At 43.3% G+C, this 140,428-nt stretch overlaps 8 protein-coding genes across 14 annotated transcripts; 5 read left to right on the top strand and 3 right to left on the bottom strand.

Moving 5' to 3' along the window:
- Window positions 1-6,538: 6,538 nt before the first annotated feature.
- FGF6 (fibroblast growth factor 6) lies at window positions 6,539-10,004 on the bottom strand. Its single transcript, XM_036405047.1, has 3 exons — window positions 9,665-10,004; window positions 8,651-8,754; window positions 6,539-6,715 (listed from the first exon to the last, which is right to left on the bottom strand). The coding sequence occupies exons 1-3, from the start codon at window positions 10,002-10,004 to the stop codon at window positions 6,539-6,541; spliced, it is 621 nt and encodes a 206-aa protein (XP_036260940.1).
- Window positions 10,005-24,700: 14,696 nt separating this feature from the next.
- C5H12orf4 (chromosome 5 C12orf4 homolog) lies at window positions 24,701-44,743 on the bottom strand. Of its 2 annotated transcripts, none has more exons than XM_036405016.2 (14): window positions 44,644-44,743; window positions 43,253-43,447; window positions 42,854-42,999; window positions 41,581-41,762; window positions 40,020-40,119; window positions 39,819-39,940; window positions 38,496-38,602; window positions 36,782-36,979; window positions 35,120-35,248; window positions 33,994-34,062; window positions 32,313-32,515; window positions 27,240-27,297; window positions 25,944-26,011; window positions 24,701-24,959 (listed from the first exon to the last, which is right to left on the bottom strand). In XM_036405016.2, the coding sequence occupies exons 2-14, from the start codon at window positions 43,428-43,430 to the stop codon at window positions 24,867-24,869; spliced, it is 1,653 nt and encodes a 550-aa protein (XP_036260909.1). In that variant the 5' UTR covers window positions 43,431-43,447; window positions 44,644-44,743; the 3' UTR covers window positions 24,701-24,866. The 2 variants fall into 2 exon arrangements, with proteins under 2 accessions (XP_036260909.1, XP_054370840.1); XM_054514865.1 differs by lacking the exon at window positions 44,644-44,743 and adding an exon at window positions 44,251-44,272.
- On the top strand, window positions 44,717-51,105 carry RAD51AP1 (RAD51 associated protein 1). 3 transcript variants are annotated; one of them, XR_004982282.2, is made up of 9 exons: window positions 44,748-44,823; window positions 46,758-46,807; window positions 47,059-47,185; window positions 47,859-47,968; window positions 48,295-48,369; window positions 48,800-48,949; window positions 49,589-49,735; window positions 50,258-50,419; window positions 50,583-50,689. XR_004982282.2 is itself a non-coding variant. In XM_036405017.2 (8 exons), the coding sequence occupies exons 1-8, from the start codon at window positions 44,804-44,806 to the stop codon at window positions 50,708-50,710; spliced, it is 807 nt and encodes a 268-aa protein (XP_036260910.1). In that variant the 5' UTR covers window positions 44,717-44,803; the 3' UTR covers window positions 50,711-51,105. The 3 variants fall into 3 exon arrangements, 2 of the variants coding, with proteins under 2 accessions (XP_036260910.1, XP_036260911.1); XM_036405017.2 differs by lacking the exon at window positions 50,258-50,419 and having other exon boundaries at window positions 44,717-44,823; window positions 50,583-51,105; XM_036405018.2 differs by having other exon boundaries at window positions 50,258-50,697.
- Window positions 51,106-63,959: 12,854 nt separating this feature from the next.
- DYRK4 (dual specificity tyrosine phosphorylation regulated kinase 4) lies at window positions 63,960-81,535 on the top strand. Its single transcript, XM_036405056.2, has 14 exons — window positions 63,960-64,234; window positions 67,923-68,006; window positions 69,358-69,507; window positions 70,584-70,719; window positions 71,882-72,045; window positions 72,407-72,543; window positions 73,377-73,517; window positions 75,138-75,276; window positions 77,454-77,535; window positions 78,270-78,442; window positions 79,038-79,098; window positions 79,625-79,754; window positions 80,473-80,618; window positions 81,061-81,535. Exons 1-14 carry the CDS (start codon window positions 64,211-64,213, stop codon window positions 81,285-81,287), a joined length of 1,794 nt encoding a protein of 597 aa, XP_036260949.1. The 5' UTR covers window positions 63,960-64,210; the 3' UTR covers window positions 81,288-81,535.
- A 107-nt stretch (window positions 81,536-81,642) lies between these two features.
- Window positions 81,643-100,082, top strand: LOC118700529 (C-type lectin domain family 5 member A-like). 4 transcript variants are annotated; one of them, XM_036405060.2, is made up of 9 exons: window positions 81,643-84,886; window positions 89,136-89,196; window positions 91,500-92,670; window positions 94,676-94,744; window positions 95,320-95,406; window positions 96,848-96,907; window positions 97,467-97,609; window positions 98,255-98,364; window positions 98,911-100,082. In XM_036405060.2, the coding sequence occupies exons 3-9, from the start codon at window positions 92,589-92,591 to the stop codon at window positions 99,059-99,061; spliced, it is 702 nt and encodes a 233-aa protein (XP_036260953.1). In that variant the 5' UTR covers window positions 81,643-84,886; window positions 89,136-89,196; window positions 91,500-92,588; the 3' UTR covers window positions 99,062-100,082. The 4 variants fall into 4 exon arrangements, with proteins under 4 accessions (XP_036260953.1, XP_036260956.1, XP_036260954.1 ...); XM_036405063.1 differs by lacking the exon at window positions 81,643-84,886 and having other exon boundaries at window positions 88,991-89,196; window positions 91,594-92,670; XM_036405061.1 differs by lacking the exon at window positions 81,643-84,886 and having other exon boundaries at window positions 88,991-89,196.
- A 1,363-nt stretch (window positions 100,083-101,445) lies between these two features.
- Window positions 101,446-114,729, top strand: LOC118700527 (uncharacterized). Its single transcript, XM_036405057.2, has 9 exons — window positions 101,446-101,541; window positions 102,956-103,057; window positions 105,166-105,285; window positions 106,773-106,862; window positions 109,001-109,093; window positions 110,566-110,625; window positions 111,194-111,336; window positions 111,982-112,091; window positions 112,637-114,729. The coding sequence occupies exons 1-9, from the start codon at window positions 101,460-101,462 to the stop codon at window positions 112,785-112,787; spliced, it is 951 nt and encodes a 316-aa protein (XP_036260950.1). The 5' UTR covers window positions 101,446-101,459; the 3' UTR covers window positions 112,788-114,729.
- Window positions 114,730-118,882: 4,153 nt separating this feature from the next.
- LOC118700530 (C-type lectin domain family 2 member L-like) lies at window positions 118,883-124,897 on the top strand. Its single transcript, XM_036405064.1, has 5 exons — window positions 118,883-119,172; window positions 119,866-119,949; window positions 120,749-120,933; window positions 121,643-121,743; window positions 123,342-124,897. Exons 1-5 carry the CDS (start codon window positions 119,124-119,126, stop codon window positions 123,457-123,459), a joined length of 537 nt encoding a protein of 178 aa, XP_036260957.1. The 5' UTR covers window positions 118,883-119,123; the 3' UTR covers window positions 123,460-124,897.
- A 1,411-nt stretch (window positions 124,898-126,308) lies between these two features.
- On the bottom strand, window positions 126,309-135,272 carry LOC118700528 (killer cell lectin-like receptor subfamily F member 1). Its single transcript, XM_036405059.1, is given in 8 exon segments — window positions 126,309-127,161; window positions 127,775-127,878; window positions 128,308-128,459; window positions 128,805-128,945; window positions 129,558-129,656; window positions 130,890-130,967; window positions 135,190-135,244; window positions 135,246-135,272. Coding segments are annotated over 8 exon segments (792 nt in total). The 3' UTR covers window positions 126,309-127,025.
- Window positions 135,273-140,428: the final 5,156 nt, after the last annotated feature.

Raw genomic sequence — 140,428 nt, 5'->3', positions numbered from 1 at the left:
ATCGTGGAGTGGTTTGGGTTGGAAGGGACCTCACAGCCCATCTCATTCCAATGGATATGGGCAGAGACACCTGCCACTGTCCCAGGTTGCTCAGAGCCCCACCCAACCTGGCCTTGGACACTGCCAGGGATCCAGGGGCAGCCACAGCTGCTCTGGGCAGCCTGTGCCAGGGCCTCACCACTCTTACAGTGAATAATTTCTTCCCAATATCCAGTCTATACCTACTCTCTGTGACTTTGAAGCCATTTCACCTGTGTTTTGACCCTGGTAAATGTAAACTGCTTTGTCCCTCACTGGATCACTGAGGTAGTTAAAGTTCTCCTGATCTCACTGAGTGACACCCATGCTGATTAGCATAGTTCCCTTCTTTGGGTTTTTGCATAATTTTGTTTTATTGCCTCTTCAATAGGCTAGAAGATTTATGTTGGACCAGTGAGTCCTGGGCTCAGGTCATAGGCAAAGTAACTCCAGGAAAAAAGCAAGGCTCCAGCCACCTGGAATGAGTCAGGATGGATCATTTTTCATTGAAAAAAAAAAGGAAAGGAAGCTCTTCTCCAGAGTGCCCTGAAACAAATATAATTATAAACTGTGTTGTTTTAGATATTATCCCTAATGATTCCTTGTTTGACGTAAGTTGGTGTCATTTCATTGTCCTTGGAGAAGCTATTCCAGAGATGTCAGCCATGGTTCATGAAAGCATACAATAAAATTGTGAGTTGTAAACAATTAATTGTGAGAGGAAAAAAATTAGTCCTAATCAAGGCATTTTGGTCCACACCCTGTGACAAAAAATAACCAACAATTATATGTGCTTATGAGATCCAGGATTGAATAATATGTTCAAATCTCATGATCCAAGGACACAGCTCGTTGAGCTCATCTGGACTTATTGGCCCCTTGGATTTTGGCCAAACACTTTTCAGCAGTGTAGGGTTCCAAAACAAACATGCTTTTGGACTGAGCAGGATGCAGAGCTTGGCTGGAGAGAAAAAAGAAATCTCTGCTTGTGGCTGCATACTTGGTTGTTTGTTTTTATAATTTTTTTTCTGCAATGACAGCGATTTCCTTAGCCAGGATTGCTCACTGCAGTTCATTGCAATTCCAGTTTGCATTACATGTATTAAACCTAGAGATTCACAGTGGTTTATCTTACCCTGAGTCTCCTCCTTAGCTGTCCAGCAGCTGGAAGAGATTCTTACTTCCTCTTTTAATCTTGGGTTCTGACAAGGAAACCAAATGTCCTCTTGGCTTCTCAAATCATTGTGATTCCTAACATGAAGCACAAGAGTTTGCAGTTGGACAATTTTTTGAAGGAACAAAGTCACGTGTAGTTAAATACCTGGGACCTAATTGTCTCCTCCACTGCTCAAATTGATGCAGAGCAGGGTGGCTTCAGCAAAAGCCAAAAGAAAAAACAAACAAAAAAAACCCACCCCAAAAGACCAATGCAAAAGAGATGTGGGGCTGTTTGTTTCCTTTTGAAAGCATGTCTTTAATTAGAATGCCAATACTTATCCCAGCTTGCTCAGAGCCCCATCCAACCTGATCTTGGGCACTTTCTGGGATCCAGGGGCAGCCACAGCTTCTCTGGACACCCTGTGCCAGGGCCTCAACCACCCTCACAGGGAACAATTTCTTCTCAATACCCAATCTAAATCTCCTCTCTGTCAGTGTGTAGCCATTGCCCCTTGTCCTGTCACTCCAGGCCCTTGTCAAGAGTCTCTCTCCATCTTTCCTGTGGGCTCCCTTCAGGCACTGCAAGGCCACTGCAAGGCCCCAAAGCCTTCTCTTCTCCAGGCTGAACAATCCCAATTCCCTCAGCCTTTCCTCCCAGCAGAGCTGCTCCATCCCTCTGATCCCCTTGGTGTCCCTGCTCTGGCCTGGCTCCAGCAGCTCCCTGTGCTTCCTGTGCTGGGCCAGGGCTGGATGCAGCCCTGCAGTGGGGGCTCAGCAGAGAGGGGCAGAGGGGCAGAATCCCCCCTGCCCTGCTGCCCACACTGGGGGCTCAGCCCAGCACAGGGTAGGGTTCTGGATCCCAGCACTGGCCCTGCTGCTGGCCCTTGCTCTGAATGTGGTCTCAGCTGAAGCCACACAGTTCATGGACCTGAGCTTTGTGTACCTGCAGCTGAGCTTATCCTGTACGTGTGAATTATCAGAAAGCATTCTTTTTTCCTTTTCTTCTCTTTCCCTTCATGGTACTGAGTCCTTCAGATGATTTCTGCAGCCATTTGTTGGTAAGAGTTAGCTCCAGCAGGAGGGACGCTTTCCGTCAATGCATAGGACTAATGTGTCTTGTGTCAAGACCCTAAAGATGATGCCAACCCTTCAGACTCTCAGCAAAGCATGGGCTGCTCTGGTGACCCTTTTGAGATATTTGTCTGTTTGATGCCCTTTGAGTTGCTAGCCAGAGTTTCAACCAGAGCTTAATGAATCATGAAGCTGTTGCAGGGGCTGTTGCAGGAGATGGGTAGATGGGATTCTTCCTGATACATCTTCCCCTAGCTTTGAAGTTGGTCCTGAACTCATCTAAGATGTTGGATTCAAGCCTTCCAACAGTCCTTTCCCTTCTAAATGTCTCCATAGAAACAGAGATATTACTAAGTTTCAAATTACCTGTGAGGAAGCAGAAAATGAGGTAGACTTAGCAAAATGTTTCCTATTCTTCATAGGGGTGTGAGGCTTATCCACCATCTCTTGTCCCCAAAATTCCTGGGAGATTTTTCATCCCCCAAACTGAGAGCACAGAGTGGGAAGGGAGCATAAGAAGTGCCCATGCCTCCCAGGACACCTGGGCACTTCCCAGGTAAGAAATCTGAATTACACAAAGTTCTACAAGAAATTTGAAGTGTAGCAATGCATACTCTGGTTCTAGAGGTGAATAAAAACTAGGTTTGGAGGAAGAGTTAACACAGCATTTCTGAATCAAGGAAAAAACCAAATGTTAAGAGGGATTTAGAGTCAAAACACTACCAAAAATGTATAAAATTTTATTTTATGAATACATTAAACTATTGTGCGCAGCACATACATATAAAAATAGAAGCAGTTTCACAAACAATTGATTGGACAGATTTATGTTTCTTGCAAATTTACAGTCTCAATTGTGAGTCCATATTGAGTCAGAACATGAGGTATATTTTAGTGAAAAAAGGTAATCTGAGAACTTTGGCACCATTTTACTGTGCAAAATAAAATCTTGGAATTGAGATAGTGAGGTATACAAATATTGCTCTGCTTTTCCACTGTGTGTGTGTCTGTGTCTCTGCATGTCTGGGAAAAATTTATTCAAGAACATGATTCAGTTCCAGCCAAATCTGCTTTCTAACAGGGTGAATTAAGTCTTAGAATGTTATGGGGTTTGCCTGAGGAAGGAGAAACTGTGAAAATAGGCATTAACTCCACAGGAGAATCTCATGTGCAAAATGTGGGCATGCCAGGCTGGTGTAGAGCATTCACAGCGATGCTTTCAAAGCTCAGCCCATGGCATGACCCCTGTTAATGCACATTTGAGATATGTTTTGAAGTTCCTAATTTGGCCCTGATTTGGGAAATTCCTTTAGTTTCATGAGTTTTCTTTATATAGTCACATACCCTTCTTTGATTTCAGCTGTGATTTCCATGTTGATCTGGCTGGCATTGCGGTGTAATGAGTAAAAAAAACAGTGATGTAAAGAGTAACTCAGCAGAGTAACTGATGGGGCCCTCCAAATGCCCACCAAAACTGCATCCAAAAGGGTCTGCAGTTCCTAAGAACAGTCTCAGGCTGTGAATAACAGATTTATAGATACACAGAATGACTGAGGTTGGAAAACACCTCCAAGATCATCAAGTCCAACCTTTGACAAATCCCTACCTTGTCAACCAGACCAGAGCCACATCCAGTCATTTCCTGAGCACTTCCAGGGATGGTGACTCTACTACCTCTCTGGGCAGCCTGTTTCAATGCCTGACCACCCCTTCAGTGAAGAAATTCTTCCTGATGTCCAGCCTGAACCTCCCCTGGCACAGCTTGAGGCCATTTCCCTCTGAGTTCTTGTGACCTGGTCTACAGGTTGTCCTCGCTTGACCAGTGTGTGCAAAATGGAGCCAGTGAGTCTGATTCCCACCTTTTGTGCCATCTGTCCCAATGCTTACCAGTCCTGGCAACAATCACTTTCTCTAGGCTGCCCTGGTTTAAGAGGGAACAGACTCAATCCTGTCATAAGGATGCTGGATTAAGCTGTGATCAGAAGCAAATTTATGTGCCAGCACTCTCTTTCCTTCTACATCCCTGGACTCTTCCATACTTCTTCAAACTTCATTTCAAAGACATTTAGGAATATAACCCCAGGATACAGGTTGCCAGCTAATGTATTTCAGCACAGCTCTCTGTACCTCTGGAGACTCTAGGCCAATGTACTGCCTGATACCCTCCAAACTTTTCTTTGACCCACTCTCTCCCCACTCAAAACATCCTGATTTTTCACTTCAAATGCACATTTTTCCAAAGCAAACTGCTGCACACGTTGTGGGTGAACAAAGTGTGTCATCTTGGCTTCTTTCTGAAATACTGCAAGACCAGAAAATGAAGAGCAATTCCTTTCAACTCCTTTCCTTCCAAAGCATCCTTCAAAGTATCCTATTCCTGTATTGTGAGCAGCATTCCACTCTTTTTTTTCTTCATTTACACTGTAATCATCACTTACATTTGAACCTGATAAATCCAAATATAAGTCACACTAGAGATGCTGGAAAACTGTATCTTGTTCACAAAACAATTGGCTTGACAGTTTCTTGGGAATGGTGGTGGGGGGTACATCCTTGTGGGTATGTCCATTGGGCCAAATCTTCTGCAGCTATAAACTGATAGTTTTCCAGTTTTCCTAGGCTGATTTACTCCAGCTGAGGATCTGGCCCTGACAGTGTCTCTCATGCATGTCAGAAGGCTCAAATTCATCACGAATAGACAGCCCCTGCAAATAGAATGGCATGTCAAGGCTGGACATAGCCCCCTTTTGGCTGGACGTGGGAGATAATCTTGCACTCAGATATTCACTTCTGCAGCAGCATGGTCCATCTATGCTGAAAATGCTCATGCTCTGACATTACATTGAATCTAGTTTCAAATTTAGGAGCACGCCACCAATGCAGGAATCCCAAGGCTTCTGGTAACTGACATTTATAGTGACCATTGACTTAGGGCCTCTTAAAATACTCTTTCAAAGGCACAGAGAATGCAGCTTCATTGGTGATCTGGGAAAGGGTTGTCAAAATAGCAAGGCAAGGTTATGTGTCATTTGTACAGCTTCTAGGAGAGCTTTGAAGAGTGTTTCATACAGCTTGCTGTGTTGTCTTTGAAACTGATGCTTTGCAAGTGACAGAAACTGGAATTATGGCATGAGTTCCTCTGTCCCAACATGGGAAGGTATGCTTGTGTAGCTTCCTTTCTCTGTCCTTCATACCTCAGGGAGGTATGATAGAGAAGAACAAATATACTTAAGACAGTGAAAATTCAACAGAGTTTTCTAAAATAACCCTTTGCTGGAAGCTTCCATGAATTTTTTATCTTTTATAAAATGCATCCCACACACCAGTTCTAGTTCTTAGAGATCAACAACATTCAGGCTAAATGAAATTCAGTGCCTTTAAATATTTCTTTTCTTTTATACAGAGGCTCATGGGCATCAGGAGACTGGCATGACTGATTCATTAAAAGTATGTAGTTACCTAGATGCACACTCATCCATCCCATGTCTATATATATACAAATATTAATATTAAAGATGTACACATCTATATTGGAGGTAAATCTAAACTAAGCTCACTAAATGCCATTCAGAATCCTCAGCTCCAAATCAGTTTTGCATTTGGGACCCATCTGTGATTTATCCTGTGGCCCTTCCCATGGGAAATTGATTGTAGGTCTTCATTTTGCCAACCAGTCCATGTGAGGAGACCCTGGACAATCCCTTCAGAGGCAGAGGGGCTCTGGGAACAGACAGTTTGCTTGTGCAGAAACACTTGTGGAATTGGCACCTTTGTGATCAAAACAGGTTGAGGACTTTACAGGACAGGACACAGTCTGTAGAGGGGGGTGCAGGCAGATATTCAGATGGAGTGAACTGCCTGAAGCTCTGGTGAAGCAAAATCATCTGGTGATTTGGCCCATGATATGTAAACAGTTCAGTACAAGAGGTTATTATCTGAGGTAATTAATATCTAGTAAATCACCTATGATTGATTAGATGGTTGCCCACAGCCATTCTGCATCTTCCAAAAACTTCCTTTGCACTCCAGCTTGCATTTTTCTCTGTACAGCACCAAAGGAGGCACACAGCCATGTAAAATTTGTACAGAGTAGGAGAGAAGCAGCATTGCATTACATATGCTATGTGATGAATCTAGTACAAATACTTTTATCCAAATATACACATACATATAGAGATTTCTTTTTTTTTGTTTTCCAATGGCCAGTATAAATACTTTACCTGGGAGGTTATTCCCCATGTGCAAAACGAAACTGTTTGTCCTGGGATTTAATCTTCTGTTTTGCTGGTGCTCATATTCTTGGTAAGAAGTGGGTCACTGTCATGGCAGGAGAAACCTTGTTCCCTCTCTTCACCCTGCCGTGTTTGCTCAGGGCTATGTAAGCGCCGCGGTGAACCTTGGATTCATATGCATTGTAGTTATTAGGCAGTAAGGTTTCCTTGAACTTGCACTCATCTTGGAAAACAGCCTAAGGAACAGCAAGGGGAGGGGGTAGGGATTCAAATCAGGTACAATCAATTTTCCACCAAGGCCCAGGTCATTTTTCTTCCTCGCGTTTTTACACCAGGGCTCGTTGCAGTGTGCGACAGGTGGTGCCGCGGCCACTGCGGCCAACAATAAATCTCCCTCCTCGGTGCTAATTTGGTGTCAGATGAACTCAGATGCCACCTGTCCAGATAATGGACTGTGTATTTCCTGTGGCAGATCAAGTTAATTCATTATAAATCATGGATTTCTTCATTTTATTTGCAAGTAATAATAATTGCACCCTCTTGCCCAAACAACAGCTTTATTTAAGACCTCCCCTCTGCCAGACGTTCCATCATTTATAAAAAAAAATTGATGCTGGCTGTTGAAACCTTCAGAGCTTTTCCAAACATCAGTGCCCAGGGACAACTGCTTGCTTTAATAAGAGATTTGATTAACAAGAAATAATTTCTTTATTAAACCATTAGTAATATTTAACTATGCAGCTGGTTCTAATCTGGGAAAACAGTTTTAATGTCCTCCATGTCAAAACATAAAAATCTAAGGAGGGGGAGTTATCTGGGAGAGGAGGTGCAAGGACAAGCAGGAGACAAATGCAGAAGAAATTAAAAGATAAAGCAGAATAATTCTCTGACTTCAAATGAGATGCCACCAATGCAGTTTTACTTGGGCATCTGTGTGATAACACCATGCAAAGCCTGTAAGAGTTTGACTTAAGGCATTGCGCTGTGCAGGGAAAATGCGCATCTCTTACAGTTTTTGAAAGTGTCTTTGAAAATAAACAAAACTGTATTGAAAGTGGGGGAAAAAAATCAAAGGGATTTCTGTACTTCTTTAGAAAGACCCAGCTAAGTAAAGCAGTTGGACTTGTGGCACTTTTTAGGTGCTTGTGATCACTTGTGATTGAAAGAATATTCCTGAAGTGCGATCTTAAAGTGTCCTACTGTCATTATGAGTGCGAGAAGGAATCAGGTTAGTAATGCCACAGGTCCCTCATAACATTTGGCATTATTTTAAACCACTGCAATGCTTTGTTGAAATTACAGCTCTTCTAAAGGAAAGGACTCTGCTGCTCCTTGACAAAAGAGATTGCTACAACCAGTGCCACTCATTACTTTAAGATGGGCTGATTTTGCCTATTGCCCAGACCCAGCCTCTTTCAAATGCACCTCCTAACAAGCACTTTTTCTGCTGGATATTGACGCTGGAGATGTGCTGCTCACAACTCTGAAGTTAAACTGCATTTAGAAAGCAAATCATCTAGATGAGGATGATGGTGTTTCAGTATGATTTGCATACCATTGTTAATAGTTATTATTATTTTCTCACCCTTTGCAACTGATCTCACAAAACTGATCATTAAAATAACCCCAGCCACACATGTTGACCTTGTAGGGTAGACTTCCTATTTATTCTTGATGGTGTGGCTGTTTTTGGTAGGAAGGAGCATGTGGTCATTACTTTACTAAGGGTAGCAGTTGGAAATAGCTATAATTGTGCCTCTCCTACACACAATGCGATGCAGGATGGAATCAATGGGGCTCAGCTTTGCTACAATGTGTTTGCAGCCCTGTGACCTTAGAAGAAGCCATCTAATTAATCTGTACTATTTGCAGAATATGTTCATTTTCCTAAGGTGTACAATCTTACAGGAAAGCTTTAAAATCCCAGCCCTGTAACAGCCATGCTGCTTGTTGCATTAAATAGCACTGATGAGAGCAGGCTGGGCAGGCTCCCTGTAACAGGAGGGCTATTTTCTCTGCTTGTAATCAGAGATTTCCATAAGGAAAAGATTGAAACAAACAAAACCAAAACAAACTGAACCCAAACAAACAATGCAAAACACTAAACCAAACCAAACCACTTCAAAACCTTTTTGTATAAACTGTGAAACACTACTTGCACTTGTACTTACCGTCCCATACAACCTGCCTTTGCTGTTCATTGCAATGAAGAGAGCACTTTTCACACCAAGCAGACTTACAACACCTCTTTCTACAGTGGATATTTCAAAGAGACCTGAAAAACATGAAGTTTAATAGAAGTGTTATCACAGAATCTAGAGCTAATGAAAGACAATTCAGATATCTTTTTTTTTTAACCCTAACAAACTTGTAATGTATTCTTTATAAGAATTAACTCCCTAATGCAGCAAAATAAATATACACAGAGAAGATCTTGGGTTTTTCTAAATGTCACAGGATTTGAAAATAATTATTCTAGAATTGTAGTCACATTCTGTATAAGCCTTTTGTTCTATCAAACTGTTTTGATCTGTCAAACTCTGGACCTTTTCAATAAGAAAATAATTTTTATGTAATATGCTATACTTACAGAAGTTTTTTTACTGAGCCTTAAAGAAGTGTGGCTTGCATTTTGAAGTCCCACATGACATTGATGCAAAAGATTTTAGCAACTGCCCTCTACAGGAAATTCAAATCCACATGACTAATGCTTTCCTTAATTCTTAGGGTAACAGAACAGCACCCACAAGAATGAATGAACCAGGACCAGCAAACCCCTTCCATGGGACACACTGAGTATCCCAAAAATACTGGTCAGCTGGGATTCAAGAATCATGCTTTGGCACTCAGGACTCAGCAAAAACCTCCCAGATTCAAAAGGGAAATGAGAAGGTGAGGAGCAAGAAAATGCAGCAGAGAGTCAGTTTTCGACCTGCTTTGTCTTTTCTCATCTGTGCAGCAAAGCAGGTAAAAATAAATTCTATCTAAATTTGTCTAAGCATTTTGTGCCACGTTTCAGCCCGAAGGGTTCTCATATTTATTGATCCCAGGGACTTTAAAAGGCAACAGATGTAGCACAGGTTAATAATATCAAGTCACAACATTTGCACTCTGTGAAGGGTAATTACTAGAGTTCACAGCAATTAAGTGACATCTATTCTATTTCATTTCTGGATGCAACTCACTGTATTGGTTTTCATTGTGAACTCCGCTTATCCTTCCGTCTGGGAGGATTTGAAGGTGAAACCCGATGCCCACGTTGCAGTAAAGCCTCCGCTGCCTCTTGATTCCTAGCAAATAGTCACTCTCCCAGTTCACATCTGCCTTCTCCCCTGACATCCCAGCCATGGACCTGGACAGCAGAGATTGCCATCCTCTCTCCAGCAATGTGCCATTAGTTCTGCTTACAGCTGGGTGTGTGGCAGCAATCCCGGCTAGCAGACCCAGGAGAAGGAAGGCAGGAAGCGTCCGGTGAGCGCCGGCGTCGCAGGACATAGTGATGAGAAGTCTTTGTGCCGTGGCCATCCCGTTCACCTCTTGGGCACGTGGTCAGAATTAATGGCCCTAAAAATACCGCCCTTCTTGTTTTTCTCCCTTCAGCATGGTGGCAGAGGCTTATTTTTGGAAAGCAAATAGAGCTTGCTGACCTGAAACTAAAGCCCAATAGCAGTTGGGTTGGGAGCAGAGACAGGCCAGCAGGACTGCAACTGGTGGGGACCATGGTTTGTAGATCCTGCTTCCCGCTGGGCAGCCTCCGTTATATTTGATTGAGCCATCTTTATAGTGCAGGGGCTGTCCCTGCCCACATCATCACTCTGACATCAACAGCCTGCCCAAGGTGAGGCTGCCAGGCTGTAACACAAACCTGCGTCCTCCCTGCCTGCTGAGGTTGGAGTGCTGTCAGCCAAGACTGGAGGCAGGAGTGGGATTTCATTGGCTGTGGGAAGCAAAGGAGTCAAATTGGTCAGGAATCAGAGGCCTCACAGGCAGCTTCCTTATTTAGAGAAGAAGGTGTAAAAACAGTTCTGGACCTCATCAGTGAGCAATGAGAGGTTTGCAGCCACTTCCTTGGTGGCACGATCGGCGGGTGCTTGTCGGGGCACCTCGATACTCGGGGACAATCGGCTTGAGGTGGCCACAGCTCTTTTTGTGCACACCCTGCAAAGCCAAGGCACCTCTTACTGAGCGACCCACGTGCTAACCTCTGTCTGTACCTCTGCAAGGAGTGCTCCTGGCTGGCTAAAGGAGAGGTAAGCCATGCAGCAGGGACAGAAGCCCCAGCTCCTGCAGGTTTTATCCCAGTGGGAATTCTGCTAAGCAGGGCACACAGGCTGGAGCATTGATCTTGCAGTGACACATAGATGGGAACATTAGGTCTTCCTGTTGTTCACTGAGGTGACTTCCAGATGATCACATTTACTTCCAGGTGCTCACATTTACCTGGGGAAGGTGTGTTCCTCCTGCAGGGGGGCAGTAGTATTTGTAGGAGCAAGAAAAGGACTTAGGTGATGTGTAAAAGCTGAGGAAAAAGTGAGATGGCCACAGTTTCCCAGTGTTTCACTGTCTCCTTTCCTCAAGCCCAAATACTCACTATTTTTAAAACTTATTACCATCTTAATTTGCCTCCCCTTCCATTTGCTCAGACTGTCTTAATTATTTCCCCTCATTTTCCACTGAAGCTGTTTCAGCTCCTTTGGAGTTAGATAGATTAGACTTTTATCTTAATTAGTTTCACAGAACTTATCAAGACATAAGACAGAGGAAAACAGCTGAAATTTATACAAATACTTTTGTCAATATGTCTGTCAGCTTCTCATAGCATAGGCCTTGCATCTTCTGTGTCATTTGAGAAGCCTGCTAATGAGGGGAGTACCTGGAAGCATAATTAAACTGAGCACACCAGTAGAGGTGCAATACGAGGCCTGGGACACTGCAGACTCCCCAACAGGAGCCCCATGAGGTGAAGGGGAGCCCCTGGCAGCCTTGAGCAGGAGATCAGTCATTGTCAGTGGTGTATGTGAATACTGATTGCTCTCAGGAGACAGGCTCAGCTATGGAATAACTGGGAACCACAGGGCTCGGCCCTGGCTTGTGCCAGGTGACATTTCAAGGTCTCTGTGCCTTTGCTGAAGCTGAACTTGACTATCACAGAATCACAGAATAACCTGAGCTAGAATGGACCCACTAGGATCATGCAAGTCCAACGCCTGGCTCTGCACAGGACACCCCAGCAATCCCATCCTGTACCTGAGAGCCTTGTTCAAAAACTCCCTGATCTCTGGCAGGCTTGGGGTGGTGGCCAAAGGAAGGATATCTTTTGCTGACAAAGAATATCTTCAGATCCTTTTCTCTCCTACTTTCTACTTTATCTGATGATTTTTTCATCTATATAAAGTACATATATCATTTTTAGGAAGGAATAATACTAGTATTTTGCACCCTCTTATCATAGCCGCAGTCTACATGAGAGGCCATCATCACTGGGAAACAAAGCCCAGGGTCCCTGTTACAAGCATGGAGCACTGATTTTCCAGTTTTTCCTGTGCTGCAGTTTGAAACCTGCCCATTCCCAATGCATGTGACTCCTGGCAACACTGCCTGGTCTCAGAGCCATCACTGTCTGTAAAAACATGCATTGTAATATTTTCTTTCCTGTTTATTTTTCCCCCTAGAGAACTTTTCTAGTGTAATGGGTACAGAGCTGTATTTCCATCCTCAGCTTTAATCACCTTCGCATCTTTATGTCTCATTCATCAGAGCAAAGACAAACCATGGGCTAATTGAGCTCCTCTAACTTTTGCTAGCACATCTGCCACTGTGGATTCCCATAAGGTGTCCTGATGGCCCAAGTTAAAGGAACGCTTTGTAGGATGAACCATGTCTCATCCCAGTACCCTTGACCCCGGAATTAAAACCAAATGGTCAGACACAAAACAAACAAAGACAATTTCTGACACGTCTATGGGATGCATTGGTTTGTATTTTAGTCAGTCCAGTTGGAAAGTGGCTGCTGAGGGCTGTGGTGACCCAGGAGACAGCCTTGCTCCAGCAGTGTCCTGCTGAGCAAGTCCATCTGACAGCATTCTGTATGGAAAGGGTGCACAGACTACTTGCTTGCAAAAAATCAGGACTTTTCTTGCCTGATCTGTAAACCAACCAAATAGCTAAAATTTGTGATTTCACTGCGACACCTGGTCCTCTTAAGACCAGGAGTCCTGGTGTCTGGCCCCAGACCAAGTGTGTGCAGCTGGGAGATGAAGTGCACTCTACAGTCTTGTACTGCTCAGCAATTCTGCATCAGAGCTGAAATGAGTCTTGAACCATTCTCCAGCTGGATCTGTGGCCAGCAGGTTGCTGAGTTTCTGTATTAGCATTTGAACTGCCATGTAAATTCTTGAGCTTCTGATTCAATTAGGCAAGCCTTGTTTGCTCTAAAAGATGTCTCATTCTACTCAAACTTGTCCTCTTGGCCCATGAAGTGACTGTTTCCAGAAAACACACTGTAACCTTCTGATTACAGGTAGCATGTTGTTCTGGCTTCATGTGCCCAGTGAAATTTGGAAGGGAGACACCAATATCATTTGCAGTAAAATAAACCCTGTGAACTCCAAAATAGTAAAAATTTACTTCAGCAATCAAACTCTGCTTACTTGAACTCTTAAGACCCAGGGTGACAGTGCTCACTGCCTAACTAAAGCAACAAGTTTTCATTGTCAGTATTTCAGCACAACATTAAAATAACCCCTCTTTGGAGCACAGCAGTTCAGATCCACTTTCAGATAGTCTAAGAAAAGTCCTGCAGCTGAGCAGTAACATGATATGGATGCAGAGCACGTCTTTCAAAAAATGTGTGATGACTTAGGGTCCTAAGTTCCATTTTCAAATCTGTTAAAGTTCTCTCCCTATTTTAAGGCCTGGAAAGAGCAATCCCTCATTCAAGCACAGAAGGATGGACTAAAATTGTTCACCTTGCCTGCGAAGACCCAAGCTGACGGTGGACAGTGGAGAAGGGAGATTTCCAGGTGATAAATCGCCTGTTGTGGCAGAGCAGGTGTTGCAGACTCTGGACAAGTTGCATAAAAATCTGTAAGCCCAAGTATGACATGGAGCCCCATCTGATCATCTTCAGGTTAATGGGGTTTGCTGACCAGCGTGGACAGATTTGTAACACACATACCAGGACTGTTACAAATTAAATATTAATCACAATCTGAAAGCAGCATAAAAAAATAAGAGAGCAAGGATTGCAGAGCTGTATTGACACCCAAGGACTCCACCAAACTGTAAAACTGGTAACACTGAAAAGGGTGTTGTTCCCTTGATGCCAACAACATCAGGAAACACTGAAATAGATGATTAATCAGCAGAAGAGCTGAGCTCTCGTAGCAGGAGCATGACAGAAAGGGTTGTAGCACACTGTGTTGTTATTTCTCTTCCCACTACCCAACAGAGAGGCAGATTTGTTGTCACACTGATCCCCAAAGTGAATAAAGCAGGACAACAGACAGCAACCTTGCCTAAGAGCCTTGGCAGCTGATGAGCTCTTGGAGGCTGAAGCGAGCAAACTTCTGACCCAAACCTATCCCCTCATTGCAGCTGCTGACTCCTAAAGCATGTACAAGACCTTCTCAAATATGATTTGTCATCACCAGTCATGAGGAAGCCAAGATATTAACAAGAAACCTCCACTTTGTCACACACACAGAGGTCCTGGTGAGGACACTCAGACACACCTGGGCAGGAAAGTGTGTAAATTTAACAACTTTGAGTCATCTCAAATAATTATCTTCCCTTTTCTCTACAGGGAAATCTCTCACTGAAATTTCACATGCCAATTTCTTACAGGCAAACCTAAATCACAAACCAGCTTCCTGCTGTTTTCTTTTTGGAGGGAAATGGGAAAAATTATCTACTCTCACAAAAAACTCTGGAGGATTTAGGACTAGGTGGATGCTAGCTTGCTTGGAAAAGGATCTTGGTTTATTCATGCTGAATTCATTCTCTGCAGAGGGTATGTCAAGCACAGAGACAGTCAAATCTGCTCATCTTTGTTCTCCTGAGCTGGCCAGGTGTCCCTCTCCATGTCCCACAGAAATGGGAACGACTGTGAGAAAAGAGAGCAGTGACTCTACAGTGGACCTGTGTCTTCCCACCTGGTGCTGTGCCCACCAGCCCACACTGCTTCTCTCATCACCTCTCAGCTGTTCCCACTCCACAAGGACAGGCAGTCCAAGGGTAAAAGGCCGAGCTGAAGAAAACAGAAGTGACAGCCACCACCCCCACAGGGATCAGCCTGGAGTTATTTATTAGAAGAGGTGAATGACAAGGGACATGTTTAATTTGGTTTGTTTGTTTCGTGCACAGTTTGCTCATTACAGCAGGAACAGGGACGCTGCAGGAACAGGGATGCTAAGTGCCACATTTAAGTAACATTTTGAGTAGGAAAGCAAAAACCCCCATGGTTTTTATTGTTGTTGGTGATGAGATTCTGTCTAGTGGCCCAGATAACCTCTGTGTGATTCCTGACCATAGAACTATTCAGATTAAATTATGTAATGATCATAGAAGGTTAAAGGCAATTTCTGTCATTTGCCAGGTTATTGTGTCTTCCTTGTGTTGTGCACCATTAGCTCAGTTGAGGACTTTCTCTTGCATGCCTGTTCTTCATCCATTGGTCTGGATCCTCTCTAATATTTCAAAGGAAAATTCCAAAACCTTTTGTGTAGTCATCTGAACTTTTTCCTGGGGTTTTCAAGTGTTTGGGTTGGTTTTTTTTTCCCTGCATGAGCAGCAACACCTGAAGGTCTAAACCTTGTAATGCATCATTCAAGCAGTTGTGATTCATTGTTTTATTTCCACAGAAAGGATCCTGGTTTTGACATCTCCTCCTATCCTCTTCTGCCACCCTGTTCCCATTCCCACTGCACTCTGCTCATTCCACCTGCACAGTTCCTGCAAAGAGCTGTTAGGGTTGCACCCTGTTGGTATCTTCTGTGCTTGAAGAAGGGATGCATTTATGGCACAATGTTCTGAATTCTCTGCAGAAGGATGACAGAATTACATCCCTGATGATAGCCAGAACCTTATTCATAAGGCATCTTTCCAAGGCAAACAAAAGCTTTTTTCCCTTTGGTCAAAAATGCTCCAAACAGTTTAGCAGTCTCTTGATCCCTCAGAAGCTGCTGAGAACACCTTCAGCCTCTCCTTTGAACACCTTCAACACACTCCCTGTGCATCCCTGGGGCTGTCTACTGGACTTCCTCCAATCTGTTGACTTCGCTCCTGTGTTAGGATGCCCTAAACTCTGACCATAGCACACCAGATGTGCCAGGGATGGGAAATAATCCCTTCCCTCACCCCTTGAACTCCTGGCCACCTTTGGGCTAATACAGCCCAGTCTGTGGCTGTCCTGCCTCACCACAACTATGAATTTGGGTTCAGCTCTCTGCACCAGGATCCCCAGCCTCTTCTCAAAGCAAAGCTGCTCCCCAGTCAATCAGTGCCCAGCCTGGGCTATTGCCAGGAAGAATGTATTCCCAGGGTCAAGGCTCTGCATTTCTTAATGCCAGGCTGCACAAGAATCCTGTCAATCCATTGTTCCAGCTTTTCAGGGGCCAGCTGGATGCCAGCCCTACCCTCATTATATATTCTTTTCCTACAATTTATTGTTGCCAACTGCAGACTTGCAGGTTAGGGAAATAAACTAATCTGGGAGTAGTGATGGATTCTTCCTCAAATGCCTGCCACATTTGTGCAGGATGTTTTTTCCACTCTCCAAATTATTGTTCATTGTGATTTGGTTCTATGTGGTCATCACACATAGTAAAATACAATAGTAAAATACAATATTAAAAAAATTAATTTGGTTTCTGCCAGCAAAGACCTCATTCTTTAGCTTCATTTTTTTACATTCGTGTTTTTCTGTGTGTGATTTTAGATGTTCTCCTCATAATCCATGACTATACAATACACTTAAATGGACTTGAATCCCCAAGGCACAGCCTAAAGACAATGTGAGATGAGTAAATGCAGTTCTAATCTGGTTGATTACAGTGGTCATTCAATATTATTTTTAAAGACTGCAAGTCCTGTTTTCAGAAGGGAGCCTGTCTCTCTGTGTCAAAATATGCTCTGCTTTCAGTGCATCAAGGAGACCTCAATATTAGTGCCATATTTCCCACTGGAGTCTAGGATCTGTTGAAGAGCTGGCTGTGAGTAACCAGGACATCACTACCCTCTCTACAAAAATCATGCAGGTTTGTGAGTTCATCTGGCTCAAGGCTGTCTTCTTCTTTGCTTTGAAATGATAATTTCCAGTAGTCACTCTAAACAGTAGCAAATGTGAGTCCAAAGAAAACTTTTATGTTTAAGGCTGCAGCCACCTTGTCATTTCTTCATCAGGAACCACAGTGTAAGGTATTTGTTGTGATGGTTTTTAACATATGGAAGATCAAGATCAGATTCCTAAAATATTCTGAAAACCAGTTATAGCTTTAACAGTGACCATGGTTAAATATAAAGCCTAAGTAATTTGTTCTATTAAAAAGCCCTAGTCTTATTTTTATCAAGTGATGTTATGAGGGCATGTTCTAAATCAGCCAAAAGCTCTTGTAGTTACAAGAGCTTCACTTCTGCAATTTTTAACAGCCCAGTTAAGTTGGTGCAGCTCATTGTGCATGTTGTTAGTACAGAATTCCTCCTCTGACACTGACCAGATCAGGCAGACTCCAGAAGATGAAATATTTGAAGAAGATAGGCAAAGAAAATGCAAGAGCTGAATGACAATGTTGAGTTTATTTTTCCCCTGCAAACATGAGTCTCATTTGGACAGGGTCAGGTTGCGATGGGTGCACAGAACTAGGAAATAAACCCATACATTTCATGCATTCATGTAACTCTTCTCCTGACATCCCTCTCCAGGCTATTCTGTGCACAGGCCCAGTTTAGGATGATGATGCTGCTGCTGCTGCTGCTGTGCAGCAATTCCAAGCATCCTTCCAGCAGAATGTGTATTCCATGCAGGATTAGAGAATGGTTTGTCTGATGCCCACTGGACAGGCGGTGTGGAGCAGGGTCAAGGCAAGCATGCAGCAGAGCTCTGAAATTTCCTTTTTGATCAAGCAAGGAGTGAGCATATGTTGGCAGATGGAATGTGTGCTCAGCTTACTTTAGTGGAGTTTCAGCACTGACCTTTTGCTGCATTCCTCCAGCAGCAGTAAAATGGTTCTGCTTAAGTAAACTGACATGGACCACGTGCAAACCCAGCTGTCTTCTCCAGCCCACCATTTCTCCTACTGTTACAAGAAGCATGGATGCATGGGAATGTTGTAATTTAATGTGTAATAACCTCTCATAATAATAATGTTGTGAAAATTAATGGTGCTCGTGACACAATAATCTCCACCTTGAGGAGCCAGTTTAAGGACCAGCCACAGAAGTGCACATTAATAGTTCCTGGGTTGCTGTACTTTATATTAAAGTCTTCCTGACACAAACAGGAAGTTAAAGGCTCTTACACCACTCCAGCTTGGCTCATCCTTACTTCTCTTTGACTGCTTTATGTTTTCCATCCTTTGTTTCTCTAAGTGTCTGGGCAGGTCTGGCTCTGTATGACTCCACAATAAAAATGAAGATGGATTAGGCAGAAGTAGGTGATCCAGCAGGCCAGTTATTAGTGGGCACAATGTTTCTCTAAAGAGCTACTCATGACAGCATCATGAGTAAAAAGAAAATACAAAAAATACATGGCTGCACCATGTATTGTACAGAGACTGCCCTTCCAAATATTTGATGCCTTTTTCATGGAATCATAAAATCATTTGGGCTAGAAGTGACCTTTAAAGGCCACATAGCCCAACCCCCCTGCAATGAGCAGGGAGAGCTTCAACAGATCAGGTTGCTCAGAGCCCTGTTCAGCCTGACCTTGACTGTCTCCAGAGATGGGGCATCCTCCACCTCTCTGGGCAACCTGTGCCTCTCTGGGCAACCTCTGATCACCTTGGTGTCCCTCCTCTGCACTGCCTCCAGCAGCTCCATGTCCTTCCTGTGCTGGGCCCCAGAGCTGGGCCACTACTCAAGCTTGTCCAGGTCCCTCTGGATGGCACCCTGTCCTTCAGATGTGTCACTGCACCCTCAGCTTGGTGCCCTCTGCAAACTTGCTGAGTGTGCAATCAATCCCAATGTCCATGTCATAAATGAAGACATCAAAAATGACTTGATCCCATTACCGGCCCCTGGGGGACACCACTTCTGAGCCATCAGGAGGGGCTGACTCACCTGCTGGGTCTCACACCTAGGCAAAGGGGCTGACTGTCCTCATCCATAAATACCTACATGCTGTAAAATAATCATCAGAGAAGAAAAACTAGAAAATGCTGTTGTCCTCTTGCAGCAAAAGATTTGCCATTGCAAGCAAAAGTAACATATAAATGTGGTGTGTGCCATTTTGCATGTAGCAACATCAGTTGGCATGACTTGCTCAAAATTGACGAACTGCTTGAAAGGAAGAACCACTTCCAATGGGCAGGGAGAAGTGCCCAAAATGGCTAAAAACACATCCAAGATAACAACTGGTGGTCAGGCAGTGGTTTCCAAACAACTACTCGACAGAAGCACTCACATCCTCTTGTGTAGCTGGTCAAGCTTGGGGCCAAGCTCCTGCCAATGCCCTGCTGCAATTTCCATCTTTGTTTGGTGAGCAGGGAGAGAGATTCATTTCTCAGAAAGGGAGGCTTGGCTGGCCTGTGCTGGTGGGATTTCCGCTGTGGGAATAGGCACGGAGCACGCTGATAACTTGGGTGCTGCACACACCAGGAGGGGCGGAAGGAAGCAGCCCCTGTTTGTGGGGTCAAGCTATTTCTGCTGGGATATAAAACTGCTCTTTGGAACAGAGTTGAAACAGTCACTATAAATGACTTGCATGAAAGAGTACAGAGCATTTTGGAGGATTATAATTTATTCCAGGCAGAAGCTGTTATGGTTCAGTTTAAGGAGCTTAAAATAAGACTTTTGGGAGACAACCAAACCAGCTTCAACTCTGGTAACTCCTCAGTTCAAGATACTCCTAAATTGATATGTACAGGGTCTGTTCCTGCCTGGGGGTTCAAGAGCCTTGAACTGTTGTTGAAACCACTGAATCTCAAAGATGCTCTGATGATATTTGGCACTGATAAGAGTGAGCCAATGCCCACTAGGAAAGAGCTGATAGTGCCTTGGAGCATACGATTCTCTTTACCCTTCATCTAAACCTGAATTAATTTAACTTAAGGATTTCTCCCCCCAGGGCTTTGTCTTTCATGGAAGGTACCTCTTGTAGGAATGTAGAGTTTTTCTCCATGGGATTCTCCTTTCTGCAGATTTAAAATCAATCACCTTATTAAGCCAGCTGGAGATGAAGCACATCTGTTTGGACCCCAATCCCATGTGCTTCCTAAAGATGGAACAGAGGGAGGGAGAAATCAATCCATTTCTGCTGAACAAACAGAAAGACAGACATGCAGTCCTGTCTTGCCATCTCCCAGGCAACTTAAGAGCACTTTATACCACAAAGGTACAGCTGTATCCTCCTGTTTTCTTGGAAATGACACAGTGGCTATGATTCCACTCTAAGAGAAATATGTGTACAGTATGACATTGATTTCTAAGTTTCCAGATATATTGCTTCTCTAAAACTTTCCTATTTTCCTTTATTAGTTTTATCACAGTTAGTTAAGTTGAAACTCTTACTGGAACATGCAGTCCAAACCCGCCTCCTCTTTAGTCTTTGCATCCTTTAAATATTTACAGATGGTTTTCATATTCCCCTTCAGTTGCTATTTAGCCAGTGTTGCTCTGTGTGTATCTCTTCAAACTTAGCACCCTGGGAAGGGCACACAAGGCCAAATTCTGCTCCCAGTTACATCTCTGTAATTTTGGAGTAACTCAGCAAACTTGATAGACATTGAATTGACACAAGCAACACACAGAGCAGAAGGCGAATGCCAAAAGATAAAACAGGATGTCAATCAAAACTAACATCACATCCTGTGGGCCACAGACTGCACAAGGTTGGTGCTTTTTCTATCATGGTATTTTTTGCTGCATTCTCAGTGACTAGAAAGATTTAGAAGAAGTTGTGAACTGCAACAGCCATCAGGAAGATGCCAGTACCTATCATGGCTCCTCTGAGAAGTGAGACACAGCACATCATTGTGTGCTGGTCCATGCAGAGTGCTTGAGTGATTTAACACTGATTTTATAAGAGGTTTTCTATGTTACATAGAATATTTGATACTAGATACTTCATATTTCTGCGTGTGTTACAAACATGACACAATAGCCTTGTTTTGTTCAGTGACCTTTTTTTTCCTATGGGTATTGATAATTACTCCAGCAGAGAACATTTCTCCAGCTTTTCTCAGCCCTTCATAGGGCTGGTTGAAAATACTGCTCTATGTCTGTTCTGAAAGCAGAGAAACTGGCCAATGAGACCAGAACTGAGCATCACAAACTGAAGTCCACAGTCCATTTCCCAATTAAAAAAATATGTCATATGGAAAGTGCTTGCCCAGAGGAAGTGCTTGCTTAAGATGTCTCATCTTCTCCAAGCTGTACTTGGCAGAGCTTGCAACACTGACTTCACATCCTAAGTTGACTCATTTCCATGGCTTTTCTCTTTCGAAGCCTTTATTATAAAGGGCAAATGTTGTTTTTCTCCCTTTGCAGGTTGTTCTGACAGAAGTGGGAAAGGAAATAGAGAACTATGAAACACCATTCCTTACCCAGAATCTGGCCTAACCTCCAAGGAATAATCTTCAAAAGAACTTGCTTCTAAATGTTGGGGTAAGATTACACCTTAGTGTTTAAATGCTATTATATCATAAAATCAAGCTCTTCAACTTATGCAACCTGAAATAAAACTGTTTGTCCTTATACATAATAATAACAACATATTCTTCTAATTCTGTGGTCCCATAGGACAACAGTCCTGTGGTTGCTACTGACTTCTATCACATCCAGTATATAGCATGAAGTAATAAATTTATTTTTATGCAGCACTGATGGTGTGTCCTGAGAGCTCCATGAGGCAAAGATACAAGAAGAGGACAGGCATCTCTTTACTCAGCTGACCTGGTGTGAATACCAGGGGATAGCTCTGTATTTTTGGGTAGAGCACTGGCAAAAAAAAAAAACAGTAAATGAGGCATGAAAGACTAATGCTCAAAATACTACACAAGTATAAATTAAACTTTCCTCTAATGAGGGGGAAATGAGGTACAGATACAATAAACCAATCAACTTTTAAGCTCACAGAAATAACCAGAACGGGGTTAGAATGCGCAATCTCAGTCCTCTCAGATGGAACTGGTTGTTCTTTAAAGCCACTTTCAGCCCAAACCATTCCATGATAATTTCCTCCCTTACATTATATCCCCTCTGCATAATCCCCTTCTGTGGCTTCATTCACCTCTCATACAACAGGAAAAGTTATAAAATAACTCTTTCATCATTAAGATTTCACTGTCCAGAATGAATTATTGCAGAAGAAAAGACCTCTGGTACGACTCCCACCTGTCTGGGCAGTGCCAGCTTCTAACAGGGACACTTCTGGCATTGCAGCAGAGGAGAAGCACCTGGCCAGGGCAAGGTCTGTGCATGTGTTTGATTGCCTGCATTCTTCTCCTCCTGTTTGTCACCAGCTCCCACAGAAGCAAACAGACGCGGGTCGCAGAGCTGGTGACAAGAGGTGAAGGGCACTAAGTGATATCCTTGACAATTCCAGACTCTTGGCATTTTTTCCCTTGCAATAACCTCAGTTCAGACTCTGTAAAGGGCACCTGCAGTTTACAGCGGTCACCATGAGCAAGTTAAAGAAGCTAAACAATGGCATTTGCTCCTCACCTCTCCCCACAGCAAGAATAATTTATTCAATTCAAGCCACGCGTATAATTTTACACAACATTTTCAAGGCATTAAATATTGTCACCCTTCCAAGGAATCTGCACTGCATATACAAATAGAAAACCTCATGCCCATTAAGTCATTTTCCTCTTAATCTTGAATAGCTTTTCATGACTGAAACAGAATTTCTAAGGTGGCTTTACACCATAAACTGCAGCCTGTATTCTACAGCTGTCAGGCACAGACCAAAGAGAAGATACAGCTTAGGTCAGCCCATCTCTATATTCTGCTTTTCTCCAAAGACAGCTAAAATTCTGCTGTTAGCACCACTTCTTTGAGAACAGGTATGAAAAATGGGAATATTAAATGCTCTGTCACAGATCCTCCAGACAAAGATTGTCTTTGGCAGGCTTATTCAGCATTTACAAGGCTCACACTTCAGGAAGCAGAATTAATAGTTTTCCCATACCATTCCTTCCGTTTTGGCTTTCCAAAATCTCATCACTAGAGCTTGTTGGTTCATTTCAGTATCAAAGACCAACTGGTTCTTCTGATGACAAGTTTAGATGCAATCCACTGAAAACAAATATTTCAAAAATAAAAGGCAAAAAGCTGAGTTATTTTCCTAGAAATTAGTGGCAGTTTCACCCAAGTGCTACTAAATTAAATGGAGTCTTCATGCTTTGGCAAAAATACAAGGCATAATTTTTATCATCAAAAAGTCTCAAAGTATATGCAAGATGCTTGCTTAAGAACTGTTGGTGCTCCTTGGTGGTAGATTTACTGACTGAAGGAAAATATAAAATTAGTATAGGTAGGTAACACAGATTTTTTCACACACAGATAAGCATTACAACTTCTAAAAAGGAATAGCTCTGCCACCACACCTTTCCCAGATAGAATAGTGTTAGAGCACTTGCTTTTCTGGGACCAGAGTTTGATTTCAGTTTAAGGCCAGCAATGTAAAATGAGCTGTAACAGGATTAATCCAGCTCCTTCTGGAGGAATTTACATCCTTCTTTTCTAGAACACCAAATTAGGTCACGTTACTTGCATGACTCTTCTTTAGAAGCTGCTGGCAGATGAAAAGAAAGTATTTGACAGTTCAGCAAGAGATGTTTGCTGGGTCACTTACATGGCTTCCTGCAGCATGCAAGACTTGATAAAAATACTAAGCTGAGTCTGTTAATTACACAGTGACTTTACAATCATCATGAAATGGTGAATATTCCTTTGGTACTCTGTGAGAATTCTAAATTATGCAGCTTCCCCAGATCAGAGCTTTTCAATCTTTCCCTTTATTAAGCTAAATAACATTTTAAAAAATTACTGTGAAGACAGAAAATAATTTGAGTTTTAATTGGCTTCCAGGTTCTCTAGTTTCCAGGGCAGAATTTCAGCAGTACATAGGAAGAAGTTTCTGATTCAAAGCCAGGTCTGCCAGGATCCCCATGATTCCCACAGAGCAGGACTGTGGAGTTGGAAATCCCACTGCCTGGAACCTTCACCCCCACAGCTGCTTTGCTGTGAGCCCAGCGCTTCCAGCAATCCCAAGAATCCCAGTTCCTGACAGGACTTTCCCTGTGTCCATGGAAAAGCTGCTTCCAGCTCCTGAGTCCACAGCTGAGTTCCAAGATTGTCCGTGATAGGCGAAAAGCAGTTCCCAGGGTCCCCCTTATCCCCCATCACTGGGATGCAGGGGTTGTTCAGTTCGGGTTTTTTGAGTGGATTTAAATTTGTCCCAAGAAATTTCATAGCTGCATCTTGAGCTGTCTCCCTGGAATTTTTGATTAGTCATAAAATGTTAATAAGCAGCAAATTTTATCTGTATAGCAGTGTCCAGAAGACTTCAGTGTTTATTCTATAAAGTTGTTCATATGATAAACTTCTCAATGTGAAGACTGAAAATAAAGCCAAAAGTATTAAAAAAAAGGAAGGTCTATACTTCAAAATTCCTAATTATTGTCACAAGTATATATTAATTTTTTTAAGCACCTCCACAATCTACAAAATGCAACAGGATAAATGTTTGATTCAAGTCTTTCATTTTGCAGCAGTAAAATGAGGCAGTAATTTTATTCCATGGTCACTATGACAAATTCCATGGGTTATTCTGATGTGCTCCATATTCTTCTAAGTCACTAAGACAATTCAGCAAATGTTTGTAGAAGGCAGAGGACCCCATTCCTAGCATATGCTCTTATTGCTACTACCTGTGTATGAGAATCAGCTATATATTTCTGTAGATTTCTTACAAGTTATAATGAATGTTTTTCAGGTAAAGGTGAGGTATTCATCGTCAATCCTGTGCTGAAACAAAACAAGAGGCCAAAATCAGCTGCTACCAGCCAAGAACAGACAACATTTATCTTTTATTACAACACAATTCTTGAAATTGCAACAAATGTCACTTTGGAGTCATGAGTCCACAGGAAAGAGACATCCTAGTCCCGAATCTCCTAAATCTCATCCTCTGCCAATAGGATACAGGTTAGTGCCCCACAGAAATCAGTGCTTGGAGGTCAGAGTCAGTGTGGAGGACACTCTGAAGATCTGTGGCAGCATGTTACTCAGCTGGTAGAACATTTCCTCTGAAATTGTCTGGGGAAAAAAAAAACCAACACACAGGTAAGCTTTGTCTTTTTGTAGTTAGGAAGGATTAAGTCTCTCTCAACTTTGTTTCTTGGTATTTAAGAGAATTGCTGCTGTTCAGAAGCCAACAAAAATAATTTTCAAACTGTGTTATAATCTGACTGAATTCAATTAAAAGACTGACCTAAAAATATTTGCTGTATATTTATGTGACATGCCCACATAACCATTTCCAGCAGATTTCTTGTTCCAGGGATTGATTACTTCTGCCAAGCAGAAGCAGGACAGTGCTGCTTGTTATCTACAGGACTCCTGCTCTCTGCATTTCAAGACTAGCTTCAAATTTGGAATTTATTTGTGGCTTCCTCTTTGCTCAGCAGCTTTTAATTTGTCAAGAAATACATGTTACTCCTTTCCTAACATTAACTCTATTTTCACTGCTTTTTAGAACAAACTTCATGCTGGCTATCTTTGGATATCTTCCTGTTTCTGAAGATCAGCTAGAACTCCAAATTAAATAATTTCAGAATCTAAATAAGAACTAACTTCAAATACCTGGAGTAATTTTTTTTTTTTGTGAAAGCATGACTGAACTTTCTGCATTTCAGCTTTCCATGCTGTTAGACAGTATGACTAATAAACAATGCAAGTCTTGTAACACAAGGTCAGACCACTGGAGTAGTTAACAGAAAAATGTAATTAAGTAATTAACAGAAAAAAAAGCACCTTTTTCAAAGGTGATGCATTCACTACTTGTAAAGGTGAATTTCCCACATTAAAATTTTAGTATCATCTGAGAAAATACTACTGGGTATTCAAAAATATAAACCCACCCTTACTCCTCTTTTAGAGGCAAGGAAACAAAACCAGATAGATTAATTTAAACTCACTCAAAAGGGGCAGGCAAGAGCAAAAAATTCACAACTAGATCTGCTGTTATGTGACTTTTTACCAGCAGGCTCCTAGGTTGGATATGACTTCGATTTCACCTACCTGTGGTACCAGGAATTGTACAGTCCGAGAAATTCCTCCATCCCACGAGGCCATTTCCATCATGAAACCTAAAAAAACAGCATAGGCACAGTCTGGATTCTGTGCAACACTCCCCAGCAGTTACAGCATGAGCAGGCAGTGAGGGAGCTTTCACACACAAGTAGAGTGTGATCTGCCTTAATTAGGGATGCCCTCAACTGCCTTTAAATCAGACCTGGGCAATCTGAATGAAATGTAGAAAAATCTAATGATGAGTTCTGCAGAATACCTACACTGAGGACAGAATTATCAGTCCTCCTGTGCAGCACAGTGATGCACAGCAGAAGTGAGGGTTTCTCCAAACAGTGTGTCAGGAGTTCTTTCCGTGGCTTCCTTTCACTGTGAAAGGGGGGTGACCTCACTGTGGCCTCCCAGTGCCTGAAGGGAGCCCACAGGAAAGATGGAGAGAGACTCTTGACAAGGGCCTGGAGTGACAGGACAAGGGGCAATGGCTTCACACTGACAGAGAGTAGGTTTAGATTGAATAAGAGGAAGAAATTGTTCCCTGTGAGGGTGCTGAGGCCCTGGCACAGGGTGCCCAGAGAAGCTGTGGCTGCCCCTGGATCCCTGGCAGTGTCCAAGGCCAGGCTGGATGGGGCTCTGAGCACCCTGGGATAGTGGAAGGTGTCCTTGCCCATGGCAGGGGGTTGAAATCTTAAGATGCCTTCCAACCCAAACAATTTCATGATTCTACAGGGATAAAGCTCAGCACTCATTTATTGCTCAAGTAATGAACTACCAAAGGCCACAGGAATCCTCTTGTGGCAAATAAGGACACTCAGAAAAATACTTGTTTAATAGAAGTGGATGATATAGATGATATATCCATTGTGAACTACTAAAGGTCAATTACTACAGGAAGAGGTTCCTCAAGCAGGTGGTTGAAAGAAAGTGACTGGTTCAACTATTTAAGTGCAGCACAAAAAATGCAGAAAGTAAAAACACCACATGGAAAGGCAGAAAACCATGCTGAGTTGTGAGGACTATTTTTTCCTAATATCCCACCTAAACCTGCTGTCAGTGTAAAGCCATTCCCCCTTGTCCTGTCATTCCAGGCCCTTGTCAAGAGCCTCTTCTCCATCTTTGCTGTAGGTTGCCTTCAGGCACTGCAAGGGCACAATGAGGTCACCCCAAAACCTTCTCTTTTCCAGGCTGAACAATCCCAAACAATCCCCAGAGCTGCTCCATCCCTTTAATGAGCTCATGTCCCTGCTCTGGACTGGCTCCCCAGATCCCACTGGGGCTCCACTCCCCTACCTTTGACACACTTGAACACGAGCTCTGCCCTCTTCAGGCACCATGGAATGGTCATCTCCTAAATGAAGAAATAAAAAGCCTCAATGCCCCACAAATCTAAACAGCAAGAATAGCAGGGAAGTTATTAAAAGCAATATATTTTTTGCCCTACAACATAATTTTCAAGCAGGATTTGGGACCTTGCCTTCCGAACATTCTAGGCAGGTGTACACACCTTTCAGGAGACCATAAAAGCACCACCACTCCTTATTGCTAGGAGAGCCAGTGTCAGAACAATATTAAACATTTTTAAACTGATTTGTTGAATAAAAATGCTGTCAAACCCACTGGAAACTGGGCTGTTCAATTCCCCTGTGGAGCTCCAGAAAAAGTCAAAAATTGAACTGATAATTATCAGGTTCATGCTTCAGCAAATCAAAGGCAGGCTCCTGACTACATCTTAAAAGCACAATGATGACTTCTAACTGTTCTTGTTTAATATTTCTTGGCATACCCACAATCTTCAGTAAAACCTTCCCTCTAATACTAGAACTGGAAGAAGCCCTTCCTCCTTTAGATGCATTTATGGTAAGAGTGAGAACAAACAAATCATCTGCATCTGATGAAGGAGTTTCAGATAGCAACAGCCAGCAAATCCTTACCTAAACTTAAATAGCAAAACATGATATGAAAACCACAGTGGTTTAAGATATGGCTACAAGCACTGGGCTAAATAATTTAAGATTAAAGTTCATGAAACATTTTTTTGGCTGTATGCTAGAAAGCCAATTACACCATGATGATGTAACTCCATCAGAGACAGAATGACTCACTGCAAACACTTCTCAGGAAGAAGAAAACAATATCTGTTTGTTTCTGCTGTAATCTTCAACATGAAGATGAGCACTTCCTACTCTGAATACAGGAATATAGATGTGGAAACTGATTTATCATTCCAAGTACCTTTTCAAACTTAAGCTTTACATATTTTTCTATTCACTAAAGCCAGTCTCTATTTTGCAATGTCAAACACAGTGCAATCTGTTATCAGAAAGCTTAATTTCAGGATTAAAGAAAGTTATTTGAGAGGCAAGCTTATCTAAGAACGCTTACTGATAACACAACTGATAAACTGGATGTATGGCTTCATTAAACAACTACTGAAAGCCAAAGTTCCTCCTCAGGTGGGAGGATCTGCAATCCCCCAAAATACACTGTATGTTAAAAACTGGGTAAGTTTGAAGTATCTTTTCATAAATCTTTCATTATATAAATCACATACTGCTTTTAGGGTATACACCACATTAATCAGACAGAACAGTGATGGACAAGTTTGGGTTTTTACTTTTGTTGTGGTTGCCTTTTGACTTTTTAAATTTTTAAGCATTCTGGAAGCAACACTTGGTGTTTATTACAACTCATCTGCTCATGTGTGCTTTGTGTCACAAGTAAGGTTTATAGCTGGTTTTGATCACAGCTTTGGCTTAGTAAAAAACAAGTAACTAAGAAGAACATTCTCTCTCAGGAGCACCTTGAGCAATCAGTGATGGGAACTGAGCCTTAAACAGACTGATCAACACAGCAGGATATGACACCATTCCTTGGACTATTTTAGAGGAACAGAGAGACTAAATTTTGTGGGCATCCAAGGAGATAACAGAATGTTGCTCCTTGCAAGCCACAGGAACTGAATGACATAGCAGTGATTCAATTCTAATCCATCTTCACACACCAAAGTTCTCATGAATTCACCACATCACCAGGAGTTTTCTCTGGTGTGGAAATGGAGGATCAGCTAAGCAACAATGCAAAATACAGAGAAGGACATCAGAAAGCAAAAAAGCAAACAGCCAGCCTCTTAGAGCGAGTTTTGTATAACAGCATTCAAGAAAGTTAAAAAAAAAAACAACACCTGGAACTTTGGGTATTTTTCACTAGCAGAGACACTTCAACTCTTTTTAAGATGCAACCATTTTGTCAAATTAAGATTTCTTTGACTCATTTAGAAAAAAAGGGAGTGGAGGAGAGACCAGCTTCATTGGTCTTTCAGATATTTTTCACAGTGAGAAAGATATGCTGCAATCCTTTAGATTTTATTTTCATTTAATTTATGACAGCTCACTACACAGGGCTGCTTAGGGCTTGGGCCTTTGCAGAGCCATGTCATAATCAAGTAAGTAAAACAGTGAAGTCTACACACATCATGTGGAAAAATATTTCAAACTAAACTTCAGTGGGTAATTTCAGTAAGAATTAGCAAGGTGTTTAACTCACAGTGCATCTGTGCAAATCCTAAAGACTGGATGAGGAGATAAAAATTGAAAGGCAGGAAACTCAGATGAGAAACATTTGAGGTCAATCACCCATCATAACCTCTCTATGGACATAAACCATGTTCATAAATATTTGTTACACAGCTTACACTCCTTTCATTTCCACTTTTTTAAAAAACAATTTTGTCTTAATTTATGGTAATAGAGACAACTGGACTGAGATCACTGAAGAGTTACATTTTTGTCACTGTTGCTGTGTGGACAACAGCAACATTGAAGCTACCAAGGGAGGGTGCCAGCTCAGGCATTTTTAGCAATGCCTTCCTGTTAGAGCCATTTCATTCCCCAGTTTATGGCAGATTCCAGTGATCAGTAACACCTCACTTGGCCTGAAATCAAACTTGCCTGCTTTTGCCTTTCTCAGGTATCAAATCCAGTTTCCTTCCTTTATTGAATTTAATCATCAGACCAGAGAGATGTGTTTTGGTTGTTCTTGCCATAAGATAAACAAAGGAAAACAGAACTCTTGATTTTTTTTTTTCATAGAAATAACAATAAAATCTAATGGCTTCTTTGAGATCAATACAGTCAAACTGACAAAGAGCAGGTTTTGATTGGATGGTGGTGAGGCCCTGGCACAGGTTGCCTGGAGAAGCTGTGGCTTCTCCATCCTTGGAAGTATTCCAGGAAATGTTGGATGGAGTTTGGAGCAACCTGGGAGAGTGGAAGGTGTCCCTACGCTTGGCAGGTGACGGGACAGGACGAGCTTAAGGTCTCTTCCAACCCAAAGCAGTCTGTGATACTGTAATTACTTTTGTGAGGCTATAAACACCACTTTTCCATCTACATTAGGAGAAAACCTTTGGAAAAAGCACAGAGAACACTGCTAATGAATGCCTGTCCCAGGGAAGCATGGAAACATCTCTGCAGCTGGGCTCCTGGTTAACCACCTCACAAAAATGTTCTTCTGTGGGTGGTAAATGCAGAGTCAGAACTGTGGCTGCCAAAGGCACTGAGTTCAGGGTAACTTTCAGAAATCTGTCATTACTCACTTTTCCCTCAACAAGGAGTTACAGATTTGTGTGTTTCAAAGCAGGTCAGCCAGCTGCCAAGCACTGTAATAAGCAAGCTGCTAATGCAAGTCATACAAAGCACTTGTGCCTAAACACACAGTTACCATCCAGCTCACCTTCTGCTTACTCTGCTAAGACTTAACAGCTTAATACAAAGGTAAATTGTTTCACTGGGACCTTTTAAGAATCCAGCACTAGGCAAGAAGATAATTCTTCAGTTTCACACATTTCAAGGTGCATTGAACACTTGGTCATGTGATCTGTAGTTTAAAATACATATATGCAAACGGAAGCTAAAACTAAGCAGGTTTAAAGGAAACAAAAACCAGAAGACCATAATCAGGTGGCACCTTGATTAAGAAAAAGATCGATATATTTAATAAATTTCTGAAACACAGCAACTGGCTCCCATGAGAGACCCAGGCTGCTGTCCTGCATGTTGATTACTTTCCCATGTTAATTTGTGCCCAAAGAAAGGTCTCAGTACAATAGATGAAAAATTTCATAAATAATCTAATCTGTTCCTAAAAGTCTACTTTTATGCATGGAAACACATCCTTTAGAAGCTTCATTATTGTGTCTTTTTATCTTTTTCACTGCTTGCTTTTCATTATAATAGACCCTGATCCTGCAAAAAAGGATGACTTCTACTCCATGTTCCAGTAAATTCTATTATAAAACCTGTCATTGTTAAAGGTAATCCACTGGTGAGCATTTATCTTGCTGTGAGTCAGCCACTTTCCACAAAGGAAAGGCAACATTGAATCTAAAAGTGAAAAATCAAAGGGTTATGTAAAAAAGAAACCTCTCCAACAGACTGTAATTATTACTGATACCCTTGCATGGATGACAGAATTATCTTCCTTTTCTCATTTCTTTAGGTTTATAGACTTTCCAGCTCTTCAGGATAGGAGGCATATGGCTGTACTCCCTGCCCTTCTTCCCCTGCCTTCCCACCTCTTTTCTTCTCTGTGAGCCAGGTGTGACAGAGAAAAGAAGCTGTCAATAGTTTTAAATTGCTGTGCACTGAGAAATGTTACAGCTGATTGAGAGACAAGCCCTACAGCAGAGTCCCACTAGAGAAGAAAATACAAAACTCAGTACAGTAAGTAAGAACACAGAGCATCAGCAATATGCTGCCTCTTGCCCAGCCAGTATTTGAGGGGACTTAGAGAGGAAACAGGGACAGAAATTAGGCAGTGAAGGAGGAGACAGGTCAAAGTGAAGGTGAAATTTAGTTGCTCCTGTGTAGGGCTGAGGTGGTAGAAGATTTACAGAAGGTAGTGTTTAGATTTACAGAACTCTAAGTCAAGCTTTGCCAGTTCAGCTGCTCCCAAAAGTTAGTTTTAATGTTTACAGCTAATGATAATTAAAAGAGGGGATCTGGTATCACTACTGCATCAGCAACTCTGAAGGTAGAATTTCTGAGCAAGAGCTTCCAGTTGTGGTACAAGTATTAATAAAAGATGGGACTACACTGCAGTGAGATGGATCTAGGAAGTGGATTGTCCAAAAGGAGGGGTGGGAATAAAAACGTTTGAGTGATTCAGCTGGCTGAGATGTTTTTAATTGGTCTATTAAAAACATGGCTCCTTAATTTGGGTCACCATGTAGATACAACTACCACGTGGTATGGCAGAGGCCTGTGAGTGAGAAAAACCATCCCATTTGGCCTATATCAGCATGAAACACACCATCTGCAAAAATCCAAGGATATAAAACCAGCCCAAATGTTTGCATTTACTTACTTCTGACATTTCATGCACCAGCAGGAGGGGAATGCTGATGGTGGTGATGTCATGTGTGCAGCAGACCTTGAGGATGTTCCTGAGCCCCATGATGGCCGGGTCCCGGGCGGTCACGTTCACAGACCTGACGTTGTCATCCACGCACAGGTGAAAGGCAACATGGATTTCTGAGAGGTTTGAGTGCCTTGTGATGTAGAACTCTCCTGCACAATAAGGCAAAGCAGGAAGGGAAGAAATCATGGTAGTGATCTGTACTGAAATCCAATTGTTTGGAAGTGTAACAAAGATAAAAGGCCAATACAAATATACAGCAGAGATGAGGACATACACAGGAGATCTAAAATCTCTTGGACTGTCACTGTTTTACATCCATCCCACACTCTCTCTACTGCTTTGATGGGTTCCACTGGCATCATGGCCACATGGTGTAATGAACCATAACAGTGCCAGTACAGGATATGATCTCTATATAGCACAAAACAGAAAAACAAACCCAGAGGAGGTGCAATACTCAAAATACACAATGCAAGCACGGAATTGCAGACAGATGTGGGAGGCGGAAAGGCCAAAAAAGGATGGGTTCAAATAAAGGATGCACAGAGCCTGCGGAAAAAGATAGTGGGTTATGTAACAACTGAGATATGGCACTGGAACACAAAGGGATCAGTGACCATTAGAATTTAAAATAAGTCAGAGTAGTGGGAAGGTGAGTTACAGAGTTGTTTGAAAAAAGGAACCAAGACATCTCGTTGGGAATATTTTTAGATTTAGTATTCATTTATCAAAGGTGAGAGGCAGTGAAATCCAGGTCTCTCCCTTGCTCCTTTGCACTGGAGATCTAAAGCCTACAGTAGTCAAGGGAAAAGCAGGTGTGCAATGCCCCCACTGTTTCAGTCAACAAATAAACATCTTCCTTCAAACCTATTCCCACTGGCCACCGAAGTTAAGATCCTTTCTTTGAACTGGAACAGCTGCAAAAGGGGTCTGTACTCCTTCTGGATGACTGCAAAGGAGGCAGGAATCCCCAGCTGTGACCATCTACAAGCAGTAACACAAGTCACTGCTACAAGACACCTGGATTTATCTGGTCCAAGTTGATTTACAATCCACTCCCACTAAAAATATTTAAGACAGTCATGAAATCAATTTTAATAAACCCTCACTCAACCATGGGTTGTATGGACTTAACTCCTCCCCTAACTGCATATTCATCTTCAAATTCAACAGCAGCTTTCCTTACTAAACAACACAATATACACAGAAGATACTTCCCCTAAGAGAGGGATTTCTGAAACTTAAAAAATCCACTCAAAACTGCTTTTCTGTACCACAGCAGTAATATACATATAGCCATTTTTAAAAATAAAATTAGCAGCTAGTATTGAAGTTTCACCTTTCCCCCAAGATTCTGAGAGTTCTTTTTTTTTCACCCTCAAATTCCAAAAGGAAATTTTAGGCAAAGAGGAGTGATTTGCCCCATGCCATGTGATGCAGTGGCAAAGCTGGGAATAGAAACCAGATGTCCTGACACCCAGTTCTCTGCCTCAGCCACAGGAACATCCTTCTCCTCTGATTGAGGTCAGCTTGGGTTCAGTTTAAAATTTATGTTCTGACTTTAGAGCTAAAAATGTGGATGTATAAAACACAGTTTGCTTGAGGAAGAGGGGGCCACACAACTCACCCGGCAAAATGTTTGACTGGTTTCGTTCGACATTCTTTAATTTATCTTCATTCCCACTGATTTTGTTTTCTGTGTATGAACACATGGAACAAATATTAATCATATCCTCTATTAATTACACTTGGGCATGACAAGGTTCATGTACTGATATCTGGCTTGAATTTTGACCATGAAGTTACCATAAAGTCCCCAAAATGCAAGGGGGATGGGTAGAAGAGTTTTCACTGTCTTCAACACATCCCAAACTGAATCCTACCTCAAATTCCAGCCCTTCTTACTTACCATCCCATGATATTTCTTCAGTTGGACAAAAGCAAACAATATTCTCAGACATAACATGAAACTTTGGAAGTTGCCCCCACGACCACATAGTATCTTGCTATTACTCTTTCAATAATGTAATAAATTAAAACTATTTTATTCATAAGAGATTTACATAAATCAGCAGCATAAAACCAGCTTTCACCATTTCCCTTGAGATGCAGCAATATGCAGATTCTCAAGGGAACTTGTTTTTATTGTGTACTCATATTTGTTCATGTTCTGGATGCATTTAAATCACATAAGTAGCTCTCTGGAGGGAAAACAAAGTTACATGATGTACAACTGCACTGCCTAAACACCATGTGGTCAGAGCATTTCCCAGCCATTTGCAAACACAAATGTAAGGAAAACCATTCCCAAAGCTTTGGCCAGCACAAGAAAGCTAAATACACATTTAGTCAATTTCTTATCTGGTTTTCAGCATTCACTTTAAAGGAAGGGGGAAAAAGTAGTAAACTCCTTTTTCTGCAATTTTTAAAGATTTAAATGTAAATGGCAATAAAAAGGTAAAGACAGATAAAGTTTGTGCTGCTACTGGCAGTTCAGGAAAGCAGAATGGCCTGATATACTTCCCATGCTGTTAAAATGTGACTTTTATATGTTGATTCATTTTAAAGGAGCAGCAAAGACGCCACCTGAACATCACATTCTCTGTGAATTTCACACAGTTTCTTGATGAGCCCAAACATTCCATTTTACAGATGAAATAACTGCAGAAGAGTGGCATCGACTCTGCCCTGCCCACAAACATCCCTCTGACCACTGTTCTATTTCAAGGAGGGTAATTTTGGTTGTCACTGACCGTGGTATCTTTTTGTCTTGCTGCTACGCTGTGCTCTGGCCTTAAGTACAACCTTCTGGACAATTTCAAGTTGTTCTTGGATTCCAGGAAAATGGAAATCCGTGCATTCTTGGCAAACAGTTGCGAAATCTAGGAAAAAAATAAGATTGAAATGCATGTCCTGAGGTTGTGCTCAGTAACCTTATGTAATTCTACTCTACTGATCAAGTAAATCCAGCTATAAAGGCAAACTCTCCAAATAAAGCCCTACTGAACTCCTCTTCCAAAATTCATTGAGGATTATATTTGACAGATTGTGACATGGTCCCAGTACTTTCCCCTCTACTGTGGCTACAGGATAAAGTTGGTGGCTACAAGATGCAATTTTGTGTTTAATGGCATTATTTAAATTTCTGTCTTCTCTCATTGCCTAAAATTTAGCGTAAACCAGATACTCTCCTTTTGTTATTCATTTAAATACTTAAACAGTTTAAAAAGTACCTGCAAAATAAGTACAAGTACAAAATACTGTTACAATTAAACTACTTGGAAACCATGAACAGCAATCAACAAATGCAATTGCAGTTTTTCCTGGTTCACTTCCCTCTCCTTCTTCCTAGCAACTCCAACAGTTTCCAGGAAATATCAAGCACCACTGTGCATTTTTTTTTAATGGCATGCAAGAATAATGGCAAGTAATAGTCAAAAAAAGACATTCCAAGTGTATTTGTAGCAGCATATGTCACAGTCGAGACAGCCAGGATACACAGAATACCACCCTAGAATTTCCAAAGGCTTTAAGCATCAGCCCATAACAGAGTAACACCTGATCCCTTCAGAAGGGTGCAAGCATCCACCCTTCTTGTTCTTTAGCCCAACCTTCTATACCACATGCCCATGCACTGCACCTGTGTGCCCTCTGTTCCCTCTGGTGATTGATCAGCACACCTGGGCACTCCATGGTTCATCACCTTCTGTGCTGGTCCCCTGTCCTGCACAGCTGTAGCCACCGGGGATGAGGCTCAGCCACAGCCCCACTCCCAATTACCAAAACCAGTGTGCCTGCAAATCTTTTGGTATTAAACTTCAAGACAGAAGTGGGAGAGTCAACCGGAATAAAGAGAAGTTTCTTTGGTTAACCTTGATAGAAAACACCATCATAATGCTCACTTACTCAAAAGACATGCACTTAAAATGGCTATTAATCAAACTTTCCAGGAGTAGGGAAGTCATATTCCTATTGTTTACTTTTAACAGAATTCACAGTATCAAAAGGACATGGCATTTTTATATATTTACCTATGCCTTTAAAATCTGGGCATATTTCTTTTTCATTTTTGCAAATATGTTTCAGTGTGATAATCTGGTATTAAAGAGTTAGAAACTCCTATAATAAATTTGTCTAAATCAATATTGAAGGGTCCTCTTCAATATTGTTTGTTACTTTGACACAAAATGTAGGGAAGAGATGAGAGAGAACAGCACAACACTATCCCCCATCCTCATCCATATCTCTTTTTTCATTTGTAACCCTTTTGCAATACACGTGCAAAACATGAGTGCCTCCACTGAATTTTAATTTTACAAAGAATATTTTTCCATGAGAGAAAACAGCCAAATTTTATTCTAATTTATTATTTTATTCATTTTCCCTGACATGATACCTCCCATTAGAAGGCTCACCTCTTTTGATTCCGCTGTATGAGCTGATCCTGTTATCCACCAGTAACACCAGGCCACAGAGGGAAGTTGAGTAGAGGGACATGGCAGTCTGAAGCCTGTGCAGCTTCACCCCACTGCGCTGATTGCGCTTGTGTTTGCAGAAATCCAACATATCAGCTCTCAGCAGCCTCAGGTTGTGCATGGTCTTCAGCTGAGCCCCTGCACAGAGCACACGTGGCTCAATCCCAGTGGAAGTCTAAGCTCAAGACTCAGATTGAAATGCAAGGGCACAAAACTGCTTCCCTAAAGATCTGGAAGGGAGCTGTAACCAGTAAGACCCAGAGGATGTTCTCAGCCACTCATTCAGTTTTACAGACACATCAGCAATTCACAAAGTAGCAATAAAAACACAGTGTTTTCACTAAGTGAGGCTTGCCCGTGCCTGAAATGAGCCTTGTTCCCACTGCAGAATCACAGAATTATTAAGCTTGGAACCGCCTTTCAAAATCAAGACCAACCTGTGCCCAATCCCCACCCTGTCACCAGCCCACTGAGTACCATGTCCAGGCATTCCTTGGACACCAAACCTCCCTGGGCAGACCCTTCCAACCCTTTCTGTGAAGCAATTCTTCCTGAAGGAATACTGCAGGGCTAGGGATGAACTACTGATGTGTGCTGGTGTATCCTTCCCCACCCTCCCCAGAACCAGTGCACAAGCTCAGGAACTCCTGCTAGGCCTTAGCATTTGTGCCATCAGCTGGGCACTGAGGCTTCCCTGGGACATCCCAGGAACTGCTGCATGGCTGAAGCGGGAGCTGCGTGGAGAGGAAGAGATCATCAGTCAGCCCCTGACAGCCTGGAAACATCCCCTACCCAACCCATGGTTCAAGGGAAACAGCACCATTGCTGCTGGAGTTTTGGAAACTCCAGCAATTCAACCTGAGGATGAACATTTTCCAAATGACTCAAGGCAATCATCTCATGACCCTATGGAACATGGGTCCTAAGGGATGTCCTTGGAGCTTTCCTGCACCACAGCAGGCTGCACCAGCATCTCCCTCTGACAGAGATGCCCCTCAGAGCTTGCAAATTCCCAAGTTTGTGATACTGGGAAGGATTGTTGGTGCCCATCTCTGGCTAAATCATTTTATATTTCATTATAATCCAATTTTCCTCTCTGTGTTTTATCTATATAGTAATAGAGTGAACCTTGCCTTTGAACTTTTCTGCTCTTTTGCAAATTTGTATCAAACCTCCTCTGGCTGACACCTTTGCTGACGATTTTTTAAGTGACCTAAAGTACTCCTGCACAACATAACATGGTGAAAACAGCACAAGAAGACTCTACTGCACAAACAAAAATACAAATTGCAAGTATCTATTCTGCTGTCAACTGATCACAGGAAGTGAATTTAATAAACACATTTTTCTACCAAATGTAAGAAAAGTCAAAGCATCATTTTTGGGCAATATACTTTGTTGTTGCTGTGCTTTTTCACATGAGTCACCCAAAGAAAATGGATAAAAATTTACTTCTAGAATGTTTTCCATTAAGGTTTCCACCTATTTCAGACATTGCTTAATACAGTTTATGCTGTTCTCTTACACATGTAAAGAACAAACACAAAACAACTCCAAACTATGGATTATACACATTGAGAGTTAAGTAGTGTAAATAATATGTGCCTTGGGTACATTATTTATTACCAGCTGTTATTTGGTTTACTCCACTTACCTAAATGAATAGTAAAGCTTTCTTCTAAAAGCCTTTGCTCTTCATAGATTCTCCCATTTCCTTCCACAGATTCCCTCAGCTGGCTGGGCTGAACTTTAATTTCATCACTAAAATAATAAGAAAAGTACCAAAAAGTTAATCCTAATTTTTATTCAAGACCAACAACTTTGGGAAAGTTATCCCAAGTTTTCTCAGCTGGTCTGTGGAAACCAGGAGACCAAACCTATGAGCATGAGCTCCATTCATGAGGTTTCACCTTTGCCTTCTTGGAAGCAGGAAGAGGAAACTTCACTGTTAGATTTACATTACTCGGCCCATTAGTAAAGCATTCCAAGACTGAGAATTAAAAATAAGTCACAATACCTAGTTATAACATAGTAAGAATGTAGGAATAAAAGGAAAACAAAAAGAATTCTCTTCAACCTATTTACAGTAGCCAAAATCTTATTAAGGAAGTTATTAACGAAAGCATTTCTTTTCTTCTTCCCACACAAAATGGGAGATTAAAAACCACCTTATCAAATGCTCCACAGTGTTCAAACTCCCAGGAAACATTTCAGATATCAGTTTTAATATTTTCCCTAAATTCAACTGTCTGGTAGTGATACAACAAATACTGTTCCTAATAGATGAAAGAACAGGATCCAATTTGTTTTGGCACTAGTGAGAAGTTTCTGTTTTCAAAGTGCCTCACCTCCAAAAATCTCTTATAAACTTGCAAGCAATTCTACTGATTTCAACTGCCAAGCAGCAATGTCCTAGTGATAGAGAATAAGGATCCCACCCAATTTACAAATTCTAATTTCCCTGCCATTTCCTCAAACAGGGGAAAGCATCTCATTCAATTCTCTCCACAAGCACTCATGCTAAAAAATTCCATTTTTTAGCTGTCCAGTGACATACATACAGAAAGAGAAAAAGAGGCTTGTTTATTCAAACCACTGTTACCATTTTTTTAAAGTACCATTATTCTCCAGAACATGCTTGGGTGGTAACAGAAAGGTTTGTGAAACAGTGTTAAAGACAGATATAGGAGAGGAAGGCAAAACAGGAGGGAATTCCACTCATGTCAAGCTGTACTTCAGTGCATTACAACACTTCCTGGTACAGAGATGTTGTAACATCACACAATGAAGAAATTCCTGAAATTATACATATTTCTTTATGATGGTCTATTTGCCTTTGATTATCCTAAGCAAATTATTTATAGATATTATCATATCATAATAAATAGGACTATAGTACCCTATTTAGGAGATTATGTAAATGCAAATACTTTGAACTATTTCAGCTGAAATTCAGCATCACAGAGGAATTAAATACCTGACTGAGCTGTTGTTGGGATTCTTTAGGTCCTGATGAAGCTTTATCACCCACTCCTGATATTCCTGCTTCTGGATAGCAGTGGTCTGTTTTAATTCATTGGTCCATTTGTTCTCCAAATCCTGACAGGAGAGCAGTGATAATTTGAGTGGTGTGGGTGTTCTTTTTAAGGTGATTATGTGCATGGCATATTCTAGTTACCTGCTGTGACTCAAAATGCTGAGCTGCTAAGGAATTCACATCCTGGTCAGTCAGTGACTTCCCAAGCTCCTGCATCACCTTATCCATTTCAGCTCCTTGCCTGAAAGAGAAGCAAACAGATTTCAGAAGACTGGCAGCAGAACACCCTTTGCTGTGATACAACAACAAACTTGGTTGTTTGTTACTGACAGAATGAACAATCACAGATTTAGCAATGAAAATCCACAAAACAAACTGGCCTTAAGGGCCAGGTCAGTCAGCCCCTCTGTAAACAGAACATCATTTGCCCTCATCTGGGACAGGCTCAGCTGCCACCAACATAGGGATGTGATAAATTCCAAGCGAATCGATACACAGCTACATTACACCTGTGCTCTACAACAATTCTGCTCTTTCTTCTGTATACACTCTTGAGAAGAGGCAATAGCAGCAAAAAGATTTGCTAACACCTTACTGGCAACATTGACCCTCAAACCAGAAATACATACAATTTAGTCCATTAGAAACCATAGCAAGAAGAGATAATGCACTGTCTAATACAAGCTTAAACACACACAGCTCAAGAGGAATATTGCTACTCAGAATGCTAAACCAGACCTACTGGAATTACATTGACACAAAAAGAAAAATCCACACTCAACGTGTTCCCTCTTGTGGATAAAGGAGTCACCTGCAGCTATGCAAGCTTATTCCAGAACTCTGGACTCAAACTTGTCACAGCATATGTCACAGTCAAGACGACCATGATACACAGAGTGCCACCATACCATTTCAGAAAGCTTCAACCCATACAGAGTAACATCATTTCAGAAAATTACAAACATCTGCTCATCTTGTCCTTCAGCCCAACCTTTGACACCCTTCACCTTACATGAATTGCACCTGTGTGCCCTCTGTTCCCTTTGGTGATCAGCACACCTGGGCACTCCATGGCTCATTGCCTTCACCTGCTGTTCAATGCTGTTCACCTGCTTTTCACAGCTGTAGCCACTGGGGATGAGGCTCCACAGCTCCACTCCCAACTACCACAAACTGTGCCTACACAAACTCAATGCTTTCTGGAAATCAAAACTTACATTCTCCTCAGTCACTGAAAATAATAGAAGGCTACCAAGGTAATATAAGGTAGCTGACCCTAATGACATCATAGAATCATGGAATGGTTTGGGCTGGAAAGGACATGAATGTCCATTTCATTCCAACCCCTGCCATAGGCAGGGACACCTTCCACCTGACCAGGTTGCTTAGAGCCCCATCCAACCTGGCCTTGGACACCTCTAGGGATGAGGCAGCCACAGCTTCTCTGGGCAACCTGTACCAGGGCCTCATCACACCCTGAGTAAAGAATTTTTTCCTAATATCCAATCTAAATTTTCACTCTTTCAGTTCGAAGCCATTCCCCCTTGCTCTAAATACTCTTGTGCCAGCCAAGTGTTGTCTGACTTGGGGTTTACACAGACAAATACAAGCGACACACGTTGTCCTATGAGTTTACACACCCAGTGGCATGTAACCCTATCTAATAAAAGAAAGGAGAACCTAAATAATAAAAAAGTAATACCTTTCACGTAGCTTTTTCAGCTCCACGTCCCTTTCACTTATTAATTCTGAAATGCTAACAAAATAATTGTGTTCCAGGTTTAACAGCATTTCAGAAGCTGGAGAATGGATCAGATCATGATAAACATCTGCAAAATCTTCATCCCAGCTGGTTTCTTCAGGTTTGGCATGTTCTAATGTTGTCTAAAGAAAAGGTAGGAGATTTTAAAGGATAAGATTCCTCTTAGGACATATAAAGATCCCTAATAAATGGTGGGTAAAACCATGGGGGCCCACACACAGCTTGTACCATACATAACTTATCTTCCCTAATTTTAGCTTCCTGTCATTCTACTTTAGCTTTTAATTTTCTCCTCTCCCATTCTTTCTCTTTCAAAGCAACTAAAGTCAGAATCATTAAGGCTTGGACTACAGTAAGGAATTACCAATTTTCACACAACACCAGCTGGGAAAGAACAGCAATATCCACAATAATACTTGCACCTGATGAATTTTAGATAAGCCCAGAACACCAGCTGTGCAAACAAAAATGCTTTGCTAGTGAGGATGACTAACTGCTGATGTCACTAAGAATTCCATCAACAAAACTGATCTAAGAAAGGCTATTTTTATTGAACAGAGAACAGCCCAAGAATGCCAGTTTTGCAAACTTTTAATAGAATTTTTCACATTTTTCTATATTTCATGAGAAGCAAATTCAATTCCTATAAACTTTTCTTCAAATACTGCAGGTTTGTCATTAATTTTTTCTTTTCACTAGGAGTCCTCCAGTTCTTCTGTACTCCACTATTTTTAAGATTCCATGTGAAACTGGAGACATTATTCCAACTAAAGCCTCCTAAATAATCCTTCCTAAATAATATGAACCCAAAAAATGAACTGAAAAGTCTCTCTCAACTATATGCTTTCTCCTTCTAGCCTTAATTACTGTTACTGAGTTTTAGGATAGGAGTGTCACTTCATTACCTCTTGCTTTATTTCTAAGCCACTATGAGCCTTATGCCTATGTTTTGTTTGAGTTTCAACTGTTGAATGAACAAACCACCATGTTTTGCCTCTCCATTTTCTATCTTTCAGCTCTATTAAATTTAAGAAAAACTTGACTAAGAACTTGTAGAATGAAGACTTGATGCTCACTTTCAGATAAAAAGAAAAACCTGCAAGAATGGCAGTGAATTTTAGTGTAATATTTCATCCTCACAGTTGTGATTGCACACATACACATATTCTCACAAAGCAAGCCTTGAATATTTACTCTTCAGCCTTAATCTTACCTCTTTATAAGCTTTAGCCCAAGTATCTGCCAGCTGGTTGATGTCTACTTTTCCTGATTTCACTGCTTCCAGAGCCACTTCAGCTTCTCTGTCATAATCTTTTATAGTTTCCTCTTCTACAAATTTACTAAGAGATTGCTTCAGGTCTATTACAACAAGAAGAAATGGTCCATCAACAGAACACATGAACAATAACCCAGGAAACCTGTAAGTACAGTTTTTCACCTGAAAACCTTTTCCTTGCTAGCACTGACAATAATTTTCTCTGATGTTTTGCTGTTTAAAAACCAATTTTGTAAATACTGTTCAAGTAAAATACTGTTCTTTTGGCTTCTTAGAGCAAGCTCTAAGATACTTATGGACAAGGACACGAGATTAATTTAAGAAACCAAATCATACCATTTTCTATAAAGCATGGCAGGTTGTGCAGAACCATCAGACGTCCATGTAAATGACTGATATTCTCTTGCACAGGGAATTTGAGAGGCACTGTAAGCACAAAATGTTCATTCCCAGCACTGAATTTGTACACATAGTCTCTCTCTCTAGTTAAAGTCTTTCCTTTATTAGGCTTCATCCTTTTTAGTTTGTTTCCTGCAACAGAAATGAAAGTAACAAGAATTACATTTTTGTAAACTCATAAGTAAAAAATGGTAATGAAAAGCCATGGCTTTGTTAATAATTAACAGTCAAAAATACTTAACCCCCCAAATTTTCATAGATACTCAGTTTTGACTTCCAAATACATGCATCTGGAACTGAAGCATAAATACCAGCTTACAAAATATCAAATGCTTCTAAAATGTATTTGAGTGTGTCAATGTATAAACTTGGGTAATTGCTCTTAAAAATTACAGTGCAAAATCTCCTGACTTAAAAGAAGAAGCAAGGCAGATGGGAATCCTGATAAATAGAAAATTAAACAAAACACCTTGACTTCTGTCATGGATGCCTCAAAAGCTGAAATCGTGCAGAGTGCACAGAAATTTTATTTCCTCCTTTCTGCAGGTGCAAGGCCTGGGGAGTGGGGGAGCAGATGTTTGCAACCATTTTTAGAAAGAGCTGATTTTGTCTTTTTGTAACCTGCAGTAAAAATAAGCCAAAGGAGATGCAAGGGGACTGTGTAGAGTGAAAATACAGGCTGAGATAACTCTGCTGGTATTTTTTACCCTCCACAGGGTTCTTCTGCTCATTAACATGCCTCTGTTTTTAACATCCCCTACAAAGCTGGACACATTGATTCAGCTGAACCCTCCCCAGTGCTAAAAACCACACCCCGAGGAAAAGAAAAAACAATAAAAATAAAAAATTCTACAGCAGAATTCACGGGTTTAGGGTTCGGTGGGTTTGTTTTGGTTTTGTTTTTTTTTGGGGCGTGGGTTTTTCAGCGAACAAACCTATGTGTTAGACACAGACGAAACAAGTCAGTTTCAAAAACATCACAGGACAACCAATATTGACGCGAGGCGGTGTCCCGGCCTGTCTGTGAGTGGGATGCAAAGGGAAATCCTGGGAAACACAAACCCGACCACGCTCTTTCTGCTGCTCCCCGATGCAGCGAGGAGGTGGGGAGGAAGCTGATAGAGAGGGAGCTGGGGACAAGCCCCGTGTTCCAAAGAGGACCTGGAATGGCAGGCTCAAAGCCGGCAGGACATGGCCTGCGGGAGCCCATCCGCCCCCTCCCCGCCGCGGGCGGCTCCCGGTGCCCGCACTCCCTCCGCTGGAAGCGGCAGCGCCCGCGGGCACCGGGAGCCTCCCGGCCGTGCCCGGCCCGCTCCGTCCCGGCTCACCTGGCTCCGGGCGGGCAGCCGCGGGTTAACCGGGCCGCAGGGAAGGGGGAGCCGGGATGTTCCGCCTCCCCGCTCCCGTCATCGCAGCTGCGCGTCCGCAGCTGCACTTTCGGCGCTGCGCCTGTGGCGAGCGCGCCAAGCGGCGCCGGCGGCGGCGGGGATGGCGCGGCCGGTCAGGAGGTGCGTGTGCCGGGCTGAGGGACCGGGGGCTCGCCCGATCCCCTCGGGGCCACTGCGGGATTCCAGGGTGGCCCCTTTCCCTTCCAGCGGAGCGGTCAGGATCAGTGGCACAGGGCCGTGTTGGAGGCCTGGCCAACAATAAGTGGTGTCCGCCGGGGTTCTGTCGTAAATGGTTTGGGTTGGAAGGGACCTTAACCATCCAGTTCTAACCCCCTGCCATGGCAGGGACAGCCTCCACTATCCCAGATTCCTCCAAACCTCATCCAGCATGGCCTTGGACACTGCCAGGGATGGGGCAGCCACAGCTTCTCTGGGCAACCTGTGCCAGGGCCTCACCAGCCCTCACAGGAAAAAATTTTTCCATATAGTCAATCTAAATCTCCTCTCTGTCAGTGTGAAGCCATTGCCCCTTGTCCTGTCACTCCAGGCCCTTGTCAAGAGTCTCCATCTTTCCTGTGGGCTCCCTTCAGGCACTGGAAGGGCACAATGAGGTCACCCCAAAGCCTTCTCTTCTCCAGGCTGAACAATCCCAATTCCCTCAGCCTTTCCTCCCAGCAGAGCTGCTCCATCCCTCTGATCCCCTTGGTGTCCCTGCTCTGGCCTGGCTCCAGCAGCTCCCTGTGCCTCCTGGGCTGGGCCCAGGGCTGGATGCAACTCTGTAGGTGGGGTAATACTGGGCTCATTATTGTTTAAATTACTCATCCATGATTTGGAAGAAGGGTTTGATGTCCCCTCAGCAATTCACAGATGACACAAAGCTGGCAGGAGTGGCTGATACCCCAGAGTGCTGTGCAGCCCTTCAGAGGGACCTGGACAGGTTGCAGAGATAGGTAGAGAAGTGTCTAAAATTCAACAAAGGCAAGTGCAGTTTTCTGCACATGGGAAGGAATAGCTCCATGCCCCAGCACAGGCTGGGGGTGACCTGCTGGCCAGCAGCTCTGCTGAGAAGGACCTGGGGGTCCTGGTGGACAACAGGCTGTCCATGAGCCAGCAGTGCCCTGGGGGACAAGAAGGCCAATGGAATCCTGGGGTGCACTGGGAAGAGCAGTGCCAGCAGCTCAGGGAGTGATCCTGCCCCTCTGCCCAGCCCTGGGAGGCACATCTGCAGTGCTGTGTCCAGCTCTGGGCTCCTCAGCACAGGAGCGACAGGGAGCTCCTGGATTGGGGCCAGCAGAGGCTGCAGAGATGATTTAGGGCCTGGAGCATCTCTGGCAGGGAAAGGCTGAGGGAGCTGGGGCTGTCCAGCCTGGAGAGGAGCCCCAGCTGAGAGGGGCCCTCAGCCCTGGGTGTCCCTGCCTGCAGGGAGGGCTCTGAGCAGGGCCCAGGCTCTGCTCCAGGGGCCCAGCAATGGCACCAGAGGAACGGGCAGGGACTGAGCCCAGGAGGTTCCACCTGGGCAGGAGGCAGAACTGTCCTGGGCAGTGACGGAGCACTGAACAGATTGTCCAGAAAAGGTGTGGAGTCTTTTAAAAAAATCTACAAGCTATTCCTAATGAGCAATTGTGTACAGTTCCATTGGTTGTAGATTTATCTCTGCTCTCTGTGCCCAGGGAACAGCTGGAGCTTTGCCAGGGGTGGGTTTGGGTGGATATCAGGAAAAGTTTCTTCCCCCAGAGGGTGGTGGTGGAGCACTGGAACAGGGAATGGTCACGGCCCCAAGGCTGCCAGAGCTCCAGGAGTGCTGGGACAGCACTCTCAGGGATGTACAGGGTAGAACTGTTGGGGAGTTCTGAGCTGAGCAGGGCCAGGAGCTGGACTGGATGATCCTTGTGAGTCCCTTCCAACTCATGGATAATCCATGATTCTGTGATTCCATCCGCCTGAACATGTATTGCTTTTTCTCCTTGTAAAACATGATCTACCCAAAAGTGTTACCCAATCAAGATGCTCAGTCCGAAAGGATTGATAACATTTTTTTTTTTTTTTTGCCACAGGAACAAGAAAGTTGTTGATTATTCTCAGTTTGGGGATTTGGAAGATGATGGTAAGTGGGATGTTCTTGTACATCATGAATTTGAAGTCATTGCCTCTTACATAAAAAACATGTAAGAGAGGGTCTGTTGAATTTTCATTTTAAGTGCATGTAAGGATAGTGCAGTTATAGTTGTTGTGTTCTTTTAAAATAGGATTAATTTCCAGAAAAAGTTACCTTGATATATTTTCAGTGTGCAATGAAAATGATGAAATTTAAGAATATAGGAAAACTCATGAGAGCTTGTTGCTGTTTTCCAACAGATGAAGACTTTGCACCTTCAAGCAAAAAATCCAGAACACAGCTCAAGGAATCAAAGAAGGAGAAAAAAGAGAAGTCAAAAAAGGCCAAAGAAGTGACTCCATCACAGACACAGACACTTAATAAGAGGTAAGAAATGTTGTAAACTGTGTAAAACTGGATTTCAATAAGAATACTTGGGTTTGGTTTCTTTTCCCCAGGAGTTTTAAGCAGCTGAGAACATACAAGTAATACATGACTGTAATAAAGATTTTGAGCTGTATTAATGCACCTTCAGATAACTCTAAAAATTCTGAGTTTACTAGCAACTCCTAAACCAGAGAAATATAAAGACAAATTTGATTTCTTCTAAAAGAATGTATTTAAAGGAAGATATAAAATCAATGTCAATGAAAAAGAGAAATCTAATTTTTATGAGTAGAGTTGTGTTTAAATATTACATTTTGGTGTGGCATTTCAAGCAAATGCAATCTCTTTTTTTCCCTGAAGTAATGCCAGTTAATAGTTTCATATATTTATAAATCTATATATATATATGTATATATATATATGTATATATATGCACACATACACTGTTTTACAATCAAAATGCTTTAAAGTATAAAGTGCTTTAAAAGTTAGTGTGTGCTTTGTCTAAATAATTTCAAAATGTAATATTTGTAACAAAATATGCTATAAATATGTATTGAAATATTAATCTCTTCACAAGTACCTGAATTTAAAGAGTTCACTGAGCAAGAAATAGTTCTATAACACTCATGTAATTGTTTTATTATTTAACATGTTGTCATTTTTTCCCTAGGTTATCCTTGGATGAGAAACTTTATAAAAGAGATTTGGAAGTTGCCTTAGCCTTATCTGTCAAAGAAAAATCTGCAGATCCCCAAGAAGTGCAAAATTCAGAAGAACAAGGTTACTTTACAGTTCCATGCAACACTCTTTATTTATATGCAGTGAATTTGAACATGGGAATTTATTTTACACTGAAATAGATTGAAAACTATACTTTATTTCAAGATGTCATGGCAAGAGAGAGTTTCTAGGTATTGCCTATTTTCTTATGTTCTTGGGTTTTTTTTTTTCTGTGAGAGAAGTAACTCTTCTATAAGATTTTCCAAATATATACTTGGATTAGAGACAGATAAAAACTTCAGCTATTTTAATTTCTTGCTATTTTTACTTTTTATAATATGTTTTTGTATAGTATTTTTAATTTTTTTCCCTGGATCTTAAAACAGGTAAGAATATTGAATCAGAAAATACACAGAGGAGACCCCCTTTTTCCAACTGCAGTGTAGACAGTGAACTTTTAGGTAAGTTCTTCTCACACTCTTTTTACAAAAAACATTTAAGTACCTTATCTCTTCTTTGTTTCCATTGGTTTCTTTTTTTTTGTTGTTGTTGTTGATGTGGAAAAAAGGGTCTTTATCTTAAATAAAGGTTGAAGGATGTGTCAATTCTTTCGTTAAGAATTTGGCCCCGGTCTTAAAATGAGGAAAGCTGTGGATTGGTGAATTTTTGGTCTTTGTTTTGTTTGCCTGATTACAGGTAAATGTTGATAAATTTGACAATGAGAAAACAAAATGAGAAGCACATGAAAACAGGTGTCAATGATATGTTTCTGAACAGTATAACTTCATATCACTAAAATGAATTCTGGGCACTCAAATACCAAATTATTTTAGAGGAAGAAAATAGATTTACTGTGAATTTGAGCGGATTGAATCACTTTCTGTTTTGTAGGTCTCAATCAGGTTATGGATGATGATGCACCTGAGGGTGATGGGAGGCAAAGGACAGCAGCAACCGAAGTTGCAGCACATCACAGGTCACTGGTGGTTGACAGTGATGACAGAGCCCATAGTCCTGATTCTGACCCAGAGTCTGTACCCAGTAAGTTCTTCTCCACCAAAACCCTCTCCTTAGATGTGCTTTGGATGTGATGTGTGTTTAGTTTGGATTTTTAGTGAAATTCGTGCTGCTTTGACTGCATTTTCCCTTACCTCCCCCCTTACTGAAGCATTATCCCCTCATACTCATGACATCTCATTTGCACTTTGACACTTAATTTACTCACTGGAGCTTATTCTCTCCCAAACCAGCAAAATGTCACTGCTTCTCTGCATTTGTATGTCAGGAGAAATTCCTTCTGCCCTCCTTGTCCAGGAAAGTTTTATCTCTTTAAAGATCCTCCGATCATTTTTGCAGTTGTTTTCTGGGATTTGTGTCAAAACAGTGACTCTGGAGTAGTATCAGGTGTTGGAGCTTTCACTTTTGGCTTTGTTTAAGCTTATTTTAAAAAGCAGGTAGCCTCCCTTCTTTCCTTCCTGTGACTCTCATCATTTGGAAGAGCAAGCTGCATCCATGTCTGTGTCATTCCCTAACAGGCAAGGTGTCTGTAAATATTTACCGCTTCAGGATGGGACAGTCTAGTACCATCCTCATTATTTCTGCTGTGCAGTGGTCTGTCATCTTAAGTGATGATTTCTCTGCTAAAAAGCATCTTTCTAAAGTAATTTTTTTCCATGCCAGCATCACCTATAGTTTCTCCTTCCTGGATAATGGAGCACAACTCTGAGCCAAGGCAGAAGGTGATGTCCAGTCCCTTGGAAGGAGCTGGAAGGCCTCTACATGCATCAAGTCCTGTCACAGACAAAAAGCCTAAATGGACACCGCCAGGTATGGGTGAGGCTGCAGCTCTAGACACATACATGAGTTGACTTCAGCGTTTAGCAATCTCTCCTAAAAAAAATAAACCAAAAAAAGCTATTCCAGGAAAATGCCTGCCCTCTGTATACATTTTATTGAGATTTTCTTTAAAACAAAAAAGAGAGAAAGGAAGAAAAGCTATATCTATGTTTCATTGACAGCATTATCCTTAACTGCTTTATCTGCATGGGGCTTACAAAATGTTTTCCAAACTGTGGATCAGACCTTAATCAAAAGATCCTTTCATGTCCATTTCTCTCTTATTTAGAGCTTTCTTTATTTCTGGCATGTGCTAAATTATTATCTGTTCTAAACAAAAAATATTTAAAAAATGCTGGAATATTTTAGCTGCACTAATAAAGCAAATGCTTAACAGCTTTTTTTTTCTCAAGGTATTTGAGAATGCTGCTGCTGAGTCCTGATTCTTTGATTTTTCTTTGATATTTGCTCTTCTTTTCTGTACATGGTTCTTTCTGTTTGGCTCCTCTCAAGTCCTCATTTCCCCATTGGAGCTGTGTTCAGTATTTCTCTGTGGAGTGCCTGAAAATGCCCAGGACACAGGGAACAGTTGCCCAGTGTTGCTGCAGTGTGTGGCTGGGTAATTAACCCGTGCACCATTCCTGCTGCACTGGCTCCCAGAGGGAGGAATCCCTGGTGAGTGATTCCCATGTGCCTCTGTAGTTTGGACCTTTTTGCACTCTCTTCAGAATGCTTCTTTTGTCCTGCTAGGAAAACGATTAGAAGACAGCAATCATATGATACTTTTTTCCCCCTTTAAACCTCTAATACCTTCTTTTTGTTTCAAAATCATCTCCAGCTCCCTCAGGAAGCAGTAATGCCTCTGTGAAATGTGTTCCTGTTAAGTCACCTACTCACTGCCTAAGGCTTGGGCTCTCCAGACTGGCAAGAGTCAAACCTCTCCATCCCAGTGCTACCAGCAGTTAATGGTCAGTGACAAAGTGCCACACAGAGGAAAAGACTGTGGAAAGGGTTTTGCTGATAAACAGAGGGTGGGCAGCATCCTGGAATCATCCATTTTGGAGGACTCTTTATTATCAGATCTGTCTGATGTTAGGATGAGTTTTTATTCTGCAGATTGCTAGGCATCTTTAAGTGCTACTGAATACTAATGTTGTTTAATCAGAGTGACATCTGGCCACCAGCTTTTTGCTATATTATATTCAGAGATTTTGGTTTGTGATAATTTTAATTCTTTAGTACCTAAAGTCTTGGCATTAATGTAGTCTAGACAGCACTACAGCAGTATGATGATAGGGAAATGTTTTTTAGAATGTTGTATTTTTAAAAAAAACTAAAATAAAATATTTTACAATGTCTAACTGTATTCCTTGAATGTATTAATTTTGAAGGTCACTTTAAATGTTGGTTGCAGTCTGGCAGATATTTTTGCCTGTGTATGCTCTTACTGGAAGTCAGCAGCATTAGTCAGGCTCAGACAATGAGGAATTTCCTTGGAGCTCCTAGGGTTTCATTGAGGATCATGATACCATGCTAAGGTAGGGGTTTTGTAAAGCAGTAAAGTGATTGCTACTGATAAATGAAACTGAGTTTTTACTATTCCACAGTGTCAGTAATTTCTTATCTAAGCCTATTGCTTACAGTGGATGGCAGCAGATCCATTTCTCCATATATTACTCGTGACTCAGGGAATTGCATTAACAAAGGAATATAATAGAATCATGGAATGGCTGGGGTTGGAAGGGACCTTAAAGATCATCCAGTTCCAAACCCCACCATGGACAGGGGCATCTTCCACTATCCCAGGTTGCTCCAAGCCTCATCCAGCCTGGCCTTGGACACTTCCAGGGATGGGCAGCCACAGGTTCTCTGGGCAACATGTGCCAGAACCTCACCACCCTCACAGGGAACAATTTTTTCTCAATACCCAATCTAAATCTCCTCTCTGTCAGTGTGAAGCCATTGCCCCTTGTCCTGTCACTCCAGGCCCTTGCCAAGAGTCTCTCTCCATCTTTCCTGTGGGCTCCCTTCAGGCACTGCAAGGCCACAATGAGGTCACCCTAAGCCTTCTCTTCTCCAGGCTGAACAATCCCAATTCCCTCAGCCTTTCCTCCCAGCAGAGCTGCTCCATCCCTCTGATCCCCTTGGTGTCCCTGCTCTGGCCTGGCTCCTTGTGCTCCCTGTCCTTCCTGTGTTGGGCCCAGGGCTGGATGCAGCCCTGCAGGGGGGGCTCAGCAGAGAGGGGCAGAGGGGCAGAATCCCCCCTGCCCTGCTGCCCTGGCGCTCTGGGTGCAGCCCAGCACAGGGGGGCTCTGGGTCCCAGCACACAAAGCCAGGGCAGGGCCAGCTCTTACCCACAGCATCCCCAAGTCCTGCCAGGGCTGTTGCCTCTGCTCATCCCCAGCCTGCATTAATCCCCAGTACAGCACCAGCACTTGGTCCTGTTTAGCCCCATCAGATTCCCATGGCCACTTCTGCAGTGTCCAGGTACCTCTGGATGACGTCTCATCCTTCAGGTGTAATCCATGCCTTTGCAAAGCCTTCTGTTAATGGTTTCACTGATTCCTTGCAGATTGGTTGTCTGTTTGCTCCTGATGCATTATCAATCAGGTTATTATAAGGCAAAGATCACTGTTCCAGCTTTCATTATTTCTGAAGAAAACAGAATTTCGTTTTGATTCAGAACCTCTTAAGTGTGTGACTATTACCTTCTGTAATTCAAAAGATCCAAAACCTTAATTTCCCAGGTCTATATTGGTTATTCTCAGATAATATGAAATATTAACTGTTAATATGAAAATCTGTATCTTTAAAGTGGTTAAATAATAGAGATGTATCTTAATGCTTATTTAGAGACATGGGATTTAATAACGGAAACAAATCTTTTCCCATTATTTTCCTTATTGAAACAAAATTGCCCAAATGCTATTTCCTGAGATCAAGTGCATCAGGGATTCCATAAACTGCTCTTTAATTTTTAGCAGAGGGGTTGGGTGTAATTTGCTCTGAGCAGATAAATTTATTCTGCCTTTCATGTCAGATCACTTTTGTTGTTCCAACTTTCGTTAACCAAACAGACTCGAAGCGTATCAGTGCAAACCACAAAGATGAAAACAGGATGTTACCACTTCTGGTGACCCTCTGAACAAAACCCTGCTCTTTGCATTTAAAACACTTTATCCTGCTGCTTGCAAAGAATTTCTGTTCTGTCTCCACTCAGGTGTGACATTGTTCTCTTGAGGAGAAGCCAAAAAGCTGTGATGAAAAAAAATAACTTTTTTGGGTCAAGGCTGTTTCTGCTCTGCTGAATCTGTCTTCACACCCCCAATATTTATTACACTTGTATACATTTAAATGAACACTTGGACCATGAGTTTTTCCTGTACATTGGGATATAAAAAACCTGAAATTTCTTTTTCTTGCCTTTTGTATTTTCCCCCATTGTTTGGTTTTTTAAAATTGTTTTTGAATGTAACTCAGAATTTAAAGGTTAATTTTTTCTAGCCTCAGCTGAATAAGAGCATGGAAGTACTTAACTGGCCTCGAGTGTAAAAGAATCTACATGGTCCTTAATGTATTAAAGCTGTGTTTAATGCTTAGGCATCTCAATTCCCTCACCAAATTCTTTTTCATACTGACAACCTTTGGGGACATTTACAATACTCCAATGTACAGAGAAATCATGAGAAACAGAACTGATTGAAACCCAGATGATATTTATCTGCTTGGTGATAGACAATCTTGTAGAGCCAAAGATGACAGATTCTCTTTCTGTTTGCCTCCTTGAACAGATGAGAGATTTGTTACACATTTTTTTTACTTCCAGTAAATCTGTGTAAGTCTTGCTTTCATTTTGTTATCTTTGCAGGATTCATAAAGCTGAAGATTCTAAAGAGTTATAATCAGGCAGTTCTTTCAGAAATACCTTGTGAACCCCATCCTTGCATAAAGGTTAGTAGATAGGTGCATATTTTTTAGAATGTTAAAAGTCTGTAACTATGTAGGAAGTCAACATTAGAGGGCATAATAACATCAAGTTATCATTGCAGTGCAGTGGAGCTATGTGGCTATCACTTGTGTTTGCAGTGTTTGCATGTCAGAGGGTCAGATGACAAGTGAGAGCAAAATACCAAGAACAGAAAAACAAATGTAGGAGTTTATTAAGCCTTAACCATCTTAACTTTTGTCAAGTATTATCAACAACACAGCCTCACTCTAATACATTTTCACAGATCAATGACTTATAATGTTAGTAGGTATTTCTTGCATTATTTAATTCAGTTATAAGCTTTAACATAAAGTTCTTCAGATATTTGCTATAATTTTTCTTGAGCATAAGTTAGCCCCTCCCTGGGTAAAAGTCGTGTTGATGCAATTTGTGCGTGGGGTTCACAGCTGCTTCTGAGTCTCTGTCATGATTTCATAAGGAACAGAGTTGCCTGTAAGTCAAAAGTGTAAGAATGGGCAAATCTTACTCAGCCCTGGGAGGCACATCTGCAGTGCTGTGTCCAGCTCTGGGCTCCTCAGCACAGGAGCGACAGGGAGCTCCTGGATTGGGGCCAGCAGAGGCTGCAGAGATGATTTAGGGCCTGGAGCATCTCTGGCAGGGAAAGGCTGAGGGAGCTGGGGCTGTCCAGCCTGGAGAGGAGCCCCAGCTGAGAGGGGCCCTCAGCCCTGGGTGTCCCTGCCTGCAGGGAGGGCTCCGAGCAGGGCCCAGGCTCTGCTCCAGGGGCCCAGCAATGGCACCAGAGGAACAGGCAGGGACTGAGCCCAGGAGGTTCCACCTGGGCAGGAGGCAGAACTTCTGTCCTGGGCAGCGACCGAGCACTGAACAGATTGAACAGAGAGGGCGTGGAGTCTCCTCACTGGGGATATTCCAGACCCATCTGGACACAATCCTGTGCCCTGTGCTCTGGGATGGCCCTGCTGGAGCAGGGAGGTCAGACTAGATGACTCACTAGTCCCTTCCAGCCTTATGCTTTTTTCTGGGATTCCTTGATCTTCCCCAGCATATCTAAGTCAGGCAAAGGGAAGCATTCAGACAAAAAAGTTAGGAGAGCTACAAAGACCCCAGGAGATAGAGGCAGAAATGGAACTCTCCAGGAACTTAGAATGTTAAGATGCTTCCCTGTATTGAAAATAGGCAGCAGCTGGCCAGTTTTCAGGAAGAATTTCTTCACAGAAAGGGTGATTGGACATTGGAATGGGCTGCACAGGAAGGTGATGGAGTCACTATCCCTGTGAGGGTGGTGAGGCACAGGGTGCCCAGAGAAGCTGTGGCTGCCCCATCCCTGGCAGTGTCCAAGGCCAGGTTGGATGGGGCTCTGAGCAACCTGGGACGGTGGCAGGTGTCCCTGGCCATGGCTGGGGAGTGGAACTGGATGGGCTTTAAGGACCCTTCCAACCCCAGCCATCAATCAGATTCTATGATTCTGTGAGTATTATGATGAACCTGCTGTATCCTCACACACAGGGATACAGGGTTTTAATACACATCACCATCCTCACAGGGAAGAATTTCTTCATAATATGCAATCTATACCTGCTCTATTTCAATTTTAAGCCTTTCCCCCATGTCCTGTCACTCCATACCCTTGCAAATAATCTCTGATAACATCTAGAAGTCCTGCAGTGATTTTAGGTAGAACTCAATTCCCTTGTAAAAAATGTTCCCTTTGGCTGTATTCACGTGGCTGTGGAGATGTAACAATGAAGTTACTGCCAGGTTTTTGGGAAGGCAGCCCAGCTGTTTTGCTGGAGAGAAAGATCATTAACTGAAACTCTTTTAAGCTCATTTTCCTGCCACGTGGATGGGATGGGTTCTGGTGCTCCCACCCATTCCACCTGCACTTCCACCTGCACAGAGCCTGTTCTAGGAAGGCTGAATCTTGCCCATAAATCAAAGACAGATGATATATATTTACCCAGAATTGGCTGCAGTTAGGCTACCTGCAGAGGAACTGCAAATGTGGAGAGCTGCCAAAGATCCTGGGAACATTCAAATCAGCAAGAGAGATATGTAGCACTGAATAGTTTGGAAGTGATCATTTTAAGAAGAATAATGGTAGGAGATTTATGTCCCACCTCTGATTTAGGTGGGGGGTTGTGTATGGAATAAAGTCTGATTCTCCTCATCCATCACCTTTGTGCTCTGTACCTTCACTAGCCCCAGTGAGGTTGCAATAATAAGTGATAATGGAGAACACATTCCCTGCTGAGCTATATCCCCTTTGGAGCTTGTCTGAGATCAGCTCCTCCTTCCCCTTTCCTCGTTTGCTTTGATTCATCTTTCTTGCCAAAGAAATTTGGAGGCAGATTTTTCCAGCTGCTCCCAAAAGAGTGGAAAGCGTGTTATTGAAGTTGATGGGAAGCATTCTGTCCTCCACACATCACAGCCTGTTCCTAAGTGGGAACACTGCCTAACTCCCAAATTTTTATCCATATCATTCCTGAAACATGTTACCCAGCACATACTGCCAGTAGCTCCTCTGTACACTCTTCATTTCTTCTGTGCAAAGGAAAAAATGGATTTATGAGCAAATTCTGCATTTGTTAACATGTGATATGATTTATTACTGTCCTGATGATGACATTATTTGCACTCTGTAGCTGAACATGCAGGGAGGTCTTACAAAGGGTGTAAAGTGAGTGTTGTGCAAAGAGTGAGACAAGGCTGGGGTAGCACTCCTCAAAACATGGCTGGTGTGGTGAGAGTGACACTGCAATATCACTGTCACAGAATTGTTTAGATTTGAAGGCACTGCTTGAGATCCTCTACTTTAATTCTAATTATTCTTTGTACAGTAATGTGTACGAAACAGTTCTCCTTTCAAATCTCCCTAATATGCTGCGAATTTATAATGCACATTAGCAGAGCACTATTAAAATATTTTCTACAAATAATAGGAAAGCTCTTTTAATAAATACATATTTCTCCTGAAACACCACTGGGGGATGATTTCTGACAAATTCCTCCTCCCCAAAGAGAAAGTGAGGCAAAAGATATACTTGAAATCTACTGTTTAATTAAGGACAGCAATACACATGTGCCAGACATGGACTTTTTGGCCCATTTTTGTCAATATATTGAGATTACTGTACTAAAATTCAGTGCATGTAGATACTGAGATAGATACCTAAAGAGTGAATCCTGTGAGGAGTGACTGGGGATGTTCAGCCTGGAGGAAAGGAGGCCAAGCATATTGTTCAAGACATATCTGAGTACACAGCATGTGAAATGCAGACAGCAGCCTGAATCCCAGGGGTTTCCAGTGCTCTCCACTGCCTGGGGGGTGGGAAGAAGTGAACAGCAGTGAGCCACTGCACCAGGCATGCACCTGCATTCCTGATATGCCCAAGTGCCTGCAGCACTCCTGAAAACTGGTTTTTGGTCTGTGCAGCTAAATGTAGACATCTTGCAAGAGCTAAAAGTAGATTACAGCAGAAGGCTGTCCAGCCTCCCTAAACAAGATCCCTGGGCTTCACATTCAGCCCTTGCAAGAAGACAGAGCCATCCAAAACATTCAGAGCTGGTCTAGACGAAAATGTAGGCACAGGGATGTCCTGGGAAGTTGCATCCTGCTTTTACATATTTCCATGCAATCAATAGATCTGTTTTTAATTTTGTTTAAAAACCTATGGATAGTATGGTCCTTACTTTTTTTTTTTTTTTTTTTTTGGTAGGAGCCATGTAATTGCAGTTATGATGATTGAGGTTATAAGTGAAATGAGGTTTGGAGAGAGAAGTGATTTCTTTCATAAGCCAAATTCAAAATGTTGGGAAGCCACAGACTTACTTCTTTTTTTTTTAGTTGTTGTTATTGTTTGTGCTGTTTGGTTGATTTTTTTCCTTTTTCTGGTAACAATTAGGCAGTTCACTTAGAGAGCCAAAGTTCATTCCTGTATTTATCCACTCGTTCTGATTGCATTTGTCATATGCCTTTTCTATTAAATGGTTCACTGGCACTTTCATGTCAATAGAAAGTTTTCCTCTGGTTTTCCTCCTGTGGGGAAAGGCTGAGGGAATTGGGATTGTTCAGCCTGCACAAGAGAAGGTTTTGGAGTGACCTCATTGTGGCCTTCAAGTGCTTTTCGACAGGAAAGATGGAGAGAGACTCTTGACAAGGGCCTGGAGTGATAGGACAGGGGGGAATGGCTTCACACTGACAGAGAGCAGGTTTAGATTGGATATTGGGAAAAAATTGTTCCCTGTGAGAGTGCTGAGGTTACCCAGAGCAGTTGTGACTGCCCCATCCCTGGAAGTATCCAAGGCCAGGTTAGATGGGGTTCTGAGCAACCTGGGATAGTGGAAGGTGTCCCTGCCCATGGCAGGGGGGTGGAACAAGATGATCTTTTAGATCCCTCCCAACCCAGGCCAATCTGTGATGCCATAATTAAAAAAGAAAAGCTGATTTAAATATATCTTTTATATTTTTTAAATTCCAAACCAACTGTGGCTTTATTGTTTTAAGGCTGGCATTGCTCCTCTGCTTTTAAAACATTTTTCTTTCACTTTAATAAAATTTGTGTCTGCATTTTTTCTACATTTTTAAAAAATATGAATTGGCTTATTATTTTCACAAGAAAAATAAAGAAAATAAGGAATTGAGACTAAGCAATAGATATTTCCCCATGGAGTCTGTCAGGAATACTTGAATAAAAGACCACTGAGGTCCGTTCCTTTAATATTCCAAGCTGAGGCTGCTCCAGCTGCAGGCATTTTGCTGATGGAATATCTAAGGGGTCCATAGAGGATTGGGGTGTAAACAGAGACAAGACTACATAGAAACTCTCATTCCAAGATTGTCCAGAGTTCTGAATGCTAAGGGGGAGCTGTGAGTGTGGTGCCCAGGGGCACTGCTGGGATTCTCAATAACACTGGGAATTACCTTGGATTTACCCTCATGAGATAGTTCATGTTTAGAGCAGGTGAGCTAAAGCTGCAGCTCTGTCTTTGAAAAAGAATTAAAAAAACAGAAGGAAGGAAAGCAAAGCAAATGAGGCACCCCAAGGGATGGGTTTGCAATGCTGCTGAGCCTAATTGACAAACATGTTGTGCTGTTGTAAAGTCCTCAAAGATTTCATAGAGCATCAGCTTCCCAGTTCAGCTCAGTTTGGTTTGTGTCATTGCTGGGGAACATGGTAAAACAACCTGGGACTCAAGTCCAGCCAGCTCACCCTAAAAATCATCAGTCAGCCCAAGCTTTTATTCACAGAGGGGCACAGGTTGGATCAGATTATCTTCAGTGTCAGGTTTAAATCACAAAGAGAACAATTTAATGGAGACTGATTTAAAACACGGAGCTTTGTCATTATGGGAAAAGCAAGAAAGGAGCAGTGAGAGCTGCTGTGATTTCAGCTTCTTCAGTAACTCTTGTTTACAAGTGAGAAGAAATAAAAGAGTCCAGCCTAAGGTAATCATGGTTGGCATTTTTTTATTGTTTGATGTACAAATGTTTGTATTAGGTTGTGACATGCCTGTTGTGAGGAACTGAAAATAAACAGAAAGAAGATAGTTCAGTCCGTTGTACCATCTGCCATCAATTCCATAAGATATTTTTATTGCATTAACCATTATTTAAATTTCTTTGGAGAAGCAGAATTAAGATGTGTGATTCTTGAGACTGTCCTGTGCAGAGCTTCAGTGATCCTTGTGGGTCCCTTCCAGCTCAGGATACTCTATAAATCTATGATTTTTTGATGGCAATTTTTAATGAAAGCAGTATCATTAGTATTGGTGCAAAGATAAGAAATTAACATTTTTAAATTACAGGGGGATCTTACAGGTTTCTGCATAAATAATAAGCAAATAATTAATTTATAGAATCTCAGAGTACCTAGGGTTCTTCAAAAGACTTCAGATTGACCTTTAGGTTTAAGTAAAAGGCTCTGTGGTATCTTAAAAGTATATGTCTATTGTAGACAGCTGGTCTATTTTTTATTTTAGAGGGAAAAAATGCTCTATAGAAATACAGTGAGGTGCATTACTCTGAAATCAAAAGTCCTACATTATTTTTTAAAATAATATTTTAATTTTATTTTAAAAAATAAGTTTCTAGCTTAAAACTGACACATTATGCTTTTGTTTAAAGTGACTTTCTGGAGAAAAATTACTGTGAGAGGTCACTCATTGCTGAGGTTCTGATTTCATACAGTGTAACCCCTCTGAAGTGATGAGGTTGGGAATGATTTCCCTGGTTTTCCTCCTCAGAGGGCATTATTTAGGAAACATATCTGAGTACACAGGTGAATGTGTGATATCAGTAGGATTTGGGGAGGTATTTAGTAACTGTAATTATGAACTACACAGGTTCTGAGAGGCCTTGGTTCTCCTGGATTGGCCTCCAGCTTCCACTTGAGGCAGCACAGGGATAACACAGGTGCTCCCCACATTTCACCTGCAAATGGGTAGAAACAGATGGAGCTCTTTCTTGAAGGAAAGTTCTTGCAAAGCTTTCAGAGCTTGACAAGCAAGCCAAAAATCTTTTTCCATCATGATCTTACCAGGCCCAGAATCGCTGGCAGAGCCAGTGAGGGGATTGTCCCACTCTTCTCTGGGCTGGGTTGGCCTCACCTTGAATATTGTGTGTGGTTTTGGGTGCCACAATATAAGAAAGATCTAAAGCTGTTGGAGAGTGTCCAAAGGAGGGACAGGAAGATGGTAAAGGGCTTGAAGATAAAGCCACACAAGGAGCAGCTGAGGGCACTAGGTCTGTTCAGCTGGAGAAGAGCAGGCTGAGGTCAGAGCTCACAGCAGTTCTGCAGCTTCCTCACAGAGGGAAGAGGAGGGGCAGGCCCTGATCTGTGACCAGGGACAGGACCTGAGGTCATGGCTGGAGCTGTGTCAGGGCAGGGTCAGGGTGGGTATCAGGGAAAGGTTCTTCCCCCAGAGGGTGCTGGGGCACTGAACAGGCTCTCCAGGAATGGTCACGGTCCCAAGGCTGCCAGAGCTCCAGGAGGGTTTGGACAATGCTCTCAGGCACAGGGTGGGATTGTTGGGGGGTCTGTGCAGGACCAGGAGTTGGACTGGATGATCCTTGTGGGTCCCTTCCAACTCAGGATATTCTATGATTCTATTATATGTTGGCCTAACAAATTTGGGGTTTTTTTCCCTGCCTATGACTTTTCAACATATCTAGACCTACATTTCATCTGTGCACCCCACTCAATTTAAATCAGTTTATCTGGTTCATCTCCAATTCCTGCTTCTCATGTGATTCCTCTTCAGTTTGTGAGTCCAGGAATAACCATATTTTCTGTTCTTGGAATAGTCCTGAGAACAGATTGATGCATTAGGAAAATCAGTTGGAGCACTGATTTCTGGGCTGTCATTTCTTTGCCCAGTCTGTTTTCTAGAAATGATGATGTCGCTGGGGTCCTTTTGGCTTTATACAGTCAGAGAGCTGTTTGGAAAATCCCCATGTCCCCAAATTCTATTTTAATTCAGTCAAGGACACTTACTCAGATGTTAGGAATTATCTCAAAAGGTTCTGGCAATTACATCCTTAGCAACACAGTGCCTTAATTCCCTCCTATGTAAAATTGCATTCATGATTCTTACCCAGCTTTTGAGCACATTTAGAACAAACAGTGTTGTAACTTTTTTTTCTTGTTTGCTAGGAGAAAGAGCAGATCTTAAGTGTGATAGGAATTGTTAATAAACTTTAAAGAGCCATTTTACTAGCAACTAACTTAAATGTTAGAATCTTGATGTTATCATATCTCATGCTTTTGCACTCTTCTGCGGAAGAAACATTCTAAAGCAGCCAGACCCCATGACTGACTTTTCTATTTCTATCAGCCTTGGACTGATTGGTTCATCTTTGCCCAAGTAAATGTATGCAAAACCTTAAATCACCCGTTCCCTTTGCAATGATTTTGCAAAAGGCAAAAAGCATTCTTCCTATGCTTTATTAGGGCAAATAGAGCAGGAGTGGTTTAAGAAGTTTTCTGTCAACACCACTCACTTTGGGAATTTGGTATTTATCTTCCCTGATTCAGCCTGCAGTGGCAGCATTGGATGTTCCCTGTGGCACTGCTCAAGCCTGGATTGGTGCCACAGCACAGCACTGAGGCAGCTCAGTTCATTGCTCCTCTGTGCTTTTTGCCCTCACTCAGATCAGGAAGAGTGAAGTGCAGGAGTAGTAGAGTAAATGCTATAAAGAGTAAATTAATCTAATCTAATTCTAGGGATGTAAAAGTTTGGGATATCTAGTCTACATTATTGGAACAGGCTCCTTCTCAAGAAAAGCCAATAAAAAGACAGGGGTACTTCCACAGGGAAATTTGTTAACCTTGAATGTTTAGCTAAGATGGAATGAATCCTCTTTCTACTCCATGATGCAGGGGATTTTCTTTGCAGGGAAAGCTCTTTAATTTCCTTTACCACTAATACTATTCTACTTCACAGAGATGTTGCCAAATTTAGAAATTTGGTAGAGATATTGTCTGTGTGATGATCATGGGCAGTGATCACATTCATAAGGAATTTATGTACTATTGCACATAGCTCCTTTAATTAAAAGTCTTTGTGAAGTGGGTAATTAAAAAAAATTAGCTACAAAGATAAATCTTTCCTTCAAACTTAAAAAAAAATCTGCTTTAAATTTATAGCTGAAACATTTTATGTACTGCTTTTTACTTCATTGTAGCATGACTGAAAATTAGTAAGAATCCTGGCGAGTTTCTCTTGTTTTGAGACTATTGTTGAGAAATGGAGGGGAAAACTGTATTCAATGCCTTATGTCATCAAAATTTAGTTGGTCCTCTTCAGATAATATAAAAGAATGATCCTGAAGGTTGTTTTTATTCCTGCATGACTTATCACAGCAAATTTGAATATGGTTACAAGAATGTAATAAAATGAAGAGGAGAGAAAACATTGCAAAGAAAGGAAATAAGGAAAATAAAATAGAGGATGTTCTTCTAAATGAGGGATGGCTAAAACACGGGCAGATCTGTATTTCACTCCTTTCTATGGAGGCTATCCTGGGACTGCTAATGGAGAGAGACTATTGACAAGGGCCTGGAGTGAAAGGACAGGGGAAATGGATTCCCACTGAGAGTTTAGTTGGGATTTTGGGAAGCAATTCTTTGCTGTGAGGGTGCTGAGGCCCTGGCACAGGTTGCCCAGAGCAGCTGTGGCTGCCCCATCCCTGGCAGTGTCCAAGGCCAGGCCGGATGGGACTCTTAGCAACCTGGGATAGTGGCAGGTGTCCCTGCCCATGACAGGAGGGTGGAACTGGATGATCTTTAAGATCCCTTCCAACCCCAGCCATTCTAGGAGATCTGCATGCCTCCCCTCCTGGCATGACAGCCTGAGTGGTTATTTGGTGGGAGAATAAGAAGTTTCTCTTGCACATGAGGTTTATAATACTGGGGAGGATTTGTTGCTTAGAGGGTTGCCAGGTTTGGATGAATGGAAAAGTGGGAGTGATGGAAGTGGGAGCAATGTGCCTTTTAGGAAGGCGCAGCCCAGCAATTACATCAGGAGAGGCTTTGCAGAGACAACCATGGGTGCAGGGGAATAACTGTTTGTCCTTTGGCCATTTCAGCAGCATCTGTAAAAGCAGAAGCCTTCAGTGGGTGAGCATGTATTTCCTCCTTGAAAACCCTGGTTTCTGAGTGAAAGTAGAACTATTCTGGGTTGTTGACAGATTTCAGACCATCAGGGAACATTCATTCTTTGGCTGTATGAAGGAGGAGACCACACTGTATTTTTGCTTTAGATATTCCCTTGAGACAGCTGGGGAATAGGGACGCCTCCATCAGTGCCCCATCACACATGCACAGCATCCAAAGGAGAAAGAGGAAGGACAGGAGGGCAGCTAAGTTCTGTCTCATTATCCACACCAAAATAATCCACACACTCATTATCCCACAGGGCAGAGCAGCTCTGCACCAATGCCTTCAAGAACCTCAGACCAAGGTGCCACACTTTGACACATAATGCCCAATGAGAAACCAACCCTTAAGGAATTAATTAATTTTCATTTTCCAGTCTGTCAGTCTTGTTGAAGAGATTTTGCTCAGTGTATAGCAAGGTCGCTGTGACAAATTCTGACAAAATCCAAGTTCAAGTGTTTTTTGGTTTCGCAGGCACATGAGCTCAGTGAGAAAGAACAGACTGAGATGACAAGGAGAACAGCCAATCCTGTTATATTTGTCTTTCTTATTACTGACTTGCCATGATAAATATGGAAAATTATATTTGGCTAGAAGGAGGCTGAGAAAGGGAACAGATGGCCACCAAAAGAATACTAGAGCAGCTAATAGTCACTGGCATATTTCCGGGAGAAAAATTTAAATCTGAAGCCAAGCAGAAGCATTATCCATTTTTTTCTGCTCAGGGCACTGTGCATGGAACTGCTCCTGCTATGCTCTGACTAGATGAAGGTGGGCTTCCTGAAATGCCTTCCCTGCATGGAATAAACATCTCCTGTCCTGCACTTAACAGCTCTCGCAGTAATGCTGACAGAAATAGTTGACAAGGTGGGGAAAATGTTTGTGTTCCTACTGTGTTTTGAGTGAGAGTGTATTTGCTACGGCTTTTAAATGTATTGCATGATTTAGCACCTGTGTTGTATTCTCTCCATGTATTCCACAGGCTTCCTTCAGTTTTGAGAACAGGGGGAAGAGTGAATGAGGGGGTCTTTATGAGCCTATGTGAATGAGGGGGGTCTTTATTTCATGCAGTTGTGTATTAAAAAAATTCCAAAATTTTAATGCATTTCTGATTTCTATGGTTAACATGTACTGAAAAAAATACTCTGATATTTTGAGAATTATGGAAGTGTGTCATGATGCCTGATTTTACAGAATGCTGTAAAGCTGAAACTTTGTGACTGTGGGCTCGGTGGTGGATGAGGACCTTGTTCTGTTTCTTTGGTGGTAACTGGAATGAGCAAGGTGGTCCAGGATTTGCAAGGCTGGAATAGCAGGAGATGATAGTCTGGGATTGCAGCATTGGAGCTGTAGGACAAGGCTGAGTGCCACAGGAGCAGGGAAAACAGGAGTGAAATGGAGTGGAATAGTAACAGGTGCTGCAGTTTTTCTTTGGAGTGCTTCTGCCAGAATGAACACAGCCACAACAGCTCAGCTGCGGAGCCCATAGGGCAACTCCAGGGTTTTGCTGGAGCAGTTCTACTGGGTCACTTGGATCAAGACCATCAAATAAAACCACTGTGTGGACTGTCCAATAAATCCACCTGCTCCCCATTCAGCCACCAGCAGGACTGGTGTAGGCACAGATCAGGTTTTCTACAAATAGAAGTTTGTTATTTACCCACTTGGGGGAATTGTATGAAGGTTGGTCACTTACTCATTTTATTGAATAAATTGCCTAAAGAGCAATAAAGCCTTAGTAAGTAGGTTTTGAGAAAGGGGGACAAAGAGGATCACAGATTTCCATGGTTTAAAAAAAGGCTTGGACTGATTTTGCTTTTACACTGTAAAAAGAGAAATGTCCACCTCAAAATCTTGGTAATCTTTCCCCACTGAATGGAAATTAAAAGGATTCCAAATCCAAATTCTGGCAGCCCATCTTGGAGCCCACTCACATTCTTCCTTAGCTTAGTTTTAAATATGTTTTTTAAATTTTTCATGCTCTGTTGTTAGTAAATCTACTTTAAAAAATTTAGGAATATAGACATAGCTGCCTAGCTTTTTAAAATAATTGATAAGAAATAAAATGCCATTTTGTAGTGAAGATTCTGCAGTCAGCACAGGTATGTGAAGTCATTGTTTCTTTGGTTTTCAGTGATAGCTTTTTCTCTATAAAATCCTGGCTTTGTATTGACTTGTAACTAGAAAGGCATGAAGCAGTTAAGAAACTACCTTGAAATGAAATGTAATCTTTTCATCAGCTCCAGAAACTGAAAATCATAGCTTGCTGGGAATGAAGTATGGATGAAGTGAGAGGAAAAAGCATAACATGCACTAAAATTAATAGTCTTACTAAGAGCTGGGCTGATTTAATTAGTAGAGTTTGTTTTGAGTGTGTATCCCAGACTCACCTTCATAACAAATGTGATTGTCCCTTGAAATGCAAGATATGTAGATTGCATAAGATTGTCTGTAGATTGGGAAAATACTCTGGCACTGAGTTTTCCATGGAATCATCATCTAAAGAAATTCATACAAGGATTTTTGGTGCTCTGGCAAACTGTGTCATGCTCTAGGACACTCCTGTTGAGGATGCAGTAGTCTGGTGACCCTCTTCTGTGGCATTTGCTGTGTTGGCACTGGTAATATTTTGGATTTACAGCATGTCATCCCTTATTCCTGTCTGAGTGATCTCCAGTTCCAAAGATGGGAATTACTGTGTCCAGGTTTTAGTCCTGCCATTCTCCTGTGTTTCACAGCCACCCTTCATCTCATGCCAGAGCTGTTCTCAGTTTGTTCTAGATCTGAGGTTTGCCCTTGCTAAAGGGTTTGTTTATTCATTTGTGAACAGGAAGACACACACAGAGCAGTTATCTCAGGGGCAGTTTCCAGCTGGTCTGCTCAGTTTGAGTGGTGTCTTCCTGGCTGATGGTGAGACAGCTGAACCTGTCAAAAGGCAGCATTTCCTCCATGTGGTCATGTAGATCTGTACACAGAGATTTAGCTCCATATTTAGTTTGGAAAAGTCTTTTAGAGTCTCTAATCTAAGTGCATATGCAAGGGTGGATATGCTACAGGCTCTGGAGTCAGTCAAGAGGAAGCCATCGAGATCATCAGAAGGGTGGAGCAGCTCTGCTGGGAGGAAAGGCTGAGGGAATTGGGATTGATCAGCCTGAACAAGAGAAGGCTTTGGAGTGACCTCACTGGGGCCTTGCAGTGCCTGAAGGGAACCCAGAGGAAAGATGGCAGAGACTCTTGACAAGGGCCTGGAGTGACAGGACAAGGGGCAGTGGCTTCACAGTGACAGAGAGCATGTTTAGATGGGATATCTTCCCATGGGAAAGGAGAAAGAAAATGGAGGAAGAAATTGTTCCCTGTGAGGGTGGTGAGACCCTGGCACAGGTTGTCCAAGAGAAGCTGTGGATTCCTGGAGCCTGGGGCTCTGAGCAGCCTGGTCCTCTGAGCAGCCTGGTCTGGTGGAAGGTGTCCCTGCCCATGGCAGGGGTTAGAACTGCTTGGTTTTTAATGTCCCTTCCAGCCCAAACCAGTCTGTGATTCTGTTCAGGGCAGGATGTGCCAGAGCCATTATCAAGGTGTGTTCAGTTTGATCTCCCTGTTTGCAGCAATGCTAATGTGCCCTGCATATATCAAGGTCACAGTGTGTGTGTGTGGATCAATTTGCATGCAAGCATCCCTCACCCACTACAGATTTTATATATAAATATATATATACTTATGTTTATCTATGTCTATATATGGATATCTGCAGTGTATTGGCACAGGTGCAGCATCTAATCTGAGTTATCCCTGCCTCTTCCAGGCTCAGACAGACTCCTTCAGGAGGCCTTTTGACCAAACCCAGTGGGTTTCACTCCAGCCTATAGAGCAGAGCTCCAATCTGCTTTTGCCTTGAAGTTTTCTCGGTCTAAATTATCCTAAAGATTTCTTCATTTCAATGCAGTTTGTTATTGGGCAGAAGTGTACAATGCTACTTAGCATGTTTATTGAAAAACTGCTGAAAGCACCAGCAAACTCTAAAATGGTGAGCTGCTTAGCACTTTCCCCATGGGTTTTTTTTTGTATTTATTGCTAATGCCCATTGGAGCCAATGGGGCTTTTCTATATTTCAGTAAACTTAAACCCTGATTTTATTTTTACAAAATCTGTACCAGAAGCTGAATCAGTTTAATGCTGCTTTTAGCAATGTATGGGCTCACAATCTACCTCATAAGGCAATTTAAAGTTGTTCTTCCAAGCAGACTCACCACCAGCTTCCAAGTACATAATTATGGATTGCAGAGGCCCCTTTCCCTTGGCTGAGCACAGGGGCACACCAAGCATCTGAGAGGCATAATAACAAAATAAACTGTCTCTGCCCCAGCCCGCAAAACAGCTGCTCAATTGAGAAAGGCATTGCCAGAGTGTAACATGTTTTCAGCAGCTTTTGTGGCCCTCTCTCACACTTTGTGTTGGCACAGGCATTGCCACAAAGGAGGGAAATACAGAAATCAGGCAGAGGTTTCATAATTTTTTCCTCCAGAATATTTTTTATTAAAGCCTCACTTTATGTTTGCAGTCTTCCCATGTGGATGCTTTTTCTCAGTCTCAGCTGACTGTTCAAGAGAGGGATCATCTGGGTTCTAACAGAGTCTTCCATCAGGTATGTGACTGTTCAGCTGACTTCAAAAATACCTGAATGCTTGTTTTTTAAGTGATCTCTTATAATAAATGAATATGGGCAGAGGCAAGTCTTCTATTCCTTGTCCTCTTCCATTTTCTCTGTGGCTGTATGACTGTCCCAGATGCCTGCAAGTACTTTGGTTTTGCTGTGTTCAGTAGCATTTGAGGAATTTCTTCTACCACATCACTTTTGTTTGAAGCTTTTGGGAAAAGTCCACTGGAATGCCAGTTCTAAGTTTTTAAAGGCTATTCCATTATTTATTGGAATAAAAAATTTACTCATTAAAGTTGATTGGCTGACAGCATTGCTCCTTTGCTTTTTAAGAAAATATCAAACCTCACCTTTGTTGTCAAAAGCTTGCCAAATATGTTTCTATGCTTCTCTGAGGATAAAAATTTCACAGGTTTATGTGGGCTGTAGCTTTAGCTCTCTAGACCTTATTCTGCATTTCACCATGCATAGTTGATCTATTTCAGATCTATTTCAAATAATTGTTTTATTATTTACCAAAGAAATAGTCTACCTGAAAGAGTTTTCTTTGCTGCTAAGAGTTTGACTCTCTGACTTGAGATACTCAAGACATTGGCAAGACATACAAGACATTCATAAAACTGTGCCCTTTAATGACTGACTGCAATTAAAAATAATATAGCCGTGCTTTGCAAATAATAAATGGAGGAAGTCAGGAAGGACTAGTAATTCTGGATTATTTAAATGACCATTAGCATTTATTTTTCAGCAAAGTTTGCTGAGAGCTTGTCTTTTCCTCACCAGTAAGGAGTGCAACAAAGGGGCCCAGTCAAATGGATCTCCATAGGAAATGAGGGGGAAGGAAATACGGAGAATCCAGTGCAGGGAAGACTTCCCACTGTGTGCACCCCTGGTGTTTGGCAGCAGTCCAGTCCCAGTTTCTCTTCTGCCACTGGGAATAGTTAATGGTATTTTCTGCCATTGACACTTCATGCCTACTTATTACCCTGTGTGGGTTTTATTTTCCCCACTCACGGGAGTCCTGCTGCCTGGAATGGCTGCTGGCTTCCAAACCCAGCCACCCTTTGCAGCTGAAGCAGTCACTGCTCTGATGCTGGATGGAAGTGTTCTTGTGAGGAGTCTCATTCCCTAAATTGTGCTGGATTGCCTGGACAACCTCATGCTGCCTGTTAGTACAGCTGAAGCTGCCTTAGCATCTGGTCATTTCCCCTTTGCCTTTAGGTGTCAGAAGTGAACCAGACACATTTTCCAAGGAGTTGCATCCCTCTGCTGTTCATAGGCGTGGCACAGAACTGCTTGCTAGGTCGTTAAGTGACATTTCCTTGTGCTTTCTATTTAGAGAGTCAGTCGTGGTGTCCTTTCCCTCCCACATCTGGAAGGTCAAGTCAAGCATAGTCTGGCTGCAGATGCTGCAAACCCTCTCGCCTTTGAGAGCAGCCTGCCTCAAATAGCAAATAAGAGCTTGCAGAGTGTCCTCCCCTCTTTTCAGGTGAGTTATAAAGCTCCTGGGAATCTCGCATGCCTGATGAACCAGCCTCTCTCCAAGTACCACTGAGAGAGTGTCAGTGGCAAAGTGTCACAAGTGTATAAGTGTGGGGGAAGAGAGAAGAAGGGTCAGAATTAGAGACAAGTACGGAAAAATGCTTCATTTTGAAAGAACCCATTTTTACTTGCACACATCCTTAACTCAAACCCCACAAGCACCAAGATGCTTTTATTGAAGTGGTACCAGTCAGGACTTCTTGCAAGGATGTGGTGGACCAAGCTTGCCCACTTGTTAGTCCATATCCCATCCCCTGGGTTCTCCTTGTCTTGGCAACCATGTGCTGGTTTTGGAATATGGCTTTGGTACCCTTCTGACACGGACACACACTAAGCTGTTTTTTGTCTCCATCCAGCCCCACTTCTATGAGGACTTTCTCAAAGGATGAGGAATAAATAAAGGAATCATTTAGCTTGGAAGAGTCCTCTGAAGGACTTCTGGCCCAACCTCTCACTACAAGCAGAGCAGACTTGGAGCAGGCTGCTCACATTATGATCCATCTATCCAGTTCATCTCCCACTCACTGAGCTCCAGTGTCACAGGCCCTGCTCAAGGCAAAGTCCATGATGCTCACTGCTTTTCTCCCACTGGCCAAGCCAATCACTCCATCAGAGAAGACAACAAAGTCATTCAGACACCATTTGTTGGCATATCCATACTGGTTATTCCAAATCAACTTCCTGTCTTTGACTTGGTTTGGCTTGGTTTCCAAGAGGGATTGTTCCACAGCCCTCCAAGGCTGTGGTACAGATAGCAATTCTAGAGTGTCCATATACTGGATGAATCTGGAAGATGAAGAAATCTCTCATTTATAGAGATTTATCTTTCCATGGTCCAACAGCCTTTAGTGCTTTTGGCAGAATTTGCAGTCTGAATAAGTAGGGTGTTCTAGTGCTCAAGCTTGCTTGTTCTAACTCAGCACAAAATTGACACAGAGATTACTCAACTAATCCAAAATAAATATATTGCAGCTTTGTGAATATAGCAGTTCTTAATTTTTAAATTTTTTTTCTGCTTGGCAGGAAAATGAAACTCAAGGCAATTTTCCTCAATTTAACCTTCCAGACAGTCTTCCTGAGAGTGATACCAGAGTCCATACAAAACCATCCGAACTGGAGAGCACCAGCATCGGGGTCAAACTGCCTATGACAGCTTCAGGTAGAATATCCCTGGATAAACTGAAAGGACTGGAGTGATAGGCTGCCTGCACAGATGAGGAGTGTATACAGTCAGGACAATCGGGGACCAGAGGTGCCATGTTAAATGGCTGCTGAAATATGTAACAATTTAGAGCGCAGCAATATGGATGGGACTAAGTGATTTCTGATTATCCAGCTTGGGGAAGTACCCAGTAGGGGAATGATTTGACTAACACAAATACAGAAAAGAAACATGCAGTATCAAAAAGAATGTGTATTTATCTAAGATGTATTTATCTATCTTAGGTGGGATAGGTGAGAGTAATATTCCATTACAGGGATAAAACCGTTTCTCAATTCCTTGTGGCTGTGTCCTATTTTATTGATGTGGGCTAAATTGCATTTTGGGAGTTCTCGGATCTAGAAAGTTCCTGACAGAGTTAATCTATTTCTAGAAGGAGTCTAGGAAAAAAAAGTAGTGGCCTTTTGCTTTGAAATTATTTAGCATCCCTGCATTGCTGGATGAAGATCTGCCACTGTTTAACAAAACACCCACACATGCATGCAACACATAGATTTATAATGCTCCTGTCTGAATATATATCCACATTTAAATGATGGGAGTGGAGGTGTTAGGGCAGCTGAAATTCTATGCAGGAAGAATCAGAACTAGGAGAAAAGCAGATTTGGACTCCATTTAATTCCTAACCTCAAGCATCTGACTGATGATATTTATCAGAAAAACAAGTACTTGAAAGCTTTGGTTAACTAGACATTACTGACATTTTATAAATATAGCAATCAAACCAATAAAAATGTAACTTTTCATGTAAGTTATGGAGCCTGAGGGAGCAGATAGACACCAGATGGGATTTTCATAAAATCTATATACATCCCTCACAATTAAATAATTTTTACCTAAACTCTCTTAAAAGTCTTGCCGACAGATGATGAGTGCTTTATTGAACTTAATACTGCAAGCCAGAAAAAATAAAAAAAAATAAATAGAAATTTGTAGAAAAAGAGAAATTTCAGTTGGAAGGGAACTCTAACAGCTTTTCTCAGCATCCTGCTCAAAGTGGTGGGCTCTACTGTGAAATGTTCCATTGTAAAAGCACTTTGCCATCAGGTTTCTGACATTTTATTGATTTTTGGTTTTACGTTCTTGTTTTCTGATTTAGAAGCCTTGAAAAATTTTAGAAACCAGTTAACAGTCTATGAGCAAAAAGAAATTTTCAATTATACAGAGCTCTGGTTTCTTGGCCTGGAAGCTAAAAAGATTGAAGGTTTGCCTGAAACCCAGAATAATAATTGTTATGATGATGAGCATGGTTCCTACTTAAAGGTAAGTGGAAAAATTACGGTGTTCATTTTGAGCTCAGTAAGTTTGTAGTGATTTTATGCCAACTCTTAAGTGTTGTCTGTGAGATAAATATTGTTTCTAGAAGATAAATGTTCACATAGTGAAAAAATGCCTTTTAAAGCTCAGGGGAGAATTCACTTTGCATGTCATGCAGGGTGGATACAAGGTAGCTGGGCTATGGAAGTATCATTTGGGATTTTCCGTGTTACCTTATTTGATGTAGACTTCACCTGCAGCTAGCCCACCATCTGTCATGGAGAGCAGACTCAAACACACAGGAGCTACTGGGATGCCTGGTCTTTGTTGTACTCCTTGAATCTGAACCCTTTGTGTTCTTTTGAAGGTTTTACATGACCACATTGCCTACCGCTATGAAGTCTTGGAGGTCATTGGGAAAGGGTCATTTGGGCAGGTGGCCAAATGCCTGGATCACAAAACCAATGAGTTAGTGGCATTGAAAATAATAAGGAATAAGAAAAGGTGAGATACCTGCTGACTTTAAACCAGTAAAATCACCCCTCTTATATGCAGGCAAACTGTGACAATGTGAACAAATCAAAATCAAACCTCCTGTACATTCATTAAACACAGTGAGGGCAGAGTGAGGAAAGAGGATGTCAGGAACTGGCCTGGACCTGGAGGAGAGACAGCCTAGGAAAGCAAGCACAGTTTCTCCAGGCTCACAAGGTCTCTCTTATTGTTACACAGTGAATACACAACCCAGGTAACCAGCTGTGCGGAACTGAGAGCAGGGAGCATCCCCACAAAGTTCCAAAACCACAGGAATATGCTGGAAGGCGCCCATCACTTGCTTGAACATGAAAAATTCTACACTGTGGTCCTAAGCAACCTGTTCCTGTTAAGTGGCTGGTTACAAATTTGTGAGCTTGAAGCAAAGTCAGTGAAACAGATGTTCAGCTGTTCCGTTTTCCCCCTCACTGAACACTAAGTGTAAAGATGCTTTTCAAAATCCCCTGTCTGACTGTGGTAGGTGTGAAACATGTTCAAGGAAAGTGAAGCATTCCTATAGACTTGAGAGCACCAGGATTTTAGTCTGGATGCTCACTGGAAACCTTTTCATTTAAAGGTTTTTTCAGACAAGTAAAAATAGGTACCCTGAAATGTTATGTAAGGCCAGTGTATTTAGACTAGGAATCAAGAGTAAGAAATCAAAATTACAGTGGTTAACAGGGTTGAACGAAACATTTTAATAATTGTCCCACCTGCTGAGCTCATGGTGTTTGTAGCATTTGCAGAAATACACATGCTACCCTGAGCTGATGTCACCATTCCCATGTCATGTGATATTTCAGATTTCACAGCCAGGCTTTGGTAGAAGTGAAGATCCTTGATGCTCTGCTGAAGAAAGACAAAGATGATACTCACAATATCATCCACATGAAGGAGTACTTCTACTTTCGCAATCACTTCTGTATCTCCTTTGAACTGCTAGGGTAAAGTACATTTTCCTTTACATACACCTTGAGGAGAATTGTAGCTCTTGTGCCTTACAAGATTTAATTTTTATGTCTTCTTCAGAAGAATTGGCAGCTAGAAAGCAACACTGTCTAAATACAGACTGCATAACTGAGCCTTTGATCACCCAAGGTGAACTGAAAAAGGCCACGTTCAGACTTCACACGGGCAATGACATGATCCATCCCTTATTTTCTGTGCTGGGTATTGAAGGCTTCTTCCCCGAAAGACCTGTGAGGAAAAGAGTAAATTCAGGACTGGTAAACTTCAGGGTATATAAATATGAATAATATAAAATAATTTAAAAATAAAACTGCATCTTACTTTTTATGAATCTTTGCTGCAGGGCATCTTAGGAGGAGTTCTGGAGGAATTTTGGAGAAGTCAGATCATTTTATTCATCAGCCTTCTTGTAATCAGGGAATCGAACTGGAATTATCCAGGTTACCCACACTTCTCCAGTCCCTAGAGTAAAGCCCCCATTGGTGCATGTGCTGCAGTCCCTGCTGAAGATTCAGCATGATATGGACAGCTTGATCCCAAAGAAACCTAAATCCCTCGTGTTGCTGCATGTGAGTCTGTCACTTACAGGCACACGGGGTGAGAGGTGACTCCTCTCCAGGGAAGACACACCAGTCTTTTCTGAAAGCTGCTATGGAAACACACAGGGAAATGGGAGAGCCACTATCTTTAGGTCTCCACAGAGGAGTTGAAGACTTGTTGTTCTAGAAAAATGTTTGTCTAGTAAAATTTTCATTGCCTTTAAAATACCATGAAAAGCCTTTGATTTGTGATCTTTTCCATTAAGTCTGGGCAACTTTAATTCCAGAAGAATGGGCTGTGCCTACCACCAGTGGACACTCCAGTGAGGAAGGCAGAAAGCTCCAGTTGGTCATGTCCTTGCAGACATGTGCTAGTGCTGAGGACACCTCTCACAGTGAAGAATTTATTCCTAATATCCAATCTTAACCTACTCCTTTTTCAGTTTGAAATCATTACCCCTTGTCCTGTCTCTATCACTATCAAAAATCTCTCTTCCTCCTTTTCATAAACCCCTTAAGGCACTGGAAAGCTGCAATGAGATCTTCCAGAGCCTTCTTTTCTCCAGGCTACTGGGCAGGGCTACTGGAAGTTGCTAAGATGTGATGGTCACCAGAGGGATATAAAAACCTACTGAGACCTGATTTGATGGGGGGGTTATCTAGAAATCTTTACTGCTGGTTAAAAACCTTTAGACAGAAATTATTTACTCAAGACGCCAAAGCAAAGAGAAATGACAGCAAAAGGAGACAGAAAAGAATTTTTTTTGGTTCCTGAATCATTATTGTTCTTGGTAAAAATCAGCACAGCTGCTTAACAGCAGAGAGTTTAGCAAGGAAGTTCAGTGATTTTACATCTGCTTTAGATCTGGGAGGTGTTTGTGCATATCAAATGCAGGGCAGCATTTGCAGGAAGGAAAATAGCTGTCATTTTCCTCTGCATGAGTCCTCCATGTGGGAAGACAAGCTCTTAATGCACTGGAAACTAATCATGCCTTTAAAAATAAATTCTCCAATCTCTTATCTGCTCTCTGTCTGCTGCTTCTTCCTCCCCCACAGAATAAATTTGTATGAGCTGATCAAAAAGAACAATTTCCAAGGCTTTAGCCTGTCGTTGATTCGCCACTTCACTCGGTGTGTGCTGAGGTGCTTGCAAGTGCTCTACCAGGAAAAAATCATTCACTGTGATCTGAAGCCTGTAAGTACAATCATTTCATCACCTAGTATTCTGTACAGAATAAATGAACTTATCCTGTTCTTTATTGATTGCAAGGAACTGTCAGGAGAAACCCTAAAAACCCAGTACGATGTTTGTACAGAAGCTGTAATTTACTTCAGATTATGTTCATGCTACAGTCAACTCATCATTACCATTGATTCAGTTCATTCACCAAAGCATTAAATGAGATTATTTGGTTGCCAAAACATATGCAAATATGAATCAAATTCAGGTAAAAACTTTTTGCTTAGAGAAAAAGAAAAGTACTTGTAAAATTAAGTATTTCAAGATGAGGGATATTGTAATGCGAGGAATATTCACAAGGCAGCCTTTTTCAGGTTATCTTCTTAATTTAATTTCTTAGGCATAATTATAAAACTATGTAGCCTAGTAAATGGCAAAGGAATTCTGTGAAACGGTATTTTGGGTGTTCACCTGTTTTTTGGAGGAACATCTGTCCTCCAATTCCCTCTGCTGTATCTGCTACGCATTCATGCTAGGTAAAACATTTCCATTCTCCTTAAGCCCCAAATCTAATATTTTGCAATTTTCTGAGATTTCTGAAGGATTTTCATTATATTTTCACTTCAGTCTAAAGTTTCTCTTGATTTCCTTTTCAAAAGGGCAAATTAACCCTTTTGAATAAGTTTAAATAAAGAAATAAATACGTTCTCAGGTAAAAATGCTAAGGATAAAATTCTGTTATCACTTTGCTAAATGTATCTTGATTTAGAATTCTGAGAAGTCACATACTGTCTATAACCATTGTCTTGCCAATATCTTTGCCAGACCAATTTGCAGTGAGAAGAGAGGCTTGCAAGATAACCCAAATATATAAATCAAAAACAATTAGCCCAATGGAAATCTGTTTCCAGGCAGCCACTGACAAGGCATGATGTTGGCAGCATCAATTAGTGTAGTCTGTATTTAAATAGAGCAACATGTTAGTGAAAATGTAGTGAGTTAACTAAAAGACAATTTTGTTCTCATTCAACAATTGTACAGTTTCATGAATTTATGTTGCCTGAAACTCACATCTGTTGTCCCATCTGCCTCCTATGATATTTCTCAGCATTAGGTAGAATATGGAGTTTCTCTGGCCTTTATGCTAAGTAATCACTGCCTCCAAAGCCTGGTTTCTCAGTCAAGTCCTGGTTTTCCAGCTTTAACCAGCTCCCTTGCATTGTGAGGGATTCAGTATAAGAGACAGAGTCCTACCATGAGCATGAAGGGATATGGAGCTGCAGAGAGGGGATGCTGCTTCCCTTACCAGAGCCAAGAGCACCTGGATTGTGGAAGTCAGTCCTTTCCTTGACTTTCACCAGTAGCAGCTTCTCCTTCCTGGCACATGAAGCATTTCCTTATGAGCTAATTACCCAGGAAACCACTTCATCATTATTTGGCATCCACCTGGGAAGTGTTCAGTCCTTCAAAGCCCTGACATATAATCACTGTAAAACTGGTTGATAAAGGTAACCATCTGTCTGCTGAGGAGTGGAGAAGGCAGTCCTTCATTTAGACAGACTTTTAATGAGGATAAAACTCAGCTCTGCAGAAGAGAGCTGAAGGCTGTGTTTGCTCATCAGTGCACACACATATATCCCTGAGCTGGCTGTTTAAGGATCACTTCTCCTGCTGGACTTGCAAGAATCCAGTGCTGTACCCACCTGCACCCAGCTAAGAATCCACAGGACCCTGCCTTGTCCATTTGTCCCTCCCTTGAGACTTGTGCATCACACACAGGTGGGGAGGGGTGAGCTGACACGGAGTCTGGGGCAAGCAGTGCAGGGAAGAACTGTGGAATGTGGCTCCTTCATGGGCCAGGGGCTTTCTGTGCTTACAAAAGGATAGTTCTGGTTAATTCAGCACAAAGCCAGGTGCAGTTTGGCTTTTACTAGATAAGCAACCCTGAGTTTTGGGGAGCTCCCTGCTGCCCTTTCTGTCTCACTTGCAGCCTGGGTACCAAATCTCCCCTCTGCTTTGCACAATTGCACATTATTGGCTGCCTCCTCATGTTAGCAAATGCATTCCAAAGGAGGCTGGATTTTGAAGCTCTCATTATGCAGAGAAGTGTAAATGTGATTTGCATTCTGATTTTCACTAGCTTAATATGGTGCTAAACCCCTCTTTTTCCTGTGATTTTTTTTTCTTTTTAGGAGAACATATTATTATACCACAATGGGCAAGGTTCAGTCAAAGTTATTGATTTTGGATCAAGCTGCTATGAAGACCAAAGAGGTTTGCAGAAAAGTCAAGTTGATGTAATTTTCTTAATAAGCTTTCTTAATTTTAAATAATGTGGAAAAATATTTCTTGGATTGGGCTAATATATTGACCTATGCCCCTAATTAGAACCTGGTGAACTGTTCAGCCACTGGTGGTGGAGCAAATACTGGTAGAGACAAGTAAGATATTACCATTCTTTTTCTTTGTCCCAAGCCTGATCAGCTCCTTTACTCCTGTTGAAATCAGAATTGTACTTTCAGGAGTGGTTAGCTGGAACAAATTTAAGAGTATAATCCAAATATTTCACTTATGAAGAAGTTTGTCAGGTCCAGAGAGCCATTCTTTGTGAATGGTGAATGTGAATGGTTAAATTATAATTAGTGCTTTTTGTATGAATACCACAGGGAGGGAAATGGAAACTGTACTTTTAATTTAGGAACTGTTGATTGATGCAAATGGAACACCTTCAAATAGGAAAATGAGCATGGATAAACTGAATCACAGCATTAGGAGAACAATTTCCTTCAGTGAAACTTGTTGAAAAACAATTTCTAAATAAAATGGGGGAAAGTGTATCACCCATTACTTTTAGGATGGGATTAGAAAATGTTTCCAGAGCCTATGTGAGCAATCTGTGGATAGACAGATTTATGATTTCTGAACATATGCCTCTTGTCTGTGAAATCTGAAAATTGACATTTCAGTCCCAACTGTGATTTTTGCTTCTTGTCTGATTTTTGATCCAGTGTACACCTATGTTCAGAGCCGTTTTTATCGCTCCCCTGAGGTGATTCTTGGTCATCCTTATGCTATGGCTGTTGATATGTGGAGCTTAGGCTGTATCATAGCAGAGCTTTACACAGGCTACCCGCTATTCCCAGGGGAAAATGAAGCTGACCAACTTGCCTGCATCATGGAGGTACCTTTTGGGATTGGTTTGCACACCCATTTGATAAACTGCACTACCAGAAACAAAGAGAAACCTCAAGCAATAATGAAATATGATTGGCTACAGCCTGGCCTTCCAGAGGGAGGTTTATTGCAGCCAAATGGCTCTTTGAGCCAGAAGGGCCCCTCTGAGCCTCTTTTCCTCTAGACTGAGTCCCTTTCCCAGCTCCCTCAGCTTCCCCTCATCAGACTTGTGCTCCAGCCCCTTCCCCAGATCTGTTCCCTTCTCTGAACGTGCTCCAGCCCCTCAGTGTCCTTCCTGAAGTGACAGGTCCCAAACTGGACACAGATTTGAGGTGTGGCCTCACCAGTGCCATGGAGAGAATGACAATCTCTGCCCTGGTTCTGCTGGCCATGCTATTTTTGATGCAAAGATGTGTACAGGCAGCACTAAGGAATCCCTTAATTCCCTCCACAATAAGAGGAAATATTTTGCAGACGTTTCATAGTAAATTGCAACATTCAACTTCTTTTCATAAGGAGGGCAAAATGACACACCTCACCTAATGGTTGTTGTGTATCTTTATGAAATGAGGACTAACCCTATGAATTCATTTTCTATGAAGGTATTGGGTCTTCCACCAGCTGATTTTATCCAGGCTGCATCAAGGAGGAGAACATTCTTCGGTAATTTCTTCGATTATTTGTTCTTTCTGGATCCCTCCCTGGTCATTAATCACTAATTAATAGCACTGGTAGAGAGTAGTGTCAGAGATCTTTAGCCAATTCCTAACTGATAAAAATACTGCCAGGAAGAGGTATGGAAAAAAAGCAAAAGGATAAAATGAGGCCTATAAACAAACCTGGAGCTCTGCTCTTCATGTTTATGGGCCTCTGATTGCCAAAGTGATAGAGAAGTTGCTCTTTAGAATTATTGTTGCTGAAAGGAATGCAGTGGGCTCTGGGAACTAATTTACATTTTTCATTTCTCTGTGTGTAAATTGGGTTTGGAAATTGCTCAAAGCAAACAAACCAAACAAAGGGTAGGATATGGTCTCTAGGATGTAATCAATCCTGTTTGCCACAATTCTGGTAGATTATCAATCCAACAGGGCAAAACTGGAGTTAGTGGGATGGACATGGATACTGTTTATGCAACGTTTTAGAGTGAAGGTTTTTAATGTAATTTTTTGAGGATGTCTTTTTTTTTAAGATTCCAAAGGTTTTCCTAAATCTGTAACTAACAGCAAGGGGAAAAAGAGATGCCCAGACTCCAAGGATCTAAGCACAGTGCTGAATACCCATGATGCTGGTTTCTTGGACTTCTTGAAAGGATGCTTAATGTGAGTTCATACTGTATGCAACAAGCTACTTTTGACTTTGTGTTCATTCTTTTGTGCCTTTAAAATCCTGGTATCTGTTGTGTTTGCTTGTTTTATTTTTTGGTGGGGTGTTTTGGGTTTGTTTTGTTTTGTTTTCCACGTGGCATCATTCGTATAATTATTATTATTGACACTTTACTATGCCTTCTTTAGCAGTGATTTCAAATTTCTTTCTAGCAGTTCAGTAGCACTTTCCTAAAGAAATTCTAAAGAAACTGCTAACTTGTGATAACATGGGGAGGGAAGAAAAAATCATCCCACCACGTTTCACAAGAGGGTTGCTTTCAGTGTTCTCTGTTTGCCAAGTCTGTGTGAATCATTGATTCATTTTGGTTTGCTGGTTGAATCAGAATTTTCAGAAAATAATTTCAGTGGAGCAAAAAACCAAACCTTTAACAAGAATGTTGGGTCCCTACCCTAATAGAAGCAGGAACTGCATATTAAAAATGGTTTGATGCTGCAGAGGGTTTGATCAGCACAGTGCTGACGTAAATAGGTTTTGAAGGCTGGAGAAGATCACGTAAGATTTTTCCATGGTTTTGAGAAAAAAAGAAAATTATTTTATTTCAAAAAAATGTCCTCATGACTTGACTTTCAAAAGACAGGGCTGAATCTCTTGCCTCTTATTAATTTTCAGATAGAAATAACTGAATAATGATTTGTCTCCCATGGATTTAAGGTGGGAGCCCTCCCTGCGCATGACTCCCGATGAAGCGATGAAACATGCGTGGATCCAGGAGCCCAAAATCTTCCGGAAACCACAGGCCCCAAGGAAGATGAGTGATGGCTCCTTCTCTGCACTGGAAAATAGAAGAGAGACTATTCGTAAGCATGTTCCACCTCAGGACTAAGGGCATTTATACCACCAGTGTTTGGTGTTTCTTTGTGTTCAGTGTCATCTGCCTGGAGTGAGGGGAGGTGGAAGTGTGGAGAAAATGGATGGCTCCTGAAATGGGGTGGGTACAGGCACCATTCCTCACTTGTGTAGAACTGCATGCCTTATGTTTTAGTCCAGCTGCCTGCAAGAAGACTGGAACTGCTGAAGGTTCACACAGAAAGCCCTTTTCCCTGCTGAGAGCAAAACAGTATCTGATACCACACCACAGTGCCTGTCACTTTCAGAGCAAAAGAATGCAGTAGTGGGGGTTGTTAGATCCCTGAGAAAATTTTCACCTGATTTGCTGGGAGTTTGTGTCAATCCTGTGTTTTATCTGCTGTGAAGAGTCTGCTGTCTTAACCCTCTCATTTTAATGATTTATTGTTGCAGAGAATCTCTGGAAAAATGCAGCTGACAAAGTGAGAAGTGAACTGGCTGACAGACTGACTCCTTTCACAGGCACAGCAGAAAGTGACATGCAGAACACAAGGAAGCATGCTATTCCAGAGAAATATTTGGAAAACCACATGGAAAAGCCTATTAAGTACGATCAAGCAGAAGACAGTGGCGAAAGAGCTCTTCCAAAAACTTCTCTTTTTTTCCCACCAATTAAGTAAAACAGAGCACAAGCTAAGATTGGCTCAGTTGCATACCTAGTGTATTTTGTAGGTATTATTTGTACTCAGGAATATAAGCTATATCTGTCTGTTCATGGGCTGTGCACATTGTAAGTATATTTAATGTTCTTTTTACCCTAAAATCATCTAGTCAACCAAAACAGAATTTGAGAACCATTCCTTTTCCTCATCTCCATCTTTGTGATCAGAGATTCTTCACAACCAGCAGCAATAAAATGGAGACTGTAGAGGTGGAGAGTGGCTTATTCTTGGTGTTCTAACAGACTTTTGAATTTTATATTTTCCTGGATCTAAAAGAACAGATGTGTTGACTGAAGAATCTGAATCCTTTTTCTTACAGCAGCATAAGTCAGGAATAATTAATGGATAAGATTACTGAATTTACTTATGTATAAAACAAATAAGAGAAATCAAACCCAGCATCCTCATTTTCCTCCTGCTACTTCTTCCTCTTTTTATAGTGAAGCTGCTAGATGAAAACCATTGTCACACCTTCCTAGCAGATTTAGAAATGCAAATTATGCTCTTTAGCTCTCTAGCAACAACAAAGCAGAGTGGTATTCTGGGCCCATTTCTGCAGGGACTCAACAGGAAGAATGGATTAAAGCAAGCAAGTTTGATTTGGGAAAATTGTCCTTCATGGCAAGTTTAATTTAATACTCTGAAAAAACCCAAACAAAAACCAAACTAATTTCTATGATCCCTCTGGTTTATGTGCTTAATGTGTTCAATTTAGGTATTTCACTCTTTGAACAGCAGACTATCTTTTCACTGCATTTGTAATGCACCTACCTCATTACACCTCTTACATTTGCTGGAGCTAGAAATTCAGTTGAAAAGGAATAATGAGAAAACTGTCCTACCAAAAGCAGCTGCTACTTTAGCAGCGACACTGCAGCAGCCCCAAGGGAAAGAGGTGTTCAGAGGTGTTTAGAGTCACCATAGCAGCAAGCTCCCACAGGCTCTTTTGCAAAAGGAAAATCCACAGGATATGGAAATGGTCCTCAAACAGTTCCAGTGTTACAGGAATAAACAAGCCACTTGACAGGTACAGCTGAATCACTTACTGGTAGAAGTCACCTCAGGGAAAATGGACTGCTGTGATCCGTCCCCTCAGCTTCAGGCAAATCCTGGGACTCCTGAAGAAACACCTTGAAAATGAGTGACCCAAGAAGGGCAATAGCCTATTATTGAGGGCAATTGAGCAGAGACTTACAAGGGTATTTTGGCAGACAATACCATCCTGCTGTGATGCAGATATTCCTGACAAGCAGGCCAGCTTGCAGTGCCAGAATTATTTGTACCTCTGGTGTCAGAGAGACCCCTTTGCAGCTGAACTCTCGTGGAGACCATAAAATGCTCTCATTCCTATTCTTCAGCAGAATGATGTACTGGGAAAGTGAGTTCTGTTCTGCACCATGTTATGGCACAGCACAGCCAGGGTGGGAGCACTGCAGAGTGTGGACAGAGCCCTCATCACATTTCTCAGATCCTTGGAACAAGAATTTACTAGTTTGGTGCAGTTGCTGCTCATTCTTCATCTGCTGTGTCACATTCCCTTCACTGCTTAGGCTGCCCCAAGTTACAATATCTGATTCTCACAACTGTGCACTTGGGTTTTTGTCTGTTCTACTTCAGGGGCAAAGTTTGGGATCAATTAAATTGAGATCCCCTTGACCCCTGGAATGGATGTCACCCTAATGAAGGTGTAAACCTCATTTGATAAATGGGCTTCTGTGCTGGAGCCATGTTTTCTTCACAATTTATTATATTTCAGTAGCACTTTGTAGTAAGCATCATCATATTATTTCTCATGGTATATGCTGGTGGGTTTTCCAAGGCATTCGGTGTTGAGGGAAAAGTGGCAAAGTCATCTGAGCCCGTAATTCAGTTTGATCATCCTTCCATATAGAAGGCAGACAGATGGCATTTCACTGTAGCTGCCATGAATTTGCTGTCTTCCCTTCCTGGTTGACCTGCTGTTCTGGTTTAATTCCTGCAGCCTTCATGGTGATCTCCATCTTCAAAATCTTTCCTAATAAGGGCTCTTGTGGATAACTGTTGGATTTTTTTTCAGAGATGACAAAAATAAATAGAAATTACTTGGCAGAAATATCTAGCCCTGAGATATCATCACTGTTTTCACATTCCTCTGCAGAAAGAAGTAGATCCATCAGACACAGGTAGCATCCTCATCCCTGTGCCATTTGAAAGGAGATAATGAGAAAATTCTCTGTGTAAGAGAGCAACCTACAAAATGCTCAGAAGAATCCTCTGACTCATGCTCAGCTGGAGCCACCCTCAGACTTTCCATGACGCAGTCTCACAGAGGAAAGATGCACTGATAATTTGCTTTCTTGAAAAGTCCAATCCATGCATCATGATTAGTTTCTCTATGCATTGACATTTTTTAACCACATTCACCAAGAAAATGAGGTGGCTGCTTTCTTGTCCATCTCTGCACATTGGCCTGTCTGTCTGGTCTAGTGGAAGGTGTCCCTGTCCATGGCAGGAGGGTTGAAATGAGATGATCTTTAAGGTCCCCTCCAACCCAAACCATTCTATGATTTTATGATTCTGTCTTCCAGTTGTTGGGCATTTTTACAGCACAGATAAGTAATTTGGGGTGTGAGGTTGGGAGGGGTATCACAGTATGGAGAAGTTCTGATAATCCATGTCACTGAGTTGAAGAAAACTTGCAGGGACCAGCACGGTTGCAACAGTGGGTATTTACAGAATGTCAGATACAGATCTTCAGATAACTGAGCTGTGAGGACACAAAGGCTCAGTGACCAAACTGTTAGAACACTTCTGTCTCTGAAACCTCATTACAAAACTGTTGTCTGTAAATAACAACCGTTCTGGAATCGAATGCTTTCTGCATAATTGCACTTCAACCACTGCTCCTGGGAGGGCATAACTGCAGTACATCAAATGCACAGCCATTGCAGAGCCCACATCAGTGGCCTTCAAAAGCAGAGACTCTCCTGATTGCTCCCGATCTACTGTGCAAGGATTTACTGGCAGGCATCAATTTCTGCAGCTCTGGGTGTGCCTGTGCCCTCCTGTTTGCTATGTGAGACAAGTAAAGCAAATTTATCAGCCTGGGAACTGCTCATCTTTGACCCTCCCTGTGCTTCCAGTGCTCAGAGCTTTCAGGTGACAAGTCTGTCCAGAAAATGGCTGTGTAGACACTGTTTATATTTGTTCCAAAATGCTTTTAGCCATCATCTGGGATGCCCCTGCCTTTAGCAGTATTTTTGGCACCCCTTTAAATCTTGAAAAGGGAAAGGAGGAAAAAGAACTGCAGTCCTACAATTCCCCATTCTGTAAATATCCCTCACATGCTGATGTATCTGTCCCTGCTAACCCGCTTAGCAAATTACTTATTATAAAGAGAATCTCCACCTCTCTATCCTCAGGTTTTTTGGGCATCCAGGATTTTCAGCCTGTGAAGAAGGAAAGGGCTTTTCACAGCTGCAGTGGGACAACTCCTGGAACAGGAGGATTTGTGCAACACAGCTATGGATAAACAAGCCCAGAGCAGTGACAGAGCTGAGAAATTACATTAAGTAAAGGTGAAGTCCTTTCACAAGGCAGCTTGTGAAAAAATCTCCCTTATTCCACCCCCTTTCCTTCAGGATGGCATATGTTATTCAACAAGGAGCTTTACAGCTCCTCTGCTGCTTCCATATGATCCATAGGATTTGGAAGAAGTAGCCCTGCAGATGTGTGGCAAAAGGTGACTCAGCTTGGCATCATCTTCCACAAGGGCTATAGCTTTTTGAAATATAGAGAATCTGGGATAGATTAATGGAAAAGAGGGCTGTCCAAGCAGTGAGTAGCTGAATGTAAGGATATTTTTTAGCCTAGTTACAATAGGTTCAAGTTACCACTCTGTTAAAAACCTATTTGGGTATCAGCCTTCAGACAATTTTAAATCCAATTTCTTTTTAAGTTGAATTTTTTGTTAAAATTTGTCCTGAAAGAACAGAGGTATTAAATAACCTCACCAGAATGCAAATACTGTGAAATGATACTCACATTGCTTCAGCTGGCTCTATGTAACAGTATTCTGCTGCTTCCTGCACTGCAACAGGGAGTTGCTGAGCTGGGGAGATGTGCGGTGGAAGTTGGCTGTGAGCTGGGGATGTGTGTGCTGCCAGCAAAGGATTTCAGCAGTGGAACAATCAGGGCTGTTTTGAGAGTACTGGGCATAGCATTTTCCTTCTTCTTCACCTTCTGAGTTTGTTGCACGTCATCATAATCCCCAGAGAGAAAACTCGGTGGAACTTCACTGCTTTCCTCTCCTGTCTGTCTCTGTCTTTTGCCTGAGGCAGATACTCAGAGGTGCCACTGCATCCTGTAGTTCTGACACTCTTTCTTTTCACACTTGGCTCCTGTAGGAGCATTTCATTTTCTACAGGAAGCAGATTTTATCTTCCTCCCTCTTCTCAGGTCATCTATAATTTTCAAATCTTCCTTGGCATTCTGCTCACTGCCAATCTGTGGTATCTTCCTGCACATCTCTCCCACGCCCCTCAGCAGTGCCATGCAAACACCACCACATCCTGTTCCACCCAAGAGACCATGCAACTCCAATCCTTGTCACACAGCCAAACCATTTCTCCTCGTAATTCCAGGAGAGTTGCACATTCCAGCAGTGTCTCAGTTGCATCCTCCAATCTCACACTCTTCTCCATGTGAGGAAAGGATTTTCTGCCTAAAAGTGGAGAACAAGCCACAGTGAAAATTTCTCCCATGGGCAGCTCTGCAAGATGCAGATTCCCTTGCCTTTTTCCCTCCCCACTTCATGATTAGTTCTGTCTTTGGTTCATCTCCCAGAGGAGCCAAAGTCTCTCAGTTTTGATATCCCTGTGCTGTCCTAACCACCAAACACTCAATTTGCATTACTGTATCCCTCAGCCCTGGTTCCCCCAAAAAAACAGTCTTGGGCCTCTCTGGAGCAGACAGTATAAAAAGTGTCAGCATTTGATCAGAGAACTGAAATAAGAAGACATAATTATGCTTCAGACTATACAGTCCTGTCTAAAGCAGGGCTGTCAACAAAATGACCTGGGATTCAAGCAGTCTGTATGCAGTTTGATCTCTTTAAACCCTATGTCTGTGCATCAGATCAGGTAACTCTCCTTCTCTGTTGTTCATCTGTTCTTCCAACACTTGCCTCAGAAAAATAAAACAAATGGCTTTTCTACATTTTCCCTGCAAGTTAATAGGAATAAACTACCGTGTCCTCTAGAATCTACAGATCTGGGATAAGTTTTGCAATGGATTATGCAACTAGGCAAATTGGAGATGTCCTGACAGAACTGGTCAGAAACCTGTTGAGGGTTATTGTTTTTATGTCATTACACTGAAAGGTCTCAGGCAGCACAAGAGATGATGCACTTTTCTCCATTGACTCACTCTCACCAAGGTATAGCACATGGAGCAGAGGCATTTTTCTTATTCTACTCTTCCAGATTGCTATCACAGGAGCCCTTTCCATGTGCCACAACAGCTCCCTCTGATAAGCCATGGCATTAAGGCTTAGCTTCTTTCCTACAAATTTGTCCATAACCATCCCACAAGAGTGGCACAGAGTTCATTTTAGAATCTGCAATGGCAAGACAAGTTCATCAGAAGTGCCCCTTTTCCTTGGTGAGGAGAGCCAACATTCACCCACCCTGAGGAGTACTGAGTAGGAGGTAAACACTTGGCTGCCTTGTTCTGGGTCTGTAGGACAAAACAGCTGTTAAAAATGTTCAAAGATATATATGAGATGGCTTAGTACAGTTTCACTCAGGCAGGGAGCCAGGGCATGTTATGTAAAGTGTTGATCTTTCCTACATTTTAAATTGAATATAGAACAGTTGGGTTCCAGCCCTCCTTCCTGGCAACAGGCCCAGCCTCGGGCACTTCCATATAAACTGGGCTTCTCCTAGCTGCCCAAGGTATCAGCAAGACTCAGAGACTGCAGAGATGATGGTAATGTTCTTCTCAGGAATCAAGAGAATGATCTGTCTCTTGTTCCTCCCATGCTTTTGTTCTGGCCAGCTTGCATTTCCACTGCTGCGTTTCCCCACCTTCCTGGATCCTTCCAGCATGTTCTACCTCTGCTGGGACCATGAGGAACAGGAGCTGATGGGGTTGAGCTGCACATCCACACTGGCTGGGTGGCATGTGGATTCAGCCCTCATGGAGAGCTGCCTGGATCTGACATTGTGACAGGAGGTGCCTTCTGAAAGGGCAGCATCTGCTTCTCTGTAAGATGAACAGATTTCCTCTTCATCCCCCTTTGCCAAGGGTCATGCTCCAAGTATGTTGGACAAAAGGTATATTGAAAGGCTAAGAGGATTGGGAATCTTCAGCCTGGAAAGGGAATTGGGAATTGTTCAGCCTGGAGAAGGCTTTGGGGTCACCTCATTGTGGCCTTCCAGAGCCTGAAGGGAGCCCACAGGAAAGATGGAGAGAAACTCTTGACAAGGGCCTGGAGTGACAGAACAAGGGGGCAATGGCTTCACACTGACAGAGAGCAGGTTTAGATGGATATGAGGAAGAAATCGTTCCCTGTGAGGGTGGTGAGGCCCTGGCACACTGAGATATGTCAGGCATAGGATAGGACATCCTTGGGAATTCTTGTGTTTTCCACTGTCAGGCAACCACTAAGTAGAGACCTCTGATGTTAAAGCAGCTGGAGTTTAGAGGGGTAAAAATGCCACCAAGGCTGCTAAATAAAAACCAGACTGTTTTGTTTTCCTTTAAATATTAAAGAGAAACAGACAGCTTAATTTTATACAGATACAGAGAGAAAGAGTTTATACCAGTTTCAGTGGTTTTACTTTGTTCAGCTGTTTTCAGTTCCTCTTTCACACAAAAATAAAATATATGTTGCACAAAATATGTCACAATGGTTGTCTAAAAATGGGTAAAGTTTGGAGGGAGTGAGGTAGCCAGCCTTCCTTATGGTCATGAGCTGGTTGCAAAATGATTCTTGTTAAAACCACTTTTAAAATCTTTCTTAGTTTGTGACCCAGACAGGGACCTTTTGGCTGTGAATTACTGCAGGAAAAAAATAGAAGAAACACTTGTTCTTATTTGTTTAATAATGATTTTTAAAAAGTGATTTGGCATAAACCCAAAGCATTTAATTTCTCCTAAAAGAACATCCTGAAAGGAAAAATTGAAATGTTTGATTTCAAAAGTATTAAATATTCCATTATTTTCAGAAAATATATTTAACGTTAACAATGATTTTTTTCCTCCTTGGTAGCAGAAACTCTTTGTTTATATTAGAAAATAATTTTGGTCCCAAAAAAGTTACAGGTTTTTTCAAATCTTTTACATATCAGAAAATATCTCCCAATTATTATAGGTCTGGATACAGTAAGTAAGCACATTAAATCCAGAAAAATCCACATTTGCTCAGCTGTCAAGCACATCCACTGAACCCAAGGAACAGATAGCTTGAGGGAAAGATATCCTAGTTACTGTAAGTGGAATTTTAGTGAGGTTTTCTATTTGAAATCTTCCTTCTAAGCCTCTCTCTCTCTCACATCCTTAGTTTTTATTTTAATTTTCCTTTTTACTACAACCAAATAAAAGTCATTATCTGAGAATCATCAAGTGGTGAAAAACCAGCCCAGAAGGCTTGCTTTCCCAAAGGAGGGTTGTTTTTCCAAGTGTTTACTGCATTCTTCATTCATAGTGTATATTTTATTTTAAATATTTTATCTATTTCAGAATAGATGATTTGCAGATTACTTATCTTTGAATTTGGATCTTGTAATGAAATCTTTACCAGATCTGTTTCTTGATGAGGTACAGAGACACATAGGACTCAACTGACCCCAGAAGATTCTTCACTTCTGACCTGAGGCTGCACAATGTAAGTATTGGACAAGAGCTTGGTATGTTAAAAATCTTTCTTTCTTCTGTCTTTCTTGGTCATGGGCACAGTGAGTTTGGGATTGCAGAGGCCAAAAGATGGACATGACTCATCTTGGAAAAATGGGAATAGAGCTGGCAAGAGTAGGAGTGAAGTGGGAGTGTGAGGGCTTCTCTGTTAGGAAAATGCTGTCAGATGTTGCCCATGCCCTTAGCTAGTGTTTAGGAAGCCAAATTCATTAGGTGCTAAGGAATTGCAGCAGAATGATTAACACAGACATCTCATTATTAATACAGACATGCAGGGCCATTGTCCCACCCATACAGACCCACAGAAAAATATCTTTAAATTACTGAGATATTTACCCATCATAGTTTTGTGGGAAATACACAATACCACAGAGAAAAAATAAGTGTCCATTTAAATGCTGAAAAGTGTGGCTAAGTGCTCAGAAATACAATACAAACTACCCTGTGTGCTATCTCCAGTATATATGCAGCATCTCAGTATCACATAAAAGGATTTACAAGGGGAGCTGGATCCCTGTTTTAACTTCTCCCCCATGGTATTTGCACCATCCTTGTCAAATGGAGTTCAAAAGCATCAACTCAGTGGGGTATTTCACCTTCCTTCTTCAAACAGCACCAGCCCACACAGTCAGCACTCCCTCAAGATGCAGCAGAACCTGCTGATGAGCGTAGGCAATATTCCACAGGAAAGAGGGGCACTATTTTTATGGCAAAATTTGTGGGATTGGTGCTATCATGTGCTTCTCACTCCAGAAAACCAGCAATAAAAACCAAAAAAGTTGATCGAACTCAATGGATGTTTCCTACACTCAGTCCATGTTACAACTGTCAAATTAGCAATGCAGTTCCCTAATAGAAAGGAAAAATCTGAATGAAAAAAGGAATTAAGACATGGTGGAGCTGAAAAATCACAGAATACTTTGGGTTTCCCTGAGAAGCTGTGGCTGTCCCATGCCTGGAAGTGTCCAAGGCCAGGTTGCATGGGGCTCTGAGTAACCTGGGACAGTGGAAGGTGTCCCTGCCCATTGCAAGGGTTTGGAACAAGATGATCTTTAAGATTCTCTCCAACCCATTCCACCTTTGTGGGGATGTGGAATGGCTTCCTGACTTTGTTGTGACAGTAGCCCATCTTTTATACTCTTAAACAAACAAGCTGACATTAATAATTTCTAGTTTCATTCCCCTATTGGATTTCCCCCAAAGGCCTAACAAGGGCTCAAGGGGTAACCAAGGGAATTGTCTGTGATTGTGTACTTCCCTAACTAGGCCAGATGTGGCCTTATCCAGTTTCTGGATATGGAAAGGTAAACACATGTTTTGCCAATAAACAAACACATACAATTAATTTAACAATATTTCATTAATTAAATGTTATGTTATTATATTAATATTATTTATTAACAATAGTTCATTAATGATTGAATATATATATATAACATTTAGTTGGAAGGTTCATCTAGAGGCAACTTTGGTTTAGGGCCTCTTGTTCAGGCCACAGTCAGGGTCTGTTGTTTAGGCCTCATTATTTTGGCCTGCCACAGAATTTCTGGACACGTCTCCCTGTCAGGTCTGATGGCCACTGCAAACCTTCATTTAACTGCATTACAAACTTCTGAGTCATCAACCACCACAGAAACCACTTCACTTCCTCTTCTTTCTCTCACACATTTGGTGTTTGCTTGGCTTCTCTGGGCCTGTGATTATGGGACACGAGGCACAGAATACCAGAACACATCCCTGGCTCTTTGAAGAAGCCTCTGCCATGACCACCGGCACCAGAAGTTATTCCAGATCTGATGGCCCTGAGAGAATATATCCATAATAGAAAATTGTCTTTCTGTGGAAGAAATAGGTTCAATCAGAATTGGTATTTATTTTTTTAAAAACCACTCAACTTTTTCCTATAGTTTGTTTTAAATCAGAAAAGCAATGTGTTACGTTTCTATAAAGACAGGAACGCAGTGATCATAGAATCATAGAATGGTTTGGGTTGGAAGGGACCTTAAGATCATCTCATTTCACCTTTCCTGTCATGGGTAGGGACACCTTCCACTGTCCCAGGTTGCTCAGAGCCCCATCCAACATGACCTTGGACACTTTCTGGCATGGGGCAGCCACACTTCTTTGGGGATCTGTGCCAGGGCCTCACCACCCTCACAGAGAAAAATTTCTTCCTAATATCCAATTTAAACCCACTCTCTGTCAGCGTGAAGACATTTCCTCTTGTTGGTCACTCTAGGCCTTGTCAAGAGTCTCTTTCCGTCTTTCTTGTAGCTCTCTTCAGGCACTGGAAGGGCACAAAGAGGTCAGCCCAGAGCTTTTGTTCTCCAGACTGAAAAATCTCATTCTCTCACTTTCCCTATGGCAGAGGTTCTCCAGCTTCTCAGCACTTTCTTGCCCTCATCTGGACTCTCTCCAACAGTTCCATGTCCTTCCTGTGCTGGAACTCCAGAGAGGAAAGAGGTCACCCCTCAGCCTCCCTTTCTCCAAACTGGACAAACTAAACTGGAATCCTCAGCTGCTCCTCACAGGACATTCTTTCCAACACTTCCACCAGCTTTCTTCCCTTCCTGTGAGCCTCCAATCAAGGACCTTCACATTGTTCTTAAATTCTAGGGGCCCTGGGCTGGTTTTGGCTGGGATAGAGTTCATTTCCCTCACAGTAACTGGTATGACTACATTTTGGACTTGTGCTGGAACAGTGTTGAGACCGTAGGAATGCTTTAGTTCTTGCTGAGCAGAGATTAAACAGAGTGAGAGTCCTGTTTGTCATCCCACCCAACCACTGAGGGGGCTGGGGGTGCACAAGGAATTGAGAGGGGACACAGCTGACCCCAACTGCCCAGAGGGATATTACAAACCTAGAAAGCCAAGGGATAATTTTGTTTAGGCCACACTATTCCAGTTGCTGCCTTAAGCACCTTTTGTGCTTCCTAAAACACGCCGGACCAATCCCCCTTTCTGATCCCCATTTTGCCTCCAGAATTCCCTTGCAGAGAAGCAGACAGTGTCTGTGAGCTGCACAGAGCCCACAGAGCGCAGGACACAGCAGAGCAAAATGTTTTGTGTGTGGGTGGGTGAAGCTTTGAGAACTCAAGATACTTCCAATCCAGAACCACTTCCCAACAAAGGTGACCTCAGGGAGGCAATGAACTTGTATTTCCTCATGTTGCTGACATAAAACCCTGTGCCATCAAAACATGAAGTAGAAATAGACTCCTCATTAGAAGTTGATGTGTGACCGGAAGAGTCAAGAACTTCCTCCTGAAGGTTTGAGAGGGGAGGGAGCTCTGTGTCGTGCCCAGCCCAGAGTGTCACTGTCACAACAGCCGAGGGAGGAAAAAAGGAGAAGCGGGAAAAAGAATGGCAGAAAATGTCCTTTATGCTGACCTGAACTTGCCTGAATCAACCAGACCCAGAATCCTGACGGTGCCTGATGGCCAAGGTAGGTCCAGTGCTGAGCACTGAGCTTTCTTTGCATTCTCCACTCTCTTTGCCACATCTCTTGAGAGAGTTCCTTGCAGCACCAAAGCCTCAAAGAGCACAAGGGGAACATGAGGGCCAGGGCTGGAAAACTGCAGGTGCAGTGTCCTGAGAGGGTTGTTGATATTTACAAAGGCAAGTTGTTGGAAGATTACTTTTCTCTTGCTAAGGTGCAGGTGTGAGGCAGTGTCTGTGGTGTGAGATTATGAGTCCTTTTATCCATTTTGGAGAGCATTCCAGAGGTGAACATCCATTGCTGCTGGCCCTGGCCTGTTGTCCCCCAGCAGACTGAGATTCCTGCAGCAAACTGCTCAGGATGGAGTGGCTGCTGTTGCTGGTGCTCACAGCAGTCTCCTGCACAGCTGTTCCTGCTCCCTGAGCACAGCAGGCACTGCCTGGGGGCTTCTCCTCCTGCTCTGGCTGTACCAACTGCTTGTTGAATGCACAAGGGTGAAATGTTTCATGGACAGCTTTAGTCTGATTTGGGATCAAGGACTGCAAAATTCTAACCGAGGATTTCTCTTTCTTTAATGAGTTTAAAATGGTTGCATAAATGTTTGCACTGGTTCTGCAATATCTGCCATAAAATTACATCCTAAAAATTAACAGACTTCATAGAGTGTGTCTCTGTATTTCATTTCCATTTTTCTTCCCTTTCTTTCTAACCCTGCTTTCCCTCTGGCAGAAATTATTTCTTGCCATCCAATGCTTGTCTTTTGCACAAAGTGTGAACCCTCTGCATGTCTTTTCAGATGTGTGGAGATACTAACAGCCCAGGAAACAGGGTTTTACCACCACTTTCAACTGATGAATGCAGGGCTCAATTGACCACAATTGATGCCACTGATTACAAGTTCCATTTTCCTTAGAATTTAAGCCACATGCTCCTATTCAGAATTTTGATAGATTTCTAGTAACATTTGGGTGTTTCTCTGCTTGTGCCTTTCAGGGAAACCCCTACCAACTCTTCTATGTGTTCACTGAAATTATGCACAAGATTTCACAGATATTGTCTCCATCTTCTGAAAAGAGCTCAAATCCCTGGCTTCTGTCTTAGCTTTGTACAGTGATAGAGCCCAGGGGGTTCAGTGTTGTATATCACAATGACTTGGAGAGTTTTATAACACTGCAATGTCCTATTTTTGACTTTTTACCCACTTTTTATCTCCCTCTGACCTTTCTTTCCTCTCCATATGTTTTCTTCCCTGCTGCTCTGTCTTTATTACCTGCAGATGATGGAACAGATTTCACTACTCTCCCTGTTATCTGGGTTATTTAGATAAACACTCAAACCCCTCCAAATTTAGCACAATCTGCAGTTTTCAGGCTTTGATGTTTTAGTCATTCTCACCATTCCTGTCAGGATGAACAACCTTGGGCCACCCTTGGCACTTTCCTCCCTTTTGTCAAGATTGGCAACGTGAATATGTACTCCTGTCCCTTTGGTGTTGTCTCCCTTGAAAAGAAATCAGTTCTGTTCCTGCATCTAGCAAGTGCTCCAAGGGTGAAAGAGTCATCATGAAACATGGAATCAGAATATCCTGAGCTGGAAGGGACCCACAAGGATCATCCAGTCCAACTCATGGCCCTGCACAGATACCCCAATAATCCCACCCAGTGCATCCCTGAGAGTGTTTTCCAAATGCTGCTTGAGCTCTGGCTGTCTTGGGGCCGTTCCCTGTGGAGCCTGTTCAGTGCCCCAGCACCCTCTGGGGGAAGAACCTTTCCCTGATATCCACCCTGACCCTGTTCTGACACAGCTCCAGCTGTGACCTCAGGTCCTGTCCCAGGTCACACAGAGCAGAGATCAGTGCCTATAATGGAGAAAAATATAATTTGTGCATAGTTAACCACAGTCACAGCAACTAGTTGCTGTCCTATGTTCAGCATTTCTCACAATTTCAGTCATTTTTATTTCATTTAAGTTGATTCTCAGCTCTCTCTGTGCTCTGTTCTTGTTCCCTCAGGTTGTACCTATGCAGAAGTGAAAGTGAAGTCCCAAGACACAAAGGCTGCAGCAAACTGCAAATCATCAGGTGAGTTTAGCTGTCTGATAAAGTGATAGGAATTTAAACAAGAAGAGCAGAGGGGATGATCCTGATGTCCCAAACATGCAGTGACACAAAACCATGAGGGGGCAGGAGGATACAATTGTCTGCTTTCCACACTCAGTGCAGGAGCAGCTGAGGTGTTGCATTCTGTGCCCCTAAACACTTGTTGGCTTTCCTGGCAAAGGAATAGAAGGATATGTTGGGCCACACCCAGACCGCCCGAGCCTAGGCTCCTGTCCCCAGCAGCAGGGAAAGTGAACAAAGGAGAGGAGGAAGCAGAGGGAGGGGGCATTGATTGCAAGGGCTCTCCTCCTTTTCCCCTCTCCTCAAACCCATGGCAGGTTGGGATCTGCTCAGTTCCCTGAGCACAGGGGGTCCAGAGCCAGTGGGGAAGCACCAGGACATTCAGCCTGGCTCCAGCCTGCGGATCTGGAAGGCCTCAGATTCCCAGTGGGAGCCTGAAAGGGCATCTTGGAATGCAGGGGAAAGGAGCTTTTGTCCAGCTGTGCAATACAACATCCAGCTGTTCCCCTAATCTTTATTTTTCTGTCCCTCTGTAGGTAAAAGCCGTTGTTCCAGAAAACATGTTGCTATCTTGGTAGTGATAATCATCATGCTGGTCCTGGCAGTATATTTAATAATTACATGTAAGTTCTTTTGTTAATAACAGGCATTTATTTGTGTCTCTTTCCCACTGACTTAGGTCCAGGCCATGACATACAAAGCCTGTAGGAACAGAAGTTTGGTTTGAAGGCAAAGGACAGCAGTTTTTAGCCAAGCATGGCTGTAAGAGGAAATGTGCAAGAGAATCAAGTGGTTTTGAAAGTTTAAAATTCCAACAGATAAAAAAGCCAAAATCCCAATGAAAAACTCACAACATTCAAATGACAAAGAATTTATTATACAAACGTTTTGAAGAAAAAAGTTAAGATTTGATAATGCCTACCAGTAATACAATTGCTAACTGTGAGAATCCCACAAGGTCATGAGGTTTTATCATGAGACCAAGATATCCATAACACCAAAAATCATAAAATAATTATGAATTAAAGTTCATATGAAGGAGGCAACTAAATCACACCTTACAGGAGTTTCCTTAAGATCATAACATATTTTGAGCTAAATAAAAAGATAAATTATATTTTGTAGAAAAAAAGGCTTACTTCCATCAGATAAAAAAATGAATAGACCCAATTGGTATTTCTTTTAAAAGTTTTCAAAGAACTTTTCAAAGAAATTTTACAATTTCAGATGGGCTTGCTTATTTCTTTCCATTGTTTGGTAGCTGAGAAAGCCTGGGAAGCTTCCACAACCAATCACTCTCAAGTCCCAGACTTTGCCACCTGCTCAGAAATGCACATGGGGAAGACATGGCAAAGCCTTTGATCCTTGGAACTTAAAAAACAGGGCTGGGGGAGGCAATTCATTCTTTTTTTCAGGGCAAAGAGTTCAGGATTGATATTTGACAGTGACCTGACATTTATAAAATGTCAAACAGCAAATGGTGGGGCAAATTAAAAACAAAAAATGAACCAACAGAAAATAAAAAGTAGTAATGTAGATTTAACAGAGCTTTAAGTCTAACATTGAAAGAGGAGTCCTTAGACTTAGATCCAGGACTGGCTTTAGTTATAGTTCCTTTGTGAGGCTCAGTACTGGCTCAGAACAGCTACACACCTGAAAAAAAATACTCCTAAGAAACTTGAGATCTAGATCAAACTTGAGAAATTAAATCAAGGTAGTTTTTATGTTCAAGAGCACACAGGTTTCACTTGTTCTCCAAATACAAACTGCTGCATTTTGAGTTTATTCTAAGTTATAGTTTTGTATGAATTTTCCATAGGGTCTTGTTATTAACAAATACACTGTTATTAAGATACAACTTGTGTAAATGAACTCAAGTGTTGCCTTTTCCTCAGTGGAACCTGACCTGACCATTTAATGATTTTTGTAGTAGACCCATGAGCAAAGAGGCAAAGTTTGCATTCTGTGTTGGGTGATGGGGGGTCAGAGAGGTCCAGCAGAGCTCTGACAGTGCCTGGAACAGTGGCCAATCCTTGCAAGCAGAAATTGTGTTCTTATTTCCAGATGGTCCAACAGCAGGCAACCAACAGGACTCCCCAAGAACCATCCCTGAAGAGGCACTAGGTAGGCAATCCTCTGTCATTCCAGAGGGAGTCTCCAGAGGCCTGTGGAATTGACTGTGCAGGGGGCAGGGGAGGGTGTGGGACTGGATTTTGTTGAGAAGGGAAACAAAGAAAGAAAGCCTCTCCCATCTCAGGAATACAAACCTGATCCTGGACACTCCCAGGATGAGCTTTGGAAGAGACAGGAAGAACAATCCCTCTGGAAGCTCAGCACTGCAGGGAGCAGGATGGATCATGTGCTTCCACTGCTTTTCCAAGGCCCTCCATTACCAGCCTTTGACCTCAGTGCAATTCCCTGTGGTCTTTTAGGAGCTGCAGAGCAAAGCTGGGAAAGGCTGGATCTGTTTGCTGTGCTGCTCCCGGTCTGGTTCCTGCCTGCTGATTGGGGCTGCTATCAGCTCCAGAGGCTCTGGGGGATCCCTGGTGCTCTGCTGACAATTCTCAGCAGGAGCACACAGGCATTTCTGGGGCTGGAACGGCCTCTCTGACCTCTCTTTTGTTGTGGCATCCTTTGGTCAGTGTGAACATGGATTTTACACACCTCTTCTTCCCTTCTGCAGGCTGCCCCCCACCATGGAAGAAACATGGGAGAAAATGCTATTTCTTTTCTCCAGAGGGGAAACCAAAGGACTGGAATGCCTCCCGTGCAGAATGCACTGCCATGGGCTCAGACCTGGTGGTCATTGACAGCACGGAAGAGCTGGTGAGATCCAACTCCTGGGGCAGCTGCTCGGGGGGCTGGAGCCGCCTGGCCAAGGGCCGGGCAGTGACACTTGTGCCGGCTCCTGTCACATGTCCTTGGGCTCTGGGACCTGCTGCCAGCCATGGACAGCCCAGGCCTGGCAGTGGGAGCAAAGGCCTGCACAGGGAGAGGCCTCCTGGGCCTTGGAGTCCTGTCCCTGGAAGCTTCTGTGCCCAAGCCTGATCCCATGGCAAGGAGCAAACTCCCTGCCCAGCTGGCTGGGCTTTTCCAGGGATTTAGCACACAGGCCATGGAGCTTGAACAGACACTTCTTTGTGAGAGCCATGGCTGGGACAGAACCTGAAAAGGCTTTGCCACCTCCATCCAAAGGGAAAAGTGTCCCCAGCTATCAAGTCACACCTGTCTGTCTGCAATGTAAGGGCGCCACAGGGCTACTATTACATTTCTTATCTTCATCAGGGGCCTCCAAAAGGGAGATGATCTTCCATAGAAATGGAGAAATTCATCCTCTGGAGCTGTGGGCAGAGGTGCTGGGGCTGGATGCACACTGCACTCTCTGTGCTGGCTGTTTAGCCCTGAGCCTTCTGTGCCTCTGCTGAAGAAAATGTCATTTTCATGTACTCCCATTGTTGGCTTCCTTTCCAGGAGTACCTTCGATCACAATCAGGTCATAACTACTACTTACTTGGTCTCACACGCTCTCCAGAGAAGCAGAAGTGGAAGTGGATCAACAACGTGGAATGTGACCCAACCATGTGAGCTCCTTCCAGCAAGTCCCTGCCATGCAGTGTCTGGGAAGAGGAAAATGCCAAAGGCAGAGCAAAGAGCAGAGAGCCCAAGGGTGATCAGGGCCTGTGCTTTGGGGGAAGCTGATTGCTGGAGGTGCAGGTGCTTCAGCACATGGCTGTGCCAAGGAAAGGGAGCCTTGCAGGGCCAGGGAACACAGGGCTGTCCTGTAGGGATGGCAGGAGAGGACACAGCTGGAGTTCTGCTGGGGAAGGAAGGATCTGGCTGGATGCAGCTCCCTGGGCAAAGGAAGGGGACAGGAGGCAGGGACAAGAGAGAGAGGGTGATGTCAGTACCATTGACTGGAGGGGACCAAAGCAGGGGAATGTTTCTGGATGGGAAAGCATTGCCCAGAAACTTTTGTGGAGATGTGGGGAACAGCAGTGAGGAATGGGTGGGAATTCCAGCATGGCAATTCCTGGTCCCAGTGACAGTAACACAGCTTAGCAGGTGCCACTTTGCCTTTCACTGCATGTCAGGAATGTAACCAAATTTGGCTTTTTTGCCCTATTCAGGTTCACTATTGTTGGACAGTACCGTGACTATCTCTGCACAGTCATTGGATATGGTGAAGTACAAGCTGCACCTTGCAGTAGAGCCGAATCCACAAAAAATATGTGTGAAAAAGCTGCCACAATTTCAAAGATGCATCAGGAGGAGAGCTAAAACCAAGAGGTGCAGGCTGAGCTGTTCTGCCCAGCTTCCTGTAGGAACCCTGGATGGGATGTGTCTCATTGCTCTTGAATTCCTGCCCAGTCTCTGCTCCCAGGCTCTCCTGCAGCCTCTCTCCAGCCTCGGGGCTGAGCTCAGCCCAACCTTTCCCTGCTGCTGTCTGAGCCTGGACGGGTCCCCTCTGGAAGAGCTGGCCTTGGCACACAGGAGCACTCTGGCACTGTCTCATGCCAGAGGTGGCACTGCCAGGCGGGCACTGCCAGGGGAGAGGAGTCCAGCCTGGGCACAGGGGTGATCCCAACAGATCCTGACTCTGCAGGTCACATCCATCCACAGCCCTGTGTTCCCAGCCCTGCCTGGGCACAAGGAGACCTTTCCCCACCTGGCCACAGCCTGGCCTTGCCTGCAGCCACAAGGGTAGGGCAGCTCACATTTCTGGCTGGGAGCCTGTAGGGAAGGGCAACCCTACTCCTTGCCAGGATGGACAGGATAAATTCAGGTGTGGGTGTGGATAAACCTTCCCCTGTCCCAGACTGTTCCAAGAGCACACAGGATCCCAGAGCCTGTGAAGGGAATGAGAATCAGCCCAAGGGAAAGGATCCTACAGCAGCACAGCTCTGGGCTTAAAATCAGCCCCAGTCCTGTGTGGGGAAGGCAGGAATGTCAGATTTAACATCTGGTGGGGAAGGGCACAGGATGGAGACCAGCAGAGAGCAGCAAGGCCTGAAGAAGAGAGTCCCAACAGAAGCTGAGCTGGACAGAAAACAGGACAATGAAACCCACAGTGACCTGTGAAGGAGCTGGTGAGAAGCATGAGAGTGACCCACAGGGAATGGCAACACAGTGCTCTGCCCTCTTTTCCTTGGACATTAGTCACAGGACAGGGCAGTACTATTGATGTGCTCTTGGTCCCCCCAGAGAGCTCCACTCAGCTATCTGGGCTGACTGCTGGGCCCCTGTACATTTCCTCTCCTTTCCATTGCATGGAATAAAGCTTTTCTTTTCAAAAGACAAAGCATTGCTTCTGTGTGGGTAGGTGAAGCTTTGGGAACTCCAGACACTTCCAGTCCAGAACCACTTCCCAACACAGGTGACATCAGGGAAACCGTGAACTGTGGTGTTGTGAGGTTCCCTGGATGAGGTGAGAGATGAGAATTTGACTCCATGTTCTCAGAAGGCTGATTTATAATTGTCTTGGTTTGGAAAGACAGGAGTCTGCTAGGGAAGGCAAGAGCCTCCCCTCAAATGGAGAATGTAAACCCTCCCCAGCCCTCCAAATTGCTATGAATTTTAAATTAAGGGGCTCTCAGGCAAAAATATGGGAGCAGGAGAGATAACAGTTCTTTAATAGGGAAGAAAAACAAATAAAAGGATAAAATAAACAATGCAGTACACTAGAACAACACTGACAGAGTCAGAACCCAACCTGACACCCTGTTGGTCAGGGTGTTGGTAGCAGTCCAATTGGAAATGAGCCTGCAGCCCTCCTGGGGTGTCAGGTGTGGTTCTGTTGGAGCAGGGATCCTGTAGAGAAGGATGTATTCTTCCTCCAAAGAAAGAGACAGCTGCTGTTCCTCTGGGGAATCCATGGAGAAAGCCATGCTGGTGTCTCAAAACCTCTGGATTATATCTGGGTAGCAAGGCTTGGCTCCTTCCCCTGGGCAGAGCATCTCAGAATGGGATGTTCTAGTTCTTATCAGTCATGCAGTGGCATTCAATAGCCTGTTATCAACAGATGTCCCCTTCTGAGGGAGGAGTGATTATGGTCACTCAGAGAGAGAGATAAGGCAAACTGCCCACTTGACAAAAGATAATTGGCCATACAGATGGTAATTGAAAACAATTGCAATCTTCAACAATAATTTTATTATGCTATATTAAAAGAAATTATATACTAAAACTATATTAAAGAAAGAGAAGAGATACTTCAGAAGGCTTCACAAGTATGATAATAAGAGCTTGTGACTGACTCCTCAGAGTCTGACACAGCTGATGGTGTTTGCTCATTAATTAAAAACAATTCACATGGAACCAATCAAAGATGGACCTGTTGGAAAAAGGATCTCCAGACCACATTTCCAGATAATCAGATAATTATTGTTTTCCTTCTTTTCTGAGGCTTCTCTGCTTCCCAGGAGAAAAAATCCTGGGGAAGGGATTTTTCAGAAAATAACATGGAGACAATGAACTTGTATTTTCTCATGGTGCTGACATAAAACCCTGTGCCATCAAAACATGAAGTAGAAATAGACTTCTCTTTTCATTAGAAGTTTCTAAATGACCAGAAGGGTCAAGAACTTCCTCCTGAAGGTTTGAGAGGGAGCTCTGTGTCGTGCCCAGCCCAGAGTGTCACTGTCACAACAGCCGAGGGAGGAGAGAGCAGAGTCCAAGAATGGCAGAAGATGTCATTAACTCTGACCTGAACTTGCCTGAACCAACCAGAGCCAGGCTACACACCATCCCTGATGGCCAAGGTAGGTCCAGTGCTGAGCACTGAGCTTTCTTTGCATTCTCCACTCTCTTTGCCACATCTCTTGAGAGAGTTCCTTGCAGCACCAAAGCCTCAAAGAGCACAAGGGGAACATGAGGGCCAGGGCTGGAAAACTGCAGGTGCAGTGTCCTGAGAGGGTTGTTGATATTTACAAAGGCAAGTTGTTGGAAGATTACTTTTCTCTTGCTAAGGTGCAGGTGTGAGGCAGTGTCTCTGGTGTGAGATTATGAGTCCTTTTATCCATTTTGGAGAGCATTCCAGAGGTGAACATCCATTGCTGCTGGCCCTGGCCTGTTGTCCCCCAGCAGACTGAGATTCCTGCAGCAAACTGCTCAGGATGGAGTGGCTGCTGTTGCTGGTGCTCACAGCAGTCTCCTGCACAGCTGTTCCTGCTCCCTGAGCACAGCAGGCACTGCCTGGGGGCTTCTCCTCCTGCTCTGGCTGTACCAACTGCTTGTTGAATGCACAAGGGTGAAATGTTTCATGGACAGCTTTAGTCTGATTTGGGATCAAAGAGTTTGCAAAATTCTAACCGAGGATTTCTCTTTCTTTAGTGAGTTTAAAATTAGTGGAAAATGTTTTCAGTTCTTTTGCAATGTCTGCAGAAAAGTACATCCTAAAAATTAACAGACTTCATACAGAGTGTGTCTGTATTTCATTTTAGGGTTTTTTTCCTTTTCTTCGAACCCTGATTTCCTCTGGCAGAAATTATTTCTTGCCATCCAATGTTTGTCTTTTGCACAAAGTGTGAACCCTCTGCATCTTTTTTCAGGTGGCTGGCATTATTAATATCCCAGGAAATGGGCTTTTAACCTCTTTTGACAGATGCATTCTCAGCTAACTGACAGGAAACCACAATTGATGTCACCTGAATAAAAGGCTCCCTTTCCTTATAATTTCAATTTTTATACCGTTTCAATAACATTGTAATGGGTTTTTTTGTTGTTGGAATAGCCCTTCCAAATATCTCCTAATTTTGTGCAAAAAATTACCAGATAATAATCTCTAGTTTTTAGAAAAGAGCTGGTTTCCTGCCTGCACCCAATTCTCTCAGAGCAGCTCTTTTTAGTTCCTCTTGACTGAGCCCCATTTCTTTCAGGCAGCTCCCTGTGTCACCCACCCACGCTCTCTGTGTCCTTCTGCAGTCCAGGGGTTGGAGGACTCTCCTGCTTTCCCCCTGTCCTCAAACCCATGGCAGGTTGGGAGCTGTTCGGTTCCCTGAGCACAGGGGGTCCAGAGCCAGAGGGGAAGCACCAGGACCTTGAGCCTGGCTCCAGCCTGCAGACCTGGAATGCTCCAGAGTCCCAGTGGGAGCCTGAAAAGGCATCTTGGAATGCAGGGGAAAGGGGCTTCTGTCCAGCTGCTCCCCACACCTTGATGTTTCTGCCCCTCTGTAGGTCAAAGCCATTGTTCCAGAACACAAGCTGCTGCTCTGGTTGCTGTCGTGGTTGTGATCATCCTCCTGTTTGCCATAGCCCTGTATCTGACACTCACCATGGGTAAGTCCTGCTAGAAATGTAACGCTGGCACGTAAATGGTGTCTGTCTGCCACTGACTGAAGTCCAGGCCATGACATCCATAGCCAGAAGGAATGGAAGTCTGCTGTGAAGGCAAAGGACAGCAGTTTTCAGCCACCCATGGCTGTGAGAGGAAATCTGTAAAAGAAATGCCAGGTGGTTTGAAAGTTTTAAAATCCAAATGATATAATGACAAAACCCAATTGAAAACAGACAAGGTTCAAACACTGCAGAATTCATGATAGAAATGTTTTGAAGAAACAAGTCAAGATTAGATAATGCCTATCCTTGATCTGATTGCAATCCTTGAGAATATTTTGAGATTATGATATTGCATCATGGCACCCAGGTGTGACACCAAAACTCTTAAAATAATTATGAATAAAAGCTCCTTTGAGAGAGACAGTAAAGTTACACATCTTGTGACGGTGGTCACAGGGGTCGTTGGATGAGGGAAGAGACAAGGATTTGACTCCATATTTCAGAAGGCCTGATTTATTATTTTATGATGTATATTACATTAAAACTATACTAAAGAATAGAAGGAAAAGTTTCATCTCAGAAGGCTAGCTAAGCTAAGAATAGAAAAGAATGATAACAAAGGCAGCTGCCTCAGCCTCTTTGTCTGAGCCAGCTCACTGTGATTGGCCATGAATTACAAACAACCACATAAGACCAATCCCAGATGCACCTGTTGCATTCCACAGCAGCAGATAAGCATTGTTTACATTTTGTTCCTGAAGCCTCTCAGCTTCTCAGGAGGAAAAAATCTTAAGGAAAGATTTTTATTGAAAAGATGTCTGCGACACACATCTAAAGGAATTTTGGTCATCTTACTGAAATAAAAGCCTTGTGCGCAGGGTCTGCATAGATATCACTGAGCTCATAACAATCTCTAACCTGTCTAGAAAGAGGCATTAAATTCATAGAAAGAAAATATTCTCATCTCCATGAAAAAATGTGAATAATTATTACAGCCTTTCCTTTGAAAGTTTTCAAGGAATGAGTTTTAAGTTGTCATGAACGGCGGGAGAAATGTGACACACTATATGCGTGAATAGCAAATCTCGAAGTTTATTGAAAACTCACACATATTATATTGGTTTATATTGGTGTTAATGAAGCTTATACATATTGCAAAAGCTGAGCTCATCATTGGTTAAAGCACACTTAGATCAACCACACTTACTTCTATCTTCTAACAATTATTTTGCTTCTATGTTTGCATTCTTCTAACTTCTCTACTTAAGATATCTACATTTTCTGGCAAGCGATTTTCTCCCCTGTCTTCTTGTTTCAGAGAAGGTCACTGTGACCTTTGTCAGTGATTGGACACTGGTTGCTTAGTTCTCAGCTTGTTTCTTCTATCTTTATCTATCGGTATCACATCGAAATGTCCTTTCTCAGCTAACTAATTATCTAAAAAGCTCTCTACATTAAGTGTCAGCTATTTCTCATTTCTCTCTCCATATTTTGATCATTGAGTAAATCTGAAAGGTTTTTACAGCCAATCACACTCAAGTCCCAGAATCTCTCAACAGCTCAGAGCTGCCCATGGTGAAAAAATGCCAAAATCTTTAATGTATTTGGTGTAAACCATAGGCTTGGATGGGGTAATTGCTTTTTGTTTTTCAATGCAAAGAGTTCAGGGCACATACCTGATAGTGCTACCTGATGTGTACAAAATGTGCAATACCAGAGCAAGGACAAATTAAAAAGAAATAATAAACCAAGACAACAGAAGGAGGTGAAAGTGGCTGCATTAAATAGAGCACAAAATCTGGAGTGGATGTAGTTTGTCTCTGATTGCTGTGGTTCCATGTGTGTTGTGCCTCACATCCACCTCTGCTCTGGGAAGGGCTGGAGCAGTTCTGGGTCAGTTCTGGAGTTTGGCCCTTGGGAAGGGAACACCTTGGTGTGTGCTGCAGCTTTGAGGGTTGTTTGCCATGAACGAGCAAAGAGGCAGAGTTGGCATTTTGTGTTGGCTGATGGGGGAGCCAAAGAGGTCCAACAGGGCTCTGACAGTGCCTGGCACAGTGGTCATTTCTTGCAAGTAACAATTGTATTCTTATTTCTGGATGGTCCAACAGCAGGCAGCCAGCAGGACTCAACAGCATCGACCTCCAGCAGCCAAAATGTCCCAGCACCATTGTCCCCCAGCAGCCAAGAGGAATCAACAGAGTTACCCCCCAGCCATGGGGAGGCACCAGGTAGGCAATCCTCTGTCTTCCCAAAGGGAGTTGCCAGAAGCCCCTGTTGGATTGATGGTTAGGGAGGACACAAAGGAACTCCGTCAGGATTTTGTTCAGAAGGAAAACAAGAAAGTACAACAAAGTACTGACATTAATTCCATAAACCAGCAGAATGCAGTTAAATTGATAGAAAAACTTCTCCCTGTGTGGAGATAGAACCAAGGGGGCTCAGTGCTGGACAGCAGGATGGTTTTGAGTGTTTCAGAAATATGGAACATTCTATGTCTTACTTTGTGCCCACATCATTAAACTTTACGCTTGTCCATGTGCATTCTTCCCTGCTGGCTTGTATTTATCCCATAACTGTGTCACATCTTCACATTTAGCATGATCTGCAGTTTTTAGGCTTCCACATTTTAACCATTCTCCCCATTTGTGTATGGATGTGAACTGAATGGGACATTCAGAGACCAGCAGTGAAAAGTGAACAACAGGAGATGAGGAAGAAGAGAAAGGGCATTGAAGATACTTTGCTGTTGTAGTTTCGCAAGCAATACTCTCACATTTCCCTCAGGGACTCCCTCGCCCTTCCCTCGGGGAATTCCTAATGCCAGAAGCTGGAGAGTCACCATCCCAGAGATATTCCAACCTGCCTGTGCTTGGTCCTGGACATCCTGCTCTGGCTAACACCTGAGCAGGGAAGCTGGACTCGGGGTTGTGAAAAGGTCAATTCAAACCTAAACCACTCTGCTGGTGAGTGCTCAGGGCAGCAGAGCTGATGTTCCCAGAGATCCTCTAGAACTTTCTTTTTCATTTTCTTATTGTGAAAATTATTCACATCAGATATTATTCACATCAGACCTGTTACCTCCCAGTGCCCAGGTGGAAAGAGAGCTCTAAGAGTGGGATTAAAAAACAGCATTAGCATTATCTGCCAGCAGTGTCCCTTGGGATTTGTTAGTACATCCATGTTGCATTTGGGCCATACCTTTTACAGCCCTTGTGGCTCCTCACAAGGAACTGCCTTGAACTGAAAGATCTGCCCAGTTCTGACTCAGTCAATCTTGTCACAAGGGATTGATTCATCTTCTCTGCCATGACCTTCTCTGCTGAATGTTTCCTGCAGAGCCAACCATCCTGCCTGGATCCCATTCTCTCTGAGCAGCCCTTTTTAGTTCCTCTTTACTGAGCCCCCTCTCCTTCAGGCAGCTCCCTGTGTCACCTACCCACCCTCTCTGTGTCCTTCTGCAGTCCAGGACATGGAGGACTCTCCTGCTTTAGCCCTCTCCTCAAACCCATGGCAGGTTGGGAGCTGTTCAGTTTCCTGAGCACAGGGGGTCCAGAGCCAGAGGGGAAGCACCAGGACATTGAGCCTGGCTCCAGCCTGCCAACCTGGAATGCTCCAGAGTCCCAGTGGGAGCCTGAAAAGGCATCTTGGAATGCAGGGGAAAGGTGGATTATTGCAAGTGTTCCCATAATATTTACTTGTTTCTGTCCCTCTCTAGGAAGAAGTTGTTGTTCCACAACACGAGTTGCTGTCCTGGTCACTGAGATAATCGTGCTCCTGCTCATTGTTGTGTCTCAGATACTCCCATGTAAGTGCTATAAATGAAATAACAGCAATTAATTTGTGTCTCTCTGCCACTGACTGAGGTCCAGGCCCTGACATCCAAGGCCAGGAGGAACAGAAGTCTGGTTTGGAGGCAAAGGACAGCAGTTTTTAGCCAAGCATGCCTGTAAGAGGAAATGTGCAAGAGAATCAAGAGGTTTGAAAGTTTAAAATTTAAAAAAAAAGAACAAGCCCAATTGAAAACTGACAGTGTTCAAACTCTGAAGAATTCATTATACAAATGTTTTGAGGAAACAAAACCCAATGATAACTACTGGCCTTTTAATTGGGATATGTGAAAATATTTTAAGGAGAAGATAACTTATTATGACTTCAAGATATGACACCAAAAATCTTAAAATAAATAGGAGTAAAACCTCATTTGAAAAAGACAGCAAAGTTCAAAGTTACATCTTAAAGGAACTTATTTTCACCCTACTCAGATAAAAGCCTTTTGCTCAATCTCTATATACATATCCAATTTGTAACAACACATTATATTTTAGAGAAAGAAAACATCATCATCTCCATCTAGAAAAAAAAAAAAAATCAGGGCCATTTGGAACTTCCTTTGAAAGTTTTCAAGGAATCTTTTTTAAATTTCAGATGGTTTTGCTCATTACTTTCCATACTTTGATAGTTGAGCAAACTTGAGACACTTCCACAATCAATCACAGATTCTGACTAAATCATGCAAATTAAGTTTAGAAACTCAATGATACCAAGGGCCTCACACAAAAACTTTTGCATAAAGCACTTCTGATACCAAATCACACAAAGAATCTTGGGAGGCCAAGAAAATGTTCCCAGTGCAGCTTCATTGGAGAGAATAGCAGCCAGTTCCCTTGGATCTGGGAGACAGGTTTAGAGCATGAATAAGAATATTTGTTATTGATTTAATATTTGTAATCCTGAAATGTTTCACTACTGGAAAGCTCAGTTTAATACTGCCCCTTAATTTCATCAGACAGGATGAAAATGCAAAGTGTTGGCATCAGGGATCCCAGATCCCTTCTAGATCAAAGGGCAGTGCTCTTTAAGTACCATCCAGCTCTGATGGATGGTGCCTCTTACTCACATCCAGACAAAATTCTGACTGCCAGAGTCCCTTCTCTAACACAGTTTGGCAGTTCTCCAGGAAATTCACTCCTCCCAAGTCACTGTTCCTTGGGATAGAAGCTGCTCTCCTGGGCCTGGCTGAAACCCTGCCTGCCCATGGCAAGTGAGGAATGAATTCCCTGCTTTGTTTGCTTGCATGCATGGTTGCTCTTCTTCTATTAAACCACCTTTATTCCAGCCCAGGAGTTTTGCCCTTTTTACCCTGGCCCATCTCCCTTCTCCTCTCTCCATGGAGGGGGCAGGGAGCCAGTGGCTCCATGGGGATTTTTGCCAGCTGGTGTCCAATGGCAACAGGCCCAGAGCCGCCACTGGGGCTGCATCAGATGCCACCCAACGCTGAGCACAGCAGGGTGATTCCCTCTCCCAGGGCTGCTGAGGCTGTGTTTGATGTCCCCAGGACAGGCTTTGCCCTCTGGGCTGCCAGGGCACTGCTGGCTCCCCCTGAATCTGGTGCAGAGCAGCACATCAGCCTGGACATGGGACTGCTCCTGGCAGCTTCCATCTGCCCTGGGCACCAAAGCCAAACCACTCTGGCATCTGCAAAGGGAATTGCTGCTGAAAGAGAGGATGTATCCTCCCACAGTTACTGCCAGCACCATGTCCACACAGCTGCCACCTCCTGCTCTAGGAAAGCATTCATCCTGCAGGAATGACAAACCTGGAAAGCCAAGGCCTTGTCTTATTTAGGCTGGACTATTCCAGCTGGAAGTTTTGCATATTCTTCTGCACTACCTGAAACAAGCTGGACAAGTCTTCCTTCCTGAATGATGACTTCAGCTTTTCCCATGTCCTCAAACCCATGGCAGGTTGCGAGCTGTTCAGTTCCCTGAGCACAGGGGGTCCAGAGCCAGAGGGGAAGCACCAGGACCTTGAGCCTGGCTCCAGCCTGCAGATCTGGAAGGCTCCAGAGTCCCAGTGGGAGCCTGAAAAGGCATCTTGGAATGAAGAGGAAAGGGGCTTCTGTCCAGCTGTTTTCCTGATCTTTATGTTTCTGTCCCTCTGTAGGTCAAAGCCATTATTCCAGAACACAAGTTGCTGTCCTGGTTGTTGTCCTGGTTCCCATTGTAGCGGCCCTAAGTCTGTCGTGGACACTCCCATGTAAGTCCTGCTAGAAATGTAACACTGGCAATCAATTTGTGTCTCTCTGCCACTGACTGATGTCCAGGCCATGACATCCAAAGCCAGAAGGAATGGAAGTCTGGCATGAAGGCCAAGGACAACAGTTTTTAGCCACCCATGGCTGTAGGAGAAAATCTGGAAAAAAGCCAAGGGGTTTGAAGGTTCAAAGTTCCAAAAGAATAAATGCTGTGACAAAAGGACAAAAGGGAAAACAACAATGTATAAACACTGAGGAATTCATGATACAAATGTTTTGAAAAAAACAGTGAAGATCAAATAATGCCTATTGATCTTATGATTGCAATCCTTGAGAATATTTCAAGGTGATGATGTTGTTTAATGAAACAGGGATGTGACACCAAAAATCTTACAATACTTATGAATTTAATCTCATTTCAAAAATGCATCGAAGTTGGAAATGAATAGAATTTATTTGCAGCTTATTTCAATGCAAACCTTGTGCTCAGTATCTGCTCTGAGTTCATAACAATTTTAAAGTTACATAAACTGATAAATGATATCTGGTGGAAAATGTATTCTTATCAACACCAGAAAAAAAAATATAGATCCACTTGATTCTTCCTCTGAATGTTTTCAAGGAATCATTTTAAAATTTCAGATGTCATTTCTTCTTTCCATCGTTTGGTAGCTGAGAATGCTTGGGAAGCTTCCACAACCAATCACTCTCAAGTCCCAGACTTTGCCACCTGCTCAGAGATGCACATGGGGAAGTCATGGCAAAGCCTTTGATCCTTGGAACTTAAAAAACAGGGCTGGGGGAGGCAATTCATTCTTTTTTTCAGGGCAAAGAGTTCAGGATTGATATTTGACAGTGACCTGACATTTATAAAATGTCAAACAGCAAATGGTGGGGCAAATTAAAAACAAAAAATGAACCAACAGAAAATAAAAAGTAGTAATGTAGATTTAACAGAGCTTTAAGTCTAACATTGAAAGAGGAGTCCTTAGACTTAGATCCAGGACTGGCTTTAGTTATAGTTCCTTTGTGAGGCTCAGTACTGGCTCAGAACAGCTACACACCTGAAAAAAAATACTCCTAAGAAACTTGAGATCTAGATCAAACTTGAGAAATTAAATCAAGGTAGTTTTTATGTTCAAGAGCACACAGGTTTCACTTGTTCTCCAAATACAAACTGCTGCATTTTGAGTTTATTCTAAGTTATAGTTTTGTATGAATTTTCATAGGGTCTTGTTATTAACAAATACACTGTTATTAAGATACAACTTGTGTAAATGAACTCAAGTGTTGCCTTTTCCTCAGTGGAACCTGACCTGACCATTTAATGATTTTTGTAGTAGACCCATGAGCAAAGAGGCAAAGTTTGCATTCTGTGTTGGGTGATGGGGGGTCAGAGAGGTCCAGCAGAGCTCTGACAGTGCCTGGAACAGTGGCCAATCCTTGCAAGCAGAAATTGTGTTCTTATTTCCAGATGGTCCAACAGCAGGCAGCCCACAGGACTCCCCAAGAACCATCCCTGAAGAGGCACTAGGTAGGCAATCCTCTGTCATTCCAGAGGGAGTCTCCAGAGGCCTGTGGAATTGACTGTGCAGGGGGCAGGGGAGGGTGTGGGACTGGATTTTGTTGAGAAGGGAAACAAAGAGAGAGAGAAAGAAAGCCTCTCCCATCTCAGGAATACAAACCTGATCCTGGACACTCCCAGGATGAGCTTTGGAAGAGACAGGAAGAACAATCCCTCTGGAAGCTCAGCACTGCAGGGAGCAGGATGGATCATGTGCTTCCACTGCTTTTCCAAGGCCCTCCATTACCAGCGTTTGACCTCAGTGCAATTCCCTGTGGCTGTTTAGGAGCTGCAGAGCAAAGCTGGGAAAGGCTGGATCTGTTTGCTGTGCTGCTCCCAGTCTGGCTCCTGCCTGCTGATTCTGGGCTGCCATCAGCTCCAGAGGCTCTGGGGGATCCCTGGTGCTCTGCTGACAATTCTCAGCAGGAGCACACAGGCATTTCTGGGGCTGGAACGGCCTCTCTGACCTCTCTTTTGTTGTGGCATCCTTTGGTCAGTGTGAACATGGGTTTTACACACCTCTTCTTCCCTTCTGTAGGCTGCCCCCCACCATGGAAGAAACATGGGAGAAAATGCTATTTCTTTTCTCCAGAGGGGAAACCAAAGGACTGGAATGCCTCCCGTGCAGAATGCACTGCCATGGGCTCAGACCTGGTGGTCATTGACAGCACGGAAGAGCTGGTGAGATCCAACTCCTGGGGCAGCTGCTCGGGGGGCTGGAGCCGCCTGGCCAAGGGCCGGGCAGTGACACTTGTGCCAGCTCCTGTCACATGTCCTTGGGCTCTGGGACCTGCTGCCAGCCATGGACAGCCCAGGCCTGGCAGTGGGAGCAAAGGCCTGCACAGGGAGAGGCCTCCTGGGCCTTGGAGTCCTGTCCCTGGAAGCTTCTGTGCCCAAGCCTGATCCCATGGCAAGGAGCAAACTCCCTGCCCAGCTGGCTGGGCTTTTCCAGGGATTTAGCACACAGGCCATGGAGCTTGAACAGACACTTCTTTGTGAGAGCCATGGCTGGGACAGAACCTGAAAAGGCTTTGCCACCTCCATCCAAAGGGAAAAGTGTCCCCAGCTATCAAGTCACACCTGTCTGTCTGCAATGTAAGGGCGCCACAGGGCTACTATTACATTTCTTATCTTCATCAGGGGCCTCCAAAAGGGAGATGATCTTCCATAGAAATGGAGAAATTCATCCTCTGGAGCTGTGGGCAGAGGTGCTGGGGCTGGATGCACACTGCACTCTCTGTGCTGGCTGTTTAGCCCTGAGCCTTCTGTGCCTCTGCTGAAGAAAATGTCATTTTCATGTACTCCCATTGTTGGCTTCCTTTCCAGGAGTACCTTGGATCACAATCAGGTCTTAACTACTACTTACTTGGTCTCACACACTCTCCAGAGAAGCAGAAGTGGAAGTGGATCAACAACGTGGAACGTGACCCAACCATGTGAGCTCCTTCCAGCAAGTCCCTGCCATGCAGTGTCTGGGAAGAGGAAAATGCCAAAGGCAGAGCAAAGAGCAGAGAGCCCAAGGGTGATCAGGGCCTGTGCTTTGGGGGAAGCTGATTGCTGGAGGTGCAGGTGCTTCAGCACATGGCTGTGCCAAGGAAAGGGAGCCTTGCAGGGCCAGGGAACACAGGGCTGTCCTGTAGGGATGGCAGGAGAGGACACAGCTGGCGTTTGCTGGGGAAGGAAGGATCTGGCTGGATGCAGCTCCCTGGGCAAAGGAAGGGGACAGGAGGCAGGGACAAGAGAGAGAGGGTGATGTCAGTACCATTGGCTGGAGGGGACCAAAGCAGGGGAATGTTTCTGGGTGGGAAAGCATTGCCCAGAAACTTTTGTGGAGATGTGGGGAACAGCAGTGAGGAATGGGTGGGAATTCCAGCATGGCAATTCCTGGTCCCAGTGACAGTAACACAGCTTAGCAGGTGCCACTTTGCCTTTCACTGCATGTCAGGAATGTAACCAAATTTGGCTTTTTTGCCCTATTAAGGTTCACTATTGTTGGACAGTACCAAGAGTATCTCTGCACAGTCATTGGACGTGGTGAAGTACGAGCTGCACCTTGTGATGGACACAAAACCATAAAAAATATGTGTGAAAAAGCTGCAACAATTTCAAAGATGCATCAGGAGGAGAGCTAAAACCAAGAGGTGCAGGCTGAGCTGTTCTGCCCAGCTTCCTGTAGGAACCCTGGATGGGATGTGTCTCATTGCTCTTGAATTCCTGCCCAGTCTCTGCTCCCAGGCTCTCCTGCAGCCTCTCTCCAGCCTCGGGGCTGAGCTCAGCCCAACCTTTCCCTGCTGCTGTCTGAGCCTGGACGGGTCCCCTCTGGAAGAGCTGGCCTTGGCACACAGGAGCACTCTGGCACTGTCTCATGCCAGAGGTGGCACTGCCAGGCGGGCACTGCCAGGGGAGAGGAGTCCAGCCTGGGCACAGGGGTGATCCCAACAGATCCTGACTCTGCAGGTCACATCCATCCACAGCCCTGTGTTCCCAGCCCTGCCTGGGCACAAGGAGACCTTTCCCCACCTGGCCACAGCCTGGCCTTGCCTGCAGCCACAAGGGTAGGGCAGCTCACATTTCTGGCTGGGAGCCTGTAGGGAAGGGCAACCCTACTCCTTGCCAGGATGGACAGGATAAATTCAGGTGTGGGTGTGGATAAACCTTCCCCTGTCCCAGACTGTTCCAAGAGCACACAGGATCCCAGAGCCTGTGAGGGAATGGGAATCAGCCCAAGGGAAAGGATCCTACAGCAGCACAGCTCTGGGCTTAAAATCAGCCCCAGTCCTGTGTGGGGAAGGCAGGAATGTCAGATTTAACATCTGGTGGGGAAGGGCACAGGATGGAGACCAGCAGAGAGCAGCAAGGCCTGAAGAAGAGAGTCCCAACAGAAGCTGAGCTGGACAGAAAACGGGACAATGAAACCCACAGTGACCTGTGAAGGAGCTGGTGAGAAGCATGAGAGTGACCCACAGGGAATGGCAACACAGTGCTCTGCCCTCTTTTCCTTGGAGACTGGCCACAGGAGGAAATGATGCCTGAAGGCTTTTCCGGCTCAGAAATGTTCAAGCCCACAGCAGAATCAGGTGGCACCAGGAAAACAGAGCTGTGATCAGGAAAGAGGGAATATCACCTAAACTCTGCCTGTGTTCTTCAGTGGCTCTTGGGACCCTGGGCCTTGTGTGACTCCAAGAATATTCTTCTTGCTGAGTCCTTTAGGCAGAATCATTCCTCCTTTATCGGTGCCTTTCATGGCTCTGTCCTTCAGCTGCAGGGTGGAGAAAGCTCTGTGAAATCCATGACACTCATAGCCTGGTTTACCTCTGGGAAAAAAAAAAAAGTTCAATCAAAAAATCTATACACAGCATGCTGTGGCCATTGGAAGGCAAAATGGAATCCTACAGGAAAAACTATCTCTTTCTAAATTGAAAGCACATTTTGATGTCCCTCACACCAACCATCCTCCTCACTGGCTGCTTGCATCAAGATGCTTTGGAAATGGATTTGCAGTTCTTTCCCTGAATTTCCATCTCCAAAGAACAGAGTAAGAACCTGGAGCTGTAGCAGAACAATCCCAGTGTCAGACCTCCAAGATCTGTACTGTTATTTCAGAAGGAAGCTGTGCTGGAGGGGCTCTTTGCTTGCGCTCATTTTACTGGAGAGGGTGGGAGACCATTCTATGTTGTTATAGATTTTTGCCTTCTATTTTCATCTTCCAGCTCCTGTGATCACTTGGATCAAGTGGGCTCGGCTCTCCTGAAGGCTGGGCCAGGGAAAAGCCTCTTCCCTGGGAGCCACTGGCCCTCAGTTGGAGCCTTCAGCAGGCAGCAGAAGCAGCAGCTGTGCACCAGAGGGGTGGGAAGGGGAAGCCACCCTGGGGCCACTGTGGAACTGCACAAGCCCCATCAAACCCAGAAAGCCACAGGAAGTCTCAGGACTCAGGAGCAACTACAGCTTGCAAGGAAATCCCTACCAAGGGTAGAAGTTTAAATGAAAGTGCTTTGTTTCCTCTGCCTGTGTGTTGTTCACAATTCGCTGATCTTGTGAGCTAAGTTTTACAATAAACTTCCACTTTACAGCTTATGATTCTTGGATTACCTCTGGCATCCCTACTGCAAGGGAAGGGTGAAACATTTCCTCCTCACTCTGGTGTGGTCAGAGTCTAATCCTGATGCCAAGGCCAAGCAATCCCTAAGCAATCCCAGTGTGACCTCTCACTCCTTCCATGCTCAGTGCCTCAGGGAATGCCTGGCTGGTTCAATTCTTGCTGCAGCTGGGCAATGGGTGACACTCCCTGGGACAGGCCAGGCTGGCAGCACCAGCCCCAGAGGGGCACATCCTGGACCCAGGACTGGCTCCTTTAGTGACCTTTATCAAGGAGAACCTGTGACAGGGACACCTCCAAGAGCTGATCCTCCAAGTAGCTCACCCTACTTCTATGGGTACCCCAGTTACCTGTACCCCAACTGTGTCTCAAGCCAGCTGTGGTGTTTAGGATACACTTGGTGGAAAAAAATGCTCTGAGTATCTTGGCAAAAATCACAACCAAGGGATTTTGATTTTATTGTAGGAGAAAACAGTGAATGAAGGCAAGGTTCTTAAAAGAAACCACTCCAAACCATTAAAAAGTCCAGAAGCTGTTGCACAGAAGTAACTAAGCAGAGACAGACATGAACAGACATCTCAGAGACAAGTGATACTTTATGTAAACAAAAGAAGTTCATGCAGTATTGCACACGCAAACAATTTTATCTGGTTCTAAATGACAACTGTACCAATACAAGAAATGGCTCTCACTGCCAAATGGGCAGTTCAGGGAGGATTCACTGCCAATGCAGACTTGCTGTCAGAACAGCAAGCAGGGTTCAGGGTGCACAAAGAACACCTTAAAGGTAGCACTGACAGTGTTACAGAGCTTGCAGCAATCACTGGCAGATTGGGTTCCTTTTTAGCACACACTGGACTTTCTGGAACCATTTTGGGTTTGTGGCAGCAAAGGCTTCAAATGGGGAGTGAATTTTCAAGGTGCTAAGTGTGATGTTTGCTTTGTGGTGAACCACAAATTATCTGTAGAGGAATTCTGTTCTTTCTTGGGAAGTGGCCCATGGGAATCTCATGGGATTTAATAGGACCAAGTGTTGGTGCTGCACCTGGGTTAAGGCAGCCCCTAGGATCAATCCAGGCAGGGGATGAACAGAGGGAGCAGCCCTGGCAGAAGGACTTGGGGCTGCTGTGGGTGAGAGCTGACCCTGCCCCAACCCAGAGCCCCCCTGTGCTGGGCTGCACCCAGAGCCCCAGGGCAGCAGGGCAGGGGGGATTCTGCCCCTCTGCCCCTCTCTGCTGAGCCCCCCCTGCAGGGCTGCATCCAGCCCTGGGCCCAGCACAGGAAGGACAGGGAGCTGCTGGAGCCAGGCCAGAGCAGGGACACCAAGGGGATCAGAGGGATGGAGCAGCTCTGCTGGGAGGAAAGGCTGAGGGAATTGGGGTTGTGCAGCCTGGAGAAGAGAAGGCTTTGGGGTGACCTCATTGTGGTCTTCCAGTGCCTGAAGGGAGCTTGTGAAAAAAGAAGGAGAGAGATTTTTTACATGAGCAGATAGTGACAGGACAAGAGTGAACAGTTTTGAACTAAAATAGAAAAGATTTAAAGCAGATATCAGGAAAAATACTCAGGGGGTTGCTGAGGCCCTGGCACTGGTTTTCCAGAGAAGCTGTGGCTGCCCATCCCTGGCAGTGTCCAAGGCCAGGCTGGATGGCGCTCTGAGCAATCTGGGATAGTGGAAGCTGTCCCTGCCCATGGCAGAGGGGTTGGAGTTAGATAACGTCTATTCCAATCCAAACCATTCCATGATTCTATGAGTGACAAAAGGTAATCAAGGATTATTTGGGGTAGCAGCAGGCAGGAGGCAGCACCACAGCATCCAACTCTGCCTTTTCAAGTCAGTCCCATGAAAGCCCTCTTGTACAATGCCATGCTTTTTCCTTAGAATGTTTGCATTTTTATGCCTACATCATGGCAATATTTTAAAGTAACTTTCCAGTGATTCACTTTGGAGGGTATTTCTGCCTTTAGCCTTCAAGAAATTCCTATCTTGTTAACCAACTTCTATTTTAGGAATTGTCTGGAGGCTTCTTAGCCAAACTGATCAGGGAAAGTGAAGGTAAAGGTGAGTGTCTCAGTTACAAGCATCTGGGGTTAATAACAGTAGGTTTGGAGGTCAGATGATTCACAGCTATGTTGACAGCATTTCTCAGGGTTTTTTTGCCAGCCTGGAGAATCTCCTGCAGCTGTGAGAATTACCTTCTGTACTTGTGGGTGAGCATGAAGGGAGTGCTCACTTCTGAATGCTCTGTGGTTAAAAGCCACAATGCTATTTTTGACCTCAGTGACAGGCAGGACTGAATGGCAGGAGCCCAAGCCACTCCTTCAGAGCCAATAAATGCTGAATAAGCTGTTCTTTGAATGCCAGCTGTGCACACACCAATGCTCCACTGTCTCCTTGCATGTAAAACATGCTCTACATCAAGCAGGTACTGAACCTCCCTGCTGCCCTAATTCCACACCCCCCTCTCATCCTCTGCCCCTCTGGATTCATGTCTTGCAAAACCTCTGGAAAAGTTTCCAGCTTGTGCTCTCTGGACCCATCACCTCTTCTCTCCTGGGGATCCTCAGTTCCCAAGACTCCCTGAAGCCACCATGCCTTAAGCCTTGTCACACATCTTTCGGATTCTTCTTCATCCTTTTATCGTTCCTTTTCTTCCCCAGTGCCTTCCTGAGAACTTTGACCAGTCCAGCTCTCCCAGTTCAGTGCTTAAATGAATTCCTGCTGCAGGCAAAGGCTAAAATTACCTGCAATTCAAATTATACTTACGAAAGTATAAAGTTTATATGGTTCTTTCTAAGCTGTAAACATAAACACCTGCAGATGGTTTTCAGCAACTCACCACTGCTCAGAATCCTTGACAATCAAAGTAATTGGAGACTTCAGTGAAAGCTTAAAGTGTAACCCCCCATTCCCATGGTTTTCTCTTTGAAGTTTCCTGCCCAGGTACAGAAGGATGCTTATTTTGGATAAACCACTGCTGAATTCCTCATCAGCCTCACGCAGAGCCCACATGATGATTTGGAGAGAGCTGTGTTCCTCAGGCTGTTAGAACACACAGCACAGCCCGGATCTGTTGTAAGTACAGCAGTTATTGTGTAAATCCACCAGATGAAATGGATGATAGGTGTGGCCCTGTCTTCCAAGCAATGCTGAAATTTCTATTGCACCCATGGGCAAGCCAGCATCATCAGGCTTTATGTTCTTCTAGGTAAAGCAAATCAACTGGCCAGGTTTTCCAAAGAGGTTTAAGTAATCATTTAAATACTTGATTTTACTATCCTTCTCCATACAAAAGAAGAAAATTAATAAATATAAAATGTGAAAGATGTGTGTTTTATGATTGGCTTTTCGCAAATATTAAAATGAATATTATATGTGCTGTATTAGAAAGTTATGCTGTATTAATTCTCTTAAGTAGTGTGTTAAATATCGTTTTGGGTTATAACAAAATGTTAAAATAGAAACTATGCTATGTAGGATACATTTTAAAAGAAAGGACTTGCACTGAGATAGCAGCCACAAGATACCTAAATCTTTCAGAGAAAAAGAATTTATTGCCCTCTTATCAGAAGAAATGAACTTCCCGCCTCGAAGGCACTGTCAGGATTCAGAAGAAGAAGTTGACGATGACCAGACAGAATCCTGTGTTTGAATGGAATTTATGCATCATGTATGAGGTGTATGAATATGCAACAGGCTGTTGTTTTTAAGGGTTACTCCTCTGTTAACGTGGGTCCTTTTTCGAGTTTACGCTGCCCAGAAAAAGGTACCGTGACGTCCCTAACGCTTTATTTTTATTGTCTCATATTGTCCTAATTCAAATTGTCCAAATTATTATTACTCTAATTGTATTCCTATTTTTATAACCATTTTATTACTATTGAACTTTTAAAATTTTAAAAACAAGTGACTGGCGTTTTTCACATGAAATAAATACAGTTGTGGGGGGGGGACCAAACCATAAAAAACCAAAACACCCGAAAAAAGCAAAACCAAAAAAAAAACCCCACTAGACAAAACCAAACCAAAACAAAGCCTTCTCCCTTCGTGTTGGTTCCTGGAATTTGCTGATGTCACAGGATCCCGGTGAGATTTTGTAGGAGCCGACTTCTCCTTGAAAGCGTCCCCATTTCCTATTTCTCCGGAGTTGCGGAGTGACTGCTCCCGGCCCGCGGTCCCCCTCGGCACAGAGCCCGCGCTCCGAGGCCATGCCCTTGGGGACGTGCAGCGGGGCCAGTGTCAGCGAGGGCAGCGGCACCGAGGGGAGCAGCGGCAGCGAGGGCAGCGAGGGCAGCGGCATCGGGGGGAGCAGCGGCCGGTCTCGCTGCGGCCCGAGCGCGGCCGGGCGGCCCCGGTCCTGCCAGCCCCGCGCCCATGGCCAGCGGCGCCGAGCGCTGCGGCTCCGTGGGGCGCGGCACCAAAGGTGACGGGCGGGGGACACTGAGGGGCCGCGCTGGGATGCGGGGGGGACCCGGGATAGCCCTCCGGAGCGCGGGGAGTCGGGGATGCTCCCCGGGAGCCGCCGCAGCGCTGGAAAGGCGCCGGGCTGGCAGCGGAGAGACCGCCAGGAGAGGGGGCTCTCCTGAGGGGGCCCTCCTGAGGGGCCCCTCCTGTGGGGACACCTCGGCCCGGCACTGCCCGACACAGGGCAGCGGCAGGGCCTGTGTGCTTCCAGAGCCCTGGGGCAGACAGGAGCAAAAGGAGACTAAACAGCTGTGGCTGTGGCATAAGGCTGGATATTTCTCAGGAAAAGTTTTGGGCTCCAGAACCGATGGCTTTTCTTATTTCCTCTCCAGGCTCTTATCCATGGAACTTATCCGTGCCGTGTTTAGGCATTTAGTGTCCACCGTCATTTTCCCATGCTCGTTTCTTTCTCTTTGGATCACTTTAAGTTTTGGATGATGTAACTAAAATTTACTGTAACTCAGAGTTCTTGTTAGCGGATAAGCCTTGCAAAGATAAACTAAATGTTTCTGCTCCTAGCCTGCTCTCCACAGAGAGCTACATTTGTTTTTAACAGTTTCATGTGTCCTAGGCTCTACTCCCCTGTCAGCTGGTTCTTATTTGTTATTTTGGGATTGTTTTGTTTTTTAATTCCTTGCATTCATTTTTTCAGGTCTGTTCTCAAACATTTGGCTGTGGCGAGCGGTTGCTGGAGTCCTTACTGCTGCTGTCATTCTGATTTCCTGTATCCAGTTTGGTAAGTAAGGAATTTTAAAAGAAGATATAATTAGCAATAGAAATTACCAGGGTTTGGGGTTCCATACTGAGAGGGTGCTGAGGCCCTGGCACAGGTTGCCCAGAGAAGCTGTGGCTGCCCCATCCCTGAAGTGTCCAAGGCCAGGCTGGATGGGGCTTGGAACAACCTGATCTGATGGAATCTGTCCCTGCCCATGGCAGGGGGTGGAACAAAATAATCTTTGAAATCACTCTCAACCCAAGCCACTCTGTGATCCTGTGTGATTCTGTGATTTCTGTTTGAAATTGTGGGCTGGTGCAGGAACAGCTCCACATGCTTCAGTGGGACTAGGGAGGGCTCAGTTTAGTCTTAGTTTACTTTTGGTATCAAGTTTGTCACATCACTGTTGGTCTTAATCCAAGTTCAAGAAAACAACAACAGGAAGATTGTCCCACCAATCTGCAGTCCTTCAAAACTGCCACTATAATAAACAAAATTATTAATTCAACTGTGAGGAAGCAATGCATGCAAAAACTAGAGTTGTTGGAATTTTTAAGCTGTAGAAGAGTCCTTGGGTGACACTTTATGATCACCTTCTCAGCTACCTCTACCAACCTGTCCCTGACCATCCTTTTAAGGATTTGTCAAGAGGCAGAAGGGTGCAGGATCCAGAATATATCATTAGTTTACAATAATTATTACAGCTGGGCAGAAGTAACAATGCTGTGGCTAGACTGGGATTGTTTTAGATGATGCAGTCAGAAAGTAAAACCTTTCCCAGCTGGAAAAACAGGGTAGATTGTTTTTTGTCTTTTCCCAGTAAAGCCTTCTCTGGCCAAAACATTTCCAGTGTGTCCTCCCCTGGAGCTGTGTCCATCAGGCTGGCTGTACTTCCAGAGGAAGTGTTACTTCCTCTCAGAGAGTGAGGCTGCCTGGAACTCCAGCCAGAGCCAGTGCTCCTCCCACAACGCTTCCCTGCTGGTCATCGAGAATCACCAGGAGCTGGTAAGGGAACCACAGGGGGATCCTGTTTTCCCCCAGTTCTCTTCCAGGGAACTGCTTCTGCATCCTCCTCAGCTGAACAGTTAGGAAGCTGATGTAAGACCACAATGAGTCACAGCCTGCAGACGACTTCATGCCTCTTCTCCCTGAAAACAGGAAACATCAGTTTGAGCAGTTCATGGTTTAGAAAACCTCTGATATTTCTCTGAATTAAATTTGGTGCTGCTCACAGCTATAAATTGTCATATTGAGGGCATCTATCGGGGTAAACACTGTTGCATCTCATTTATCTTTAATTAAACAATTGTTTTCTCATATTGAGATAGGTTAATGACACACAAGTTGGTAAATATGTTAATTGTGACCTTTGGAGTTAGGAGATAGTTACCTGAAGTGCAGCTTGGAGCATTTTTTTTCTATATTATACCAGAGTATTAGGAAACATTCCACCCTGAACAAAGGCCTAGGAGAATATATTCTTTTGTGTCTGTTCCAGACCTTGATAGCAGACCTTGATATTTTAGAATAGCCTCTCTCTAGGTCAGTCAACCTATCCCAGTCACCAGTCTCTGTATATTTAGGTTTAATTTTGTTTCTTCAGCAGGAAAGGCTAGATTGTTGTTTTCCTTTTGCCCTGGATCAAAGACTTTGTATTTTGATAGCTGGACTGAACATGCAGAACTTCTTTTCTCATGTGGGTTTATTCCTACAGAGGTTTATGATGAAGATAACAAAGCAAGACCCATGGATTGGACTCTATAAAAGAAATGAAGAGTTCTTTTGGGTAAATGGAAAAGCATTAGACAATGAACTGTAAGTTGATGTGGAGGGGTTTTGATGGTGATATTTGATTATAGGGGAGTAAGAAAAATAATACAGATCTAGTGACTTGTAGGAAATGTCTGTTATTATGTTGAAAGGATGGAGAGGGCAATGAAGATTTCAGATGGCATTGTTAAAACTGTGGCAGATGAAAGCCAGGGGATGAGTTTGTAATGTTGAGAAGCGACACAAGGCAGGCTGATGGTAACAGACATTAGAGAAAGGGAAACCAAGAGACACAAAAGTAGGGGGAGGAAGGGAATTGGTGGAGAAAGGGAAGATTCCTCCCCCAACGAATTCCTCATCATAGAATATATTTTGCAACAATACAAACCTGCATGTGAGCTGTGTGAAGTTAATAGCAAAGGGATTTGGGAGACTGCTAAGACATGTTTTCATTTTTATAGAATGTTCCTCAGAAAGAGGCTGCTGGAGGGGAAGAAAGATGGGAATTTATGTTACATGAGCTGCTCTGTGGCCAGGGCCCTGTGTTCTGTGCCAGCAGTGTCAGGTGTGGGGCACTTTGTTCCTCTCCCTGGCAGCTGTCCCATCTCCTCAGAGGCCGCTGCAGCTCATCCTGGAGCAGCTGCTGGCAGGAGTTAGCACAATTACCAATGATAGGCATAAGCAAGGAGATTTCACAAGTCTGAAATTACCTTAAAAAGTGGAAAATTTAAGTACTTTTAAGTCTGTGACACTACTGGTGATGTGTGACTACCCTGAAGGCTTGATCTGACAAAGGCATTTAATGTGAGATGTGAGGAACACGTGGGCACCTCAAGTTGAAAACTGCAGTCCTTCACACTCTTTTATCCCCTGTCTGCAGTACAAACATCCACTGATGCTTTCATTTTCAGTGAGATTCTTCCCATTCTTGGACTTCTGCCTCACTGCTTGCCTCAAACTGCCCCTCTTGAAGGGGAGGGCAAACACCTTGATATCTAAGCTCAGGTGTCACTACACTGGTGAGGATTTGTCCCTTGGCTTTTCCAGAGACCATTCCAGTTTGCTTGGCCTATCCATAGAACTTTATAGCCCTTTGTTTGAAAACAGAGTTGCTGACAGGTCCTCACCTCTTATGTAGGGACACCTACGGTGTGGAAACTGAGATTTGCTTCTTGTTTCCTCCCACCCCCTTAAGCCTGTTGGGTTTTTAGGAAGGGAGAAATTAGAGATGCATTTCCTTCACAGCTTCTGCTGGAACCTTTGAGCTAGATAGGAGGATGTGGAGGTGCAAGGTGGTGGCGCCCGTCTTGATGGCACAGCATCCCTGAGAAAGGCAAACCTGAGTTTCAGTCTCTGCTCTAAGGGTGTGTTTCACATTAAGTGACCACTAAACAAGATGCAGGAGTACTACAAGTCCTGGATTTTGTATTCTGGGCACGAGATACCATTAAGAAAAGACAACCTCCATGGTGTTCCCTTCAAGGCACAAAACATCATCCTCCTCTGGTGCCTTGCCTGAGATAAATCACACTTTATTCAAAGAGAATTCAAAGAGAACCTGAGATGCCCATAGCTGCCTTTGCTCTATTGCAATATTTGATTGTGGGTGTCCAAGTAATCCTGTCTTCCCTTCTCCATGACAGGTTTGAAGTAAAAGGCTCTGGCAGCTGTGCCTATCTGGAGTCCAAAGGAGTCTCAGCCTCAGGATGTTATTTAACCAGGAAATGGGTCTGTAGCTTGAATATCAACTCAGCAAGATAAAGGTGGACAAAGCCACCACCCCTGACACTCAGAGCTCTGATATGATGCCTACACAGGCTATGCCTACACTTTGGGACCTGGGAATGTGTCCCAGCTCCTACCCAGAGGTGAATGACTTTTCTGGTAGCCAGAATTCTCCACCTATGGAGGAAAGCTTTAAAGATACCATTTTAAAGGCTCTCTTCAGCATCTTGATAAGTCATTTCCTTGCCCCATTTTTCCAGCTACTGCCCAGCTGTAGTTTCTTTTTGCTGTGCCATCAATATTTCCTCCATTTACTCTTCTCTTGTAGGAGCAGCTGCTCTTTCTTTCCCTTTTTGGGTGTGCAGTTGGAGGTTTTTGTTCTGCTTTTCCTTTTGCCAGGCTCTGTGTGCATGGGTGGTGGAGTGGGTCTGTCTGGAGGGCTGCCAGTGCCTCGTGGATACAGAGCAATGCAGAAGTGAACACTGTTGTTTTAGACAGGATCACAGCAAATTCCTCTCTCCATTTGATGGGATGTACCTTGCATTTTTTTCCACGTTTTGTTAATGTTATGTTACATTTTGTTAAATCCTGGTGATAACACTGTCAAGCTGATTTATGTAGCTGCACTGCACCTGAAGTTATCCTCACAACAGTTTCTTTAGCCAAAGAGAGGCCACAATAGATAAGAATATCTATTTACCTGAGCATCTGCACTGATGGGGGGGAGAAGAGTTAGAACTGGAGGGGTGATAGTGAAGCTGCAGGCATTAATGTGTAAATTTAGGAATAGTACTCAGTGCAAGGAGGCAAAATCAGGAGAAGGAAATGAGAGAATTAGCAGCAAGGGATATTTCTCTGTGTCTCCCTTATGCCCTGTGCTTGTCATGATGTGAAGCTTCTGAGCAAGGGGACATTTCCAGGTGGACAGTCAGTGTTTCCTGGTGTAGGTGACTTTTTCAGCAGCAGCCTCCAGTGCTCTTGGAATCCTGGGGGCCTGAACAGGATTAGGGCACAATCCCTCTGATTGTCTGAATCCCACACATATCTATCACGTTGTCCAAAGATTAAAAGTGTCATTTGACCCAGAGGAAGCGAATTTGCCTGGAAGGAATATAACTATGAAGTTTCCAGAGAAGGAAGAATGGGAAGTTCACCTTCATTATTTTCTGTGATAGAAGGACTTGACTGTAGCAGGACCATACACATGGATACTGTCAGCAGCTTGTGCCTTTCAGATGTTTATTTAAATATAATAACTAATTTTAACTGGATTACACTTTTCTTAATTGCTTGTATGCTTTATAGGCACAATAACAGGACTCTACAGTATAAAAAGCCTAATTATCTATTTATTTTTTATGTTGGGGGGAAGGTGTTATTCTGCAATGTTTTTACATTAACCTGATTCTGAAGGATATGGTATGTGCAATAGTCCTGAAAAGATACTTAATAAATATCTTTACAGAGCCCCTGAGTTACAGTGGTTTGTATCTTAATATTGGAATAATAAAAGTATTTTTCATCTCAGGCACCATTTTGGTGAAAAAAAAATCTGAAGCAAAGTAAAATATTAATGTTTTGAACATGAAAAAATCTTTAATCATAATGTTGGGCCTGACATGAAGCAGAATATTTGATCCAAAAAAGAATGCTTTTCCCTTTTTAACACCTCATAATGAGTCACACTTTTAACAAAAGGTTAAAAAGTGAAAGCTCTTCTGGAATCTGACTCCTCAGGGATGCAATGAACTTCTTCAGTGATGTTAAGAAGAGTGAAGCTGCAAACTCTGCCAACTTGCTTTACTCAGAGTGGAGTTTGATGAAGTACTTCAATGGTAATTTCTTTTTTCTTTTAAATAAGTGACTGCTTAAATTGTAGGTAAGAACTTCAGTAAGGCCCTGCAAAAACTTGTTTAATTACATGAATAATAGCAAGAAGGCCCAAATCGTAGATGTTTTATGAATATTGTTAAATCCTTAACACCACAACTAATTTGAGAGAAGCCAGCATGCAGGAGTTTGTTTTTCTTGTTAAATTCAGCATGAATCAAGATAGATCTGCTAGAAAACCAGCAATTGTCAACTCCACTGCATGGAGAAGGGTGTGCTGTGAGTACCCTGAAGTGAAAATTTCTCAGCAGTCAGAAATTCTCTCTCTATAAAGGATGTATTATATAGGTATAGATGATGATCTTACTCATTTCAGAGTGTTTCCTTTTCTTTGCTTCTCTGTCTAGAATGAGCAAACCAATCCTCTTCCCCTCACGTGCTGTGCTGAGTTTGGGGGATTTTTGTTGTTTGCTCTTACATAACAGCAGTTTCTCATGGGTCTTGAGCTGCTGATGCTACATTCTTCGTGACAAATCTGTGCTGGGATTTTGTTGTTGTTGTTTGAAGGGAAGTCCCTGAGGGTACAGTTCACTTTTAAATCTGCAGCCCTAAAGTGCTGGACATTAACCCTCCCCAGGCATGCACATGTATGAAAAAACATCTCTGCTAAACTGCAGCTGCCTTTATTTGTGTGCATCACAGCAAAGATGAGGTAAAGGCTCACCATCTCAAAAGCCATGTTTCTCTTTTTTGTTGCTGTAAGGACTTAAATTCCAGTTGGTGCCATTTTTGTTAGAGTAGCACCTTCAATTCATGACATTTCTTCATTTTTGTCAAACATGGGAATCTAATAAAGGCACTAGGTCAGACTGCTCTTAGCATTTTTGTGTTCTAGACCCAGAAATAGCATTTATTCATGACACTTTAGTGCCTAAGTAATGCATTTACTGAGTGCACTCCCAGGTATTTATTTCAGCAGTCTTTGGCACCTCACCATACCATAACTGTGGAATTTACAATGTAAATTGGAATTTACAGTGTAAGGGGACAAAACATAGGTGGAGAGGAAGGTTATCAACTTTATTTCCTTGCACTGCAATATTGTTTTGCAGCCCAAGCCCCTTCCCTAGTTAATCCCTTCAGATTCCAAGGCTCAGCAGCAGAAGAGGATGGGAGCAATCAGCACATTAACCAGTGTTACAAGTCACTCCATGCCTGATCTGCTGTCCACACCCAGCAGCTGTGCAGCAGCTTTGAATAAGACACTGTCCAATAAATGCATTTTTTCCCAGCCCTCGAGTGGCTTCTGTGAGTCACAATTAGACCCCAAGGAAAAAACCCCAAGGCCACAAACTTCAACAGACACTAAAATCCTGAAACCCAAAAAAGAAGTCTTCAGCTCAGCAGCTGCCTGCAGGCAGGGGTGACAGCAGAGGGCCCAGCACACCTTTCATCCCCACAGGGACCACAATTCCTGCACATCACACTGTTTAAGTGCACGGTGCTCCTCCCCACAAGTATCTCTCCTCCTCTGACCCTTCCTGAGGCAGCTGCTGCCAAAATCTGTCTGTGTGAAGGCTCAGCACCCAGAATCCTTGTGGGCCAGCTTGCAGCCCTGTTGCAGGACCTGTCTTCTGACTTCTTAGGGAGCACAGCACGGCAAAGTGCAAGTTTCCCTGCAAGTCTGATGAAAATCATTTACATCACAAGTTGGTTTGTCTGTAAAGTGGGTCTTCTGATGAGAAGCTCTGCCTGCTATCTGGAAATGTGGCTCAGAGCACCAGCAAAGTTGCATTCTTCTTACAGATCCACTCCTTTAAGGTCTGGCAGTTATCTGCCTGGATCAGGTTTTTCCTTCTGTAAACAGCACAGTTCTTGTCAGCCTCATTGCTTTTTAGAGCAGTCCTGCTGAGAGACCAAAAGGAATGCAATGAGTTGCTGTGTTTAAATTCAGCACTGCTTTAAAATCCTGGCTCTGGGTGAGAGGGGTGGATGATGCCTACTTGACCACCCCCTTGAAGCACAACAGCTGTGCAGAGATGGGTTGGGCACCCCCAGCAGGGACTGCTGGCTTCTGAGGGATGGATGCTTGGCATTATTAATGTTGCAAGGATAAGGATCCTCCCATGCAGCCACAGTGCTGAAGAAAGCTGCAGAGATCCCAGCCAGTGCTATGTGGTGACAGGCATCACCTTCAGCAGAGGCAGGGCAGCTCATGGTCTGCAAAGTGACAGAGTTTGTTGGCAGGGATTTCAGCAGAAGTGTGTAATTATATCACTGCATTAATAAATATATGAGCTATGGCTGTGGTTAGTCCTGGAAGCAGAAATCAGTTTCCCAAAGTGCCCAGCAGGAACCTGTTGACCTGGAACTGGCCATGAAATAGACACTGGATAGGTACCTGAGGCTGCAGGCTTAGATCTGTGCTTTGGGTAATTAGCTCAGATTCAGAATTGTATTTCTAAGCAGGGATATTGCACTTTGCTTTCCCCAAGTATATCCTCCCCCCAACAATCATCACCTCTTTTCTTTTACTCTGTGATCTTCCACTGTTTTCTCCATGTCTTCAGTGTGCAAGCCAATCCAGATATATTTGGTGTCTTTATCTTTGTTGTCTATAAATTCCTGTGGAATGATTAGAAGGATGTTACCTGACAGAAGAGCTTTCCTGCTGTGCCCAGGTCATGCTCCTGCCTCATGCACAGCTTTTATTTCCTTTTGAAGAGCAAGGGCAGGGATGCAGCCATGGCAGAGCAGCCCCTTACATCAGCCCACACACACGACCAGCCTCCTCTCTTCCCAGAGCCAAGCAGTGGAAAGTCCCCAGCATTTCCTCTTCCCAGTCAAAGCTACTCTGGCTTCCACACTTGGCATTTCTTGTGCTTCTCCTCTTCAGCTCTGCTCTAATGACATTCCCAAACCCAGCTCCTGGGCAGGGAGACTCAGATCCTTTCTCTAGTGGGGCTCTTGCTTGTCTGTGTGTACTCCTGACATCCAGGCCATTTTCTCTTGGAGAAGTGTTTGGCTGAGGCCTGTCACTGCTGCAAGACTCACCATCTCAGTTTCATCCTCAATGACAAGCAGCTGGGATTTCCTGGCCAGGCAGTTTTTCTGGCTGTCCTCCCAGCTCCTGGCCTCCTCAGAGAAGAAGTAACATCTGCCCCTATGCAGCTGCCAGCCAGGGGGACACAGCTCACACGTTGTCCCTGTGGGTGGACAGGGGGAATATTTAGCTCCTGCAATGGATGGAATTCCTCCCTCTGTTTATGAACCATTGTCCGGAAAGTGTTCTCCAGGACAAGAGGAGGACATATGGCACTTCTGACAGCAGCTCCTGGCAGATAGAAATGTAATGAAAATACTGGAAACTTTATATCAACAGAGGAGCAAGACTATCGTGATTAAAATGTTACTTTAGATTTTGTTACTACTGCTCTGCAGGAGCACCATGAGTTCCCATAAACTGCAGGGTGTCAGAGAAATGGGAACAGAGACAACAGAACTGTGCACACCGCACATCCTCTCTGCTGGAAAGGAGTAACATGCCTCACCCTGTCCATCTGCACACAGCTCCTCCATAAGCTGTTTCAGGAGTGCTGCTGAGACAGTCCTCTCTGAAGAAATGTCACTGCTGGTGCTGTTCAGACCATAGTGGGGCGAACTTCCTGATTTTCCTGCTATGCCCTTCAAAACTGGAACAGTCCAAAGTCAAAAAAAATAAAAAAAATAAGAGAAAGAGGTCATGGTTAACAAGAAGGATAAGGAAATACAGTCTTGGTACCCAGAGCTGGACTGTGAATGTGAGGATGTCTCTGTGTACATTGCCTGGTACAGACACAGTTAGGAGGAAACATAGTGAGCAAAGCCCTCCTGAGAAGATGTTAATGGAATGGCCTGGCTTGAAAAGACTTTAAAGATCATTTCATTCCAAAACCCTCCTGCCATGGGCAGGGACACCTCCCACTGTCCCAGGGTGCTCAGAGCCCCATCCAGCCTGGCCTTGGACACTTCCAGGGATCCAGAGTCAGCCACAGCTTCTCTGAGGATCCTGTGCCAGGGCCTCACCACCCTCACAGGGAACAATTTCTTCCTCATATCCAATCTAAACCTCCTCTCTGTCAGTGTGAAGCCATTGCCCCTTGTCCTGTCACTCCAGGCCCCTGTCAGGACTCTCTTATTTCCTGTATTTGTGTACGAATTGACACCTTCTTAGTGCGCTACTAAGGGAATTTTTCTCTCAGCTCTTTCAGAGGTTTAACCATGTCTGCAGTGAAGGGGTGAAGCAGGAGGCAGGATCTACTCACACTGCTTGGCTTGTATGGCCACGACTCCCAGCAGGATGAGCACGAGGACTGCCAGGACCAGTGCCACGTAGAACCAGGCTGAGCTCCTGTGCCAGCAGCCTGCAGGGAGGCAGGAGGAAGAGCAGCTTAAGGTCCTGGCACTCTTAAACTTAACACTGGGGAAACAACAGAGAAATCATCTGCCTAAAATCAGTCTGCTGTCAGGAGGATGCAGTGGCATTTAACTTATTAAAAATCTGCATCAATTTTGCACATGTGGAAGTGAAATCAAATGTTTGGTCACTTAGAGCAAGTGATTGTCAACCATTAAGAATTTGCCTTTTCTCCTTTGACTTATTTTTCTCAAGCATTGCCTCCTCTCACCTACCCACACACACCCTGCAGGACCTTGCAGAGCAGTTCAGGGAAAGTATCAAGGATGGGCTGTGGTGTCAGGGACAGGCTGTGGTGTCTGTCAGGGGCAGGCTGTGGTGTCAGGGATGGGCTGTGGTGTCTGTAAGGGGTGGGCTGAGGTGTCAGGGATGAGCTGAGGTGTCAGGGATGGGCTAGGGTGTCAGGGATGAGCTGTGGGGTGTTCTTCCTCTCTGTTCCCAAGCAGTGGGGTGTTCCTCCTCTCTGTTCCCAAGCGTTACTGTTCCTGTCCTGCAGTGCAAAGATAACTTCCCTAATTGCACAGAAAAAAAAGCCCCATACTGACACCCCCTGGCACAGCGCAGGAAAGTGCATCAAACCAAGCATCTCTCCAGCTGTTTGTCATTTGTGCGTGTCAGAGGGAAACCCTCAGGAAGCTGCAGAACCCGAGGAGATTTGGGGTTAAGGTGCCAGTGCCACAAGACAGATGTGCACTGTCATAACCTCTGTTTCCCTGACCTTGCCTGTGTGAGATGAGCAACTGCTCCATCCTCTGGCTGCCTGACCTATCTGGTATGATGTTCCCAGTACAGGGAGGGTGACAATCTCCAGGCACTAATGGCACATAGAGACCAGGACATTACCCTGCTTCCAAAGCCAAATGCATCCCTGGGATTCTTCCCCCACGAGGGTTCTAAAAAAACCATTTATTTGGTTTTTTAAACCAATTTCTCTTTGCTTTACTTCATTTCCCATGTAGGGCATGAAGGCTTTTTAGAAATTATTTTAAAAACATCTCTCAGTATTATTTTTAAAAGGAAAGTGAAAATCTGAGAAGCCAGGAAGAAAAGCAGCAGATGAAATGACAGATCAGCCCTTCATTGAGAGAGTGTACATAAAGACTCTTGATAGCAGGTTTCACTGGTGGGCAATCGGAAAAACTCCATCTATAAATAGAAACCAAACAAAATTGCACAGTACCAGGAGCGGAAGTCTCTGCTCTGCTGCTCCCTTGGGGCTGGGGCTTCACATGCAGCTCAGCATAGGTGATGGTGTTTCCTGTAAGGAGAGGGCAGCGCTGACATTTGTGGCTGTGCCAATCACCAGGTGGAGGAACAATAAAGGCGGAGCCTGTGTGAAAAGGGGGGTGTGTTTCCAGGGCTGCTTGTTCAGCATTTTCCTTTTCCTAGGCAACTGGCAGGCAAGATGATGATTTACCACTTCCTCCTGCTGTCAGGCAGGAAAAGCCTCCTCCATAAGCTTTGAACTGCTGGGTGCTGGGTGGCTGGAGCAGGAGTCAGACAAACAGCCTGAAGGATGGGAAGGAGCTGGATCTTGTCCATGGCAAGCATCCCATCTGTTGCTAAGGCATCTCAGAAGGTCCCACAGGGGCTGGAGGGGCACCAGACCCGCCACTGCTCTGTTGGGCAGAGAGGTGCCAAATGCAAACCAGCACTCAGAGAAATGCTGCTGCAGCAAGGCAATTCCTGGGGGCATTCCTGACTTGTGAGGAATCCCATTCCTGACTTGTGCTTATCCCAGGGTATTTCAGGTGCTGCCTGCAGCTGATGGTTGAAGACATCCTTTTCCAAAAGCACATTGCCAAAACAAAACCAAAACTGGCATTAAAATCTCACGGTGTGGGTTCAAGACACATGGATTCTTTCGGAATATGTTTTCAATATAATTTACCTGGGCATTTTGCAGAGCTACTGATTAGTGTTATGGAAGGTATTTGGACCTTTGGGACACTGCTTTTGGTTCCATAGGTTGAGAGATTTTTATCCATCTGTATCAAGAATAAGCTTCTGTGCTACCACCCTAGTTTGTGACCACTGCGGCTTTTAAAAAGTGTTGTATTAAATTTCACTGTTGAGGGAAAACCTTGTCAGAGGAAGAGAGTTTCATTAGGTTAAAATGAGGCAGCATTTCATATGAGAATTACTGAAGTATGGAGAGGTTTTACAGTTAAAAAACCAACTGAGAACCTGATTGGCAAGTAAAGGTTATTCATATAGGGGAGACAGTCTGTGCTTTAGAGAATATGACCTAATACACTTGGTTGTTTGCTTTCTTTCAAATTATTAATTCAATGAACTACAGAAAATTTGTGAATTAAATGTAATTGCTCTCAAATCAAATGCCCTAAAAGTTTTTCTTCTTAGAATGTAAATAATTTTCCAAAAACACTCAGGACTTTTAAACTTTTGAATGTATTAGCCCTGTAAATGGAGGTACTTCTAAAATAAGTATTTTAGACATTCTGCTACTGTTAGTAAATAATTTTTCTCTCAAATGCACATTTATTCCTTCAAAAATAATCTCTAGGCCTGTAAGAAAAAAAACTTATCCATGCAAGCTGAATATTTAACCAAAATCATTCCTTCTATTACAGTGTGTATGGACTGGTATGATTTTTTGAATGCTGGAATTATTATTTGAATGCAGAGTCCTCGGAAGTCAGCAGGGGGGTTTTAAAACACCACATAACCGTAATTCTGCCGGATGCTTCCACACCCTCACCTAATTCAACAACAAGGTGGAGATCTCTGTCAGCTACTGAAACTGAAATTTGACTACACTTCCCTGTCCCTGTTGTCAGGTGCAGAAAACATCCCTGTGTATTGGAAGCTTCTGCCTGGTGAATGTGCAGCCAGGGAGTGCTCCTGGGCAGGTCCCTTAAGGAATGGTGTGTCCAGATGTGGGCCAGCACATCCAGGGGTCTGGGGGAAGCTCCAGAGGCTCCAGGTGGCCCTGGTCAACACCCAGAGCAGCCCAGGAGGTTAAGGAGAGGAACAAGAAGTTAAGGGCACAACCAATAGCAGGCTACAACTGCTTGTGGGTTAGTTTGGTGGTAGACTTGAACTCTCCTTGGTTTGTCCTTCTCCCAGGGAAAGCTCTGTGTAGCCACTCAGGATTCATAATCAGGCACCTCTCAAATTATCTGTGAGAGAATCGGGACACAAAAACTGCCAGAGTCTTTCACTGAAAAATGGATTCTCATTTGTGCTTATCCTTCTGGGATTTAGGAACACTTTTCTACTTTTGAAGCACATGCACGGTAACAGCACCTGCACCTAGCAAAGCCTGGGCACAGATAGTGCCATTGCTAAATCCTCCTCGACACACTCTGGCAGAGCATCCAAGAATCCCCTCGTTCCTGTTGTAAAGCAGGGGACCCCAACATCTGGGAGAAATGATGCATCTGACTCCATGGATATCAGAAGGCTAATTAATTACTTTATTACACTATATTATTTTATACTATATTACACTATATCTACACTGAAACTGCACAAGCACTCAACTCCACTGCACAGAATCTTGTGACTGTTTGCTGACCAACAGTCTGCACATGCGCTTGGCCCTGATGGGCCAAGGAAACAAAACACCATCACTTTGGGTAAACAATCTCCATATTGCATTCTACTTTGGCACAACACAGGAGCAGCAAATGAGATAAGAATTGGTTTTTCCTTCTCTGAGGTTCCTGGCTGTGATTCCCAGAAAATATCCTTGGGGAGTTATGCCTTGCTTTTCTCTGTGAAGAGAAATGTGGCCCCCACGTCCCTGTTATCCAGAGCACCTGAGTGACAGCTGAAGTCCAACTGTAATCCAAGCCCAATCAAACAAAGGGTATTTGAGTATAATCAGAGAGAAGACTGGGGAAAGTGAGACTGGGGGCTGTAAACACTGAAGAAAAGATTAGTTAAGAGATTTTGTCTCTGTATATTTGAGATAGAATAACTAAGGCTTGTAGAACTACTGGGTGGATCTCTGGTGCCTGTTTCTTAAAGGGGATGGAAGCACTGGAGTATGAACAGAACATCCACAAAAAATGATTAGCATTTTTGAGAGGTTAAATATGTAAAGGGAACAGGGCGTTGAGAAATCACTTAATTACCATGGCCAGTAACTTCATGTGAGAAAATATCATAAGTTAAAATCAGTTCAACAAAAGTTTACTAAGAGCCATCCACATATTAATGATAAATTTCATTGGAACTGGCCTGTCCAAAATTGAGCTTTTCCTTTAGGCAGCATGATCAAGAACTGGTTTTTGAATGTCTTCTAATCGAGATTTGATGTCTGTCTCCCTTCACAAATAAGTTTTATCACTTTGGGTATTGGGTAAAATTCCAGGCAAGACCGCTTTGTGTTGTGCAGGTTATAGCAGTGCAAACAACATCCATAGGTGCATGAACACAGAATTTAAGGTAGTATTTCATGCCATGTATATAATAAAGTGTATATATATTACATATATAAAAATATATATGTTATATATATATAAATATATATAATATATATATTATATATAAATATATATAATAAAGTGAACTAATTTTTGTCTTTTGGATACCACTCTTGTAAAAATCTATAAAAGCTATTATTTTCTGTCATTTAAGTGCATGTATTCAGAGCACTATCATCATTATTAATCTCCATTGTAAGTAGAACATCTAAAAATGCTCATTACGCAATGCTGTTTCCTTAAGGGAATAAATACAATAATTACTAATGAAAGCATGAAAATATCCTTAGTCTGATGTAACAAGAATTTCCTATTTGCTCATAATAAGCTGCCATTCATGTTAGATGTGATCCAGAATTTTGTCCAAATGCTTTCATAAATGAATTACATTTTTTTTTTTCCAAGTAGTAGAAATGCCACTTCTTCAGAAAATTTAGTTCAAATCATCTCCTTACCCTGAATACTGGCTTAATCCTTTGGGGCTTTTTTACAAAAATATGAAATGATCACAGATTGGTAATTTAGTTCTGGAAAATCACCACTGGAAAATTAGCGAGAAAGAGCAGGAAGTTTTTAGGGGACATTCAGTACTTCCTTCAGTGACAGTGGCTGAACTTTAGACTGCTACTTGTTTCCTGATTTCCTGGTTAATTTACTGCTCCTTTTCCATGAACATAAACATTGATCTGATTAGTGGGCTAGGTAGTAATTCAGTGGAGCATTGTCTTGATCATGTTACTCATTTAAAAAGAAACATTATGCTCATTACTCAACCAATGAACACTTTTTCTTTCTCATTCTGTTACTTAAAGCCTGGGACCCAGACCTGACCTGCTGCTCCTTGGTTGTTCTGCTTTGGAGCAGCTTGGCTGATTTGTACTGTGAGGATCTCATCCACTATTCCACCTTCTTGCCCTTCCCATGCAGCATCTTATGGCGTTCTACTAGTTTTACCCAACTTAAAATGTGAGAGGGAAAGAGGAGAGAGCTCAAGAGAGCAGAGAGTGTGTCCCCAAGAGGTTTTACCTGGGTTTGGTGTCCCTGAAGGAGCGCGGGGCCTTTCCCTCGGCAGCATCGCCACAGGCCGCGTAGGTGACGTCCCCTGCCATCCGTGAGCCTGTCCTCAGAGCTATGGAAAGAGCAGCTTTAACTCAGTCATTTGCATCCTGTCTCAGCTCTGCCTGCCTCCAAAACACTCACATGCTGTGTTATGGCTCTGAGGAAGGCTGAGAAACACAAAAAAAGGAAGTCACTGAGTTACTTCTTTCAGCACAGCTTCAAAGCCTGTTTTCAGCCACCATTCTGTCTCTTCTTGCCCTTCAGAATACAGGAGCAAATGAAGATTAAAGCCCATCATTTTCACTAATATATAAGAAAAAATCTTGTTGGTCAAAGCAGAGGAAATTCTCTAAGGAATGCCCAAAAAGGGACTTACACAGGTATGAAAGGTTTGCTGGTTCTCAGGAGAGTAGAGAGTACAATTTCTGTGCTGTGGCTGTTTTGTGCTCCTGTGCATGATCTGACACAGCCTATCCACCTGAAAGAAAGACAAACAAGAAGGACATGTAACAGTGTAAGATGTCTTGAGGTTAATGTACTGCAACCATACAGCTTCAAACATGTAACTCAAATTCTAACCTCTCCACCCACAAAGTACTTCAATGGTTTAACAGCTGAATTTAGGTGATATTGATGATGCGTTAACATCAACTCAAAATAAAATTTTAAAAAGTATGATCAAAGCTTTTTACAAGAATGTTTCCATACTTTACTGTAACAATTACAGTAGTTACAAGGAGATGCTGTTCCTATTGCTTGAACTATTTCCTGCTTGAGCCAACAACTCCACAGATGGAAAACCTGAGTTGCCTTTATTACCTTAAACTCCTTTTTCATTATCCACGTGTTTGCTGCAAAACATTGGTTTTGTCCTCTATTTCAGGTCAGGGGGAAGCCTCACAGATTTTAATTGAAACATGAATACCTTCTAATACCTAAAAATACATGTAAAGCACTCAGACATGGAGACTTGTGCATGACATTTCCTGCTCTGGGTTTTGTACCTTATTCCCACTTAGAAAATTCCCTCCAAGTTCAACACAGAAAAGGTCTGCAAACCTATATGGGTCTGTTGAAAATAACGTTTATACAGGCTGTTTGCAGGGTTTTGTTACATTCAAAGGGACTTGAAAAAAACCCAAAGTTTGGGGCTGTGAACTCCTATTACTGATTTTTCCCTTATGATGTTCAACGCTGGTAACGGTGTTAAGTGCACAAACAAAAAGGTGTTGGGGGAGAAAAAAAAGAACCTTTGATAGTCATGGAACAGATTAGTCAGAAGTGCTGCCTGAGTATGATTTATAAGCAATGTATCTAAATCATGAGGGGTTCATTATCTGATAATGAACAATAGATCGATACCGTGAGCTGCAGCCTGATAAGGTTTGTTTCACAGACACCTACAGAGCAGCCATACCAGCAGCCTCACATGCAACAGAACTTTGTCCTCTGAATCAGTTTTCCCCTGAACTTGTCAGCATCCTTTACAGCAGGATAGTCAGGCTCTGAAATGGAAAAAAATGGTAACCAAAACCCAACCCTGAACTAAACACCGTTTCCTTATTTGGGGTTTTTCTGAAACTTTAGTCCATAAAGGACAGTTAGAAGGTGGATTGTTTGAATTTTCACTCTCTTTCCATCACTGCACACACACTTCAGCAGTCTCTTCTCACATAATTTCCTCCTAAACCAGTCACAGCCATCCAGAGGTAACCGTGTACAGTCTTGAGGCTGTTCCCTCTTGTCCTGTCCATTGTTCCCTGGGAGCACGACCTGACATCCCCTGGCTGTCCCCTCCTGTCAGGGAGTTGTGCACACCCAGAAGGTCCCTCCTGAGCCTCTTTTCCTCCAGGCTGAGCCCCCCCAGCTCCCTCATCTGCCTCTTCACAAGCTGTAATCTGGATTGAGTTTAATTTATTGCATGATCCACCTTCACCTTGTGTCTTTTGGGTTCTCCAGGTAGAGCCTTGCCTCAGCCTCTTCTTTCCTCCCAGGAAAGGAGTCTAGATTATTATGCAGACCTTACAGAACCCTGTGAGGCCCCTAAAATACCAGGGGCTGTGTATCAAACATCCATATGTCTGGGGAGGGAGGAGTGGTGTTTTAGCCTTGAATTTTCAGGCTTTTTGGCAGAATGTGGAGATATCTGAGGGTCCAGACTCTCTTGCAACACCTGCAAGGAAGGATAGTGGGATTTTTGTGTGGGATTTCTCTGCACATCATGCAGAGCTTGACAGCCTGGAGCTTCAGGGGCTCTGTGGGGGGAGGCAAAGGGATGTGAGCTCATGTCATTCCCCATCCTGACGTGCTCCTGGGTGCACACAGACTCCCCCCTGCCAACTGCCAAGCCTGAGTGATGTCACTGAGGGATGTTCTGGTGGCAGCACAGTTACCAGCTCCAGCTATGCACAGAACAAACGTGGTGACAACTGCAGATGCCACCTCTTCTTGTGGGTGTGACAGCATCACTGTCACTGCATGGGAGGCAAAGGCAGACTGAAAACAGCAACGTGGGCTGCAAAGCAGAATCCAGCAAAGCAGAATCCAGCCCCTCCTGCCACAGAACAGGCAGCTCAGCCCAGGACTCCAGCTGCCTCATAATGCACATTTGAAAGAATTTGAACTGCCAGTCTAACAATAAAATTCCCAAAGGCTGAGCTGCAGCACAGAGGCTCCAGGCTAAACTGAGGGAGTCCCATGAGTAAATGTCCAGTTTAGGTTTCAGTTCTAAGCCTCTGCTGTGTCACATTGTCACTGTCATATTTTCTGAAAAATCCCTTTGCCAGGATTCCTTCTCCTGGGAAGCTGAGAGGCCTCAGAGAAGAATGAAAACAATAATTATCTGATTGATTCTCTCTGTTTTGCTGCTTTGGAATGTGGTCTGGAGATTGTTTATCTAATAGGTGGTTGTTTGATTGGTTTCATATGAATTGTTTTGACTTGATTTTAATGACCAATCACGGTCAGGCTGTGTTAGGACTCTGGAAGCAGTCACGAGTTTTCATTATCATTCTTTTGTAACCTTCTGTCTGTATCCTTTCTCTATTCTTAACCTTCTGTCTGTATCCTTTCTCTATTCTTTAGTATAGCATAATATAATATAATATAATATAATATAATATAATATAATATAATATAATATAATATAATATAATATAATATAATATAATATAATATAATATAATATAATATAATACCAGGAAATAATAAATTAGCCCTCTAAGAACATGGAGTCAGATTCTCAATTCCTCCTTCTTCCTGGGGACCCTGAAAATACCACATCACAGCCTGTTTGTATGGCAAGGTACAAAAGCAGCACCCAGAAGGCATGATCAGAGTTAGGGCTGAAACACAGACACCTGTTGCTATAAAGGAATGTCTGTGCTTGGTTATCCCACACTGCAGCAGGAAAAAAGATGTCCTTTAAACTTTTAAACTCACAGGCTGAAATTTATTTATCTATTTTGTTAGTCCTTCCCTGCTGTGCTGTATCCTGCCATACAGACACAGCCTGCCTTGCTTCAGGTCTAGTAGAGCTCCTGTCTCTTACCCTGGCTGAGAAAGTCTGGGGTTCAGGTATCCCTTTAACCCGTGGGTTTGAGAGCCCTTAGCAAAGAAGGGCATCAATTCCAGGAGGCAGCTGGAAGAGCAAAAGTAGAAGGACTTGCCTGAGCCCATCAGCAGGGCAGGGGCCAAAAGGTGCTCAGCACTTCTGTCCCTCAGCATAGCACCCTTTTCTGGAGGTGTGCTGGGTTGGGCTGGGACAGAGCCCATTTCGTTCACCATGGATTTGTGCTGGGAGCAGTGTGGGTGACAGCTCTCAGTAACACAGGGGTGGTTTAGCTGTTGCTGAGCACTGATTGCACAGCATCTTCTCTGCTTCTCACCCCCCAGCAGCCAAGAGGCTGCACAGGAGCTGCGAGGGGACACAGCTGGGACAGCTGACCCCAGCTGACCAAAGGGATTTCCCACACGGCATCATGATCAGCGTTTAAAGCTGGGGGAAGAGGGCACAGGGTGGATGCTTTGGGTGTTTCCCAAGTCACAGTTATGTGTGATGGAGCCCTGCTCTCCTGGAGATGGCTGAGCACCTGCTGCCCATGGGGAGCTGTGAGTTAAATCCTTCTTTTGGCTTTGCCTTGTGTGTGCAGCTTTTGCTTTATCTATTAGAGTGTTATCTCAGCCCAAAAGCTTTCTCACTTTTACTCTTCTTGTTCTCCTCCCCATCCCCCAGGTGTGAGGAATAGAGTGTTTCTGAGCTGCTGATGGGTTAACCATGGCAGCAGGCCAGGCTGATTGCTGATACCTCATGCATTTGTGGGTTGTTGCTTCAAAAACTGTAGAACCTGAATCCAGATTCGCCAGTTCCCTTCTTTCCATGTATTCCAGAGCTCTTTCTGGAAATACATACCCATGGAGAGTTAGAAATCCCTTAGCCATTAATGCATTTATTTCATGTCAAAGTGCTTTGGGGTAAAAAATTTCTGTCTACTTGTGAAATTGGAGGCAAAGCACGACCATCTATAAATTCTGTAGATTGAATGGACAAATGGTGCTTGTAAGCACACACAGCTTACAATTCTTCCAGAAGGTATTGGAATTAATGGCAGGAATGAAGAACAAAGAGCACTCCCTTCCACAAAACTTCCAGTGCTCTCTAGCCTTATTTCTTTACAAGTATGTGACACCTTTAATTTTTTCCCCAGGAGGCAGAAATACAACAATGAATGAATTTTTCTTGATAGTTTCAAGATTCAAAAACTCTTATCACACTGGCCTCAGGACAGATTAGTATAACCATGCAGATGTTACAGTCCCTAAATTATGATGTTTGCATTGGAGGGGGGGTTCAACTTAAGAGAAATTTGTTGCATAAGAATCCAGCTTGAGCAACAAAGAGTGAGCAGTAAGATTATGTATTGCTTGGGTGGAATTAACACATTGGAATTAGCCAAGCCTATAGTATTTGCTACCAGTGAACTGCAGCAGTGGAACTGGAGTAGGAGGCTAAGTGTGAAGCAGGGTGGTAACAGGAGTGCCCAGTGTTGTGTGGATCTTGAATGTGGAAAAACAAGGAAGTAGAAAGAAGAACAAGAAATCCTTTTCAGTTCTAAGTTTCTCATCACTGAGAGGTTTCAGTAAAGAATCCCAGTATGGGTCAGGCTGAAAGGGATGACAGTGGGTCAGCTGCTCCCACCTCCCTGCT

Source organism: Molothrus ater, chromosome 5 (assembly GCF_012460135.2).
Source record: "Molothrus ater isolate BHLD 08-10-18 breed brown headed cowbird chromosome 5, BPBGC_Mater_1.1, whole genome shotgun sequence".
In the NCBI taxonomy this organism is placed as follows: Eukaryota; Metazoa; Chordata; class Aves; order Passeriformes; family Icteridae; genus Molothrus; species Molothrus ater.
This window is presented reverse-complemented; position numbering and strand designations above follow the sequence as displayed.

What these genes read in the sequence shown, in the direction of transcription:
- FGF6 (XM_036405047.1), bottom strand. Translation starts at nt 10,004, where the DNA reads ATGGCCACGGCACAAAGACTTCTCATCACTATGTCCTGCGACGCCGGC. An exon ending in TCACAATGAAAACCAATACA is followed by an intron (nt 8,755 to 9,664) that starts GTGAGTTGCATC and finishes CATGTTTTTCAG; the next exon opens with GTCTCTTTGAAATATCCACT. An exon ending in AAGGCAGGTTGTATGGGACG is followed by an intron (nt 6,716 to 8,650) that starts GTAAGTACAAGT and finishes GCTGTTCCTTAG; the next exon opens with GCTGTTTTCCAAGATGAGTG.
- C5H12orf4 (XM_036405016.2), bottom strand. Translation starts at nt 43,430, where the DNA reads ATGAAGCCTAATAAAGGAAAGACTTTAACTAGAGAGAGAGACTATGTG. An exon ending in CCCAACAACAGCTCAGTCAG is followed by an intron (nt 38,603 to 39,818) that starts GTATTTAATTCC and finishes TTATTATTTTAG; the next exon opens with TGATGAAATTAAAGTTCAGC. An exon ending in TACAATTCCTGGTACCACAG is followed by an intron (nt 24,960 to 25,943) that starts GTAGGTGAAATC and finishes TTTTTTCCCCAG; the next exon opens with ACAATTTCAGAGGAAATGTT.
- RAD51AP1 (XM_036405017.2), top strand. Translation starts at nt 44,804, where the DNA reads ATGGCGCGGCCGGTCAGGAG. An exon ending in ATGGCGCGGCCGGTCAGGAG is followed by an intron (nt 44,824 to 46,757) that starts GTGCGTGTGCCG and finishes TTTTTGCCACAG; the next exon opens with GAACAAGAAAGTTGTTGATT. An exon ending in TGTAGACAGTGAACTTTTAG is followed by an intron (nt 48,370 to 48,799) that starts GTAAGTTCTTCT and finishes TCTGTTTTGTAG; the next exon opens with GTCTCAATCAGGTTATGGAT.
- DYRK4 (XM_036405056.2), top strand. Translation starts at nt 64,211, where the DNA reads ATGCTGACAGAAATAGTTGACAAG. An exon ending in ATCTCCTTTGAACTGCTAGG is followed by an intron (nt 73,518 to 75,137) that starts GTAAAGTACATT and finishes CCTCCCCCACAG; the next exon opens with AATAAATTTGTATGAGCTGA. An exon ending in CTGCTATGAAGACCAAAGAG is followed by an intron (nt 77,536 to 78,269) that starts GTTTGCAGAAAA and finishes TTTTTGATCCAG; the next exon opens with TGTACACCTATGTTCAGAGC.
- LOC118700529 (XM_036405060.2), top strand. Translation starts at nt 92,589, where the DNA reads ATGGCAGAAAATGTCCTTTATGCTGACCTGAACTTGCCTGAATCAACC. An exon ending in CATCCCTGAAGAGGCACTAG is followed by an intron (nt 96,908 to 97,466) that starts GTAGGCAATCCT and finishes TCCCTTCTGCAG; the next exon opens with GCTGCCCCCCACCATGGAAG. An exon ending in GTGGAATGTGACCCAACCAT is followed by an intron (nt 98,365 to 98,910) that starts GTGAGCTCCTTC and finishes TGCCCTATTCAG; the next exon opens with GTTCACTATTGTTGGACAGT.
- LOC118700527 (XM_036405057.2), top strand. Translation starts at nt 101,460, where the DNA reads ATGGCAGAAGATGTCATTAACTCTGACCTGAACTTGCCTGAACCAACC. An exon ending in GTATCTGACACTCACCATGG is followed by an intron (nt 103,058 to 105,165) that starts GTAAGTCCTGCT and finishes ATGGTCCAACAG; the next exon opens with CAGGCAGCCAGCAGGACTCA. An exon ending in GTGGAACGTGACCCAACCAT is followed by an intron (nt 112,092 to 112,636) that starts GTGAGCTCCTTC and finishes TGCCCTATTAAG; the next exon opens with GTTCACTATTGTTGGACAGT.
- LOC118700530 (XM_036405064.1), top strand. Translation starts at nt 119,124, where the DNA reads ATGGCCAGCGGCGCCGAGCGCTGCGGCTCCGTGGGGCGCGGCACCAAA. An exon ending in TCGAGAATCACCAGGAGCTG is followed by an intron (nt 120,934 to 121,642) that starts GTAAGGGAACCA and finishes TTATTCCTACAG; the next exon opens with AGGTTTATGATGAAGATAAC. An exon ending in AAAGCATTAGACAATGAACT is followed by an intron (nt 121,744 to 123,341) that starts GTAAGTTGATGT and finishes TCTCCATGACAG; the next exon opens with GTTTGAAGTAAAAGGCTCTG.